Source organism: Pagrus major, chromosome 10 (assembly GCF_040436345.1).
Source record: "Pagrus major chromosome 10, Pma_NU_1.0".
Taxonomy (NCBI): Eukaryota; Metazoa; Chordata; class Actinopteri; order Spariformes; family Sparidae; genus Pagrus; species Pagrus major.
The window spans coordinates 7,553,229-7,696,579 of NC_133224.1; the positions used below are offsets into that span (position 1 = coordinate 7,553,229).

The following is a 143,351-nucleotide window of genomic DNA, read 5'->3' on the forward strand; positions in this document are numbered from 1 at the left end:
TGAAATGCTTGATTTTATTTTTTATTTTTATCGAACTAACTAAGGAGGGTCGGTGATCTCTTGTCTGCTGTTAGAGACGACCTCGACTAACTCAAAATGCTCTCTGCCTTGTAGTGTTGTTAGCCTAATCATTGCAACGATGTGAATCTAAACTACTTTTTCCTAAATTGTATGAAGTCGTAGCGTAACAACGCCTCTTTTCTTCTCGCAGGTTAAAAAGGTCAGCTGACTCGAACTCGGAAAATACTCGGAAAAGAGGCATTAAAAACCAAAATCACTGCCAAAACTACAATGTGAAGAACTTGTGATTATATTCAGATAGATTTGTGGTGTTTTTTGGGTTTGCTGATAACACATTACCAACAAAGTGATCCTTGTTATGTAGTCATCATTTCAGTGTTTGGAGGAACTGAATGCTTTTTTTTATTTAACGGCCATGTTCTGCAGCTTTTTCTCGTCTTAACGACACCTTTCCGCTCATTCTTACCGTTTACATGTTTTTCTAGAGTCTCTTTGAAAACGCTGGTTGGTCTCTCTGTAAGTCTTGAACTTCTTCCTGTGTGTTTTTACCTGTACCTCTGTACCTGTGTGTGTTTCGTGCCGGTGTAACAATGGTTCCTCTGTCCTTGACTAGTCGTGGTTAGAGATTAGGAGCTGTTTTGGTCCGTCAATAAATCTCCGTCAGTGATCAGCAGTGTCTTTTCTCTCCACTGTCCAGATATACTGTGTGTCCCTCTGATGATGAGAGTCTTCACCAGGCTTCCACAAGCTTAGCTTCAATGATATTGTCCCCATTGCCTCACAGCTTGTAAATTTTGCTGTCTGTCCTCATGGGAACAGGATTTGCCTACGAAAGCAGTAGATTTCTGCCTGACGAGGTTCTGCTCAGAGCAGAGCGTCCTAAGCTTGTGGACTCGTGGAGAGTATTTTGCACATGCCATCGTTTCTTCAGCAGCAGTCTTCAGCTTTTTTGCCTTTTGCCTATAACAATAATTATAATAAACTTTAATGCTTGTACATATCAGATAGTACTTGTTATATTGTATTCTAGTTTGTTTTTTGGTTTTTCTTGATTTGACATGTTTTGTAGTACTGCTTTTTCATGATTACGTTTGTCAAATCAAGCAGATGTGGGATGAAAAGTGGAAGTGTTTATTGTTTCATTTGTTTTTTAAAATAAAAATATTCCTGATTTGTAGCTCAGTCTCTTGTTTTTTTTAATATATATATGTATGTTTTGTGTGTGTGTGTGTGCATAGCTTCTTTATATTTACCAAAACTGGTGGTTGCAATGTATAAAAGCGATTTTATAGATCGCTTCTTTCAAATAAAGATAAACAAAAGATCCCATCTCACAAAATCATGAAACAAATGGGGTTGCAAGAAGAAATTAATAATTAATCACAGAGCTTTGACTCATGCACGACAAAAAAACATAGATTTTACTTTCAACAGAATCAGACACACAAAAGTGCTTTTTATTTGGGATAAACTGTTAAAATAGTGAATCACTGTGACTGTAAATAAATAGGGCACATGATGCATGTGAAGCAGGTCAGTGGTACACACTGGGTCCACTCAGTCTTTGAATGGGGCCTCTGCTGACTTGAGATCGGAGCACAAAGAGTATAAGCAAAGCAAGAGGCCTCACCTCCATGTACATCCTGATCTGTGGAAAAACATGTTTAATTTTTTAGCCGTCAGTAACATCCATTTCAAGTGCCAAATTTACATGCTTACATATTTTTTTTTTAACCAGGTTTAAATAATGTGTAATAATTTATTATGTCACCTATCTTTTAAAGGTGCAGTATGTAAGAATTTTAGTATAAAACATTAAAAAATGAAGCTAAATTAGCAACAGAAAGTGAAGAAATAACAGAGCTGACACTACTTCAAAGACATCTTTAAACTGCTTTGCAGAGATATTCATTGAAGTTAGCATGCTAACCAGCTAGCCCCCATCCATTTTGTATCTCAAGAGGTGAAAGTTTGATAGTAAACAAAACCAACACTCCCCCAGTCAGCTAATATGACCGCTACCTGCTCTGTTAACTGAACTTACTTGTTAACGGCTGCTATAGTTAGCATCAGTTAGCAGTTACTCTGGTAATGTGCTGCCCCCCTGTTTGTTAGCCATATTACTGACTTACATATTGCACCTTTAAGTGTCATATATTAAAAAAAATTACCTACACACTGCTTAAAAACAACGTAACAACAAAGGTTATATCCACTAGCATGCTGTTAAAGCCTCAATGGAGGGCTTCAGGTGTTTAATGAAAGCAAAATTATCATTTTATCCTTGTTAAACTAACTTAAAAGAGCCTGCAGACAATAATCTTCAAGATGAAATGTTTAAACTATTCAAAAAGTAGCTAGAAAATGCTAGGATGGGCACTTCGGCTACACGCATGCGCAAGACAACTTCCTGTCAAACGTGAATCATCTTGATATTTTTACTTCATCTTTGGTCGGGGATCCTGGGAGAACAGCCATCTTTTCGTCTCCCGGCTGTCACATTTGGAGCACATCGACAACACCGCTTTATTTTTACCTGAGCTGAAGTCTTTGTGAGCATGACCGCTCAGTGACGACCAACTCTGGACACGTTTAAGAGCCTCCCTGCCGTCCTCCATCGTCAACCGACAGTCTGGGTACGTTGGGACGAAGGTAGTCGCCGCTGGGAGCTCCCCTAACGTGGCTTTTAGCTCGCTTACAGACCTGAGCTGTGATTGTAATCGTGTTAAACTAAACGGAGAAGTGTGAGAGCTATTTGTGTGCGTTGTTTCGGCCGAATAACGTGAGAAGAAGCGTGTAACTAAACACAGGTAAGCTAGGTTAGCTAACGTGAGTTCATAGCGCGCAGCGTCCTTCAAAGTAAGGTTAGCGCGAACGCTAACTTCACGATTAGTGGTCATTTCTAGACGTGTTTAGCGCCAATTGCTTTGCTAAATCGCCTTTTTGGAAGTGTTAGGATCTTATGTCATTGAATAGTTTATTTTTGTCCCGCTTTGTTGTGTTTTTAAGTCTGTGTCGCCCCGCTATGCGTTTTATTTTGAAAAACGTATCCGGAAGCAGCTAGTTTTGCCTGCGTGTGTTTGACACTGGTCCGTCCGGAGCATCACAACATTGTGCTGCCGCTTTGTTCGGGGGACGGAAAGCATCGCACTTGTCTTCGATGAAGGTAAAAAAAAATACGGATATATAATATTAAAATAAGCATGAAGTCGCAGTTGTATGGTTAAAATAGATGTTGCTGTCATATTAAAACGCTGCATCCTCGGCGAGGTCCGTAAATGTGTCATCTGCAGGCACCACTCGCCGTCGTTTTTACTCATTAAACAGTTTTAAAATGCTCCTTATTATATGATTATCCGTGCATTTGGTAAATAACATACAGTCGCTTCATAATAATAATAATAATAATAACAATAAGGTGCATCAGTGTGTATTGTGTAACATCATGGTGCTCGGGCCTGCTCTGTTTACAAACACTTTCCGTGTCAGATCGGGACATTTGAACGCATTTGCGGTAAACGACGGCCATTAAATGAATCATCTGTTATAGGTCCGTCCTTTCTGCACCCTGCTCTCCATTCTCCGGTCACCTTGATTGATCTGCTGCCAAGCCAGAAACGCTGCCGCCCCTCCCGGCAACGCAGGCCTCGACCATCCGCCGGCACATTAATGTGTGCCTTTGGGGGAAAAACAGCCCGATTTAAGATGCACGAAGAAGAAGCGACGGCGTGAATTTTTTTTGTTTTTGTTTTGACGTTTCACGGCTTGCACGATTGCGTTTGCGGACCGTGGACGCGACGGGAAATGTGAATATTGGTGCATTGCAGTCAGCGTATGAGGCGGATGGGAGAGGGGAGGAGGGGAGGAGGAGGGGAGACCGACACAGAGAGGGGAGAGAGGGGGGAGGAGGAGGAGGAGGAGGAGAACAGGTGCGCCTCCAGCATCAAAGCAGGGACAGAGAGAAAGTCACGATGTTGCACAATCGGCTCCTCTGTCCTGCTGCTGCTGCTGCAATGGTTTCATTTACAGCTGGTCAGTATGTAGACTAGATGTCCTGGACCTGGATCTGTCCACAACTGGGACACACACACGTTTCTATACTAACATGCAACTTTCTAGATGTTGTTTACTAAACGTCAAGATATCTTTTTATTATCTGTTTTCCTAAAGGATCACAAGGAATAAATGCTAAATTCATCTGCGTGTGTCCAGCTGAAGGAATGACCAGTGAACGTATCATTGCTCATGATGACTGAACACATGAGTAATGACTTCTGCTCAGAATAAACATCCTCTGCAGGCATCAGTTGTTCAAACAGGGCTGCAATTAATGATTTTTATTGTCGGTTATCTGCTAAATTAGATATTTGGGCTATAAAATGTCAAAGTGGTGAATTATATACCAAATATATTCAGTTTGCTGTCAAAGAGAGTAAAGAAACCGGAAAATATTCATGTTTAAGAAGCTGGAATCAGAGAATTTTGACTTTTTTCATGTAAAGAATTGCTCAAATGGATTAAGGGGAATAAAATAGTTGTTGATTAATTTAATAGTTGGCACAGCTCCAGTCCAAACTAAACTGTACTTTAAAAAGTTGTTGATTTTCTGAAAAGGTGGCAGACATTGCTCATTAGGATGCTTGTAAATTAAAAATGTCTCAGCTCTTTGACTGACGGTCACAGACGTCACTTTTGGGACTTTAAAAAAGGCTAAATGATTAATCGAAAAAGTGAAAGATGAATTGATAAATAAAAAAATCATCAGTTTCAGCTCTGATCAAACAATCAGTACGAAGGTAGTGTAATCTTCCCGTTGCAATCAGTTACATAATGTGTTCAGAAATTAAATAGATATGCACTGAGCAGGACATTTTACAGTTGAGAAGTATTTTTTGTAAATGAGTGTAAACACCTCTGGACTCTGGTTTAGATCATCCTGTGATATTTGATGCTGTCACCTCTGAATCAGTCTCTCCTCTTTGAAAACAACAGCTCTGTCGTTGACAATGTCTCACTTTAATTGGCTTTACCGCTCACTGGCAGCTGCTGCGTCACCTTCAAGCAGAGGAGTAATCCTCTTGGAGTAATCTGAATGGGTTTTAACTATACATATACCACTCTCTCTCACACATACGCACCCCCCTTATCATTTTACATCTCGTCTAACAGCCCAAGGAGTGCGTTATGCAATAAGGAAATGAGAAACTATTGTTTAGCTGTGGAGAGAGAGAGACAGCAAAGGGAGCTCGGAGGGAAAGCTTTGTGCAGCAGCGACTTACTTAGGAAGTCTCCAGCTACACTCCACTAAATATTTCATATCCTCGGTTCATCTTTTTAAACTCTGTTATTGAATTTAAATGTGCCTTCATGCAGTTAACTCCATCCCCCTGCTGATGTTTCCAATTTTGTGCCCTTCCTTTAGGTTTACGGCACATACTTTACTTTACTTTATCCTGTGTGCACAGGTGAATAATGAAACTGTGTTTCTGTAATATTAGATATGAATGTTTCCCTGGAGGGTTTATATTTCGTCTTTATGTTCATTCTGTTCTTTTCTACTCTTGTAGCTCAGTTTGTTGACCTTCTTCTCATCGAGTATCTTTATTTCCCTCCTCCTCAACTTCATTGTATCGTATTTCCATTCTCTCCTCTTTCTGTCCTCCTCCACCTCCCTGTCCTCTTTCCTTTCTTATCTCATCTGTTCTGTCTCTTTGTCCTCTCCACCTCCGCTCGACCTCAGTGAGCAGCTGATAAAGGATGTGATCGCACCGAGCAGAATGTCGAGGACAAAGTCGACACGCACTCGGCAAAAACAGCTCCCATCCCACACCAAAAATGTCATCTTTGTGTTTCTTTCTCCTGTTCTGCAGTGTGTATGAAACCAGGCAATGTCCACCATGGTGTACCCACGCGAAGAAGCCCTGGAGCGACTGAGCCAGGATGAGATCGTCCTCAACACCAAGGCCGTCATGCAGGGCCTGGAGACGCTGCGCGGCGAACACGCCCAGCTCCTCAACTCGCTGCTGGACTGCGCTCAGCCGCCCGCCGCCCAGGAGAAATCGGGGCTGCTCCGCAAGAGTCTGGAGGCCATCGAGCTCGGCCTGGGAGAGGCACAGGTGAGACGACGAAACATTTTCATTGGTTGCTCTGGTGTGCCTAATATTCAGGTCAGATTAAAAAAAGTTTTCCTCCCCCAGGTGATCATCGCCCTGTCGAGCCACCTGAGTGCTGTAGAGTCGGAGAAGCAGAAGCTGCGCGCCCAGGTGCGCCGCCTCTGCCAGGAGAACCAGTGGCTGCGGGACGAGCTGGCGGGGACGCAGCACAAGCTGCAGCGCAGCGAGCAGAGCGTGGCCCAGCTGGAGGAGGAGAAGAAGCACCTGGAGTTCATGAACCAGATCAAGAAGTTCGACGATGACGTGTCGCCCTCGGAGGAGAAGAGCCAGAGCGCCGGTGGCGGCGGCAGCGGGGGAAGTGGAGGAGACACTTCAAAGGACAGTCTGGATGACTTGTTCCCCAATGATGATGACCAGGGACCAGGTATGACATCAGCAGCAGCTCTTAGACATCAGACAGGAGATGATAGCATGATGCTGAACACACACACACACACACACACACACACACACACACACACCTGTACGTACAGCGAGAGAATGAATGCCGTATTTATTACATGAACGACCTGTCAAAATAAAATCACTCAAAGCTCAATGCAGTCTTTCAGTAGCAGCAACGTTCAGGCCTCAACTGCCCAGAAGCCTGAATCCTTCAGAGTAATTTAAACACTGAGACACGAGTTGTTCTCAGCATTCATACAAACAGCTCTTTGTATAAGTAGCCCCCCCCACAGCTCTGATATAGTTTATATAGGACGCTGGACGTATTTGAAGCAGGAGCTGTGGTCGGGCCGATGCTAATTCACCATATAAACAGAAGATTTGTGGATCTGTGTCAACAAAGTGAAAGATAGAAAAGGTCACTCGTGTTAGCTTTCCTCCCCGTTAGCCAGACAGTAAGTGCTCTTCTTTGCCTCTTGGTCTTTTTAAATATTAATAACTGAATACTCTTAAATGCTTTGCTGGGACTCTCAGCTGCACATTGAACCATAATACGTAAAAATAACACTTGTTCTGTTTTGATTAACATTTTAGCTAGTTCATTAGTCTCTTGACATCTGGTTTGACCCTTGTGTATGCGCTCTTCCATGAAAAAAACATTTGAATCATGATTTTTTTCCCCATTTGAAAGTTTTTGTCGTTACCTGGCTTCCGTACGTCTGAATCTGCCATCTAGCTATCTTTGTTTGACAGTCTAGGAAAGTCTTTCGCTTTCTATAGCTGTCCAGGCATGTCACACATACTGTATCTACTACACTGGCTGCTTCACAAATACCGCCATCTTGGATTTTGACGAGCCAATAACGTAGGTTGTGTTGTGGGATAGTTTGGGAACATGGCAGCGAATGCTATCTGTCCAATGCTTACGGAGACATGGAGTTGGAGAAGAAAACACCATCTGTTAAATGATCAATATTCCCATCACAGACTGACAGCTAGACGTTTTAATTTCCTCCCGTCTGTCTCGCAGCCCAGCCGAGCGGAGAGGCGGCAGCCCAGCAGGGCGGCTACGAGATCCCGGCCCGCCTCAGGACGCTGCACAACCTGGTGATCCAGTACGCCTCGCAGGGGAGGTACGAGGTGGCCGTGCCGCTGTGCAAACAAGCCCTGGAGGACCTGGAGAAGACGTCTGGACACGACCACCCCGACGTAGCCACCATGCTGAACATCCTGGCCCTGGTGTACAGGTGGGGAACGGAGAGGAGGTTGTTTTAAATATTTATAGCTGATATCAACTAAACACCTCTTAAACAAAGTGCTGTCTTTGTGTTCGGGCCTCCAGGGACCAGAACAAGTACAAAGAAGCAGCTCACCTCCTGAATGACGCGCTGGCCATCAGAGAGAAGACACTGGGGAAGGATCATCCAGCGGTGGCCGCCACCCTCAACAACCTGGCCGTTCTGTACGGGAAGAGGGGCAAATACAAGGAGGCTGAACCGCTCTGCAAGAGAGCGCTGGAGATCAGAGAGAAGGTAAAAACCAGCGACTGGAAATGTAAAATGTAGAAAATGTAGTTTTTTTTGTTGCCTCCACATGATTAAGATCGAACGTGCGTGCATTACTTTGTCTCCAGGTGTTGGGGAAGTACCACCCAGATGTGGCCAAGCAGCTGAACAACTTGGCCCTGCTGTGTCAGAACCAGGGCAAGTACGACGAGGTGGAGTACTACTACAGACGAGCTCTGGAGATCTACGAGTCCAAGCTGGGCGCTGACGACCCCAACGTGGCCAAGACCAAAAATAACCTGGTGGGGACGTTTTTCAAGGCTCAAACTTGTGACGTACAGTAACGAAACTGCATCTGACTTGTTTCCTGCTCTTCTGTTTTCTAATCTCGTCTCATGACACATTTAATAAAAGCTTCTCCTCGCTGCTTCTCCACAGGCGACGTGCTACCTGAAGCAGGGGAAGTTCAAAGACGCCGAGGCTCTGTACAAAGAGATCCTGACCAGGGCGCACGAGAAGGAGTTTGGATCCGTCAACAGTAAGCGGAGCTAACATTTCGACAGCGCGTACCGAAAAACATGCACATGACTGACCTTTAAACGTCGCCGAGGATCCTTAATCTCGGCGGCAAGAACGAAAACATCCAGGAGCCGACCCATTTCTCCCCGACATGTAGCAGCGTTTTGGGATTTTTTTTTGATCCCTTGCCGTCGCCCTCGGTACTCTCAGCAGGTCGGAGGATTATTTCCTGCTTTTGAAGCGTGCGAAGCGGCTTAATGTCGATGTTTCCCTCCTGCCGCCGCTAAGCCCATCAAACCCTTATGTGCTCACATGCCCAGCGCCAGAGAGAGAGGGCCTTGGCAGGAATTTGGCACTGCGGAAGTGTAATTAAAGGCAGCCATGTGTTTTTTGATAAAATCATGTGTTTACGAGAGAGAGGGAATATTTTCTGGCCAGTTTTGGCTTCTGCTGCAGATTCTTTTGAGTGTTCTCGTCCAGTTCTTGTAAATATCAAAAAGCATTCATGTGTTTGTTTTTGTCCTCCCTTCGCAGATGACAACAAGCCGATCTGGATGCACGCAGAGGAGAGAGAGGAGAGCAAGGTCAGTTATTCAGTTTGACCTTTTTTCTTCCATGTATGGCAGGCAGCTTATTATGGAAATGGGCCGGACGGCGGATTAAGAGTGATGGAGGGCAGCAGACGATACAAATGAGAGCAGGGACTTTGTTAATAGGCTGTTTGTAATAGGGTAATATTTCATACTTGGCCCCGGCTGCCCCTCTGCCTCGTTTCATCTTAATCTCCCCCTCTTTCTGTTCTCTGTGTCTCTCTCGGCTGTCTCTTTCTTAGGGTAAGCGCAAGGACTCTGGCCCGTATGTCGAGTATGGGAGCTGGTACAAGGCCTGCAAGGTGGACAGGTGAGGATATTTTTAAGAATCTTGATAAATAAGGACAGAAAAATATTCAAACCATGTGTCAGTAAAAGCCAAGTGGGTCATCAGGTCCTTAAAGCAGCGAGAGTGTGTTCATCGTTTGTTCTCACCTCAGGTTGACTTTGTGGAAAACACACACTGGCAAATGTGCAATTCTAATAAAAGCGACAGGCTCTGCAAACTGATGTATTTGTTTAACCCTGGCTGTGACTCGGCTAAACTGTGTGGAATAAATAGAAATGACACTCTTGTCTCGCTGGGTTTTGTTTGCAGCCCCACGGTGAACAATACCCTCAAAAGTCTGGGAGCTTTGTACCGTCGCCAGGGCAAACTGGAGGCAGCGGAAACACTGGAGGAGTGCGCCAGCAAGTCCCGTAAACAGGTACTTAACAGACAGGAGCGGTTGAAATACGGCTGTTAGATTAGTCGACTGGGTTCTTTTCAGCAGCTCGGTCAGTTAAGATGCCTGATTAGTTCAACAGGCGTTCCCGCTGTGATTTATGAGCCCATAAACGAAACTGAGATCACGAAGCTAAATGTGTGTACGTTGTAATAAACGAACCTTTAAATCACTCGTCTTCACACTTGTTTTTCTTCTTCTCTTTGTGTCCTCGCTCTCGTTCCCTCTCAGGGAATTGATGCCATTAACCAGAGTAAGGTGGTGGAGCTGCTGAAGGACGGAGGAGCCGGCGGGGGCGACAGACGACACAGCAGGGAAGGAGTCAACGGGCCGGGAGGACAGCGGGGAGAGAGCGAGGGCGACGACTCCGCCGAGTGGAACGGGGTCAGTTCACGGACACATTTCACTTGTACCTCGACGCCAGTTATGTGATAATAAGTTCATCACTTAAAGGTCAACGCGACCTCGCACACAAGGCAGATAAATTGATATGAATAATGTAATTATTTGACATTAAGAATTAATTCAAAGTAAATGCCCTTCGGTGAGGCACCAGCATGAGAGCAGTCTTTGTAGTCTCAACGGGGAATCTCCTCAATAGTTAATGTCTTCACTAAACGCTGACTCGGTTTTTCTGTTTTCTCTCCTCAGGACGGTAACGGGTCTCTGCGCCGCAGCGGCTCCTTCGGGAAGATTCGTGACGCCCTGAGAAGGAGCAGCGAGATGCTGGTGAAGAAGCTGCAGGGGAGCGGACCCCAGGAGCCCCGCAACCCAGGGTGAGATGACTCAGTCATTCATCATCAGTTAGAGTAGAGAGTAGAGTCCTGAACCCAAAGTCAATGATTGGTAATAACAGGAATAAAGCGGCAGATCTCATTGTTTGATTGTTCTGCTCAGAATGAAGAGAGCGAGCTCCCTCAACTTCCTCAACAAGAGCATTGAGGAGACCACACAGGTACGACGTTTTATATACGCGTTCATCGCACAGAAGATTAAGTTGACAATCGAACTGTCAGTAGAAGTAGTTTCAACATCATCTTTCTTTGTTTTCAGGACGCCAACTCCGGATTCTCTGACTGCAGGGGACTAAGCGCCAGTAACGTTGACCTATCCAGACGCAGCTCCCTGATTGGCTAGACAGAGACAGGAGGCGGGACTCGGCGGAGACAGAGCGGCCCGACGAGGAGAGGCTGTTTGCAGCTCGGTTTGATCCAACAAACACACCTAAAGCTCAACGCCAGATCAAACACTTGCACCTGCAGCATATTTTTTGAAGAACAGTGGAGTAAAAAAAAAGTCGCATTAAAAGCCAGTCATCCTGTGCGACACAGTCGCTGCTGCTTCGCTGTACAAACCGCCGCCCTCGATCAGAAAAAGAGAATATTTAGATACTCATTAATCAGCATGCTGCTTACTAGAAAGTGGAATGTCTGCACCTGAACGCCTCGTGTTTTTTGACTCGTAGCACCGTAGCAAAGCGTCGTATCCACATCGTGGTGAGTCCGTCTCTTCGATCCACACCCTCACGTGCAGACACTCAACCTTAGGTAGGCTAAATACTCCGGTTTCAGCTCCAAGAGAAGCATTGCACTCTGTATATATCACCAGTAGCATGACGGTAAAAATGGTACGATCCGCTTCGATTTTATCAGAGGTACGAAAAGATGACACAAGCAATCTTTGGGGATTCTCAAAAAACCATTAGCACTAACCATTTAAACCTCACTTTTTGCCTTCTTGTTTTTTTTTTATGTATATACAGTTTTAAATTATTTGATATTTCATTCTTTGTATATAGTGCACATTGGTTTGTTTGTTTGTTTTTCTCTTTGTTTACACTTTATTGGGTTGAAGAGGGTTTCAGTCGGAGAAAACACTACTCATGTGACGGGGTGAAGACTGGAAAAGAAGGAAAAGATGAAAGGAAACGTTGAAATGTTGCTAAAATGCTGATAAATTCAGTACCTCAGTCACTCAAATCTGCTGTAATAATGCACTTTGAGAGCGGATGTGGAGGTTTCCAGTGAGTCCTCGACAGGTCAAGTTACAGGAGACGTCTAGTTTTCAAATGAACTTCGTTGGTGCCTCACGGGGAAATAAAAAAGAGCCAGGAAGTTCATTTGAAAGTGGATCAACACATAAACCTCCTGCGTGGTACAACAGGAGAGTTGGTCACTTTCATCATCACTTTCAGGTCACTTTTCCCACTTCTATCTCCAAAAACTTTGGATTTCCAGACTTTTACCAAACAAGTCTGAGTAATATTGAAAAGAAAATGCTGTGAAAAGTATTAAAATCTTATAAAATTTGTTTACAATCATTAAACCAGGATGTTAAAGGCATAATCAACCCTCGTTTAAAAATATCTGGGTAACTACCTTTTTATTGTTGGTTCGAAGCGGGCGCAGTGCGTCAGCTACGATATGTTTACTTTTATTAATTCCTGCTGTGAGTTGTTTTTCCCTCGTTTGCTGAATATGTATCATTTTGTACAAAACAATCCTCAGTGATATCAATGCTGACCCGGATGGACACCATCAGCCGTTGATCGTCCGTCCTCGATGAAGTTTGTTGTGCTGATGTTTGTTTTTTTTTCCTGTTCTGGCTCAGAGCTTTTTACGTTGAAGGTACCGAAAACTGATTCTTTGAATGTTACATTTCATGTCGATTGTGCGGTCCGGTGGCTTTCACGCTGGATTTTTTGTTTAGCAGGCCGGGAGCTAAACTCCACCAAAATAAGACCGATACCAAGAGAACAGTCCACAGAATGTACATGTGAAGTGGAAACTGGGCTCGAATGTGATCAGATTGTCAAGAAGTTGCTTTTTTTTTGGGCCTTCCTCCATCTTACTCCTGAATCTTCTAACACAAGAAAGCCAAAAAACGGTGAATTCCTGACGATCTGAGTTTGATTTCAAGAAGACGACGCAGGTTTTTTTTTTGTCGTGAAGGCATTTTGTCAACGATGGTGCGTGCACACCATCGCCATGTGCCCTAAATAACCTGAGGTCCCACCTTCTTGAAATCACACTGCCGAGTCTAAAAAAAAGTGCTAATTATTATTATCAGCTTCTGATTGTGCTGAATGTGCAAGGCGGCGCAGGTTAGTGACGGATGGCGACGAAGAAACACGTGCATGAAGGAAACGAAGGAGTAAAGTAAGTGTTCGGAGAGACGTTTAAAGTGCTTTAAGTGTCGTTCGCAGCAAATAATGTACAGAATTATCCGTATACGACCTTTATATGTATTTACTGTATGTCACATGTTCACACACACAACGATGGGAAGTTCCTTTAATCACACACTCTCAATCGACACCACGTAGTGTACAAACGTTAGTGAAAACACTAATTTGTAGTTGAAGGCGGCTTCCTCTACGCACCGTACTGTATTACCAATACTAATCAATCATTTACTGTATTAATCAGGCACTCGCACACCCCTGGGAAGCATCTCAGACTATGTGTATGAGCATTTACGCACCGTGTCGCTCAATAAATCGGCTGAGAGAAAACCTGCAAACCGCTCTGGGTGTAAATGTTCGTCCTGAAGTCGTCGATTCCAAAGTTTGAGACATGAATCTGATCTTTTGTTTCTCTGACGTCCAAATATTTGTGGAGATCAGCGCATTGATTAAGTGTTGTGGGTACGAGGGGGTCTTGTTTGTGTACAATTTCAGCTCCTGTACTGCTGATGGATCTTATTGTGAAGGGGCCAACCTGATGTGTATTTTATCAAACGTTCAATAAACACAAATTCCACTTTTCAAAACTCGATTCTGCGTCTTGTACGTCTTCCTCGTCTTTTGACCATTTCAAAGTGCGTGTGTGTGTTTTACGTGTGTGTGTGGGGGTTTTCACAGCTAGGGCCGAGGGTGTTAACCGTGCGCTGCAGTGTCACCGTTCTCACAGAAGGTGAGTGTTGCGCTCTTGTCACTTCCTGTCTACAACGACGCCCCGCAAAAAGGAAACCAGACCCACCAGAGTTCATGTTTGAGACTTTAGAAACACAGTCAGCTGTCACATCGATGAGATACGATCCTGCAACTGGAGTGGAAGATCGGCGCTTGAATGATTCGGGATTAGAAAGTAAGATTGCTTCCACTGAGCATCTTTTAGGTGATGTTTTTATTTTGGTAGCAGGAAGGAAGCCGTCTGTGTCTGAAGATTTTACTGTGTTATGAAAAAAGGATACAACATTTGTTCTGAGGGGTCCAAAATCTTGAAATTATGATATAATATATGATGAAAAAAGCTGAAAATGTGTTTATTTTTCACACTTGTGCTCCTTGTAGTTTCTGAGATACCGCCATTTTCTCACCATACTGTATGTAGTCCATGTCAGGGTTTATTTTGTTTTCAGCACACGCATGCGAGGGAATCCTATCTGTAAATATCATATAAATAAAGTTGCACAGATCTGTTAATGGTCATACAGCAGGTGAAAACACAAACACAAAGTATGACGAGAAAAATGTTTTCATTTGTTTTTTAGATTTGTGTTTAGATAGAACCAAAAAAACAGAATCTGTGATCATACTTGTGTTTTTTTACTGTAATTATCCACAACCTGATCCCATCCCGCTCCAGGACCTTCCTCCATGTCCGCAGTGGCTCCCTCCAGTCCCACCAGTCTCTCGGCGCCGGCGCTGGTCCAGTTCCAGCTCGGCCTGTTCAGGGAGGAGGTCCGAGTCCCCGCTGGCAACCTGAGCTATCGCCATGCCAAGAGGCTGGCGGTGGAGATCATAGAGCGCAAGGTAATATATATAGTTAATATTGCACACTGGGTTTGTTAAAAGTGGATATTTTGGAGGCAGTGAAGGTGTGATAAAAGATGTTGCATTGTGGGAATTGTAGGATATAGTGTTTTTGGTGTCTGAGACAAATAATAATATAATATTCTGCCCCTCATGTATCGATTTTTTAGTCAAATCTGTCTCCTGTGAGTCCCCATCTTCCTTCTTCTTCTTCTTCTTCTTCTTCTTCTTCATCCTCTTCTTCTAGTTTCTCTGTTGTAAACCCTTTATATCTGGCAGGTAGGTAGGTTAAAACAAACTAGAAGTAACATTCAGTGCTGTTAAAAACTTCTCAAAGCCCGTTGAAATCCCACACCTGCGTGTAAAACCTGTTTGTAAAAAAAATGCAATGGCGAGATCAGGATGTACGTGGTCATTGCCCACAACCCAACACTGCTGCAGCAGCTACAAAGAGCATTATTAGTAATAAGAGATGATGTGTGAGGTAGAAAAACACAGTCCCACTTGGAAAATATTCAGTTGACGTTCCAGAGACGACGTTTCTCAGGAAGTGGACTCTGAAAGGTCACCCTGCTCGTGAAGGAGGATTGTGTAGGTTACTGTGTAGCATGTGGCTTTTTCAGAAACCACCAAGTGTTTGTGCATTGTCGGCCTGGGCGGGGTCTGAAGGAAGCTGCAGCGGTTTCTGGCTTCAGTGGATCAGTTTTAGTGCATTGACCCCGTAGAAACAGACTCAAAACCCGTCTTTTTCAACACCTCCACCACTGAACTTCACGGTGTATTTATGAGGGTGGAGGGAAGAGAGGCGGCTAATAAAAGCTGAATCTTTTTATCAGAGGAGAATTTAAATGAGCAGTCGGTAGTTTAATGGTGCAGTGAAACTGTAGTTGAGGTTAAATAAAGATGAATCGCAGGTGTTGGTCTCAGCTGGGCTGCTCTTCACACCGCCTCACTCAGAGGCTGTGTGGTCGAAGAGCACAGCAAACTTTCCAACCGCAGCCTCTCAGACACACACGAACACACACACACACACAGTTCCTTTATACTTTGATCGAGTTTCCAGGCAGCAGGTCAGCGGGGTCTGAAGAGCGTGTCTTTGTGCGTGTGTGCGTGTGTTTGTGTTTCACTTGCGCAATCACTTGTACACAAACCTGACGGCGTGAGCGCGCCACTGCAGATATGTCACGTACTGTGCTGTGTAGCTGCGTGTGTCGCAGATGCTAACGTCCAACTTTTATTAAGGGCCTTAAAAGCAACTTGAAATGCAGATTATCCACATATATCTATCATTTTATATATAATATGTGTAAAAATAACCTTATTGTTGCTGGTTGAGGAGACCCGGAGGCACGTTGCAGCCATGCCAGAAAAAGAAAAGGTTTCTAACAATACACTTGTTTATGTTTATGTATGACATGATACAGATCTGTTGTGCTGCTGTAACATCACTCACAGTATCTTCAGCATCATCTCTCAGCCGCGCTGCATATCGTGGTGCAGTTTTGTGTTTCAGCGCCTCACACGTGTGAATACAGCAAAGAAGATGGGTAGAAAACATCTGACTGACTGTAGCTGCGGTTATCTTCGCCATCTGCAGTGTTTCAGATCGTATCGTCTTTGGTCTCTTATCTACTGAGCACAATAGACAGGTTTCCATTTTTACTGCGTATCTAGGTCATGGTCTCTGATGGTTAGGAGGTGGTGTGACTTCTGTCCCTGTAGATGTTGAACTTTACCTCAGGTGGCACCGAATGCATCTGTTTCTGACAGTAACAACCACCTTGGTTTGGTTTGGAACCTTTATGTTTGTCATGTTTGTTTTTGCAGCCTGGATTTAAAGCGACAGCCGCATCATTTTTCTTTTGAACACCTCTTTGTTTAATAATACTGTTTACGGGCTTGAGATCATATAAATGAAGTTATAACGAAGCATCAAATATTTCCAGTAAAGCCTGCGTGGAAACGAGTTACTCAGTGTTAAATAAAGAAACTACGAGGTGGAAAAAGTGATGAAAGATCTAAATAAGTAACTAAGTTCTGTGTTCACGTGTAGCTCTTTGTATTAGCTCTGAACGTAGCTCGTCTGTCGGATGAAAGGCTGTGAGCGTCTCTCTGTGTGTTCAGGCTCCAGACTGCTGCGTGGTCGGCATCGGTGAGAAGATTCTGCTGTTCAGACACCAGCCCGCCTCAGAGCAGCTGCTGCTGCGCCTGACAGACCACGACGAGCTGCAGCACGGAGACCTCATCGAGGTCATCATCGCAGGTCGGAGACGCGTAGAGCGGGGGGGAAGAAAGAAAGCTTTATGGGGCTGATTTTCTGTTATCGTCTATTATTATCTGCGTTATTGGAAAGAATACTTGTTCTGATACTGTCTTTACCCACTTATCATTCATATCTAATCTTTATCTGACTCAGGATCAGCGTCAGTGACTGAGATGAGGATCCGCCCACACTCCCTGGTGGTCCAGTCGTACCGGACCCCCACCTTCTGCCACCACTGTGGGGAGATGCTGTGGGGCCTCGTCCGACAGGGGTTAAAATGTGAAGGTAAAGTGTCCTATCGCTGCGTCAAAAGTGTTTTATAAACCAGCATCTGATGTAAAGTTTGCAGTGTTGTAAATGTGCAGCCACTGACAGCCATCGTCTCCTCCTCCTCCTCCTCCTCCTCCTCCTCCTCCTCCTCGTCCTCTCTCAGGTTGTGGATTAGACTTTCATAAACGTTGTGCTTTCCAGTTGCCCAACAACTGCAGTCGAGCGCGGCGTCAGGTTAGCACCAGTTTCTCGCTGTTCCCTCCCCGACGACCCCGCACGCACTCCCTGTCCAATCAGGCCGGAGGAGGAAGTCTGGAAGAGGTGAGCCGCATTAACAGTCGTCTGCTCGACAAAAAGGACGCCGGGTTACATTTCCTTCCACTAATAAACATATTTACACATCCCATCACGCCTCTAGATCAGCATGTCCAAGCCCTCCTCCAGGCCTCCGTCCTGGGCAGAGCCCCCGGTCTGGCTGGGGATCGGGTACAAGAGCAGGGTTCAGGTGCCTCACACCTTCCACATCCACAGCTACACCAAACCCACCGTCTGCCAGCACTGCCACCGGCTGCTCAAAGGGCTCTTCAGACAGGGGCTGCAGTGCTCAGGTGAGACGGCCGCTCACATGCCATTTGCTTTAGTGCCCGTTGTTAGACGAGCAGATTGACACCTCTCACGCCTCTGTGCTAAATATGTAGCTAGCACCAGCAGACAGTTAGCCACTTAGCTTAGCATAAAGACTGGAAAAGAGAGGTACGAGGGACAGCGTGCGATTTCTTCCGCTAGCGGTCGCTCAATCAAAACAACCAAAACAAAACACCTACAGTCGTCTGATGCATACAGTAGCAAAGGATCATGGGAGTTGTTGTCCTCATTGTTAAACAACCACCGTTGCCGATGAAATCTAGCTTTTCTTCTTTAAATCTTTAAAGCAAATAAGTGTATTATTAATTATTTAAGTATAAACTTCTTTTAAACTCTCAAACATTGTGCTGTGCTGCCTTTAAGTTAAGTTAATAAATCATTTCAATAAGTTAAAGATTATAAAAGCTTAAAGTGGAGTTGAGGGTTATTTTGGTCGGCCCATCAGTTTATTTGTTTGTTTAGGGGGGTTTCCCTTTGTTTGTTTGTTGTTTAATCAATAAATGTACCTTCCTTTAAACTACAACTTGTTTTGGGGGGGTCTTAACAGTCACAGTCCTCTAACTGGCTTCTTCCAGAGCTTTTAACCACATCTCACATTCTTCCTCAGTAGATAGTTTGTCATAAAGATGGTATGTAATCTGTTTTATTTAAGCAACCTCTGAGGTTGAAAGCTTTCAATAATTTCAGCTTTTTTGAAGCGTAAGCGTTTTGTAGCCGCCTTCTTCTCAAAACTATTTTGCAGCGATGAGTCATGTAATATATTAAAACACAATCTTCCACTGAGGCCCATTTTTAGATGCTTTGTTCCAGCAGCACCTTGACTCTGACGAGCCGTTTGTAGATTAGAGCTTCAGAAACATATTCTGAGCCCAGAGAGAACAAAATCACATTTAAAAGTCAATTCAAGTGTTTCAATCCTCTCGTCTCTGCTCGTTCTGTCAGACTGCAGGTTTAACTGCCACCGGCGCTGCGAGCAGCTGGTCCCCAGAGACTGTCCAGGAGAGAAGAGAGGCGTCAACGGGGAAGGTGAGCAGCGATCTCTGGAGGTCTTGTGTTCTGTATTCTGGGCTTGTAACTCTGTTAGATCATCATCAGCTTCTTTGAAAAGGCCCCCGCTCTGATGTTCCTGTAACCCTGTGATGAGTCAAAGATGATTCACCCTCCGAGTTAACAGTATTTGATAGATTCAGGACTACTTTTAGATTCAACATCATGTTTGTACGAGTGAGGTGATGACTCAGGGAAATGTGATCAAAGCCTGAGGATATTTCAAATGATTTTGCCAGATAGCATCTTTAGCTGCAGGATCCTGATTTAATGTAGGTCCCATATTACCAGACTGATTATTGATATATTTTTATTTCAAATATGTAAAAATAAAATAAAACAAGCAGTAAAATAAAAGCTTTACAAATAAGTCAAGAACAACAAGTCATAAACACAAAAGAGATTAAAAGATCAGAAAAGCAAAGCTAATGACATCTGCTGAGCCTCTGCTTTACTTTGTGTTGAGTGCTAATTAGCGTATGTTAGCTTGCTAACTTACTAAACTAAGAAGGTGAACATGGTAAACATATCTGCTAAACATCAGCATGATGGCATTTTCATTGTGAGCGTGTTAGCATCCTGACGTTAGCATTTTAATCGAAGCACCTCTGCACATGAGTACAGCCTCAGAGCTGCTAGCATGTCTGTAAACAGACAAAATATTAAAATAATAATAATAAGAAAATCCCAAAGAATAAACAACATATTCTTAAGTCATGTTGTTATCATGTTATTCATCTTTGGTATCGAGTGAGTGAGAATGATGTAAAAATGTGCCTCAGTGATTAAAACAACAACTTTTTAACAGCTAGCTACATTTTTAACTTTAAAAATTTCAGTCATTTATCAAGTTAATGCTCGTTTCAGCTTCTCATATGTGAATATTTGCTACTTCTCTGTTCTGATATTATTACAAAGTGATTATATTCAGGTTAAAGATTGTTACTTGAACAAATTGAGAAATTTTAAGACCTCAATTTAGTATTTTTCCTACTTTACTTTTTTTTTTTTTTTTATTGACGAGGGTACCCAAACTGAAATTCTCTTGGAGGATCAAAATGGACATTTAATGTTTTTATCATTTTTTTTATTTTTACCTCACATAAAAAATAAAATGGAAAACAGAATAAAACATTATTATAATTCTCTAAAAAAAAATAAAATAAAAATAAATTTTAATTTTTTCAATTTAAAAAAAAATATATATATTTAAAAAATAAATAAATGCATAAAAAAATAAATTAAATTAAAAAATAAATTTAAAATAAAAATAATAGAATAATAATTGTTATAATTAATAATTGTTCCTTTTATAGCTTTAACAGCTAATCAGTCAACTGAAAGTAAATATAAGTTGCAGTCCTGATAGCGTTTGCGCATGATGTCATTTTCCCAGAATCCCCAGTGGTGGCTCCCAGCTGCCGACCGGACCCCGGGGACAATGATTCAGTGCTCACCATTATGACAACACTAGACCTCTCTGACGACGAGATGTCCACTGACGGAGACTCGATGACCGAGACCAAAGACGAGGAGCAGCAGCGAGAGCCGATGAGGTCAGAAGCCCGGTAATTTATGCGGGTGATGTCATCGCGGGTGATGTCATCCCTCTTGAGAGGTGGTAACCACAATATCCTGATGTGTCAGAAGTTTGACTCCACACACACACACTCGTCTACACACACTCGTCTACACACACTCATCTACACACACTCGTCTTTCCTGTCACCCGTCACTGAATTCATCTGCATGACGCGCTGGTTTGTGGTCAGTGAGCTTTGTGCCGCACTGCCACCTAGAGGCACATAGAGGATACTTTAATTCAGTTTTCATCCCTGCATCAGACTGATTTTATTTCTTCCTCGTGTCCTTTGTCCTCCGTCCCTCCACCAGTCCGTGTTTCAGCAGCTACATCCCTCTGATGAGGCTCGTCCAGACGGTGCATCACACTAAGAGGAGGGCCGGTGGAGTCCTGAGAGAGGGGTGGCTGCTGCATCACACCAACACTGACACACTGGTGAGACACACACACACACACACACACACACAGATTAAAACGTGGCTAAAAGCGGCTCAGCTCTGTAATCACTTTGCAGAGTCCCTAAAAATCCAGTAAAAAGCACTTTTACAAATCTGTGTAACATTAGCCGAATTAACAGGAAGGCCCAAATAGTTAAGAATTTGTTGAAGAAAGCGTTTCACAAAGGTCATACAGTGTCTTCTGAGGCAGCAAGTCTCAAAATTGAGTGATTTTTCTAGGGAGTCTGGTGACTTTCTCCATCGACGACAAAGAAGTAGCCTATATTGGTTACTGTTTACTGTATTTGTAAAATTTGACTTGTTAACTGTGAACTTAAGAAATTAAAAGATGGATACATTAAAGTCAATACAATGTTTGTGGCAACTAAGACCACACAATTCAAAATCTAACACTATTAAATGACTTATCAGGTCTAATATTTATAAAATTGTACAAGACAAGACATTTTAAGACATGATAAAGGTGCAATATGTAAGAATTACCAGCTGTGGAAGTCATATAAAAAAAAGCAAAATAGTGGGCAGCGTATCATCAGAGTATCGGCTAACTGTAGCTGCTGTTAGCTCGGTTAGCCGTGCATCTAGTGGTCTGGACTGGGAGCTTGAAGCACCAGAGAAGTGTTGGAGCTTTGGGCCATGGCTAGCTAGTCAGCATGCTAACTTCAGGAGACATCTCTGCAACACGATACACAGACGGCATGATACAAAAAGTCTTACATATTGCACCTTTAAGCACCTGCAGACACCCTGATTATTACTGATGTTTGTCTTCTCAGAGGAAGCGTCATTACTGGATCTTGGACTGGAAGAGCATCACTCTGTACCAGAACGAGAGCAGCACCAAGTACTACAAGGTAGAGCTCCTCACCGACAAACACCCATGTGTCAAGTTTTCTATCATTTTCCATGAACGTGCTAAAACGTTCCCTCTCTCTCTCTCCTCACCTTCTCCCCAGGAGATCGCTCTGTCCGAGGTGCTGCAGGTCCGAGGCCCCGCCCAGCTCTCCGTGCCTTTGTCGCCAGGCAACAGCGGCCACTCCTTCGAGGTGGTGACGGCCTCGCTGGTGTACTGCGTGGTGGCGGGAGAGGACGGGCCGGCCTGGGAGAGCGCCGTCCGTCAGGCCCTGATGCCCGTCCAGGGCAGCGGAGGAAGCGGCGAGGAGAAGCAGAGTGAGCTGCAAACGATTTTTTATGTTATCTGATATTAATTATGTAACCAAGAAATTAATTAGTTGCTTTTCTATTAATAAGTTATTACACAAAAATGGATGTGGGCGGTGGAGCATGAATCCAAACTGAAGCAAATTAATTTGGATTTATTTTTATAAATGCAATGAGTGAAAAATATTGTAATCAGGGTTATATAACAATTTTTAAATGTATTTTTAATGAGACAGACCGGATGAGTCACAGAAAACTTGTTGAATGTAAGTGCTTGTTCTTCTGATTACAGGAAAAGACTCGCACAGAGACAGCGTGGTAAGGATCAGATCAGTTCTTCTGAATCTATAATAAACAGTGAACTTGTTTGACTCTATAGTGCGTTGTACACTGTTGATGTGTGTTTATGTGTGTTTCAGGACATCAGCTCAGTGTATCAGATCTTCACAGATGAGGTTTTGGGCTCAGGACAGTTTGGAGTCGTGTACAAAGGTGAGTTTATCCACGTTGTTGGTACAATTTAAAGGAAAAACCAAGAAAAGTATCAGTAACCTGCAGACATCTGACTGACTGTAACTGTTTTAAAGCAGAATAAGACTGAAACATGTGAGAAATGTGGCTCTTTTTAAGATTTTCACTGCGAGCATGTAGTTACACAAGTTATTTGTCATTCTTCAGGTACTCACAGGAAGTCAGCTCGACCAGTCGCCATCAAAGTCATCGACAAGACGCGTTTCCCCACCAGACAGGAGAGACAGCTGAGGAACGAGGTGGCCATCCTGCAGGTACCGACTCTTTTTGTTTTTTCAGCTCTGTGTTCATTATACTTTTATCTTCCTTAACATCTAATCTACGTTTGTGTGTGTGTGTGTGTGTGTGTGTGTGTGTGTGTGTGTGTGTGTGTGTGTGTGTGTGTTGTCCAGAGTCTGTCCCACCTCGGTGTGGTCCTGCTGGAGGGGATGTTCGAGACGGTGGAGCACGTCTTCGTCGTCATGGAGAAGCTCCACGGAGACATGCTGGAGATGATTCTGTCCAGCGAGACCGGACGACTCCCTGAACGCACCACCCGCTTCCTGGTCACGCAGGTACGATCGCCCTTGCGTCATTAACTACGCTAATTTTGAAAATGTAAAATGTTGTGTGTGTGTGAGAAATACTGAATTCTAACTAGTTGTTCTCATGTTGTGTGTTGCAGATCCTCGAGGCTCTGCGGTACCTGCACTTCAAACACATCGCTCACTGCGACCTGAAACCTGAGAACGTGCTGCTGGCCTCAGCGGACCCCTTCCCTCAGGTGGGATTTGTGAAAGTGTTGTGTGATGCGTTTAATGTCCAGCGTCAGTCACGTTACATCCGCTCCGTGTCCGTATCGCAGGTGAAGCTGTGCGACTTCGGCTTCGCCCGCATCATCGGCGAGAAGTCTTTCCGGCGCTCCGTCGTGGGCACGCCGGCCTACCTGGCGCCAGAGGTGATCAGCAGCAGCGGCTACAACCGCTCCCTGGACATGTGGTCCGTCGGCGTCATCACGTACGTGAGCCTGAGCGGCACGTTCCCCTTCAACGAGGACGAGGACATCAAGCAGCAGATCACCAACGCTGCCTTCATGTACCCACGACAACCCTGGGCCTCCATCTCACTGGAGGGTGAGGAGGAGGTTTTATTTTTTTTCTGTTTGACACATTTACAACTGAGGATGTGGAACATGAGTTGTTGTTATTGTTGTTTATTTATATTTGTGTTGTTGTTGAGAGACATGAAGTGTTGCATGGTTGGGAAAGATGCACTAAAACCCCAAATCATCTAGCAGTACCAACTGACTGACTTTTCTCATGCTCATGGCCATAATCAGAGTTCAGATGTCAGAGTGTCCTTGAACGCATCATCATCATCTATTTTTCTCTGCTTGTTCCACCTCTTCCCTTGAAGCTGTATGATCTCTTACACCAAGTGAAACTTTGCTGTACAGAGTGTGTTGTGGTGTCTCCTGTCGGCCACTGGGTGGCACCAGCGGACCACTGTTAAATCTGCCTCGTCTGTCTTTTCCTCTCCAGCCGTGAGTCTCATCAACAACCTGCTGCAGGTGTCGGTCAGACGGAGGTTCAGCGTGGGAAAAGCATTAGGACACCCCTGGCTGCAGGTCAGATACATTAGTCGTTTACAGTCTGAGATGAGCAGGGTTATACTGGAAAATGGTTGTCGAGGATCTGATCCCACAGATTATAGCTAAAATACTGGATTGTATGTCATTTTTGCCAACCTATTACATGTTTTCTATCAAATTGTGTTGCATATTTAAATTTTAGTAATTAAAACCCAAATTTATTGATTGTTTAATGTAATTTTCTGAATGTATAAGTTCATATATGACATCATAAGGTGGCGTGAAGTCAAAAATAAGGCTCTTTTCTGAGCCTTTGAAAAGGTAAAATTTGAAAGTGTTACAAAAAAAAGAGGAAAGATTGGAGAAAAATCCAAAAGCAAACAACATTTTGTGCATCAGAATCTTTTTTTTTTTTTTTTTTTTTACCATTTCTCACCCCTTAGATTGGTTTTGCCACCCCGGGGTTGGAAAACAACTGAACTAGTTTTTCGCCTGTGTTGCTCCTCTTCATCTTCCCTCCTGCAGGACTTCCAGCTGTGGTGTGACCTCAGGGAGTTCGAGCAGAAGATGGGCTGCAGGTATCTGACTCACCGGGGCGACGAGGAGCGCTGGACGCGCTACGCCCAGGAGAGAGAGCTGAGCTTCCCGTCCCACCTCTGCTGGGACCCCGACAGCGAGCCCGACATGTGACCTCAGCTCGGAGGTTAAAGGTCGGACAGTTTGTAGCCTGTACAGCCGAGCAGCATCTTTGCATTTTTTTAATTATATTTTTTACCCATTAATCCATCGCACAATAATTCCTACTTGTGTACTGAAGCAGATCATATTTGTCTTGTAAGATAATAAAAAAAACACAAACAACTTCTGTTTAGTAATATAATTTTCCTTTTTTATTCCAAGTTGTGGTTTTTAAAATTTAACTGTGTGAGATGAGTTATTGTGGCATGATTACTGATGACGGACAGAATGAATGATGGAGGAGAACGGAGCACAGATGAAACTGTAAAACATCGAGTCCACTCGCACTGATAATCATGGCCGACCTGTCAACGGGACCAACACCCTATTTGCTTCCTCACTGACGTAGGCCTGCTACGGTCCCACGTTCAGTATCGCTTCTTCATTTTTGACTTTCCTGAAGCCCTGTTGTCTCTCGCTGCTCGACACCTCTCTCTAAAATCACCTCGTTAAGTTTAGGTGAGGTGTGTGGGATCGTTCTCTCTGGCCGGAGCAGTTTGTCTTTCTGTCTTCGCTCTTTAAGTCCAGCCATGGCCCTCACTTCGTCTATATTTACCCACAGTGCTTTTTGCTTTGAGTCGCCCTCTCTGCCTGCTGTCTTCATCTTATTATTCAAGGTTTCGGTGCTCCCGTCGTTCACCCTCCGTTTCTTTCCTGAGCTTAAAGGCTTTAAGATCTTCAGGTTACATCTTATCAGGTTTCACAGTGTTGTGGTTTTTATTTCTTTTGCGTTTCGTAGCACCTGATTGGCTTTTTGTGTTTTTGTATGATTAAGTGAGAGTCGGGGGACTCGCAAAGACAGCGTTTCTAAACTTCAACATAGCATGCATCTGCACAAATACTCAACCAACCAAGCCAACTGACCAACCAGCATTTTTATCACGTTCTCTTCTTTAATTACCCTTCTACAAAAAAATATGTCATCTGAGAGAGAGAGAGAGGCGGAGAGCAGGAGGCTTTGCTCAAAATAACTCCAGATTTTCTTTTTTTCCTCTCGCCCTCATTACCTCCTTCTGTTTACCGTCTCCTTAAGGCAGGTATGTTAATATGTATGCTGCTTACATAACTTCAGTGCAAATACCCGGCACATTCCTGTTTTTTTTTTTAAAAGGCACTCTGGCAGAAATGAGGGACAAGCCGACCCGTCCAAACAGCTCTAAGATTTGAGCAAAGCCTTCCACTCTCAGCCTCTCCGGGGCAGTGTTTTTGTTTTTTGGGATGGGAGGGGGAGAAGGGGAATAAAGTTAAGATTTGAAAGAGGAAAAAATGATAAGAACAAAGAATATAGAAGGACAGTGGAAGGGGTTTCGATCGCTCTCTCCACACAGGAGAGACGGCGGGAGCTGGGAAGAAGGGACGGGAGGAGGAGAAGCGGTTTATAAGTCGCTCTCTCCGTACAGGGCGCTGGAGAAGGAGATGTAGTCCAGGGCGCCGCTGGGGCATTCGGATCCGATGTACCTGGTCATGCGGCTGATGCAGTACTCGGCCTGCTCAGGTGGCAGCTCCCTGCGCAGCTCGTCCACTGTGATGTAACTCTGGAGGAGAGAGAGAGAGAGACGGAGGCAGGGTGTGATTATAGAGGAGATTTGTAATTTTCGCTGGAAAACAATCCTACGAGAACCCGACATGGACTACAGAGCTTACAATGACGCGACAGTAAAGACAAATATATATTTTTATATTTCCGTTTCTGCTGTTTTTAAAAACAGATCCAGGTTTCTCTAATCGCCCTTACTCTGGTTTTGTTGCAACTGCTCTGGGATCTGTCATACCGTGACATCAGATAATAAGCAAACACGATGCTGCACTCGTCTGCTCACCTTGTCTGAGGCCAGAATCTTGAAGGAGGCCATGACCTGTTCTGCGGTGTCGGTCTCGGCGGTCTCGCGGGTCATGAAGTCGATGAAGGCCTGGAAGGTCACCACGCCTGTGTTGTTGGGGTCGACCAGGGTCATGATGCGAGCAAACTCCACCTCACCCTGTCAGACAGAAGAGGATTAAATTAGTCCAGCATCAGTGTGGACTTAGAGAATGGAGGTAAAGCTCTGATCTTTTCTGTTCAGTTTCAACAAGTTAACTCGTCATGGGAGTCATTTTCTCCTGTTTCACGCACCAGATCGTAACCCATGGAGATGAGGCAGGCACGGAAGTCGTCTGGGTCCATCATGCCGTTTCTCTTCTGCAAAGGGAAACACAAGTTTGTTTTAATTATTGGAACAAACAGACAAGATCCTTGGTGCAGCTCCTTGAATGATCATTAAAAACAGCATGTTTTAATTTCTTACTCGTCCTAGAATAAGTCATGTGAAAACATGTCGTTGATTCTGATAAAAATAGCGATCTTTCCTGTAGTTTCTGTATCTTTTTAGACATTTACTATATTTAAAAGTTAACAAATAATCCCAGTTTGCGTTCAGATCTGAGCCACACACAGTTAGAGATTTCTTTTCAGGGTCAGTGAACGCCTCACCCTGTCGAAGTGGTTGAAGGAGGCTCTGAACTCGTTGAGCTGCTCCTGGCTGATGCCCTTGGCGTCGCGGGTCAGGATCTGGTTCTCCACCTCGTTGATGGTTCTGGCGATGGTGGTGAGCAGCTGCTCCCAGCCCACGCGGACGTGCTGTCGGCGAAGGAGAAAATAAACTTTCAGCAAAGACAACAAGAGGTGGCGGGCGGAGTCCGCTGAAGTGTAGACCACCGTACCTCCATGGTGTAGTTGGTGTGCTTGTTGTCGAAGATGAGGGACTCCTGGCTGAGCTGGTGGTCTCCCTCCAGCTTGTCGATGTTGGATTTGTAGTTGATGATGTTCTGCTCGTACTGCTTCAGGCTGTTCATCTGTTCCTCCAGGGAGCCGGCGATGTCCACGGACACGTGGCTGATCTCCTGCGGGAGCACACAGGCAGGAGACGGGACTCGTCATTCAGATCTTCTCTGAGATGGACTCGGGTTTTATTTGCTCTTGTATAATAGATGAACGTGTATATAGATCAATGTATTTTTAATGTGCTGCTCATTAGTTTCTCATCTGTTCATTCATTTTTAAATGAGCGATCAGGACTGACATGTATGAGCAGGAGCTATTTAATTGCCTTCACATAATCCTAAACTGTTTTTACTGAACTGTTGTTGCATTGTGTCATATTTTGTAGTTTCATAAGTGTCATTTTATTATGACATGTCAAAAGTTGTCAGTGTTCTTCATGCTCCCAAACTCTTAAATAAACACCTTAATTGTATTTTGGCAGCTGCAGGGAGAGAGAGACGAGTAAAACTGCAGGTCTTAGTGTTACAGTGACTTTACCTCCATCTTGGTTTGAATCCAGGGTCCGATGATGTTGGCCTGTGCAGCGAACTGGCGCCTCAGTCTCTCGTTGGCCTGCTGTCTGGCCACCTCCTCCTGGAGCATTTGGTCTCTGAGGGGAACAAGGTGCTTCACCTGCAGGTGGAGAAATCAAACGCACAGTCAACAGGAGTGTAGGAATTAGACCTTTTCTGTCAATTAATGTGAATGACTGTTACATTTTGATCAACAAAGTGCTGCTAGTTTACTTGAAGCATCTTTACTTTCAAATCTTTTTACAAATTCAATATTTTAGCCACAATTTACAGCCGAATATCAGCATCAGACCGTTTCTTTCTGTTGTTCTGGTCCAGCTTTATAATTATTTAATGATTTCCACAGAAACAAATCTATTTTCTCAGCACAGTCCTGACACACATCAGTGTTCTGCAGTTATTCTGATTTGACCTGAGAGCTCACAGCTGGCAGTATTCAGTGTCGCTCTAACCTAAATGTACTGAACTATTTCTGACCTGTCACTGTGTACGTACTGTACGTATTATTAGCCGGATGACCAAAAGCAGCACAGACTCTGAGTTAGGTTGACATTTCCTGTTTACACAAACCAGAAATAGACACCAACTGAGGCTGAGTTTCTGATAAATTATCTATAATGATGATGAAACATTTATCTTCCGGGTCTCTTCTTGGGTGCGTTTGATTTGACTCACAGTGTCCCACTTAGTGCTGATGTCCTGGGGGGAGAGGGTGGTGTAAGGGTTGATTCCGGACAGCTTGATGCCGTAGGTCTGGGCGATCTTCAGGATCTCGTTGTGGATGCCCATGGTGGCCATGCGCTCCTTGTCGGCCTCGGGCAGAGTGGCCTTGAACTGGTCGTGAGCGGTGATCAGACTCTGGAGGAGAACGGGGATAAAGAACAGTGAGATGCAGTGTTGACGCTGAGTTTTTACCAAATGTGACTAAAGCCTGTTTTGCTGCTCGACTGATTTTAACATGGATGCAGGGCAACATTTGAGACCTTTTACCAGCGTTTCCCATTTATAGAAATGTTTGTGTGTGTTTTGCACAATATCTTTCATTTGAAAGGACCGAGAAGTCTGCCAAAACGTTGCTTTTATGTGCAGCTGATTCACTCCCAAGTCAGAAACAAATTCGCTGGCACGGTTAATAAAGTACAGTATCTTCCCGAGGAAACGCTGATATCTCTCCTCTTTATTACCGACACTCAGAGATTTCTGTGAGTGCAGACATTAAGGTTTAGGTGAAGAACCTTCTGTCTTTAGTCTATATTTTGTGCTTTTCAAGACACAATTTGTAGGAATATGGATTTTATGAAGCATTCAAGTTTTCTTCACCAACAGAAGGACTACATGTGACGAGCTCCAGGGGGATTTCTTGAAAGACGCGACTCCTCCATCTCATACCCAGGAGATCAGGAATGTCTTATTTTAGATGAGGTTAGAAAATATCAAGCACACACTTCAAGATTCATCCGGCAAAAGCTACAAGATTTGGTGACCTTTTCAGAGATATGTAGGAGAGGAGGAGAAGAGCGCTGCATGAAAACATGAGCTGGTGTAAATGTGATTAGTATTGAACAGTATTGGTTAATTATCTTGCTCTGACAGACACTGTTGTGAATTGAATCCTTTTTTTTCTCTTTTCTATCTTTATTTTACTTTGTGAACTCCAGAGCTCTTATAAAACTTAAAAAACTACTTGACACAGGCCTGATTACAAATACAAAACAAAACACTGAGACAACATTAGAAATATATTGAGGCTGACGCTTGTCTTTACCTGGATCTCCTCGATGCTGTGGACAATGAACATGTCCTGCAGATCCTCCATGGCTCCGTCCATCCAGTTGTTGAAGGGTGCCGCCCTCTTGGCAAACTCCAGGTACAGCTGGTCAATAGTCTCCCACAGCTTCTCCACACGCTGTAACACACAGAGAGGGTTAGGACTCATGTTACCTAAAACAATAACTTACCACTGCAACCTGTCACTAAAGATCTTCACCTCCAGGGAGTCCCTCCTCTTCTGGGTCAGGGTGCCCAGGTTGTCCCACTGGTCACAGATGCCCTGGCAGCGGGCGTTGACTGTGGCAGCATCGTGGTAGTCCAGCTCACTGGAGGAGACAACGGCACAATCAAACATCTATAAAAACTAAATGTATAGCTGTAATAGTTCTCATCTCCTCTCTCTCTGACCAACTTTTCCCAAAGTTAAACTCGCATTTCCCCAAAATATCCAGAATCTACATCAGAATATTTGTTGGCATTACACGCTCTCGATTTTTATTCTGTTCTGCTTTTTGAGGGTCAACTGAGAACACTTTGCGTATTTAATATCTGCTTTTGAAGTAATGAATGATTGAAATTATGGGCGGCACGCATACATTTTCAGCTCACATTATACTGTATATAGCATCAAAGGGATCATCTTTAAACTATCTGTGGAAAGAAACAGCCGGAGGAGTGGTGAGGAATGAGGAAGTGGTGAGATCAGAGGTCCTTTCATCTTCTTATTCCTCTCATTAATATGCTTTCCACTCATCTGTTGCGTCTTTTGTTCTTCACTGTATTCAGCGCGCTCTCACGACCATCTCTCGGTCGCTCACTTTCTCCTCTCCTGTCCCTCCTAAAACCCTAAAAACACTGAACTCAGAAATGATGTTGTACTGTCACGGCGTCTTACTTCAGCTCCTGGGCGATGGCAGCGATCTGCTCAACTCTGTCCTGGTGGGCGGCGAGGTCGCTCTCGAACGCCTCGTGCTTCCTCATCAGGGCTCTGATCTCCATCAGGGAGGCCGACTCGTAGTCCTTCTGAGACAGCAGGTCCTCCTTACCTGAAACACACGGATGCTTTCACTACCTGATCTTCACAGACTGCAACCTTTTTAATTCATACAGCTCTCACTTCAGTTTGTCCTCTGATCTCTTGTCTTCCCTCCACTGGACCTTTTCTCTCGCTCACTGCAGCATTTTATTATCCTCACCGATAGTTTATGGCTCTGTATCATTATATTATACAGCTTTAACCTTGAACTGCAAAAAACATACATGGACCTTAACCAACTGAGCCACAAGCACATCCTTACAGATCTATTTCCTTATTCTTGTCATCTTAATATCGTATATTTTTCCCTCTTCTGATTTATTCCTTAGCAACCCTTTGTCAAGGGAAAGCAAAAGTAATTCTGTGTTTGTCCGTCACTCTCCAATCTATCTGGCTTGTGTTTTTCTGGCTGTCTGAGGGGAAACCACACTCAACTTCACACCTTTCTGTAGTCCCTACCTCCAGTCCAGGACTCGTGCATGGAGCACTTCTGCTTGAACTTCTCAGCCAGGTGGTCGAGTCTCTCCAGGCGGCGGATCTCGGTCAGCAGCCACTCCTCGTAGCCCTTCTCCACCTGCTCCAGACCCTTCCAGGCGTTGGCAATATCCTGGAGGAGACAGAGAACAAGACCTCTCACATTTTTATCGACGCTTGTTTGAGAGAACGGAGTGTTCAGAATGTGAATAATGAATGTATGCCTTGAGAACATTTTAATATCCATGTAAATTTCAGAGAAATTTGAAATTAGTTCTCATTGTTTGCAAATGAAGTTCAGCTTCTATTTGCATTTCAAACCCAGCATTTAAGTCTGTAAAATGTCCTGTGCTCAAGTTTTTCTTCCTCTCAGCTGATACTTTTCAATCCTTTCCACCTTTGTTCATTATAACCTGCTGCTGTTTTGTGCAGACTGTGTCTGTAGTTATGCGAACTGTCTTATTTTCCGTTGGATCACAAAGCAGGTGGGTTGAAAGGATTTGATAAGCTTTAAGGGATGAAAAAACAACATAGTGGGGGAAGTTATCCTCCAGCTGATGTCAAAGCCTGAAAATCTACAACTATGCTGTGCAGCAAGAATAATAAGCCAAGGTAAAAATCCGTCCTGCTCACCGACACCATCTTGCCCTCGGAGGGCATGAAGGCGGGCCTGTTGCTGAGCCTCAGCTTGGTCTGCAGGGTGTTGAAGTTGATCTCCAGCTGGCACTTCTCCTGCACGCGGGGTGGCTTGTGGATGCGACGGTAGTCACGGAAATCCTCCAGCTTCTGCTGCATGGCGCGCATGGTCTGCTCGGCCGCGCGGTTCTCCAGCCAGGGGATGGTGCGACGGATCCACTCCAGCAGCTACAGAAGGACGAGAAACGTAAAGATTTAATGTCGTCTGTGCTACTTTTATATCCTGGATATAATTTGTTTTGCTTAAACCCGACTTTGCCGAAGCTCTGTCATGTTTAAGTCTTTATTTCCCCCGTTTTTTATTTAGAAATGTATTCATTTCACAAGTATCACTTCACACAGTATCAGTACTGGTCTGGCACAAAAGGTCTGGCAACAAAACAATGTTGATTTTAAAGGTTTAATGTACTTATGTATACTTACTGGTGTTTTATGCAGGATTTTAGGATACAGTACTTTGGATTGCCTTGTAATGGCATTATTCTACAATACATTTGCACTAGTTCTCTGTATAATCATCACTTCTGTGTGCCGTAAATGTTCATTGTTCTCAGCTATCTTTCCTGCAACACTTTCACTGGCCTTATCATCATACTATTGATTTCCCTGCATTGATTTTGGAGCCGTGTCATGTGAAGTCAGCCGGAGGATCGGAAAGTTTAGAGCGAAACAGCGAGTTTAAACATTAAAGTGTTGTTGCAGGGGAGGATGATCAATGCAGGACAGACTGAGTGTGGGCGTATTTGGTTGCAGCGGTTTCTCACCTCACTGGCCAGCTTCTCGTACTCCTCCATCAGTTTCTCATTCTCCTGGTTGACGGCCAGCACCTTGCAGATACGGTTGGCAGCTGTCTCAGCCTGAGAGGAAGGGGGGGAGATAACAACTTATAAACATTTATAATCTATTGTATATCTCACATTTATTCATTAGGGGTTGCTGTTACATCATGTTGGTGTTGTTTCATGTATTAGCTGCTCTAAACAATTAAAAGGTGACAACATGTTGACTGTTACACACAAACCCTCGTTCAAAATATTCAAATATATTAATACAACATAAAAACAAGACGTCATCTGACCTGTTCAGCACCAGCAAAGGCGTGGTAGAAGCAGGAGACGTAGGTCATGATGGCTTTCTCATCAGGTTTGGGTGTGTTCACAATATCTGAGGGTGGAAAAAATGAAATATAAAATATTTTAAAACAACCATCCCTTGTGATTTGTTGTTTAATGTTCCATATCTTGTATATCAGCGTTGTTAGGTTTGTTTTTTAATATATACATACATGTTCCTCACTGGAAAAGAAAAATGACTAATGAGCACAAAGTAAAAAACATGACGAGTTACTTTTGTATTTACGAGTCATTTTAGCCATTCTGCCAACAAAGAAACACATTTCTGGAGGTCAGAACCATCAGTGCTTCAACAGACGCTTTTAAAGCGATTTAAAATGCATTCATTTTTTAATGCAGATGGTTGAATTTGAAGAAAGAAGGACCTCTCGTCCTTGCACCATCTGCCATCATGCATTGTTCTTTGCTGCAGTGGAAATAATTGGTACTACAGAGCTTTGTCACTCTGTTGTTTCAGGGTTTTGTTTCACCTTCAGCATCAAGCATCTTGGGGATGTCCAGGAACTTTTCAGCCACTTCGAAGGCAGTGTTCAGGTTACCAATGGGGTCGTCCTGTGGGGAGACACAATTACCGTCAGATGCGTAACATGTATGACCGGAAAACCACAAAGAGAAGAGGACGAGTAATAACAGCCGGTGTCATGAAGAGAGGAAGGGAACAGAGATGGGATTCATACAGTGTATTAAATCAGTTTTATAATGCAGTGTCGGCTTTGGCAGGCAAACAAGTGCGTGGATTTGGTTTTTGTTTCCTTCCTACGTTGTTCTTCATCAAACACCTGTCAAAAAGTTTTTGGATGGAGGATGTGTAAGCTCTCCTTTTTGGACTACTGTGAAAGGGAACACTTACTTTATTTCTATTTTTGTAAATTAAATATTCACAGCGAAATATCAGCTATCATCCAAAAGAACTGGTACCGACATCTACTTTTAAAATCCCACACGGTTATATCACTTAATACTACTGCAAATATGAGCTTTTGTATTTAAGAAAGATTTGACAGTGCAACACTATATATTCACTGCATTATAAGACGACAGGCACACTGTTCAAAGCAGAACATAGTCAAATATTTTCACAGATTATCACTTGAAAACTAAGAACTGAAATAAAAAGGACATAAGATCCTTGGACAGATTCAAGAAGGCTTGATTATCCATCATCATAATTCAGTACGAAAAGAGAAAGTGAAGCACATCAGAGGTGGAAGAAAGGAAATAATAGGAAGGAAGGACGGGGCACCTTTCTCAGTTTGGAGTAGTCAATGAGGTCAGGTCTGTGTCTGTGGATGAGGGCACACAGAGCCAGGCCGTCCTTCCAACTGAGCCGCGAGAAGAGGAGGAAGCCAGAGTGGAAGGTGTGAAGAAGGAGGAAGAAGAAGAAGAAGAAGAGGGGAAATGAGGGCAAGGAAAAGCAACAAGATAGGTAACAAAACAGGATGAGGAGGATTTGGAAAGGAGTGGAAAAAAAAACATGGTGAAACACTAAATGTTTTTTTTTTTTATTTTACACCCACCTGATGTGGAAGTTCTGCACGTTCACATTCCTGTAGGGGGCAGTCTTCCTCTGGCACCACAGCAGCAGACCTTCCTTAGCAGAGGTCTCTGAAAAAACAAGTAAGGGAGGGAGACGGTAAGCATTGTAGCACAGATGAAAGAAAGCACATTATTTTATTCAAGCGTTATTAGAAGAAAAGGAGGGTCATTTCAGAAAAATTGATTCTGACAGGTGGACTGAAGTGGATAAATCATGTCAAGAAACCCCAAAAGAGATTCTACGGTTGGAAAATGAGCGGATAATTGTGTGTGTAGCTGATTCATCGCTCTGTTTATAGTCAACAAACTTTACTTTTGAAGTCAAGCTAGTGCATCCGGTGGTTACAAGCTTTCCTGCACCGGTGAAACTTTATGGAGAGGTTAGAAGGAGGTTGACGGGCAAAAAGGAAGTTAAGCTATGACAGCAGATGATATTGAAGAGCCGGAGCAATAAAAGGAGAGTTTAAAGAAGATGACTTGAAGGTGAGGGTCAGAGGTGTGAGGAAGGACCGGGTGAACAAGGTCCGAGTCTTTATAAACAGCAATTTATTGTGAGTTGCCCTGCCTGACAACACGGAGGTTTAATGAAACGACGTGAGGTGCAGATAAAGTTCAGGGAGATTTGATCGACTGAATGAGTCGTAGAGGACGATTCACTGCACGCAAGGATGCAACTGATCACACAGTGCAGTAAATGTACATCACCTAGTTTTAGTTTTATCGAACCATAATAAACGTGCCTGACGCCGTGTTCACACATGTGACTGATGCGTGCAGCGCGTGTATAACTGAATGTGTTTTTGTGTGAAGACGACTCTGTGATGTTTGTGCTTTTCACCCCCGACGTGGGAAATTTCTTGACTTTTATGCCACTTGCAGACAGACGAAGTATTCAGTAGAGTCCTGTACAAATATCAAGTGCAAAACTGACTCTGTTCCACTTTATGAGTGTGTGAGATTGTGATTGACACAACAAAGACGGATTTGAAACAGTTTGTTGTGCTCATATGACAGAAGTGATGACTGGAGTCAGACAGCTTCAATACTGTTTGTCAAATATTGTCTCATGTGATAAATACGAGTGTTTTAATTGTCATTCTAACATTTAAAAGGGATATTTCGACTTTTTTGACACTTTCCTGCCAGGTGTTAAATGAGAAGATCGATACCACTCTCATCCCTGGCTATGAAACCTGAAGCTACAATCAGCTGCCTGTTAGCTTAGCTTACCATAGCATAAAGACTGGAAACAGGGGGAAACAGCTAGCCTGGCTAGTATACCTTTGACCATTTAACACCTTAGCACAAAAACATGTTACTTTAAGTTGTTTTAAAGCTGCTACAGGGAACTTTACTTATCCGACCCAAATAAGTCAGAATTCGACCTGGTGACAGGCATCATCATTCAACATAATAACTATGTAGAAACAGCCAATCTTCTTGCTGATGGTCTCATTTGCTGATGTACGTCATACATTGGGATCAGTATTAAAATCAGACCGTTTCATAACCAGTAAAAGTTTCTTCCAGTACATTAAAATGATAAATTAATATACTTATTTCATGTAAACACACACACACCTTCCACAGAGATGTCCTGGATGGCGAAACGCAGGATGATGGTCCAGATCATACCAAGAGTCATCTTCACATTACCGTCAACAATTTCTGTAAACACAAACACACATATATATCAACACATGATAACAACAGACATGAAGTAAACACCTCAAAGCAGGCCTCTCAATCATGACGCACGCTGGAACAAGTTTGATTTCGTGCCTTTTGAAGCTGTCAAGACAAACTGAATTTCACGCGGCCTGAACACTGAAGAGGAACCTTGACAGCGATTAAAGTGAGGAAAATTAAAGTCACACGCAAACATGGCAACTGCTTTTGAAGTGATGTGAACGTTGCACAAGCGACCGCTCAGTCTTTATATCCCACCGAGTCGGTTTAACCTCACAGTCGAGCATCATTTGAATTATGTATCCAACGTAACAAAAATGCATAAAAAGTATCTTCAAATATGTATATAAATTAAAATATTTTAGCATACATTAAAACACATATATTGCAGCTAATTCCTCATATTTGTTGCCAGTTGGGTGATCTGAAGTGTACTTTCCTGTCACTGCCAACTCATCTGAATTCTCCCGACGCTGTGAACTTCACCAGCCATCTGGTGCCCAGAAATAGTTCCAAGAAAATGCAAATACTATGTGACCTTGGTATATTAATTAAAAAAAAAGACGAGTATAGGTAGCAGGGGGAGGATAATAACAGAGCAGGAAGTTGTTAATCAAAGCAGGACTCTCACCCTCAGCACCAATAGACACCAGTTTCACGCCCTTGCTGCAGATGAAGTCCAGAGCTTTGTTCACGTTGGCAATCTTGTGGAAACGCATCTTGCCTTTGTCGGGTTTGGGCAGCCTCTCACCTGAAAGACAAGGACAAAGTTTACCACAGCTGGTACGAAAATTCAATTAGTCAACTGCAACAAAATAAGAAGAGTTTTCCAACAGCATCATATCATGAATGAATAAAGTTTATCATCCACAGCCACTCAGTAAGACAACATCAAACGTGTGTGTGTGTGTGTGTCCTCCAGTGTAAATCCACCTGATATGACCTCCAGCAGCAGCATGAGTTTGAGGCCATTTCTGAAATCCTCTTCAATGTTCTCGATCTGTGTCCCGGCCTTCCTCAAGTGGGAGTTACACCAAGCTGTGAAGGTCTGAGAGAGAGGAGACAGAGGAGAGGTTACACTATATGTCACCCATCTGACTGTGTGACAAATACGTTCACACACACGGACAGCGAGCACCACAACTTTACCTGCCACACACGCACACAAGCACGGAAATTTATAACGCAGCTTGATGTTTCCCTTTGGAGCGCGGGGTCAAAACTGCTTAGCAAAGCTTGAACTGTCCACTTCAATCTATGACCTTGCTATTACTGCAGCTGCTGGTGGTGAGACACAGCGAGACATTTATGTCAATTTGATGGCCACGGTTGACTCAACAATCCTGAAACAAGTTGAAACTGACATCTGGTTTATTTTTATATTTTATATATATCATATACGTTTCTTTTTCTATTTATTTACATCATTATTTAGCTAGAAAATGTTCTTTTCCCTGTTTATATCACTTTAAATGTAATATATTTGCGCTACAACACTAATTCAAAATTTCCCCCTGTGCTATCAGAACATTTGACCATTTCCCGTCATTTTGAAGACTTGACAACTAATTAATCAAAAAACAAACAGATTTATCAGTAATAAACTAAATGAAGGAGTGCACCTCTAATGTGTTTACTTGAAAATCATTAGTGTTAATGGCAGCAATATTAATTATGTGGAAGCGTTTTGAAAGTCACTTGGCCTGCTGGTTGCTATTTGTCTGGATTATTTTGGTGAGAGAGAAGCATTTCAAACATTTCTCATGGGGGGAATGTAGTTTTCTCATTTAATTACTCAATAGGCTATTAGTAATGGCCAACAATAGCCCTGTCGTCATCTCTCTCCCTTTCTCCTCACACCGACTCTGACTCTAACACACTCAACATCACAGGTGCATCACCTCAGGTCATCAGCTTACAGGTTGAAATAAAAAACACCAGCCCCACTCATGACCTTGAAATTCACTTTACCCGTCTGTTTGGGTGGAAGGAAACATCACAAGTAAATGAAGACATTTAATCAAACCGTCTTCACCTTGCAGAAAGATTTATAAAAATACATTTTAATGTGGTTTAAAGCATTAATGCCAGTGAAGCTGTCTGGATTGATCTCATAAAAAATGAGTGCTTCTTGCAGTATCTGTTGTCCTCAGCTGCTTCGTACTGTAGAAAAAGCTTCAGCGTCAGTTCATTAAATCCCTGCAGCTCTACGCAGGCAGCAGGACAGATTTGAGAGCTGCGGTGCCGCTTCACTCGACCATCCGCCGTGTTTACCTTCATTAAATCACAAGCAAATACACCAAACATGCTTCTACACTTGGTATTCTGCCTGGGAGACATCAGATTACTCGGACTCATTAGTGCTGTGCATCATGACCTCTTTCCAAATTATTTTTTCATTTTCTCTATTAATTAATACGTTTTGTTCTGTGTGTTTACATCTGCACCATCCAAACAACAGAGAAGGCCATTATGTTAAAAGTACAATATGTAATTTCTGCCACTTGGGGGCTCTCTCTCAAAATAAAACAAAAGGCATTTGAGCCTTCGCTTTAAGTTTGGTATCGTTCGCCAATTTCCCTATCCAGGAAGCAGCGAGGGAAATGAAACGCACCGTTACCTTGAGTAAACTCGTGGACTTCTCTGGGTTTGAACATCGTTGGAAACATTTGGGATCATGCTAGTACACAACTCAACACGATATTTAACAAAAGGTCCAGTTGATGTTAGACACTTGAATTCCTACACATTATTTAAACCGCTGAATTGTATATCCTCCCCAGGCTTTAAGCTGGAGTTGGTCATTCAAGTACAGCATGATCAGTCTATTAGTGTAACAGCTCTAAGCCAGGACGTTACCTGCTATAAAGTGCTATTTTTGGTCCTAATTCTGTGTTGTGTCGAGCATTTTTGCAAGACTCGCTGCTGCGTCTTTCAAAAGCCAGATCTCTTGTTTTAGAAACCAAACAGCTCATTTGGTGACGCTGCTGTGCGTAATGGGCTGAGAGCAGACAGTGATGTAAATGGCTCTCAGCGGCTGAGTGCTTGCTTTCGGTCTGTCTGGAAAATTGCCTAATGGCACCGGCCGTGCACGTCGGGGACAACTCAATTGGCTCCATCAGGCCATTCAATCAATCGCTGAATGGTATTTTGAGAGGCTTTCATGGTGTTTAGCTTCAAATGTGTGCGTTCAGACTCACGAGTGTGAGTGTGTGTTCAGGCTGCTACTGTAGAGCCAAAACTTTGCCAGGGTTTGGAGGATGTGTGGGTGTAGAAGCAGAATAAGTACATGAGCTGAATAACTAACTACAGATGATGGTGTAGGCGGAGTGAGGAGAGAGAGACAGAGACGCAGAGAGAGAGATGTATAAATTAGCAATGAAACAGAGGGCGAGAGCATAAATTTTCCATTTCAGCAGAGCGCATTAAACAATCTAGAAATCAAAATGTACATGTCCTTGTACAGTATGTGGGTGTAAGCTTGTATTCGTGTCTATCGCCTCGCACTCGAGCATGACTGTAGCTCTACATGGGTGGACGGAGAGGCAAAGCAGCAGAGACAGAGAGGAGATGGGGACAGAGAGAGGGAAGAGAAACCACACAAATGCCCGAGTGAGAGAAGACAGAAAACACAGACACAGAGGCCACACTGTCAAGAAACACTACATCTTCACATGCACTGAAACCTGAAATGATTGTTTAGATGATTGATAGAAAATATAACCATGTTCCAGCTTCTCAATTCTGCTGATTTTCTGTTTTATGTGGGGAAAAACCGGATATTTCTGCGGTTTTGGGTTGTTGGTTGGACAAAACAAACAAGTTAAAGATGCCTCTTCCATTTTTTTCAACAACTTTGACATGTTGTAGTCCAGAGCTATTCAAATGGCAGCTGTGTGCGCCCTTCAACAACCTCATTCTGGCCCTTTGATGCTTTTATTATCACTTTCTAAAGGCTAAGTGGTCCATTCATTCTTTATTTCAGCTGCCAAGCACAGAAATAATCTTATTTCATTAAAAAAGTTTCAACCCAGGCTGTTTAAGCAAGGGGAATCATCCTATAGAGACACCCACCGCAATGTTAAAATGACAACTTTTTAAGTTAATTTTGCTACGGACACTTATAAATGCCGGACTTTTACTTGTGATAATATTTTTATATTGTAATATTGGTACTTTTACTTTAGTAGAATCTGAATACTTTACAACATTTGCACAAAATTTGGACATAAAAATACATTGTCAAGCCTGTGGTACATAATTCGATTTAAACTAATTTTCTGAATGTAAAGGCCAAAGAGAGACACTTGTAGGAAGAGAAAAAGAGAGGCGGCCAAGTGGAGAAGCGAGAGGAGTGACAGGAATGCCCAGGCTGTGGTGTAATTTGATGTAAGGGTCTGGAGAGCAGAAGAGGCCGCCTGTCCAACCAGCCGGGGTCCCAGCAGGTGCTCCTCTCCTTTGCCATGCATGACCAAATTTAGACAGGCTCCTAATCCAGCGCACACAGGCCACTGGGCCAAGCCAGAGAGGAGACGAGGAGAAGGTATAGGAAGGAGGACGGAGGAGCCGAATAGAGCTGGGAGGAGGGGGCTAAATTAGGTAGAAGGAGGAGGTGGGGGGACTGAAGAGTTGAGGGAGGGTGGAGGAGGGCTAAATCGGGTTGCTATGGGACACCAAAGAACAGCTGAGAAGGCAGGATTCCTGAGGTGAACTGTAAGAGTCCAAGACGGAGAGAAGAGGAGGAGGAGGAGGAAGGAATGGATTGAAGAATATGACGGCGTATAAAATAATAACTCGAGAAAGTGTGGGAAAGACGAGAGGGGTGAAACCCTCGCCAACATCAAAGGAGAGCTGTTAGAAACTAAACTGGAGGTAATTGAAATCAAGGAGTCGCTTAACCTAATAAAGCCGACGTAATGCAGAATTCATTAAATCCAAAAAGCTTAAATGAGCACCGCAGGATAAAAAAACAATTATCCGTCATACCTGCGATGGCTTAAGCTATTATTTCTATTTCCCTGCATGTAATGCTCTATTATCTCATCCCCCGGGTTTGTTTTAATGGCTGTCTACAGAGTCCTACTGCATGAAGTCACCCTCCCACCTGGCATCGTCCCCCTCCCTCCTCTCCCCTCTCCTCTGTCTGTCCACACCTGTCGGTCTGGCCTGGCTCAGCTCGGTCTTTTTTACAGGTCCTTCTTGTAAAATGAGGTCATGGTAGCCCAGCTGAATGCCTGTCATAACTACACCCTCCCCCTCGAGAGGAATCAGGGCTGCTGACCCTCAATACAGCTGACACGCACATACACACACATCCTTCTTCCCAGTCGAACAGGCTCAGAGCTCTTAATAATGTCAGCTAGCTCGGCTGTTCATCAGAGAGCTGACGCAACCACAGTTCGGCCTGGAGTTACCACTGTTGGCCTCAGAGGGGAGGTCATGAGCAAGAAACAAATTTCTGAACAGACCTGTTCAATATCTGCACCTCATATTTCATCTCAGCAAAGCCCTCGTGTAGTTTGGTTAGAGCAGAAACTAATATCTCAAAGTGGAAGATAATGTGAGAGTAATCTGACGCAGAGCAAATGATTGTTATTCACTGTTAGAACGAATATAGTAACGAGCCCTTTCAACTGTCGATTCATCTGTCAATAATTAACTAATCGATTACTTTTTTTGTCTATGAAATGTCAGAAAGTGGTGAAAAATGTTGATCCGTGTTTCCAAAGGCCTAAGATGACATCCTCAAATGTCTCGCATCGTCCACAACCCAAAGAAACTCAGTTTAATGCTACTGAGGAGGAAAGAAACCAGAAAATGTCAACTTCTAAGAAGCTGGAATCAGATAAGTTTGACCTTTTTTCTTAAAGTTGTTGGCGATTAATTCAATAGCTGAAAACGAATCAGTTATAGTAACCGTTGCAGTACAGCTGAAAGATCGAGACGTGTCAAATATAATTCACTGTGGTCTTCAAAATGAATTAAACATTTTGTTCTGCATATTAACAGTTACTGTACTTCTGGGAAGAACAGAAATAACACAAACTAAGGGCTCAACTCTGAAGTATCCTGATTAAATTATTGTTAAATCAAAGCATAATTATTTTACAAAACGGTTTATTTTATTCTGTTTTACGTATACTCTCACTGAAGTATACTCAGTCTGAGCTGGGAATACACTGTGCTCACCTGAGAGGTAAGTCTCATCACAGTGTGTGGATACAAAATGGCCTCCTGCTGTTGACCATCCTGTCATGCTGCTATGTTAAAGTCATGTACCGTCCGCCCTCTGTGGTGCCAGTCCAACACATTACACGCACACTGTTCACACACATGCTTCATCTGTGTCTGACCTGATTATTAGCCCGGAGTGAGTGCTATGTCAAGGTGCTCTTTACACTTACAGAGCTCAGTTTCTCAGACCGTCCTTTGACCCAGAAATTAAACGTCAGGCCTTACACTTCTGGATAATTACATAAACCTGCAGGACGGTTTTAATTTAACACCTAACCTCTTTCTTGCTATTTCCTCTCACTGGTGACCAGTCTTAAAGGAGTTGTGCTGATTTAATTGCAGAAGTCTTCAGTAGCTGATTTGCCTAATTAGCACCTTCAATCAGGAATGGATGATCTAATTAGGGAAATATGCTGGTGAAGTGTTTGTCTGGAGTGAAAACTTGCATACTGATCTGGCTTACAGGGAACACTGCCTGCACTTATCCATCTACAGTTCCCTGTTATCTCTGGAGAAGCTTTAGGCACTAGATTTGGTGCATTTTATTACCTATTGACACAAAGCTATTGTATGAGGTCCACGATACAGAAAACAATATGCAGAGCTTTTAAAAAAGGGCCAACTCTGAAGCACAGGGGGCACAAATTCACTTTAAAAAAATCTATAGTCATTTGTTTTATGAAGCCTGTATCATCTGAATTAAGTATCTCAGAGGGTCATCTTGTGAGCCCATGACTGACTAAGACGGGACATTTTTATTGCCGCTTTAAACATTAAGACCATAACCCCATTCTTTGCAGTGCAGTTCGTTTAAATAAAAGTCCTGCCGTAGTACTTAAGTTACACAGAGAGGCAGTCCAGTGCAGCCTCGTCTTCTTGTTATTCTGTTTTTAGTGTTGGAGCCTGTAAACTTATTCTTTTAGCTAGAGCCCGAACCGGTCTGGTATGGGCATATATGATAACTTTTCTGGGGGTATTTATTATTAAATTCCCAGTGGAGTTTACTGTTTCAGTGCACTGATGTAGTTTAAGACAGTAAAGTTCATTGTTAAACAAAAATATCATTTTTGGTAACGACATTTAAGCGATTATTGCAAAAAAAAGTGTTTATCAGCCAATATATCGATATGGGAATTATTTTAGCCCCTCCCTAATATTGGCCTGAAAATTGAGTATTGGTCTAAGACTATTTAGTTTAACAATGTACATATTATAATATATTATCGGAGCATCTTTTGATTATCAGTATCTGTGTTTTCTGTGTCCAATTGCCGTTAAATTAAATAATTTAAAAATGTAATACTTTGGCTGTGATGAAGCATTCTGTGGTCTCAAACAATGTCCCGCCCACAAATCTATCTCATTGATTACACGTCACAAATTACAGCTTATCAACACCGAATAATCTGAATCTGTCGTGGAGAGGAAGCACAAGGTAGCAGAAAATGGAAATACTCAGGTAGAGTACCTGAGAGTTTTATTGTTACTCTAAATTTATACTGGTATCAAATATCGGCTATCCGTCTCCTTGATTAGGAGCAATCGGTATTAAATATTGATCACTCACTTCTAAATACGTTATTTAATATACAGTGTCAATAACACATTATATATATATAGAAGTACTGCGAGTGCTTGATAATAAAGAAAAATCAATGCAGTTTTCTTTTTCTCTGTTATTTAAATAACGTGCAACACAGTGCTGTATGTCTGAAAGGGGTTAAATGAACAAACATCCAGTATATATACAGTATGTGTGCCTTATCTCAATATAACGCAGGTATTTATGTGTCACTGCCACTGTAAAAATAGTCTAGTGCCTGCAAGGTTGACGTGACTGACTCCATTCACACCTGTCTGCTACAGCTACCTTTGTCACACACCTGTTCACAAGTCACGTCCTGGACTGTCTCGCACACACACATGCCACATAAACAAATCACAGCCAGCTCACATGCACTCATAATAGCAGCACATAAAGACACTGTGCTCTTTTGTTTATAAGGTCACTGTCTGTGATGCATGAGGACACACGCAATTAAACATAGACCAAATCCAATTACAAAGATAAATGCTTCCAAAGGTAGATTGAGTGATAGGGATAAAACAAGGCTGTATAATTGGACAATTTATGCATAAATACTAACGCATTTGAGACTATAAACCTACTCTCAACACAGTATACACACACAAATTCAAAATAATCTTATAATTATGCTAAAAAAAGCCAAAACCTGAGGTCACTTATATTTACAGCGGCATGATTTTGGACCACAGCCACTTCAGTCCACCTGTCAGTAAGTAATAAGTGCTTGCACGGAGATGGAAATGTGCACCCTTCCCCCACATTGAAAAAGACTGCAGCTCCCATTGTCAACAAACCACAGGTCAGTAGTTATTAAAAACACAGGCACAAAACACAAAGGGCTCCAGCTCCCCTTTACTGTTATGCCTGCTCATCTCCGTTATTGGATTTTTAAGCAAGTTCACTCCAAAATGAAGATATCCAAATCCTAAATGAAAATAGAAGTTTTTATGGCTCTCTTATGCACCATTATCTATCTTTTTCATGTTTCTAAAAGCTAGCAGGACATAGTTATACTGTAAATAATATAACCATCCTCCACAGACACTTTCCTTTCAGAATTTATATATAATTCTGCAAATTATCTCGTTCTTTTAGGGTCGTTTTCATTGTCAGCTGACAGGAAACTCCTCTGAAAGTCACAGCAGGACACTGAGAGCTAACAGGCAGTGTAAGAAATGTAGCAGGCTTTGTTCATCTGTCAGCAGATAACAGAGCGGAGGGAAAGAGCATAATTTGCTCGTCTGTCAGGGCTGATGGAGTGAAACTGCTCCACTGCGATGCTCCTCACATCATTAAAAACGTCGACATATCAAACATATTAAAGAAAAACTAACATTGATACATGTGAGGCTTCTTCAAAAAGGATGCATCGACGATACTCAATCACAGATGCCAAGAATGTATCATATTAGAAAAAAATATATGCTGACATGTGAACATTTTTCTAGATTTGCACACATCAGAACTGTTTGGAAAACCAACACTTTGACAGCAGCACTTACGCAAGTCCTCAACCATAACACTTGTGACAGATTCGAACAGCCGCCCTATCAGCTCTGAGTGGACAAACAACACTCCCATCAACACTTGTCACGTCAGAGCGAGTGGCAACAAACAGAAAAACAGCAGGAAACTGGAAAGTTAGCTGTGTGTGTGACTTTTCAGATGGCCAAAGCAGTCGGTAGGTAGGTGTAGACTTTTGTAGTGCTGAATTTTATATTGTTGGACGTAACCTGGTCACTTTTTCTATACACATACAAAGGTGATATATAAGAGAGTTCAAGAGTAACACATACAAAATAAATATATACATATTTAGAAAACACAACTCGGGATGGGTACATTTTAGTCGACTAGTCAATTAAACATTGCTACCCTCGCCGTAATTGTACACATTTAAAATACCAATAATTTGCACTTTTAGCTGTTGTCATGTTTGGTAGGATAATGTGCAATGTTCATAATGTGCATAATTCAGGAGCATTCAAAATACAGTTTGCTTATTAAAGAATGTGATTAACAGCTTCAAACTGCTCTTATAATATACATAATAGTCTGGGGGGGGAAGTTTAACCATACAGATTAAATTTTGCTGAATTATGACTATTTACCAGCCCAACCAATACTGGATTTTTTTGGTCGATGGCGATATTAATAAATTAAAAATTCTGAAATATCCATACATCGGCAGATATACTCCCATTTTGTGCAGTGATCCCTCAAATGGGGTTATGTGACAAAGATAAGTTTCCATACAGGCTAATACTGGACCAACATATACACCAATACTGATATATCTATGATAGGCCGAATATCAGCCAATCATATCGGTCGGGCTCTACCGTTTACCGAGTGTTTTCTTACTTTTAGACTCATCGACTAGTCCAAAATGATTTAAATGTCTGGGAAATTAGTTGTTGGGAACATGTCTAGTACATTAGTACACTTTGTCTGTACTGATGCATTTTAAATCGCCACCAAAAAAAGCTTTGAGGTTTGACACCCTACACACATACATAAATCATGTTTGTTTTTCTCACTGACTTCACTTTCTCTTGTAAACAACAATCACCCTGAGTTCCTCCACTGAGTTTTAACAGCCGATAAAGTGACAGGACCATCATGGAGGGAGAGCGGAGAGGAGTTACAACACACAACAGGTGGAGCCGACATTTAGGATCCCCTCCCCTCTCCTCCCGACTCCTTCTCTTCTTCCCCTTGTGGGCTTTAAATACCCCCCTCAATCAGACCTGGAGCCCTGAACTTGGGTGCCACATGGACGATTTGGGAAAATGACATAAGAGCCAAGAGTTTACCCCCACCCACCCCATCACACACCTCTACCAGGCCAACCTGAACTCTGCTGCCCCACAGACTCACCTCTAATCCCCTCATAGCGTCTAAACAACTATTACACACATGGCAAAGAACTGCATGGGTAACTTCCGACCAACTTCCTGTTTTACTCTGGAAATAGATTCAGTGACGTCACATCTAATTTTATTAGTCTTCATTATTAACAGACTAAATCTGTGGTCTTACAAACTCAAATCACTATTTTTCTACACATTTTAAGGCCCATATCTGTCAAAATTAAACTATTGTCTAACAAGGAGATTGCTGACATGAATACACTGCGGTTTTCTAAAGTTATTCAATAAAAGTCAGTGGTTTGCTGGAGAAGAAATCGTTTGCCAGACGATAACAAAGACGGGAAGATTGGGAAAAAACCTCTCTGTGTTGGACATCATTTTTCTTTGCTGACCTTTCAGGGTTTTCTTTGTGCCTCTAAAAATTCAAATTAAACAACATAGTAGAGGAAAATTAGTTTCTGGTTGTACCCGCAACGAAAGCTGCATCAATCAATTCGTTTTCAACTGTTAAATTAATCACCAACTATTTTGATAATGGATTAATCAGCAGGTTTGAGCAATTTTTAAGAATATGTTTCCGGCTTCCTAAATGTCAATCTTAAGGCTTTGGGAAACACTGATCAACATTTTTTCACCATTTTCTGACATGTTATAGACCAAACAACTAATCCAATTAATCCACAAAACAATCAACAGGTTAACAGAAAATGAACATAAGCTTTAGCTGCAGGAGTACAGTCCCTGTAAACAGGTGCAAATTCAAAATGGAGCAAAAACTTGAGACGTTTAATAAGTTAGTGACAAAATTAGCCTTAAAAATTGCTATACAGAAAAAGATCCAGTTCGCTATTAACAGGAAGAAGCTCATCCAAAAGGTCACGAGCTAAATTAAAAACACAGTACTGCACAAGCATCGCATCAAACTAAACTGACTGAGCTTCACGGATGATTCAATTTGCACCAATTTGAGGCTTTATAAAAGGAATTGTGTTGCAGGAAATCCAGCTTTCTTGTATCAAATCAAAAGCTTACTGAATATTAAGTGAGCAGCAGTTTTATGTTACATTTTCAGCAGATAACTGTAACTGAATCACTCCCCAACATCAATTTATCAGCCTTGCCTTCCACCTCGTCTCTATGAAGGATTAACAGGCTAATATCCCAGAGACCCTGCTGACAACAGGGCCAACGCTGGCCTCCAACACAAGGCCCGAGTCCAAACCCATGGATTTATATCTGTGTTTAGAGGATAAAAGGCCTAGGACGCCTCTTCTAGTCAAAGTATGTGTGTGAGTGTGTATCAACCCTGTGCCAGATGCCACTGAGATATACTGTAGGCACAGGGGATTTTAGCTGGTGGGAGAACAGGTGGAGCAGGTGATGAAAGACATCAGCCCTCCACCCACAACCACAGCGAGAACACAGCTAATGTTTTAAAGATTTAGGGATGAGTTTTGTACAAACAGAACAGAATATAAAAGATCCTGTCTGTAATGCATGCCTCGCTGTGTTTACACATCAGATATCCCCCCCGCGCTAAAACAAAAACGCCCGCAGCATTTTAATGTGAACAGCTCTATGAAGACATCTGATTTTGATTCACATCACACAAGCAGGCACACGAAGAAGTCAACGTGCACACAAGGTTATACAGAAACAAAACGACCTGTGCCGGCACATCATCTACAACCCAGATACTCCGCTTATTTTCTGTCCACAGCTGAACAACACCGGGGAGCGGACGGCTAACCTGGTTCAGTCAATCACTGGTTTTGACACAACCATCTGTCTGCGTCGTCATATTAATTGCTTCGGCTCAGCGCGGGGAAACATTGTGTCCTGCTCCGCTCCATTATGCTGCCTTACATTGTGTTCCGCTGCCACGCGACTCCAGGTTGATGTGCTACCAGAATGATGATGCCTGCCAGAAATACCAGCCAAAACTTCATAATAAGCTCCTCCAGCAGTGTCTGTTTGTGTGTGTCTGTGTGTGTGTGTGTGCGCGCAGGTGTTCACTGTTCAGAAGCATCAGAAATGCTGACAGGAATCACAGAGCAGGAACGCGGTGTCAGATTTTTGGATTTATCGACGCCGAGAAGAAAAATGAACAAGAAGGGCAGGGCAGTGAAGGCAATTATTTAGAGAAAACAACTATCTACTTGTCGATGTCACAGTGTATTAAGTGGCATTTTGCTTTCTTTTATTTGATGTCGTTTCAGTTCACAAAGGATGCTGTGGGGCCAGATGATTTGTCTAGAGAGATTATAGTTAGCACATGAAAGGAGGGATAATTCTTCAAATGGTGGTTGAACTTACTCGTTCACCGTGAACAGCTAACAGGACAGCTCTGTGAGACAACACTGGGCATTATTTGTTTTCCCCAAGACAGTTTTGATTACTCCTGCCCTACTTTGCAGCTATGACTGGCTAGTACTCCTCTATGTAAGCATGTTGTGTCTGTGTTCGCTCATTTATGCAACTCGACCAACTCCCCACATCGGCTTTGTCCTTCTTTATACTAATCACCTGGCTTTCTAAGGGCTTTGTACCAGAAGGCTTTCTATAGAAAAGGTACATCACAGTCCAGAAGACACTGGCTGTTGTATCTTACACCTTTCTTTAAAGTCATGAACGAAAGCCTTCTGGCATAACAATGAGTAACAGCCAATCACAGCACAACACGGCGAGACTAGATGAAACTGTATGAGGAAAGAAAAAAATCATACATAGGCACGGTGGTGCTTAAAAAGGCTAATGTCAGGATGCTAATATGCTGATGTTTAGCAGGTATTATATTTACCTTGTCTACCATCTTAGCTTAGCGTGCTAGCAATGAAAACATTTGCCAATCAGCATTAAACTCTTATTACAGCTGATAAGAAAGCCGTTACTTTAGCAGATACTGCGTGTGTTCATAAACCAAAGAAACTTGATAAATTAAAATTATGACGTGATGGACAGAAATGTCAGACGATAACAGAATTTATCACAATTCATTCTGAGAATTTGCCACCAATGTCTGTACTTAATTTCACGAGAAGCCATCCAATAGTGGCTCAGACATTTCACTCAAAACTGCAAATGTCAAACTCGTGACGGTGCAACGGAAAAGGTCAGTGGACCTATCATCAATCCTTTTCCAAATTTTTTGATTTTTCAGAATAACTGAACCCGTGCTACAGAAAAGGTCAGGGGATCACCACAGTCATCCGGATTCATCAATATCTGACAATAACCGACACTGCCATCTCTGGAGCCATGATGCACGCATGGCTAAAATATGCCAACTTCATGAAGGAAAAAAGAAAGACATTTCTGGTATAACATAATGTATAAAGACATGGAGTTATTTTTCATGCCACTGTGACTTTAAATTTTCAGCGAGGTTGAATGCAATAACCTGATTTTCTGCTTGCACTGCACTCACACAATCACACACACAGCAGCATCCTTATCTTTCATTGTTCAGTCTACTGCTGCTATCACCTTCTCTCTCGTTAGACGAGTCAACAGATGAATTGACTGACTGCGTGATCGATGGTGGCGAATAAAGGTGAATGTACAGGTTCACGGTTGGCGGCGGCAGCATGCAGAGTCTTTTGTCGTTTAATGAGTCTCTGGGCTGCCGAGACTGACACGACAGACATAAATTGGTGTAAGTGGTTGTGGAGGATTTATGGCAGTGCGGCTGGCCTGAGAAGGAGGACGAGTTGGGGGGGGCAGGAGGAGGAGGAGGGTTGTGTCTAATTTCAGAAGGCAAGATCTTTCTCTGAAATAAGAGGCAAAACTGTCCAGGCAGATCTAGAGTCAGCTAATTCCATCCCAACAGGAGCCTTGACCATGAGGGCCAATGTGTGAACCTGCTGTCTATAGTAACACACAACCCAGCTACATTTCCAGGTATTCATTTCACCAAAAGAGCAAGTCACTGTTGACCTTGTGAATCTACTTCTGCCGCCATTAGAGAACCACAAAAAGGTTATTTGCTGCTCTATACGGATGATCATACACCTCTGATTTTTATTTGTATACTTGCAGTGAAACTGAAGTGACACCAGACTGACCACATGTGACTGCTGCTGTGTGCCTCGACATTCAGGAAGTCCTCATTTACCGTCCGCTAGCAGAAAGCTATCCTCACCTGTAGCATGCCTGAGGCAACAGCTAACAATCATCTTTCACTCTGTGTGAAACGGCTTGAACTTTAACATTTTAACAGCAAAAAATCCACACAGAATAGCAGAACATTTAAATGCTCCTATTAACTGTGAAGTAAAATGCATTAAGTTACATCTCAAGGTTAGATAAAGTCAAAGACTGTGCCACTCTGCTAACATTTTGTACTTGTGCTAGCGATGCTCTGAGAGAATACTTTTTAAGCCATTATAAAGAACATAATGATATCTCCATGACCTCAGTCCTATTATAAGAGACCCATCATCTCAGCAGACTTCCAACTGACGACTGTAACTTTCTGCTACCTCCTACCTATAAATATCCCCTGCAGGCAGCGAGCATTCAGACCCAACATTATGAGTTTAGTTTCCCAAAGACAGTTTGTGTCATTACTACAGGAACGGTCGGCACAAATGCATTCGAGTCAGACACCATTAGGACCTGAGGGGACTTTCTGTAGGTGTTCGGCCGTGTGTCATTTGCTACTGAGGTCACAGCGTGTGGCTTTCTGCCTCCTCATAAACACAAGTCTCTATTTTCAACACTGGCACCAAGCCTTGCACATTTATTTGTTGGCAACATTTTTTTTTTTTTGTTTAGATTGTCTGCAAAAACACAAAACTGTAATGGAAATAACACCACTGTCAACCATGCAATTTTCTCTAGCTAATCCAACCTTTTTATTCTATTTACAGACTCACAGGACTGCTCTGATCAGATCAAGATGGCTGCTCTCACAGCCCATCAATCATCATTTCTACTCCCCCCCCCGGATTCTGACACCGCGGTTGTATCATGTGTCTTCATTCGCCATTACTACACTCTGCAAGAACTTTTCTGTCTTCAAACTGCGTCCCAATCCTCATAACAACTCGCCCACGGAAGTCAACTCAACCCGCTTTGATGCTAACAAAATACAGTGTGTGGAGAATATGTCACACATATGCAGGCACATATATACTCCTCAGCCCTTCCTGCAGCCTCCCAGGGCTCCTGCGCCTGCACTAAAGCAGTTTATAGAAGCCTCCCTACATGGACACGGCTTCTGGAATAGCAACTGCTATTTGATCTGACTGCAAGTTCTCTCACCTCTCCACTTACGTTTAACCCTCGTACACCTACTCTCCACATGCAACGCACAACACAGATACAGCGCACTGCACGTCTTAATGCCATTATTTTGACACAATTGAGATAGTTCAATCATTTGTCATAAATTAAGTATAAGATGAGTCGCCTACACACACACGGGAACAAAGGAGGACTCCATTCCTGCCCTTTTTGTCTTGGGTTCAAGTGTTCTTGTCAAACCAATTTTTTTTTCCCCCACTTTCTTCTCACTTTTTGCAACTGTACATTTAAAAAGAACAAATCTCTCTTCTTTGAATTACCTGTTTATTATTCTCTTGATTAATCGAGTAGTTGTTTTATCTACAAAAAGGTCAGAAACTGGTGTCCTCAGATCTCTTGTTTTGTCCCCAACCCAAAGATGTTAGGGTCATAGAGGAGGAAAGAAACCAGAAAATACTCACATTTAAGAAGCTGAAATCAGAGAATTTTGACTTTAACCACTCAATTGATCGGGAAATAATTGTTGATTAATTTAACGGTTGACACTAATCGATTAACCGCTGCGGTTCTACTTGCAAGTACTCCATTCAAAGACTAATTTTCCTCTCTTGGATTGTTTAGTTTGAATTTCTTTAGGAGGCACGAAGCGGTAAAACTCAAGTATTGGCAATTTAAAAAATGTGTGTAACAGAGAAAGGTTTTATCTCTATCTTTTCCATCCTGTTAAAGTTTACTGACATAAAGACACCAGAAAATATTTACATTTAAAAAGCTGGAATCAGAGAATCTTTATCTTGATTCATCAGTTATCTAAACAGTTGCCAAACAATTTAATACTGACAACTAATCAATTCATTATTGCAGCTCTGCTATACCCTTACATATTAAATATTAATATTATCTGAATATTATTTTTCACACATTTCTTTGCTTGGCGGTCTCATTTTAGCCCCTCAGAGAAGTCTCCGTGTGCTCCACTGGTCTGGTGGGTTAAAATATGCTGAGAGGTCCAGAGATCAGCTCGACTGGGTGACTGTTCCTGCACTGGGATCACATGACCCTGACAGAGTGAATCATGGGAGGGAATCTAAGATGCACCCCTCCCTCTCCAAGGTGCATCTTGGGATTTTGCACTGATGGCCTTGGTTTAATACGCTGAAATGCAAATCAGTTCTGCTATTTCTTTACTAGTGGTGCAAATTAAAACTCAGGGGAGGGAACGGTGTCTCTGAGTGGTCCCTTGCACTTCATTATGTTACAGTAAAATCACGTTATTTCAACCTCTAAAAAAGAAACCTGAGACCTGGATGGATACATCACATCTCAGATAAGAGTGCAACTTATATGCTACATTATTATGCAACAGTGAAAGGAACAAATGGCAAATTCAGTATTACTGGTCAGGTGATTTCAGTATTTACAGTTTAACTGTTAGCTCGTTGTCTCGCTCAAGAACATGTTTAGGTGAGGACATCAGGAAATACGTACGACAGTATTTGGCTTAATGTTTGGACATTTATAAAAATGTTTTACAGGCTACTTGTGCTTATAACCTTCAATGCAAACCACTTGCCATGTTTTGTTTTAAGCATTGTCTCACAAAACATCAGGTAGTAGGTGAGATCAATGACCCTGTCTGGCTGCTGCACAACGGGTCTGATTTGTTAAACTTCAAAATGAGATTAGACAAGAATAGATTTGATTACGTGGCACCCGATCTCTCATCGCCCACACATAGGGACATTACATTAGGGTGAGTGGATAAATATCACATTACTGCGTATAACTTTATAGCACTTGAATCGGACGATAATCAGTCTTTTTGACACTTCATTCATTTTGCACCCTGTGGAAAAGGGGGGAAAAAATGGTGGAAATATCTAAGATTTGACTCAAATCTAATTTAGAAAGTGTAAAAAAAAAAAGTAAGAAGCAAAGCCTTTCAAGTACAGTTACTGTTAATCCTGGAAATACATGTTTATTATCAGGCCTTGTGTAAAAATTACCTCTTAATCCGCCCTAAGACTGATGCATTAGTCACATCTGTTGTCATGATTATTTAATTTGTGTGATACTTACACATGAGACTGGGCGATAATTTACTATTTTATCTCTGCTTTTTATTGTATCACGACAACATTCTCATTTAAACTTAAGAATTTACAGGTTTTCTTTTTATTATTTCTTTCATTTCACACTAAAAAACTTGAACTGATGCGATAAACTTGACACCGAGTCACAACCTTTACAATTCTTTCGACAAACATCAGTTTGAACATGACAGAAGCCCTGTGTTAGTGGATATGAAGTAGATACTAAGCATTTAGCTTGTGGCTAACAAGTCAGCTTAGCCAAAAAGGCTGTTGATAACCCTATGTAATGGGTATTTATAGGTTAGTGCTCGGATAAGCTTCGTCAGTCAGCCAGTCATTCACTTAGTCAGTTGGCAGCTGAACTCTTAAACTATGTGAAACAGAAGATGTGGTGTGATTTTTTCTTATTTATAATATTTCAGCGCATCATACAAACAGATAAAGTAGCCAAACAGCAAAAACTACAAACATAGCTCTCCTTTTTTCTTTTTACAGATGGTGTTTTTCAGCCCTCTGCAGTGAGAGTTAATCTTTAAACAGCTATTGATCGCCCTCATGAAGCTCACTACTTTTTGAAGTTGTGCTCTAAGCTGTCAGAACTGCATCTGGGTGAAGCAGATATCAATAATTTTTGAGAGTTTATGGAAAGATCTGCTTCTGCCCCTAACCAGCCTGTTCGCCTCATCTCTATTGAATCAGCCTGACGGCCAATGCCTTTGTATTTCTAGGTTTACAGCTGCTTTGAGGGAAGAATATCGCCGAAGACAAGATGAAGCCGAATCTCATCCCTCTGTCCTTTCGTATCTCCTTCCATCTGACACCCTTTGCTAGATGCAATATCTAACACTGTTTTTGCCAACTCCTATCAAATAAAATCCCTGCACCAAATCAAGCCGTGAATCATTAAGCTAGCAATCTACAAGAGCTGCTTCGTGATAAATATAAACCAGTGCTGTACAATTCAGACACACACCAACACATGCCCAAGCACACACTATTTCTAATGTCCAGTATCAGATTCGGCATCACTGTGTGTTGACAAACACTTTACTACTGCGTCAAGTGGTGAGCAGCTTTTTCCACTGAAATTTCAAGGACAGAGGACAGAACAGGTGGCGCGAGGATTTCCTTTCATATTCATTACATTGCAAAATGATGCACTGGCTATATTTATGGGCTGATATCAGCTCCTTAAGCTAGATTTTACATGCCGAGGAGAGCATCGGGGTACCATGACCTACTCCCCAGGGGGGTTGATAAATGAAGACCAAAGAGAGGGGCTTGCTTTGCTGGGAGAGGTTTTTCAAGGCCCCTTATATCATCTTACATTCAAAAGATTGACAGGGGCATCAGACGAAAAAAAAGAAAGTTACTCCTCTAATAGACAAACGTGCAAGATTAAGTATGCGACAGAAAAAGTGAGAGAAGTGATATTTTCAAGAATGGTAGCAAGAGGAAGTGCTCCACATGACTGGAGAAAAGACAGACAGGAAAGCGAGGCGAGGGGGCAGGGAGGGAGGGAAGTCGAAGACGAGCAAGTTGAAAAGTATTTTTAGGAAGATGTTTATTTGTAGGTCCGTGAAACTAACCCGGGGTGTATATCTACCAGCCTTGCCATCTCTCTCTCTCTCTCTCTGTTACCATCTGTTGAGGTCTCTCAGCCTGTCACGGTGCTCTGGCTCTATAGGCGGGGGACATTTTGCACTGACAGAACAATTCTGCAGATTCACAGCAAAAGTACCATCTGAATCTGAACATGCCCGTCAAAAATGCTGCTGTTGTGCTTCTCTATGCTGTAATGCACCACAACAGTGCGGATTAGGCGTTACTAGGTTAGATTAGATTAGGTTAAAGTAGATTAGAGCGGATTAGACAAGATTATCCCTGTGGTGGAATTGTCTTGTGACGGCACAAGCACAAAAATCGAAATACAAAGAAGTAAAATGGATATCAATTGGTCTGGATGCATTCATTTATCTTTACACATTTAGAATGGACAGATATCAACTTAATATTCAATAATATCAATCTGATTATGTTTACTGCTGACATTTCACAAGTTGAGAGACTGCGGTATTTGCTAGAGAGGTTGTAAATTACGATAAATTAACATGAGGAATAACATCTTACTAATGTGACTAAACTTGCTCCAATACAGTACTGTCTGGATCATCTGACCAGTACCTAAAGACTTTTTAAAAAGCAGGAGGAAATGGCACACAGCAAGCAACTGTTAAATTGCACTAAGTGGAAACAGATGAAAAGGTGAATTTGACTTTTCCTGTTTGAGACACAGCTGCTCTAAGACATTTTCATACTTCTGAAAGACTCTTCTGGATCAAAAAATATTACACGTTTCATAAATAACAATGATTTTCCCTAGTTGTGACTCTTCAGCCAACAATAGATGGTAACAGGAAGTGACTGTGATTGCTTCTATGGGTAGATGTAATCAATATAAATCTGAATTCATATTGTCGTGCATATAGGTAAAGAGATCTTGTTTTTAAGTAACCATGCTACTCACATTTTCATATTTTTGCACAATGAGTTGCTATCTTGCTATTTGGTTAATAGTACTTTTATTGTGCAGCAAATTGAATACTTTTTTGTTCAAAATATACATAAAAGTTTTCAAAAAGATATAGAAACATCTATAAAATTATGTTAAGTGTTGTCAAACTGCCTTTTGTGCTTGAATTTGTCTTTGCTAGCTAGTTTGCTAGTCCTATGACTCGGACATCATGTTAGCTAACCTAGCCACACCCAAGCCTAAAATCAAACTTCACCAACCTTAATATCAGAAAGTTTGATACTCAGAAAAAGTTATAACTTAATGTTACTTCTAAGAAATACTTAATTATCTACCTGAGAGCTATTTTCAGCTTGAACTCCAGGATGTTCGCGGTGGAGGAGGAGGCTACTGTGGTCTTTGAACACGGTCATCCAACATGGCGGCCATGGCGGAGCAAATTGTTTATCTTTAAGCGAACTTAGCAAAGATAAAGATAAGATAAACACTGACACATTTAAAGGGCAGTGTGTGTGTCGGGTGAACATTTAGCTTAATGATAAAACTGTAAAAACCATCGGAAAAGTTGTTTCTGTCCCAGTTTTGCGGCGGCTGACGTCACCTGCGTCAGTTGACAGCTCATTAACTGCACCTGTCGAGCTCGTCCCTCCCCGCCGCTTGTCACCCAGGCAACGGGTGGCGCCCCTCCCCCTGGCTAGCTTAGCGAGGCTGATAACATTAGCTAAAATAGTCTTTTCTTTTAGGAGTAGTTTTTTTGTTTTTCTTGTGTGTTCAGACTATTAAATTCAGTATTATTAAGTAATTAGTAGTAATGCTTCATAAAAAAAAAAATGTAAATTACACATAAACATACATTTATCGGCCGAAAACAGCTGATAAACTGATGTAAAAATCAAAAATGACTGTAGCTTGGGTGAGTTCCTCTATCCTTCTCCTTCAAAATAAAATAGATAATACATAACTAATGTTGTTAAAACATATCTGTTAAACTAATGCAGTAATTATTCAAATGCAGGCTAAAGACTGGGGAGGGTGGTTTTATATTTAGACAGCCTTCGCAAGGCAATCGGGGGTAACTGAAAGACAACACTGAGAAAGTTCCGCGGCCTAAAATATCTGCCCACACAGCGTCCAGCAGGACTGAAGTGCCAGGTGCGAGGACAGCTAAGGCGCAGATGCCCAGTTTTAATGTTGGGCTGTTTTAAACTTTACACCAAGGGGAGGTCAGCGATTTGGAAAAGCACACACAATGTGTCATGCTAAAAAAAAGCGTGAAAAGTCCCTCGTTGAGAGTGTGAGGGCGTTGGGTAGATTCTGTGCGTAATTACGCACGGCGGCACAAGCGTCCCTAATTCCAAAAAAACTTACCTTCCTCTGCTGCTTCTCCCAGGCGGGGTCCAGCAGCAGGTCCCTGTCCCAGTCGTCCTCCTGGGTCATATACGCTTCTTCATGGCTGATCGTGTAGGAGTTGCTGTATGTCATTTGGGTTTCGACAGCTGTCATCGTGCCGCCTTTTGTCAGGACTTCTCAGGTCCCCCTCAGCTTATGGTAAGAAAAAATTAATCAGCAACAGAAACGACGAAGACGCCGTGAGGGCAATAGCCTCCTCGCTTTCGGGGGGGGAGAGAGAGTTAGGGGCTGCAGAGACCAGACTCCACTGGTGCGAGGTGCCTGTGCGGAGGTGGTGCTCCCACTACCAGAAGACCCTGCCGGCCGGTGCTCCTTTCCTGGTCAAAAGTGGCACACGTGACCGCACCCCAATAAGTATGGGAACTGACAGCTTGGGTATCGGGTTCTGACCCTAAAAAGGTGTAAAAGGCGGGGTAGTGCCCCGCTAGCAGGGTCAACGGGGCTTGTGAGTGGCGAGGAGGGCTGTCAATTACGCCCCCTCGCACCAGAGAGGTTTTTATGGCCTGTGCAGTGCACCTGTTGCTGTTAGTGACTCTCAATGGCAGACCCAGGCCTACCTCAGAATCAAAGAACTGAATCTCAATTTGTCAACAAATAACACTAAAAAGCGGTTGTTTAAGTCATTTTGGAGAGCTGCCAATCTGAACGGCTCTCCATGCAGAGTTCCTCTGGGCTGCAACTCACACCATCTTATTCCACACTGCACGTAAATGCAAAACCTATACTTGTTTATTTTCTATCATAAACAAAAAGTCTATCATTAAATATTCATAGCATTCAGTATCGGTCGCCTCAGTACATCATTTCAATTAGAATAAAGGAGATCGAGGCACTTTTATGAGAAAAAAAATGAATTTATTCATGATTTGCATGCAGACTGAAAAAATGCCTCAGAACGTCTAGAAATACAGGTCAGAAGGCATATATATGCATACACAACCTTACAGTATAATTCATGATTATATCAGGATTTGTCATTCACAGTAAACATGTCGATGCAAAGATTTCATCTAACATTCATCAACTAAAACCCCCCCCTCCCCCTCAATCCCATTCGGCTTTGTGCTGGAACAAATTTCCTTGAAATCAGCAGATCGGGATTACTATCCTCTCGAGGTGACACTCCTTTCAGTCACCCTTGATGTGTCTTTGGAAACTAGAATGATTTATATTATAATTAATCAGGCATTTAAATGTAACTACACTCTGCTTGGTCCATTAACCTACTTGAAGAAGCTTAGCTACTGTGTGACTATTTGTGGTTACCATTAGGTACGTGACTGTGCTACTTCTGAGCTGAGGGAATTGGATGCGGTTGATCACTGTAAACATAATTGCGACATTGTGATACTTGATAATAAAATGGACCAATGAAAAAGGGGGGCGGACAAAATAATATGAACACCTGACAATGTAATGCAAGCCGATACACCACCATCATACGTTGAAGCATCAACAAATGCCAATTCTTGAATAATTCTCAAACATATTAAACTGTGTATTGAACTGCATTAAATCCCGCAGGTGTCCACGCTGTCTTCACCCCCTGTGGATGAGGTAATGGTTGAGGTACGACTCTACCGCTAATCTGATGAAAGGATGAGCAGCAGCAGAGTCTGATACATGTAATTCACATCTGTGCTAGAAGAGCTAGAATAGTCTTAGTTGGTTACTGAATCTCATTACTGCAAACTCAAAAAGGCAATATGGTCTATGGGTTGTGCTCAAACCAAACCGGGGTGTGCTCCAGGTGCACACAAACTTCTCAGCTGACACCTGCTACGGGAGAACAGATGCAACCTGTGGGGATCCCATCAAGACAACACAATACAGGGATGCGCGCACAAAAAAAAGCATCTGGATTACAGTTCTTCAGCTGTCCAAAAAACCACAGAAGGCAGGGGAGGGTGGGGGGGAGAGTGGGTGAGGAAGTGGAAGTAATAGGGGAGGAGGCTGCAGCGAGCTTTTGGCTTGTCAGTACGGTGCGACTGTGAATTCAGAGCAGGGGAGTTTTTGTTTTTGTTTTTAAAAAAAAAAGATGCGTGGCTGCATTCACCCAAGCACGGGAAGCCCAGAGACTCGCAAGCACCCCGAAGAAGCCTTTAGTGAGGAGTTGGGAGAGTGTGGGGAGGGGGGAGGTATGAGGTGGCTGGAGGAAAGTATAATTGGAGCACCAGGCGCCCTGATCATGGAGGCCGGAAGGATTCTGTACCATCTACTCATTCAGAAGCTGCTTTGTTTTTATGACTTGACACTGCGTTGTTTTTCCTGCCTACATGTTCAGTAATTTGATGCTGTTAAAGGGAGCATACACTGTTTTGGGTGAGTTCTACATTTTAGCAAACAAAGATTTAAGTGTAAGTGACACTTCAGAGGCTGGATATACGATAAACAATAAAATGTCCAGTGTAAAAAGGGCCCTTTTTTTAAATAAGATTCTGGCTATCTATTATGGCATTTAACAAAAAGGGTCCTCCAAGATCAGGAAGGTGAGGTTAGGGAGCAGCTTTGAACAGAGGATCCTGCCACTACCAACTCACCTTATAATCAACTCATCTATTCACTCCTCTCCTTCTTCTTCCCTTTCCTTCCTTCCTTTCCTTTGTTAGGCAACGCCCTCTTTGTCTCGACTCCGTCTGGCAGCTGTCAGAGCAAACACGTTTTTTGACATACTGAACGTGTGGGATCGTGTGTGTGTGTGTGTGTGTGTGTGTGTGTGAGAGAGGCTCTCTATCTCAGCACAATCTCGACAGGTAAGAACACATACAAGTCACTCAGAGCACATATCCAGCCAGTCCAGCTGATCCCAGTATTAGAGGAAAAAAAAGAGCTGCCGTACCAGAAAAGTCCTATAGGAACCCTGAGATTGATGAGAATCTACAGGTCAGACTGGCCTCATACCTAGGCCTATCTTATAGGATGTTTCTGATTGGCACACAGGCTGTGAGGGACCCAAAGGTAAGAAAATTGTTGGATTGATCACCTAAGATGTAATGGAGCTAAGTTCTTTTGGGAAACAGGAATAAAAGATCCTTCCCACAGCCTTGTGGAGCAAACCCAGCATTCAACAGGTTTAGCAAAGCGACTTGTCCAACATTGAAGTCTCTCTGTGTCATGTTACTGAGTCCGGCGGCGGGCCACCACACATACACTGTCCATTGGCACGCCCAGGCCTCTACGGTAACAAAGGAGGGTGGGGAGGTTGGGTCAGGTGGGTGGTTCTGGGAAGTTGAGTCCGAGCCAGAGCCACGAACCCAGATCCAAAGTGGCGACGGCGGTGGCGGCGGAAAAAGCGCTGTGTGTGTGTGGACGGCGGAGAGGAGAGGCGCACAGGGACAGTCAGGTGGGGTTGAGGAGGAGGAGGAGGAGGAGGAGGGAAGAGGGAGGGGTGGAAGGAAGGGAGGTGGGGGAGGAGGGTTGGTTAGGGCGGCGAATACGGCGGTGGAGAGGAGTTGACTAGCGGGCAGGGGAAGGGGGAGGGCGTGTCCGCATGTGCCAAGCCTCACCAAACACCACCCAAAAAGTTCTTTAGACATCCATGCTCGCTTTCTGTTTGACATACACAAACACGCACACACTCCATCACACTTTTTTTTATACACTAGACAACAGCGGACAGAGAGGGCACAGTCAGTCGCCTTGTGTGCTGATGCGAGACAGGACTCAGTCTTGTGAAAGGGGGTCCTAGCCCACCCCACCCCTTCTGGAAGGGGGTACTAGCCACACCCCACCCCGTACGCCACCCCCCCACCGATGGCACTGCCATTGCAGCAAGAGGAGGGGGAGTTACGGAGCGGGGAGAGGGGGGGAGGTGGTGATGGCGGAGGAGAGGAGGAGGGGGAGGGGGGGAGAGTGTTTGGTCAAGGCACAGTCAAAGGAGGGGCGGCAGGTGGGGGGGAGAAGGGAGGTCAGTGCTTTTGTTTTTTTTTGTTTCGTTTTTTGATTTACCTTGGTGGTGAGGAGAGAGAGAACAAGTTCCCACTGCGGTGGCGTCGCGCTAAAAGTCCTCCCCATGGCTCACGTTGCCACGCTCACGCACGGCTGCACGCTGGCCGTTCCAGGTTGGCACGGTGACCTAATTCAGTTGAGATAGTTAGTTCAGAGCTGGACTGTCGCGGGGCTTTTTTTTTCTTTTTTTAAATGCGGCAGAGTTACAGATTATCACACATGCAGGTCTGAGAGTAGAGTGGACACAGAGACACACGGAGGGGTGGAGAATTTGGTGCAGCAGGGAGAGACCAGACCAGACCAGACGCACACCCATCAACCCCAGGAACAGGACTGCTCCACAGATCAAAATGCACCCAGGCCATTCTATCTGTGTGCCTCTCCCCAGCTCTCAACATGATTTCACAGCGAGAGTTATTTTCTGCATGAGAATCAATTTAAAAAAAAAAAAAAAAAGGACTGAGCCTTTTCTTGCCAGAATTAAATACTGAGGTGCTTTTTGGTCAAGTGCAAACCCCTTCAAAAGACTTTTTTTGGTTTGCACCCAGTTTGAGAGACTGGAGAGAGAAAGGAGCACCAACCCACACTTACCCTGACCAAAGAGAGCAAAGCTGGGCCAGCATCTACACCTGTCTCCCCCTGGGTCCCCAGTCAAATGGGTCTGGTGGTCATTTTACACAAGAGAAACAGATAGTGGAGAAGAACAACATAAACAAGAAGGGGAAATGTCCAAACCCTTTGCTTTCTTTTACCACAGTAGTCAGCCAAACATTCTTTATTATAATAATGATTATAGTATACATATTCTCAATAAAAAGCATGCTGATGTTTTTTTTTTAATTTTTTTTTTTTTTACTTCTTTTGTCTTTTTCTAAAAAAAAAAAAAGGGCAAAATTAAAATACCTCTCTAAAAAATACGGTCTCAAACATGGCAAACAAGACATTTCGCAAACCACATAATTCTACAAAGGATGCAACTGGTATGTGTTTGTATATACACAACACAGAAAGATTACACCGTGAGATGCAAAAGTCACTTAACCACTAAAAACCACACAGGGAGGGGGAGGAGGGGGGACAGCGAGGCAGTAAGGTGATTTCAGAGGGTATGTCCGTGTGTGTGCATCAGACCGCTGTCAAATAGTAGTTGCAAAAAACTTGTTTTAAGCGACTATAGAGCTGAACGGGTGGAATTTGCCACACAGGATAAGCTCATGAATGTCAAAAAGTTCAAGCCTTTGTTATCTTGATGCAGCAAACTCCACCTACCAGATCCAAACAACAAGATTGAAACAAACACTAAAACCTTCTTTGCAATCACAATCTGAAGCAGGTCTGGAATTCGGAAAAGTAAGATAGTCGGGTTGCAACTGAAAGACACTGCCCCATCTCTCGTTTCATTGGTGCTATCACCGTCGTTCCTGCTTAAAAACCTGCGGATAGTCGTGAACCCTCGAGGCTCAGTTTGTGGCTTTTTGAAAACCTTTACGATATGAAACAAATCTAACACAAGAGTTTAAGTCCGCGAGAAAGCTTCACTGCTCATTCTGGATACCAAGTTCCCCTTGAAATGATTAAAAAGTCAAAAGCACTTAAAAAATGGGAGATCCCTCCACGTAATGCACTTCACTCAAAGCTTATAGGCACATAATTGAGCTTTATCACATATCACGATTCCTAATAGGATGCAGTGTAAAGATCCTTTGTAAACAGCTCATTCAGTAGTCACACATGGGTTGTTGTTTTTTTTAACCATTTACAATTCATCACACCCCAGGTTGACTTTTACTACATGTAAACTACAGTAAAACAAACAAAACACAAACAATTTTTTAAAAAAGGCCTCTGAACACGTAGCAGGACTTAATTCAGAATATCTACAAAAGTCATTGTCACTGAAATCCAGCCTCTCCCTCCCTAAACTGCTGTACTTTCACGAGAAGCAGGAAAATAACTGAGTGAAAGGTGTGGAATAGAATAGACTCTACACTGAAATTTACTGTTAGAGGTAGGCAGCTGTGTTTAGAAAGAGAAAGAGAGGTGAAGGCAGTGTCTTCCAGTGTTGTAATTAAGAGTACAGAGGAAAAGGGTCGAAGAGAGATCCAAACATACAATACAGTACGTATTATGTGTGCTTTACTTTTTTTTTTTTCTGCAAGGCGCAGTCTTAGCGGCTGCGTTTGTGTGCTGCAAGGTCAGGAGCCCGCACATATCTCTCTCTTGCACTCGGTCACACATACTACATCCACATCGCATTCAAAACAAACACCCACCCCCCTCCAAAAACACGTCAACCTTGGTTCTGTTGGGCATGATGCAATGCAGCCAGTACACAATATGTGTTTATCTGACTTTCCATCTGGTTATAAATCATCAACATAAGGCAAAAAAGGTTTCAAATTAGCTGCCCTAACTGATCATCTAGGCCTAAGGAGGATGGTTGTTGTAAAAAACCAATGTCTTTTATCGTCAATTTGGCCTTAGAAAATCATAACTGGGTTGCGGAAATAAAGGCATATGAAACGACTGACTGGATCAGTCTAATACTGGCACAAGTGTGAGACTGGCACAATAAAAAAGTAAAACTGAGAAGCACAAAGAATGCCCATACAACAGATGGGAGACTCCCTTTCATGGCTGCACTGTGTGTATGCAAACAGGACCAAGGTTCGCTGATCAAGTCCCTCGTAAAGAAAGGTTAATAAACCGAGGAGACCCCAGTTTCAAACTCCGCCACATACACATGAGCCCCCAGACACACGCAAACTCACATACACACACGTACAGCTGCTGTAAGGTGTTCAAGTTTGGGGTGAAAGAGGAGATGGTGGGGTGGAGGTTGAGGGGCAAAGAGGGAAGGGTGGGGGGGGCAGAGAATTGTGTGCGACTATCGGAAGGGGGGCTCAGGCGTGTGAAGGGAGAGTTCGGGGCGGCGGAGGATGGCCTCCTTGCGCGTGGGCGGCGGCAACGGCGGCTCATACACCCTGGGCGCAGCTATGGCGGCTGCCACTGCCGCAGCTGTGGGGACCACTGGCCTGAGGGCATCCAGCGTGGCGACTGGCTGTGCGGACATCGTGGGTACAGCAGAGACTGCCGACACTCCCGGCATGCCAGGGATGGCTGTCATTGCGTTCGGTGGTGGGTAGGCATACTGGAACTGGGGGTACTGCTGCAGCTGCTGGTAGTACTCCGCATAGTACCTGAGGGAAGTGAGGAAGAGGAATAGAGAGGAATGGGTTTAGGTGGGGAGAGGAAGGTTTAGGTAGGAAGAGGGACAGCATAGGCGTTTATTGTGGCACTTGTGGGAGTAGCAAGAAAGGAATAAAGCCAACAAGAAGTGTGAAAAATGCAAAATAGCATTAATCAGCCGTGAGAAATGTGCCTCTAAGGTTGTAAAAGCATGACTTGCTGCATGACTCATGGGAATGTTTCAGTGGTCCTACCTGGCCATGGGGTCCTCTGCAGCCTCCACTGCCTCTTCTGCCGCTCGACCAGCTGGTGTGGGGAGCAGGGGTCGGCGCGGTTTGGCTCTCTGGTACATGAAAGGCTTCATCACCGGGTCTGGTAGTAGAGGCACCGACCTCCGTAGTGGACTACGGTCCCGCTCACCAGACTTGGCCGCAGCAGCTGCTGCTGCTGCAGCAGCAGCCACTGACTGCTGCTCGGCCACAACCTGCTGGCCTTGGGCAAAGTAATGAGCCTGTCTGGCTGCCTCAAAAATGGCTGTAGTAGGGTCCGCTGCTCCCATGGCGCTTATATGTGCGTAGGCTGGTGTGGCGGCACCATAAATTGCTGGAGATACAGTGTAGGCGGGGTTGACAGCAGCCGCTGCTGTTGGCATCTCTAATCCCGGAGCAGCAGCCAGATAGACTTGGGGGTTGCCCACAGTTGGGGTGTAAACTGGAGTACTGTAGGCAGCAGCAGCAGCGGCCGCAGCAGCAGCCGCTGGGGTTGCAGCCATCTGGCCGTAGATGTTGGGGGTCATCGAGCTGTACATTTGGGTGGCGCCTGATGTAAGAGCTGCCTGATTGGCCATCGTTCCATAAAGCTGATTGGCAACATTGGCACCATAAACCTGGCTGGCAAGGGCACCGTATACAGCTGGATTCACTGGGTTTCCATCAGTGCGTGTGCCTGTGGTGATCCCAGTGAGAGCTGCATATGTGGGATCAAAGGTGGAGGTGTTGTAGACTGAATTGTGCACACTTTGTTGGACTTGTAGTGGCAGGCCGGCGGCTGCAGCAGCAGCTGCTGCCAGGACTGCTGCCTGACTCTGGTACTGCTCCAGAGAAGGTTTCCCCACAGGGCATTCTCCAGCATAGTGGCCCTGCTTTCCACAGTTAACACAGGGGATTTTTCCTGTAGGTGCCTGCTTGCTGGGCTGGACCTTGGACAGCTCTACTGACAGGGGGCGGCCCTTAAATGAGGTGCCATGCAGGGCCTCAATGGCCTGGAGAGCATCTTCCTTGTTTTCCATGTGGACGAAGGCATAGCCTGCGGAAGAGGAATGCCTGGCTGTCATTGAGCGCAGGAACAACAGTTAGGATCACAGTGGCTTTGCCACAGGCACTTACTTATTGCTTCTACGAAAATGTGAATGTTGCGACAAAGAAAACAACCTCGTCCATCTTTACAACAAAGATGAATCTCTAACCAGCACTACGACATGACTTCCCTCATACGCTAGTGCCACAATTTTACTGACATCAAGCACAACTTGAGACAGATGTGACTGGGAGCATTTTAAAACTATTCAAATGTTAAAAGGGTCTTCACTCACCTTTGACTTTGTCACACTCAAGAACTTTTCCAAACGTCTGGAACAGCTGCTGTAGATCTTCAGTGGTGCACATCCCACTCAGATTACCCACAAACACTTTTGTGGAGTGCAGCGGCCTTCCCCTCGACTCCTCCACCACCAAATTGCGTCCACGAAATTCCCGTCCATTGAGCTCCCGGATGGCGCGCTCGGCGGCACCTTCGCCCTGCAGGTGGACAAAGGCAAACTGTCGCAGCACGCTGCAGCTGACCACCTGTCCGTAGGGTTCGAAGATGGCTGACAGCTCTTCCTGGGTGGTGTCCAAAGCCAGGTTGCCCACGAAGAGCTTCACTGTGTGGCTCTTGTCCATGGCGCTGCAGAGAAACAGAGACGTGACTGTAGTTAGAGAGAAGCAAGGGGATTAACTACACACTATAACTACTGGCTGCCACGGATGTAACAACTACTGAGTGAGCACAAAACCACATGTTTGTCTCTATCGTAGTTCTGATGAAGAGAAGGAAGGACTGGAGTGTAATTGTCTGAATACAGGGGTGGACTGCAGCAGACAGGGACATAGCTGACCCAGCTATTTAGTGTCTGTTCAGGGCTGCGAGGGAGGGGGAGCTGCTGACATGAAAAAACAACACTTGAAAGACATTTCTTCAGTGTGAAACGTCCGTTAATTATCCAGAGACGAGGCAGATAAAAGATTAAAGGAGCAGTTCACCCAAAAATGAAAATTCAGTCTCGAACAGATGTCGATGGAAAGTCAGGTGGTGGTAATCTTAGCCTAATCCAAGACTCGTTCAATAAAAAAACCTCAGTCGGTGCATGAATGAGGAGCCAGATTAATATTCAAATACCACACAGACCTCACATTTGCCTGTGAGTTCACCACTCAGGTCTGATAAACAGATTAGGTGAAACAGAGCAGCCTGGACACATTATGTCCACGAAGGACAGCTACTATACATATTTCCTATCTATTTCATGGAGCGAAGGCAGTTTAAAGGATCTCATTTGCAGTGTGTGTGATTACACATGCACCTATGAGTCACACTCGTACATAACTGTATGCAGAGCTGTGTCGATTTATCGATCAGTAGATGGAAAGAACATTCATTTGGCTTTGCACTGGGCTGCACAACATGGTGAAAAAGACAAATCGTATTGCGGGAATTACAGTTTTAGCATCACAATTTCCATTTTCACTTAAAAAAAATGTTTTAAATCACGACGGTGTGACCTTTTTTGGGTGGCTGTACCAAACAAACATGTTTTCTTACATCTGGGGAACAAAATTTGTAGAGCAGGACGTCTCTGCAGCATTACAGAGCTGCAATCTGGATAACACACTTGGCCACATTGTGATCTCGATGATATTTCGGTTAATTTGCAGCCCTAATTGTCAACAATTTGGTAATAGATTCATCATTTTAGTCATGTTTACTTGCATTTTACCACTGTACACCTTCTGCAGTCATTTAGAGGTTTTTCTTATTGTAAAACGGCCTTCAGAGTGGAAGGCAAAGGTAAACTGTCACTGTACAGGGAAACTTGTTTCTTTAACTGTGCATACGACGATAAAAGCTTTGAATTTGAACTGAATTTTGAAAGGATTCGCTGCTTTTCTTCATCAATTAATTGTAAATTAAGCGTCTTTGCATTTCTGTTGGAGAAAAAGAAGCAACTTGAAAACGTTACTTTGAATTCTGGGACATTTTAACAAGCAATTTCCACATTTTCTTAGACCAAACTATTAATTGTGCATCAGCGGATTCATAGATAACGCAAATAAAGAAGCATTTCACACCAAAATCCCAAAGTGAAAGCGCTGTGGCATTTATACTGACGATAATACAAACTTTCACACTTTGTGTAACGCAGAATGGAGCCAATTCCCCTTCGTCACAAGCTCCTAAAGCTAGAGATCAAACTGCGGTGTGTCTGTACAGGTCGGCCAACACCTTTTTCCTCCTCCTGAACAACCTTTTACAGCTGGCTGTAAATCAAAGGGCAAAGAGGGAACATGACACCAGAGAAGGACATTTCTATTTTCTGGTTTTAGGCTCCGGCCCGGCTGCTGTGCTGACTGACTTGACTTGACTTGAACACCACCTCCTACAACTCACAGAAAAACACACGTTGATAGAGATGCAAGGTCCAGCGGTGACCTGTACGTGTGAGGAGGAGTGTATACCCCCTCCTCTGTTACATATGGCTGCTGCTGCTGCATGAACACTGGGGTTCACGTGAGGCTTATAACCAGGAGAGGAGGGGGGAAGCTGGCTTTTTTTTCTGATGACGCAGCACGACGCTGAGTCAACACGTTTTTTTTTTTTGTTTTTTTCAACAGCTCGGGTTATTTCAAGGCGAAACAGATAAAAGACGAAAAAGACACAAGTTAAGTTGTTTAGACGAAGGTATGGACGGCGAGGCGGGATGCTTGCTGGTTTCGCTTTGGTGTCCAAAGCAACCCAAAAAAAATAAGAAACACAAAGAAAAAAGGCGAAACAACACACATGGAAACACTTCTCCTCCTCTGTCACACGGATTATAAACACAATATCTGACACAACAACTGGCTCTCAATAGCAGATTGATACAATGCAACAAGCATTTTTTTCTCCCCTTCCTCGCTCAGGACTGGATACAGTGTAACACCGACTGATTCCTGTTGCAACAACACGGTGCGTTAAAGTGTGTCGCCGCCGCACACCCGTCACAAACACCACAGCTTAAACACGATGTAATTACCTCCCGTGCGGCTCACGTGCGAATAATACTGCAGGAAAGAAGGCGATTAAATACAAAAAAAAAAGGATCTACCATCTTACCTAGGCGGTGCTGTGTTTCAAAATGGTAGCGCCTGCTTCCGTTTGCATGTCGGGCATACTGCTGGAGAGGCTGCAGAGAGGGAGGGAGGGGGAGGGCTGCTGCTGCTGCTGCTGCTGCTGCTGCACCCAGAGGATGCTGCTGCTGCTGCTGCTGCTGCTGCTCAATCCTCACTAAAACACTCAAATGACTCAAGCACACAAAGGCAGGGTTCAAGGAAAATAATCATTTATTAAAGCCACGACTGTGACGCGTTTTTGCTGGACCACAGAGGACAGATCAAGTGCAAAGTGGCTGCTGATGCAGGCTTTGTGATGAATATTCACACAGTGCATACGTTAAAAAAAAAATAATAATAATCAACTTTTCATGTGAGGATTTGCTGCTTTTCGCTGATTTGTGTCACCGCAAACTAAATATATTTTGGATTAGAGATCACATTAAACAAAGGGAGGGATTTAAAGGTGCAGCATGTAAGATGTTTTATTTAAAATGTTCTTACATGGGCCTGATAACGTTCGCCCCTCATTGGTCCAAAGCTTCTGTGCCAGTATCTGTGATAGGACCACTAACTGCACGGCTAACTGAGCTAACTACCTTACGGCAGCTACAGTTAGCAGTTACCCTGTTAACATGCTGCCCCCTCTGTGTTTGGATGATAGGACCACTAACTGCACAGCTAAGTGAGCTAACTAGCTTACGGCAGCTACAGTTAGCAGTGTCTCTGGTAATATACTGCCCCCTATTTGTTTGCCGTATGGCATTTTCTGACATTTTTAGATTTGTATCTCTATAAACTAAAAAACTATAAACTCAAACTATAGTTTGATTAAAAGCTCCAAAGAAGAAAAAAAAATCAAAATCAATTATAACAGAATGTGAATAACGTTATGTCAAAGACGTCCGGGCCTGAAAGTGGTCCAAATCTTCTGTGCTAGTATCAACGATAGGACCACTAACTGCATGACTAACTGAGCTAACTAGCTAACAGAAGGTACAGTTAGCAGTTACTCTGGTAATACGCTGCCCTCTATTTGTTGGAGTATGAATTCAACAAGTGGCCAATTATCACATACTGCACCTTTAAAGCTGTGACTAAAGACTATGGAAAATAAAGACATTTTCTCTATTTTCTGACATTTTCAAGACAACATCTTTTATCCAAAGACTCCCGCGTATCAATCGATAACAATCATTGGTTGCAGCCCAAAGACACAAAGGGAAAAAGGACAGCGACTGAACACTAGGAGGCAATTTCAATCATCTTATTCAGGCATCACAGGAACAAGACAGAGGCTCAATTTTGATAATCAAAGCAAAACTTGTTACACACTCACATATTGTGCACTAATATCCCAATACTGATCATTTTCCCATCAAGAATTAAATGATACATTAATATAAATAAACAAGTGTCAGCAGGTAGAAGTGTTGTGCATCATTATATAAGACGTCAGTCATCATGTTCTATATCTACACGAGACAACAGAGGATGTGAAGCAGAAAAAAACAGGCACAAAATACAGTTTCCTGTATTGTATGGCTCTTAAGTTGGTCGCAGCAACCGTAAAAGAACTGTACACTTCAACTCCATGTTGGAAAAACAGCTGAGCACACAATCCTTGAAGACACTCCCCACCCTCAAACATTTACCCCCTGTTGCCCTTTCATTCTGGAAGGAATTTGACTCTCCCTCCCAAGCTCCTTCGAATCTCTCTTACCCAAGTCACTCACACCACCTTATGGATTTCAAATGAACAAGCTGATGCAGGTTTTGTTCAGCCTGACTGCAGATAACAGTTGTATGTTTCCACCTGTGTCCGTTGGTTGGTTTGTCGGCAGGATTACACTGAACGGATTTCAACAAAGTTTGGATGGAGGATGGGTCTCTGCTGGCAATTTCTTTTTATAGTGTTTTTAGTCTTTCAACACTACCGACTGCAGATGCTAGACATTTTCAACACATGGTTTGGAAAAAAGTATCTGAATATACATTCTTTTGACAACCTTAGTCCAGTGATCACAGACTATTTAGTCAAGAAAAAGTACATTGTGCCCCTTTAATAAATAGAATTTTTCCTGGAAGCCATGTATCCATTACTTTTAGCTTTCCATTTTGACTTTTCTGCTGCTTTTTAACTGTTTTTGATGTCTAAACACTTGGTGTTAAAACTGACTTAAGTTGAGACTAAGGCTGGGCGATGTTGCCTTGAAATAATATTGCAATATTTTTAGGCTTTATCGTGAGATATACGATATATGTCTTGATATTTTGACATTTTCTCAAAAGCACTTCATAAATGCTAGGACTGGGCAACAGAATCAAACATCATGATATTTTATATCAAATGCCTCGATAGCGATATCGCGACTATACTGTAGTGATGACTACTGGTGCTTTCACAAAATTAATTGTTGTTAATAGGCAGTAATGGTGATATAATGTCTAAGTGGGTAAAGGAAAGCATCACAACACCTAGAACAGTCTGGTAAGTTCAGAAAATGACTTTACTGTAGTGCAGCCTTTAAAACCAGGATAAGACAACACTAATGCCTTCTCACAATATATCCATATCCAAAATCTGAGATGAATTATAGTCTCATATCACAATCTTATATCGATATATTGCCCAGCCCTAAAAGAAACACATCCCGTGGAGCCGGCCTCGGCATCACAGCATGTTTAAATCCTATTTGTTCATTGATTTTCCTCCAAAACTGAAAAATAGATGTATTTTAATGTTTTTTATCAAATCATAATCTCGAGCTACCTCATGTATAAACTGGACTGTACAAGTACCCCTGCCTGGGAATCACAGAGTTATCCGATGTGATGAGAGTAGCACGATGTTTTTACTACCGCTGTTTAACGAGGCTCGCATAATTAATTTAGACGCTTTAATAGCAATTTGAAGCTTATCTATGTCAGCCAGTATACAGCCAAAATGGAAACTTCAAATCTTAAAGCACATCCATTGGGACAGTGATGAGACGCTCTTGTCAGAGGCGGTTATATGTTATACAAACATATAACAGTATTAACGGACATCTAGCTCATCAGCGGTGACCTTTACAAACTCCCAGGCCATTTTAATCTGCTTTAGTGCTTTAAAGATCCTCAGAGGACGCTAACTGTGGCTGTAAGAGAATTTGATTTTAACCACACAGGAATATTTCAAGAAAATAAGGCCACTCTTCTTTGGTCGTCTCTCCAGCTGTCTGGAAACATCTTCCTCAGTGCTTCGTCTTCCTCGCTTCACCCTCTGTCAACAAATGCCAGTGCATTTCTCTTCAAGGCGTTCTTTCTGTTCCAACCGTCCAACACAGATGTGACAGATGTGGTCGCTGTTTGTGACCAAAGGTTTCAGAGGTTCGCTGTCGGTGTCTCTGTGTTGGCCTTGCTCCGACCTTTCCCTGCTATCGGCCGGTCTCTCTCCTCCCAGAGCGTGACCCCGTCGCAGGCACAAATCTGTTTGGGGTTTTGGAAAAGACCTGCAGATCGGGCGATGATCCCACACGCCAGTCTGTAGAGGAAGGAAAAAATGATGGAGTGAAATCAAAATCGGCAGCTGCTCGTTAACAGTGGTCTTTCCTTACTCTTACTCTTTTACCTTTCCCCAGAGTTTCCAGTCTGTTTGGAGAGAGGGTGACCGCCTCGACCCAGGTCGTCCTCCCCCGCATCCACCACCAGCGATCGGCCAATCACATCCCATACCTGCAGCGTGGGCGTCAAGGTATCAATAAACAGGTAATCAAACGCTTAAATGTCGACCTATGACATCTTTGCTTCCCAAAACATTGTAAAGCTTAATATGCTGTATTTACCGGCTTTACTATCAGTGCAAACTATGGCTGTGTGTGTGTTACCTTTAGCTGACTGTCCTCTAGTCGAAATGAAGTTCTGCCGTCTGGTCCAGCAACAACGTTCCCCAGATCACCTACATGCTGTAACGACGACATTACCGCACGTGAGAAGAATAACACATAATCTCCACATGACACACAGTGAGTAAATAACACTGACACCTGAGACGTAAATACACAAGGAGGATGCAGCATGGAAGCTTAACTTGTAGCTCTTTCACACACTTGACTGGAAATTTAGCACCTGGAACAGCTCAGAACGGCTCCTGTGGGACAGATTTGGCCGTCTGAGAGGGGCATCACATCTTATATTTGGCTTGTGTTGAAGTTTTATTAAATCTCAGGAGGGACTTATGGGATTTATGATCAGAGGATCCATTATTTACTTTATGTTTCGCTCCTTGAGCCCCTTACATCTAAATGTCCAGACAAGCAGTCTCTAAAACTAATATAGTTTTATAGAGTATTAAAGATCAGATATGACTGTACCCTTTCAGAGTCCCCCGGACCACCGTGATGTCTTCCAAAGGGGTTATAGTGCTCGCCACAACTGTGAGAAAGAAGAAATGTAATTTCATTTAAAGCTCAGCAATACAAAAGATGATGGGATGATAGATGTTAGGTTGCTACTAAACTTCCTATTTCTTTATATTTCTCAGTATCATTAGACTCTGAGGACCGGTCTCTGTCATGACAAATAGTTGTTGGACTGAAGAAAATGTTGTTATGAGAGCCGCTAATGGAAAGCAGAAGCTCATCAGGTTAAAAAAGTTTTAGATTCTGGGTCCATTCTGGATGAATTCTTCAACTAAAGAGTTTTTGTTTCCAGTTGAAACAATAATTACAGCTCTGACTGAACCCCTCTGACTGACTTTGTCTCCAAAACAATAGAAACTGAGGCTCATGGGTATCATATTATACATGATTCCTCTGGAAAACAATGTTGAGTGTCATCTACAGCCTCTGCACTGCAACTCATTCTCCTCGAATAAAAAGCCTACATCACCATCTCATAACACACTGGCTGGAGGATGTAACAGCACACTTTCAACTCAAACTACTGAAAGCATACTACTCTCAACTCAACCAGAAAGTTTTGTAAGATCTGACAATCTTTCCTGCTTTATTTTACGTGATTAAACCTGGGACTCAAAGCTCTGGACACTTGGTATTGAAATATGGCTTTGGAGCGTCATATTGGGGATCGATGAGAACTGGACAGTGAGGAAAAATACTTTCTGAACCAGAGGCTTCTCCCACGTTATATAATATATCATTTTGGATCTTGTATCAGTGCCCAGGTAGTTCAATTTGAAATGCTGTAAACAGCACCGCACCTGGAGCTCAAACAAAATAAATCTCTGTCATAAATTGTACAAAAAACTTTAACAAGGCCAAGACACTGATACAAAATCCCTACCTGAGGCAGTCCAGAGTCAGGTCCCCCAGTGTGTGGACATGGAGGCCGTGCTTTCCAGGCTCCAACCCATCAATGGTCCCATCAATCAAGCAGCGGCCTTCAGACAGCTGCAGGAAACGCACCACCCCCTGGATCTTTCCCACACCGGCCATCATGGCCACTGCTGAACCCAGATCTGTCACAAAAACACACAAGTGAGCTCCTTCACACTTCTTCACATCATACATGGAATAAGAATGCATTACGAATGTGTCACGAGTGATCAGATTATGTTTCTCAGCTCACATGTGATTTTTATCTGAGGGAAACTGAACAGAAACATCACACATGCAGCTATTTTTATATCAGCAAGAACACAGACTTAAAATCCTTGTCTGATACGTTGTGAAGGGGTATAATCAACCATAACAACAGAGGTCGGCTGTGGTTAACATGCATCCACAATGTGTTCGGGGTGCAAAAAAGGTGCAGTCACACTTCTATTTAGAGCGTTCGACCTGTGATGTGTTTGTCCAGGATGTGTTTTAAAGATACGTGTGAACAGCAGCAGAGTCTCAACAACTGAAGCTGCATTTAAGTCTATTAATCTTTGCTCTGCAGGGAGATCAATGACAGCGCCATTAACAGGTTCAGTCTGACAAAGTATCCAACCATTGAAGGCTAAATTATCATAATGTATTGTGCTTAAATGTTCCCTGTGGAGTTTTTGACCTCTGGTAACACTATGGATCTGTTTTTGTATGAGTGATGGACATGGACACACTCCTGTAAATGGTTTCACACTATTCTCCTGATCTGCAGGTGGCAGTAATATGCCAAGTTAGAAGCTGATCACACAAGGACGCATCACTAGAAATGCCAAAACATTGCTTTCTCCATGGGCATTTTTTGAAGTCTTCTGAATCTTGTTTGATCGGTACTGTATGCTAAGTGCCAGCAAAGGCAGTAAAGATGAAGACTAGCAAGCAAACATGGATGTAAACAATGCTAAACACTAACACTAGTGGTGCAGGATAAATATCAGCCTGGTAAATTATCAGCCTGATATTGGGAAATGTAATTAGTGGTTGTATATCAGTATCGGTTAGAATTATAGCCGATAACTTGAGCAGATAATATGAAGCCAAATTGCTTTCAACAACTTAACAAGTGCACCACTTAGGCACAGTGGGTGGCAGCATGCTCCTCCAAAACTGGCTTGCATTTTGTCAGTAAACACAGAAAGGAAGAGGAAGTGCTGCACGCTGTTGTTGTGTAGACTTAAGAGCCAAATGAGATTAAATCATCCCATTTTGCTAACTACATCTGAGCCTTCCTCACCCTCAGGTGGGAATGAATTTGGGATTAGGATACTCTGTACGCTACAAAAAGAAGCGAGGTTTGTTATTGTCTTATCTTGCGGTTTCTCACCTTGCTCTGATCCTCCGATGCCTTTCAGCACGGCCCTCCGTCCAGTGCTCTCTATCAGAGCCTGCACCTCTGCGCTGGTCAGAGCAGCCTCCACCAACACCTCCTCCTTACCGACATCAATACTGACAGACTTCACTCCTGCAGACGCATTAACAGCGATGGAAATGATCATCAAGATAGATACACAAACACACAGAGACACATGACGGAAAAGAGACAGGAGTGCATGCCGCATCATAATATTTTTGTGCTCAGCAACAGACATAACTAATGAATGAGTTAATATGCCTGCTGACAAAATGATGAAAGGGCCTTAATGAGGTCGTTAAAGGGCCACATTAGGCCCATGGGCTGCCAGGTCTGGTCTGAGAGTTTCCTGGAAAGAAATATGGTACTACAGAGAGAAACAATATTCTGAGAAAGTCATTTTATTTAACTGTGTTTACGTAAATGTACCCTGTAAATGAGTTTGTGACCACCAGTAGAGCGGGTCCCTGTCTTGTTTGTTGTGAGAATGTGCATGGGGATGCACATGCGAGCACATGAGCAACATTATACACACTCCTGCTGCCAGCTGCTCATTTTTCCTTTGAAGGCAGGGAAGAAAACTAACAGCTAGTAAAGATGTGGATATCTTTATTTATTCTGAGGCCTGTCGACACATTTGACAGGCCTTACGGACCCTCACAATGTGTTGTGGTGAGTAAAACTGAATGTAAACGTAACATACATTTCCATTACAAGCAACTTTAAAGGTGCACTATGTAGTTTTGGGGAAGACATTTTAAATCAGAAGAGAAAGATCTTCATTGACTGATTTTTAAGACTTAACAAGCCTCTCTTTGTTTTAATGATTGAACAAACTGACCTTAAAAGGACAACACAGTTTCACACTGTTTTACTTTGTTTAAATGTGGCGGACCCTGCCACCTCTCTAGCTCCAAACAGTGTTCTGGGGAGCTTATTTTCCTTTAAGAACAACTTGTTTATTCAGTCATAGGAAAAAAATACTTCTGAGTTTGTTTCTTTAGAGAAATCAGTACATGTCACTTGTACTGTAATGTGTTATATAAATAGCCTAAACATGCCTCTATACTGACATATTATATACTAACATGCATACTGCGCACATGAATGCATGAAGAGAGGTCAGAAGATGGCTTCATCTGCTGAGTCATGGTCCTCAGCTGTGTCATGCACAGCCACACACCGTTACACAGAGCTGTCAGTGACAGATGACAGCCATCACAACACTGTTGCTGTACAAGGAACCGTGTCAGAGGCTACAAGCTAAAAGCTTTATTACCTGGTTCATCCTCCAGAGCAGCTCGGACTTTATCTGCGCAGCTCTCACATGTCATCTGCACCGCAAACTCCAGCTGCGGAGGAAAGAAACAGGACGTGAGACACCTGTTAGCTACTAGCTAAAAACACGTATGGATGTGAAGAATGAGGCATTGTTTTTGTTTTGACACGGCTCAAATGAAGCCGTGACGCAGCGAAAAGACGTGACGAAGTCGCCGTCAAACCTTCGTTGGTCTCTCAGAGTCCATTTTGTGTCCGCACGTCGCCGCCTGAGCGACCAAAACTGAGTTAAACACACAACTTCCCACTTTTCGAGAAACGGAAGCGACGCGGCTGTACATGCTAACGTGCGCCGGTGCGACGGTTTAACTGGTGTCCGGTTTAGCTGGTGAGGGTCCTAGAAAGCCGTCTCGTCGCCGTCTCAAAGCGAAAAATAAAAAATAACTCAAACATGAAATCAAAAAGTAGTGGTAGTACAGACAATCGTGACAAGGATATAAGGCCGACAACATGCACTTTTGGACGATTTATTGACAGTTGCGGGGGGTTTTTTTTAGACAGGCATCGACACAGTCACCTACACCGTCACTGTGTGCTCGTTGTGAAGCGGTTTGCGGGTCGCAGATTCCGGCATCTCCGTGTGAAACAGTGTTGTACACGCCACGTCAACATTAACATACGCATACATGATGAGCGGGGCGCTCGGGACGTGTTTCCTGGGTAGCGGACAGTTGCCGAGGACCCCTCTCGAGACGGGACCCCTCACCAGTTAAACCGTCACACCCGCCATGTTTGTGAGGTCACAGTGACGCAAGCCGCACGCTACCGCCGCCACGTGCCGACGCGCCGCCACTGCAAGCTCTCTGTGCAGACTGGTGGAGAAGACAAATGACTTTCTGTGGTGTTTTTTCTCGCCTTTATTAGTTTTAATTAGTTTAAAATGACAAAAATTAAGATTTAATACTGAAACACACATTTTAAAAATATATAAGTATTATTATGAAAGCGTAAAACATTTTAAAAAATAGCTTAAAAGTAGCACCAATTATAAGGTAAGTTAATTTATAATAATGCACCACATTTCATAAGATACACATCCAAAGATAAGACAGTAACAGGGGGAATGTCGAGTGGCAACTGTAAAACACCACATCGTAGATCTAAACGTGGATAATCAGGCTTTCTCCGGGAAATGCTGTCAACTCTGGAACGCATTATCAGCTGAAACCAAACAAACTCCAGATATAAAATCACTTAATGAGGTTAAGTGCTGGCTAAAAGCAAACCAAAGCTGTACCAAGTTTTAGCTTATTGTACTCCGGTGAAGGTTATACGTGTGTGGTGACGCGGTGTGGTGTGTTTGTTGTGATATTGTGATTTTATGATACTGACCGTTGAAAGCCGGATGTTTTAATTGTGGTACTCAGTCTGGACCGCTAGCTGCATGGCTAACTGAGCTAACTAGCTAAGGGCAGCTGTTAGAGGTTTCTTTTTTTATATTGAATTGCTTTTGATACTCAGATACATTAAATATGAGATACTTTAAGACTTTTTCACAAGTACTAATCATGTGGGTGACTTTCACTTTTACCAAAGTTTAACACAAAGTCTTTAAGTATGACTTTTGGGTACTTTTTTCAACACTGCCTATTATTAAATGTTGTGATATAGTGCGAAATAATCATTTGAGTTAAAAAAAAACAGATGGGAATGTTTTATTGCGGCTAATCCAGAAAATAAAATACCTGAAAAATCATGAACATCATGAATTTGATGTAAAAAAAATGCCTTTTAGATCACTTCAAGCTGCTTTTCTATGCAATGGCTGGGAAAACAAGTCATAAAATGGTGATTGATGATGTAAAATAGGTTTATAAATACGCCAAAACATGATGGGAATGCAGAAACAGTTATGGCTATGTGCTGTTTTTTTTTCATCAGGGTCAGCCTGTGGGAGGAGGGGGGTTATCTGGACACGATAAGATTGCAGCGTATGGATAAACCACCATGAAGGTTGTAGGCTGTAATGATGATTGCTTCCTGCAATTTCATAATGTTTATAGATTATCGTTACAAAGTCGATCTGGAGATTAAAGCTACGGGAGAGACCACCACTAAGCCGATGACTGCATCTCAGGTTTTTAGAGGCTCAGAGGATACTCGTATGTGTGTGTGTGTGTTTTCCATACATCCCCGTCATACCTCATCTTGGCATCCTTTCCGATAGCGGAGATAAGCCACGGGAGATGGCAGATGACCGTGATGTGGCGTAAAATCTGGGTCGCAAAGTCTAAAATAAAAGCTTCTAAATCAAACCACCTGCGACTAAATTTGGGATGATAAGTGCGGAGACTGACACATATTCGCCGTCGTCTTCGGCGCGCGCTGATCCAGAAAACACGGCCGCCGTTTTGTCAAAACAACACAGAGAGGCCGATGTTTTACACAGAAGAAAGCCGAGCGGCAGCTCCGCTAGAACACAGCTCCTTCTGTATCTGGTGGCTCATTGGCTTTGACCTCTGACCCCGCGCTCGGTAATATGACCACGGGCTTTACGAGGGGCTGAGCCACTGCGAGCCAGGCTCAAACACACATCAGCGGAGCCTTTTGTGCGAGTCCTTTTCCTCCTCACGCACACATATCGCCCACACAACGGCGGTTAATTTATTCGGTACATGGGAAACTGTCGAAAACCTTTGCCCTTATGTTGATCCTCGGCGCTGAGCTCTCCGTTCAAAGGAGTGAAGGGGAGGGCTGCGGTGACACCTGAGCCCGGGGGAGGGGGGGGGATTTCATTAACACACATATACGTACAGGAACACACACACACACACACACACACGGGAGAGGGAGCAGAGTGAAACCTAATCAGTAGTACATGAACACTGTCCACAGCAGATTCAAGAGGAGGAAGAAGGAGGGAGGGAGAAAATGGGAAAGAGGAAGGTGGAGGAAAATGAGAGAAGACAGCAAACGAAAAAAATTTGACAAAGAGAAAGTGTGTGTGTCTGTGTGTGTGCGTGTGTGTGGAGGGCAGTGTGCGGCGGTGCTGACAGGAAGTGTTGACAGCCCCGCGTGGAACAGTGGAGGTTTTATCTTGTACTAAATGAGCCCCTATCCTCCACCCCATTAGTACCGACCTGGAGTCTGTTATACTTTCTTATTAAAAACTTCGAGAAGGTGAAGCAGCTGTCGTTTCAGGGAGGAAGCACAGCGAGCACCGTGTTTAGAGCTGGGAAATAAAACACCTAAAAACAATCGAGTGCAAACAGAAAACACAACCAGAGCAAGGCGACGCTCGTGAAAAGCTTCAACAACACTCGATTTAACACGGATGTAGATCTAATTTTGATTTCCGATTCCCAGCAGCTCCAGAAAACGCAACAAAGTCGACTTAGTGATGTGAATTACTGCGTCCAAGGTCACGAATGACGATGATGATGATGCAATGTGTAAGAATTGGCCACCTGTCAAATTCATACTCCAAACAACTAGGCGGCAGCATATCACCAGAGTAACCGCTAACTGCTGCTAGCTGTGGCTGCTATTAGCTAGTACGCTCAGTGAAATGTGCAGCTAGCAGTCGTATTAGCTGACTCAGCCCGGAATGGGAGCTCAGAGCGCCAGGCGAGTGTTGTTGTTGTTGTTGTTGTTGTTTACTATCGAACTATTATCTCTTGAGGTACAAACTGGCTAGGGGCTAGCTGGTTATCATGCTAACGTATAAAACTAAAATTCTGACACATTGCACAGTTAAAGCCAACACAGAGGAGAGCATTGACTGTATAAAATATTAACATTGGCAACATGCATTCGTTCTGATTACCAGCAGGGGGCGACTCCACTGGTTGCAAAAAGAAGTCTGATTGTATGTAAGCTTATGAGAAAATGACCCTACTTGTCACTTTGTTTATAACCTCATTAAACAGGTTCCTAATGAGTTTATGGTCTCAGTTGCTAGTTTTAGGTCTGCTTCTCTACAGAATGATGTTAAAAGTACAATATGTAAGAGCTGGGCCAGCTGTATCGCTGTCGTTAGCTAGTTAGCTCAGTTAGCCTTGCATCTAGTGGTCCAGACTGGGAGCTGGGGAGTGTTGGTGTTAACACTACCTCGGACAGGAACTTTTGACCACGACGGGCCAAGGCTAGCTGGTTAGCATGCTAACTTCAGTAGACATCTCTGCAAAAAACTGTTATTTCTTCACATGTTTCGATGGTTTTTAGTTGATTTGTGGATGTTTTCAACTAGAATTCTGACATATTGCACCGAAAACACAACAACTATGAAAGCTAATGTTTCTTTTTCAAGTCCACGTCGTATATAACAAATCTTTCTTTGCTGGAAGCTGACAGGTTGCAGAGGGCAATACAAATTCAATGATAGAAAGAGCTGAAAGCACATTCAGCGTGCCACACAAACCCTGCAGGGAATCACACCGCTGACCCCGGCTGTTCTTTACCGACAACACCGTCCACAACCTCATGACGCTGACTTCATCCAGCTCCCGAGAGGAGGAGCGGCGGGGCCCTGTTAGCGGTGTGAGGGACCCCGCAGAGGTCAGAGTAATGTCACAGCCCTGCCAGAGTGCTCTCCATGTCTGCTGATTGCGCCCTGACAGCTCAAATGGAAGATGAAGCCAAGCGTGTCCGGGGGACGGCGTCTAGCAGCGGTGCCCCCACCGCCTCTGCAGGCTGTACAGGGGAGCAGGGGCCATGTTTGTGAAAATTCACGGTGTGTGACTTTGTCCTGGTTTCACTTCTTTTCAGTCTTTAGATAAAATACAGAAGACAGGTCAGGAGCATTCAGACACGGGAGAAAATGATGAAGATTTGCTTTGGCTTTTATTATATTAACCAGCCTCAGAGCACAAGAAGCTTTTTTTAAATCAAATTCCTGTGTAGAGTGAAGCAAAAATGATCCCCTCATTTCATTTTGGCCTGATTCCTGTGTGGATGAAGTCAATAAAAGTAATTATAGGGATGGGTAGAGAAGGATTGTGGATCTTAACATATTACTATTCCTATTTTTCAGGAGCAGGGAGTGACCGATTAAGAACTGTCTTCAAAACCGAGATTGCTTTTGAGATAAATACCAGCGTAGTAATGTATTTTTTAAGTGAAAAAGAAAAGATCGCTTGCACTTTACAGGAAGATAAAATCATATGCTTCATTTTTAGAAACATCTCCCTCGTTTCCCTATTAAATCAATCACAGGCCACAAAGAAAGGCAGCGGCAGCAGCGGAGGAAACAAAAGAAAGCGTCCGATCGATCAGAAAAACAGCCGCCTAAACAAATATCGCCCATTCAGCACGGCAGTGTCGTGCATTATTGCTGAAAAACTATTAATTATAATGCCAGCTGTGTGTTTAACAAGCTATGGACAAACTCTACAGCTCATCACGGCAAGGATCAATAGGAAGAAGAGACAGAGTTGCCTAATCAAACACCACCGTTCCTCCCTGGAATAATGACCCGTATGGAGGAGGCGATATGCTGCAGTGTGACGAGCGAAACGCACAATACCTCGTTTAATCATTACACCCCGGAGTCAGGATCATTACTCAAATAATCTGTCTGTCGTGATCCAGCAAGCATCCTCAGCCCCGATGGAAAAACATCTAGCAATTACAGAGGGGGACGTCAAAACACAGTGGGGTTTAATGGGAGATCACATTAGGTCACCAGCAACAGCCGGGAAGTTCAATAAAGTTGCTGTTGAGTGGCAGCAACTCACTGTGAATAACATACAGAAAGGTCAAATTAATCTACTATATACATACATGTAAGTGTGAGCTTATGCAAACAAAAATATTCCATTTTAAAAGTATTTTTTGGACTGGAAATGAGGGGAAAGAGATATAAAGGATGACATGCAACACAGATCTTCAGCTGGGCTTGTGTCTTAAAACCTTTAAGCCACCAGGATGCTCCTGCAGGAGGCCGTTAAAGAGGCAGAGGAGCAAAATCTGAGACGCACTCGTATGAAGAAGAAGAAGAAGAATATCCAAAACAGACTCTTGTCTGTCGGGAGCGAAGCAGGAAGTCGGCTGACGTCGCCGAAGAGTCCACGGGGGGACGGTCGCAGTGGTTGGCTGGGTCAATAAAAATGGTTTTCAGGTGCACTGTATCCCCCCTCAGACTGTTTTAGCCCCCGTCTCCTTTATTGTCTATTTAGGGAGGACTTATTGGTTTTCACGGGCTGACAAGTACCTCCATTGATAAGCAAATAAACACACACAAGTACTGGGAACAGCAGGAAATGCATGCATCCATTTACAATCAACAGGGGGTGAGTATACAGGGCCGTCATGTGAGGAGGGCCAACAAAGGTACCAGAATGAATGAAGCCCAGAGAGTTTTTCACTGCTTGACAACAGGAGCTCCTCTCTCCCACAATAAACACTGCTCCTGAAACGCCTCGTCAGCAGCCCCGCCTTTGATTCCGTGACTTTGTGACATCACGCCACGTCACCATGTCACACATTTACATGTTCGCAGCAGAAGTGACGCTAACTGGAAGCTGAGATCAGAACAATGTCGACCTGAGACCCGGTGAGCAGTGCTGGCTCAGGCGTGTGTGAGCTGGCCAATCAGAGCAGAGCTGGGGGTCTTAAAGAGACAGGAGCTAAAATCGGCTTGGTGTGGCCCAGTTTTTCGTTGCTACGCCCCTGTCCTCATTAATACCTGTAACATCCTCTGTTAGGAAACAGGTGAGGGTAATGCATTGAGGGGGGCCCGACTGCTCCTGCCTGTAGGGCCCACTAATCACTAACATGCGCCCCTGACTGGGGACTGTATTTACATACTTACAGCTGTCACACTCTAGTTCAAATTCAAATGAACTTTATTTGCATGACAGATGCTTTTATATATGTCAAGGAAATAAGGGTAACATTTCACAATAAAGTTCACAAAAATGTTTTCTGGGCTTGTTTGCTTTCATTTCTATTTATTTATTCCTCCTCATTTGTTGTTGGTCTGTTGGTTTTGTTCATTTTTTTTTAGACTCGTAAAGAAAAATATGATGATGACTCATTTTTTACAAAATGCAAAATATATACAGCACATATTGATGAATTGGACTCTCTCTCACATTAGGTAAAGTTTTTGTAGCTGTCGTTTTTTTAAGCTTGGTCACTTCTCTTGGGCTTGTTTTCATAGGCCTGGTTGCGTATTTCTCTCGCCAGATCTGGCAACACTGTCGTCAACCTCTGGACCTCAAAACCAGGCAGAATCTGGAAACTAAAGCAGGAATCTGACGGTTATACCCCCACTTTTTTTTTTCATTTGGTGAAAGAAAGAATGAAATAAACGACACGGACGACTTCCGGGTCCGGCGGCCCGGCACGGGGACTTTTAACGTAACTTTAAAGCACTTTGAGTTGAACCGTGCCCTGCAAATAAACGGCACACTAGACTTTTAAAGGAGGCATATCTCAATTTCAGGTTCATAACGTTGCTACACTGTAAAAAGTCATCACAGGATTAAGTGGACTCAACTCACTGAGTCGTTCCTGATTCGTTCCTCAGTAACTACTCACATGTTTTGCGCGCACCTCGTCGTGAAGTGTTACAGGAATCAGCCAGATGATAATGAGCACGGGACAGACGGGGTACTGCAGCCGAGCGAGCACGCATGACAGGCACAGACGCGCGCGCATTGGCTGGAGAGAGAGAGAGAGAGAGAGAGAGAGAGAGAGAGAGAGAGGACCATCCCGTTTTGTTGCACATGAGTCGCGGGGAGCCTGTGATGACAGACAGACAGCCGCTCCGCCGCCTCACTGACTGCGACACCTGAACAACCACCGAACCCGGTGAAGGAGAGCCAACTGTGGGCGAGGAGGAGGAGGAGGAGGAGGTGGAGGTGGCGGCGGCGGTGGAGTGGAGGCTGTCCTGAAAAATAAAAGAAAAAGAAGAAAGAAGAAGAGGAGCAGAGCTGAGCTGAGCAGAGCTGAGCTGAGCAGAGCAGAGCAGAGCGGGGGCACGCAGCCGGCCGGCCGGGGACACGGAGCCGCGACCACGGGGGGAAGAAATCACCGCCGCGACCGTCACATCACATCCCAGCTCCGCGATGACAAAGGTGGGTGACGGTGTGTTCCCATTGTGTAATTCTCAGCATCCCTGTCCTACATGGCGCCTTTAATCCCCATAGTAGAGTAGTGTAGTAGACGTGTCTGGCAGCGCTGTGGTAAAACAGAAGGTTTGTTGTGCCTCCGCTCAATTACGCACCAGAAAAAGAAAAGAAAAAAAAGCGGCGGATTTCTGGATGAATGGGTGACACTTGGCGGAGTGATTTCATCCACATATCTAATCTGATCTGGCACACATATCCAGACCGACCCCCCCTTGAGGAGGTTTTTGTGGTTGTTTATGTCCTGGGAGGAGGATGGTGAGGGCAGAGGCACGGGGAGAGAGAGAGGGGAGGTGGGGGGTGTTTATCGTGATGGTCTCCTTGAGCGCCCCAGGCTCGTCGGGGATGATTGATTTCAACCCTGCTCGCTTCAGATTATGAGTGTGAACACCTACATGCCGGCAAATTAATTAAAACTGCACGCACAGATTAACCGCGTTAGGATCATTTTGTGCACACACACTATTTATATCTGCAGCTTTTATTAGATTGGACCTGCAGCCCCTCCAATTGTTGCACGCCCCCTTATTTTTTTTACCATAACGCAGATTTGATTGCTCGCCATTAGTTGGATTGGATGTGAGTTGGCTGAAGTTTTGTTTTTTTGTTGCAAGATCAATTTACATGTGATCCAGGTTTGTGTTTGTGAGTCTGACAGCACTGATTGATGATGATGAAGAAGAGTTGCAAAAACCAGCACAAGGAGATGAGGAAGGATATAAGATGGGACAATAAGTTAATTAAATGTTTGAAAACTGAGAGAAAATGATGTGAAACTCCCCCAAAAATCATTGAACAGGTGAAAAATCCACAAGAGGAGGGGTCCTTCTTCCAGCACAAGCAGACAACAAGACACACATCGCAGCTGATCAATGAATTAAGTCATTTGTCGAACAGAAAATGCACAAAAGTTGCTTTCCCCGGCTTGCCAAATGTGAAAATTCGTTCCCTTTGAGGATCAGCTAAACTTCACCTTTTCACCTTTCAGCAGACAATCAGGAGGCACAAAAAAGATGGGAAAAATACCTACAGGTAGATGTATCTCTGCCGGACGAAGGCGAACAGTTGCTTTATTAGGTGTGATAAAAGGGGCCGAAGTTTATGGTATGACAGCAATAAAAGTTGTCAAATATCAATCGTATGCCTCAAAGATATAACACCTTATTGCCGAAAATAAGCAACTCAGGACTTTGGTACAATCTAAATGGCATCTGAACTACGCTAGTTAGCCTTTAGCCGGACTAGTTCCCTTTTTTGTGGCTCGATTTCTACTTCGTGGTATAAAAAAGTCAGTTACTAAGACGTTGGAGCATAAAAACTGTTTTTGATTTATACAGAAATCAAACAGGTTGGGGAAAAAAATGATACATAAGCTAAAGCTAAAGCTATCTAGACACTTTTGATTTTACTCCCTTTTTTCTTAAGTTGAAGTCAAAGTTGTGATAAAAGTTGTAAAATAAAACCAGACAGATGACAGAAGGTTTCTCCAGACTTTGGACAATTTTAATGGCATCTGAGCTACGCTAGTTAACTATTAGCGAGGCTAGTTTAACCGGTGGTACTTTTTATGGCACAATTTAGCTGCTTGTGGTACAATTATGACGACGTTGGAGCATAAAAGTTTATTGCATTTACAGGAAACAAACAGTCTATTGTGTGAACTTGTGTGTAAAATCTGAACATTTTTTTTATTAACCGGCCACCAGTGATATGGAAATGAAACCAGATACAATACTGAGTTGTGCAAGGACATCTACTAATGCACAATACTCAACTACTGATCACAAGATGTTGAAGCATAAACTTTGATTGTCAGTTACAGGAAACAGGTCAGGAAAAAGTTGGTAAATTAGCTTAAGCTAAAGCTAGCATTCTGTCTAACCTCAGCTAGCCAGAGGTCAGTCGTTTACCTTTGTTTTGCAGCTACACAGAACAAAAACTTTTGTTTTGTCTCCCAAGTTAAATCAAGAGTACGAAGAACTTTTCCGTGCACACAAAAGACTCATTTTTCTCACATTTTTCCTCGCAATTTATTTAAAGAAATCTGTGTTTGGCAGCACCAAATCCTTTGCCAAGATATTCCATCCACCTGCCAGGTGTTGCATAACGAGTATCTGATTAAACGGCGTGATTACGGCACGGATGCACCCGGGAGCCAGTCGCAGTAACAGCCTACTGAAACGTGCAGTTTCACCAAGCAGCAAAATGCCTCATGTGCAGTAGGTTTGGAGGGCGTGCACTTGGCATGCTCGCTGCAGGAATGTCCACCTGAGCTGTCGCCCGTTTCACCACCGTAAGCCGCCTTCAGTGTCGTTTTTCGAGAACTTGGCGTCCGACGTCGTGCGATGTTTTCCCCTCCATATATGTGTGCATTCCTGTCCTGTCTCCTCTCTCTGTGTCCATCCCTCTCCTCCTCTCGTGTCTTCAGGAAGTAGGTTAGGAGTAGGGAGGGGAGGTGACTTAATAAACCCTTTTTTGCGGCAGGTCATTTACAAGCACAGACCTGAAAAGGTTCCTTTTTTTTCTCCTCGGCACGTCCACAAGAAAAGGCACAAGACCGAATGATGAATGTGCGCTCTGTTTGGAGAATAGCAAAGCGGGGGAAATAACAATGGAGGCGAGGAGGGTAGAGCAGCGACACGCACACATACCAACACAAGCCCCTTAAAAATAGTCAATATGATAAAGTGTGCTGACTAGGATTCACTGCATCGTTGTGTTAAACCTCATCGCAAGTCTTTTCAGACTGAGGGCGCCCTTTAAAGGCCGCCGCTCTGCGAAAAAGGAGTTTATTTATACAATATTAGACTTTGATTTACAGCTCCGTGGCTGCCTGCTCTACACTGTCCCTGAAGATGCTGTAGTTATCAGGCCCCGAGCCAAAAAAGCAGAGCCGTTAACTGCTCTACCCCCGGAAGCTAAAATGACTCAGAAATGTTGGTATGTGACATAAATACCTCCGTTTGTCCGAGCTGTCAGGCTGTTTTGCAGATGTTTCCATGACGCTTGAGTGTTTTGGAAGTTCAGAAGACAGTATGGGTAATTGGTAAGTGCCTCCAAAAGTAGATCACTCCACATACATAAAATTAAAGTATAGAAACATATCTAAGAACAAAGAAATAAAAACATATGGTCTCTTATTTTGGCGGGCGGCAGGATTTAGTGGCTTCTAGCAGTGAGGTTACAGATTGTAACCGACTGGCAGTGTTGGAGTCGAGACCACTTAAACCGAGGCCAAGTCAAGACCAAGACTAGAGTGTGTCAAGACCGAGTCGAGACCGTGACCGGTCTGAGTCCCATGCTGCCTGACACACTTACAGAAATATGCGGAACCTGCAAACGTTTCTCTCCTTGAAAGATCCACATTCACACGAAAACACCCCCAGATTACAAATTTATATCCTTATTTATATTTAATCCTCTTCATTGACCTCTTGTCTGTTGCCATGTGTTATGTATGAGAAAATGTCTCGATGAAATGATCAGAAAGCGTTGCAGGGATGAATGTTATGAGAGGGAAATGTTTTTCTGTGAGCAATCAAACGCAAAACAGGAAGGAGCTGAAATCAACTTAACGATCTTCATTCAACACGTCGTAGTTTTACGAGCATCGGCTGGGTGTTTTTCACTATTGTGAAGCACAGATGCGGTTGAGGTCTTGATTGGTCTTGAAATAAAATCCAGAGTCCTCTTTGTGTGAGAAAACAAAAGATGAGACCGAGATCTTCAAAAAACGGTCTAGATACCAATGTCGAGTACCAACTGAACACCCCTCGTCTTACCGCCTCCTACGAGGTTTAGTTTCAGATGATTATACATTAACGAAAGCATAATTATGATTATTAAATCCCATTTATGCTCCTAAACCTCTCTAAATCCTGCACACTGGACCGTATTATAGGACCTCTATTATACATTCTCTGTGCTCGTGGAGGAAGCATTGTTTGAAATGTCTGGATGACAGAAGCACAGTCACCTTGAGCCGTTATTTAACCTGCCGAGCAAACTAAGATGAATTTCTTAAAGAAGGACGCGGCGCTTGTAACTGAGGATCAGCAGGTCTGCACGATGTGTGTTAGCGGAGGTCGTGACCGGTGTTTAAGACGGCCTGAGTGATTAGAAGCGCTTGTGATTAAAAATTTACTTGTGGGCATCTCGGCTCGCCGCAGACAACTCAGGGAATATGTGTGTGTGTGTGTGTGTGTGTGTGTGTGTGTGTGCACTTACACTGCAACATGTGGATGCGAGCCCAGGCGAGATTAATGCTCCATGTTAACATACCGCTCTGTTTGACCCTGGCGAGCCTGCAGAGCACACACACACACACAAATACATTCACACACACCATCCACTTGATCTCCTGTTGGGTTAATGCTGCCCTTGAGTGGCCCTCCTTGCTGAGGCATGTAAGCACACACACACACACACACACACACACGTACAAACAAACAATGAACAGTTGCCAACTTTCAACCACTTTGATGCATTAGCACAAAGGTGCATTTTCTCATCGTCGTGCCGCGGGGCCTAATTGATTCTGATGTGCAGGCGTGCTCGTGCATGCGCAGGCTAAGATGTCGGCCGTGTTTGGGATTAGAGGCGAGATCGGAGGTGATGCAGGGAGAGTGTGAAGTTCAGACCGACCTCTCATCCCCTTCGCTGCCGAATCAGAGGCGTCTGCACATCAGTAGGACTTCAGAAATGATTTCAAATTACTTCTGAAGCGCTCTCTATCAGTCGTGCCTCTGTTGCATGTTAGCTGTGGTTCTGACCGCGGCCGGCGGTGCCAGATGAAGACAGATGGATGAGGGTTTTGTCGGGGTCTGGGCCCGGCTCCAGAGGAGGCTGCCCTCGGTGCGAACGTTTTCATCTACTTGTAGATGTCCGACAGACCCTGGATTAAAATGGTCTGGGCAGGAAAGATTATGGGGAGCAAAGTCCTGTATCTGGATGGCCCTGCTGTTCGGCATAACACGAAATGCATTATTTATTATTAATACTGAGAGCATCTCGGTTTGGTTGTTGTTGTTGTTGGTCGGACAAACTTCTCTGGGGCCTCGCCGGTTCTCCAGTCAGACACAGTCAGAAAGCTCGACTCTGATTCATCAGTAAGGCCGTGATTATAAGTGTTTCAGTAAAGCAGAGCTCTGAGGTGTTTCTTTCATAATGATAGCAGTAGAAGAATAAATGTAAATGTACATTAGTTTATTCTATAGAGACCTGATATGTTATGACAGGTTAAAGCTGCATGTTTGATACACTGTTCTTTAAATATCACAAACATTTAAATCAATCAAGCAACTAAAAACATTATACTACGGTGGCCACCGTAATAGTGGTCGGACAAAGTTCAACCTCTCGTATGACCATTTAGACACGAGTGGATCTAAAAATGAAAGAAAACATTTTTTAATATGTTGTGTAACTGGAGGGCTTAGACTTAATTCTCCATCTTGGAAAACACCAGCTGAGAACAACCTCTTCACAAGCGTCCATTTAGTAGCTTTCAATCACATCATGTAGCTGAAATTGAAACATTTACAACATCACATCAACTACATCTGCTGAAGAAGATCATGTGAAACAATCGAGAGCTCTGGCAAAGTGTTGAAATGGACCTCGTAGTTTCCGTTTTTGCCAATCAATTTATTATTTCTCCTCTTTTTCTGATGAAAATAATGAGATCAGAGTTTTATATAACTGTTCCCGTAATCAGATTATTGCTTCAAATAGGATTAGCGACATGACATACCCAGTGTTGTGTTTACCGTTTAAAATGTGGTTTCTAATCTTTCACAGATTGGGTTTTTTTTTTCCTCGCCTGAAACCTGAAGCGAAGCAAAGGCCTTCCTGGTGTTGATTGAGAAAGACTGGGGCAGTGCGTTTACATCCAGACGTTGCCCTCTTTCGCGCCGCTGTTCCCATGAACCCTGAGGAAACACAAAACCCCCTCCCGAAAAGACGAAGCTTATACAGCAACGAAACCCACATCAAACAAAAGCGTTATCATCCAGGAGGGCGACTGAGAGCAGTCGGTAAGGACACACTGTGTCGGCTATCGACTCCAGGGTCTGGAACAACGAGCCATTCGATACGTTATCTATAGAATCCGTCGCACAAGATATTGTGGAAACCAGATACTCTGAAGCGAATATCACTTTTCAGCACCTGCTTCAATGAGGGGCTCGATAAGATAGTTCTGCATGACACCACTGACTTTTAAAAGGAGTCCAGTCCATGATAAGGAACTGGAAGTTATTGTCTGGTTCTCTTTGCCTCCTCCTGAGTAAACCTTGTAAACCTCTGCAGAAAGTCCTCAAGCTGAGCGTCTTTTTTATTACACTGCATCATATTACCTCTGATTCAATAGCCTACAAGGTGAAGGCTGAAGCACTTGGACAGGGATTAATACAGGACATCTTCAAGGACTGAGCAGTGCTGACGAATGTGTTGCTATTCTTTGCCGAACATTGTAATCTTTAGATGAATTCGGCATTAATACAGACATTTTCTACGCTTTCTTTCTCATGATTTCAGAAGAAACACGACAGTTGATACTTTGGATTTGTAAATACAATCGAAGGATTTGATTTCAAATCCGTTGTGGCGTCTAATTCTCCTAAAAACAAGATTGTTATGTGCAGCCTGAGCACCAGAGCAGCTTATTTTAAGGCACCTGCGTCGTTTGTTTTCGAGGGCTATAACTATGATTAAGGGCTGCACGAACCATTGATTCATGCGTCTGAATTAGATTGTTGCTCTGTTTTCCTTTTCATTTCCTCTCAGTTTCCATGGTTTAATAAACAGGCAGAACTTAATGCAAGTGTTGACCTGCGCAGACAAACGATTAAAATACTCTTTAAAGTGCTAAAGATGTTCCCTCCAGAGTCCTACACACCCTGCCAATGTTGATTAGAGGAGGACTTTAAACCCTATGATTGTTTTACACTGGTCTCATGTGGCGTATGACTGAGCCACGTCTTGTCCAATGACGCTTTGGGATTGTGGGTCGGTTCGGCCGCCATCCCGAAGCTCCAGTTCTTGACAAGCTGGGAATGAGACTGAAAAATGAGCTTTTCTTACAAATAGGACCTTTAACTGAAGTAGATGTATAGTGTAATGTAAGGCCGGTTTGACCAACGACCCACAAGTGGCCCTAACGACTCTGTAAGGTCACACCGACACATAGTTTAAAAGCCTGCAACTTGGATGAGAGGTGAAGACCAGTTGCCTACGATACAGCACCTAGAAGTATTATTATAACCCAAAACACAAACTTTTCCTAAACCTAACCAAGTAGCTTTGTTGCCTTAAACCCCGTGTTAACCACCTGATGATGAAGACCACACAACTTCGCCCGTTTGATGTTGTGTTACTGCTTTGTTGTTTACTGTACCGGTATGTTTTCATACTCTTCTTGTCTCACTAATGATTTAGTGGTGTTGTTCAGTCTGTGACTTTATTGCTGATCTTCCGTGATACAAGTCGAGTGCCGTACAACGCCTGCAACATGCAAAGCAGTAGTGGTTTTTAATCAAAGAGGGCGCCCTCGCCTGAGGGCTCTAGTCTGGCCCCTTAATTAATCAGTTCTCTGGCCGGAGGGTCTCTATTATCGGTCCATTACAGAGAAGCTGGGGACACTCGTTACAAATGCAAATGCATACGCAAATACAAATGCAAACCCGAGCCCTGAAAGTATGGTTAGAGAGTAACTAATGCTGTCTTCCTGGTCATGTTTTTGTTTACTTACAGGGTTTGTAACTGTGTAACAGTGACTTTTTGTGTAATCCTGGTGATGAACCAACCAACAACCAAACACAGCAGGTGAAAACATGTCTAACCCCCAATCTTAACCTCAGACTTTCTAAACGTCAGCACGCCACACATTAGTCTGTGATCTGGTCACATAGTGTTTCATATGAATAATCGAGGAGAAAAGTCGAGGTGTTGTTTTGTCTTTTAAAGATATTTCTGGAAGCTCACGGATGTTTGCCTTCTTCCCAGGATGATAAATGTTGACGCAGGACAAACCACCATTTAAATCCAATGTTTGCACAGATTGTGCTCTAGTCTTCTTCTTCACTGAGTGTTATCTCACAACCAAGTTCAAGATTAACCCTCAAACTGGCCCTTTTAACGAGGGCCGACCAAAAATGTCCTCACAGTCCAAAAATAATCCTCGTTGTCAAGCTTGTAAATACCTCGGTCCTCACAGAGATAGAGGACACACGCGGGAGGAAGCGTGGCACGGAGACAGTAAATACAGGTGTGCAAGCAGTCGGAGATACACATTGGCATACCCACACACCATGTACTTGGACGCGCACACACACAAATATGCACATAAAAGCAGGCCGCATCACGCTCAGACACCACAAACACACTTTTCCTGTAACACACATCGCTATCAGTTCAGCCGGCAAACCGCAGAGGAGTCCGGGTGTTTGGTCGAGATGCTCGAGCGGCGCGTGAAATCTGATTACAGTCTTAAACAGCTTCCCTCGGCGGCGGGAGGCCGAGCACTGTTACTGCCGCCTCACTCGCCCGGTCTGGCTGCCCTCCACTCGATATTTCCGTTCGTGGGTGCCTCTGTCTGCTTCACTACTCTTTATAATGGCGCTACAAGCCGGGTTAGTGGTTGGATAGACTCTCTTGTCTTGCGAAAAGGTCACATGTTTGATCCCTGCGACAGCCGGCATGTGCGTTCTGCCGCGGTGGTCTCGAGGAAGATTAACATTTTAAAGGGGAAAACACACTTATGGCATGTTTTTCCACCACAGCTTCGATTTCAGGAGAATAAAAGACATTTGAGCGTCAGTAGCTGAGAGTGTGGCTTCCTCAAACACAAGACTATTCATTGATGCCAAACAGAGAGACAAATCTTTCACATGAGAGGCAGAGACAAGAGACTAGGATTGCCAGACAGCCACAAGACGTGTGGTTGAGAGTGATGCGCAACCTTTTTCTTGAGTTGTGTCCACCTTTGCTACGATGTGCGATTCTTCTTACGCTATGAAGTTGCAGTTTTTGTGCCTAAACCCGACCAAAATTGGTAACATTAACTAGATATTTACCGTCACTTACATGAGCTCCTTTTTTATCGTGTTGGCAGCAGATTACGTCGATTTTAACGTTGGCAGATTAAGATAACGTGTGTTTTCTAATCAAGCTAACGTAGGAGTTGGTTGCCACGTCCTGTTAATTTGTTTGCAAGTAGCCCAACTAGCCGGTCATGCCAACATTTGCAGCTTACGTTAGAAAAGTCTAAAACCAAAGCCCGCGATGCTAAATTACGACTGAATGGTCAATTAATTGAAGTAGAAGACGACAGGAAAGCACCACGTTTGATTATTTGCCAGTAATTGTTTCCCATGTTCACGGTCTGAGCCACATTTGTGAAATTGTGGTCCTTTTTCTCTCTGTCTGGTGCTCTTTGAACGACCTGTCCACATATTTTCTCTCAGTTCAACACATTTCCTCTCATCTGTGTGATCATCTGCCGACTGAAATCACTTCTTCCACCTTCTCTGTGCCCTTTTTCCTGTGTTCAGCGATACAGTAAAAATAATCGCTTCAGCATAATCTGAAAATACAAGCGAAGACAGTCATATCTTCAGTGCGGTTTTATATTTTTATTTCTGTGCACCTCTTCCCGCTCCTGCCCAAAAAAATACTCCCTGACTTATTTTTTTATCTGGCGTCGCCTCTTTTTTTTCTCCCTCCCTTTTTTTAACTCCATTCTCACCTCTTTCTTCGCTCGACACCAAAGTTTCGCCGCCGGCAGCGTGCCATCTGCTTTTGACATTTTTAGACTGAGGAGAACTTGTGAGAACAGCGTGTTTATTGTTCCATTGTGGTTAATTATTCAGACTCCGGCTCTCCGTTTCGGAGCTGGCGGGCCGGCTATCTGGAGGCATCGTCCGGCACACAAAAGCAGGACTGACACTCTGTGAAGAATCTGGTATTTGGGAATCCGTCGCTCCGATTCTGTTCTGCTCCAGGTCCGGAAGCGACAGTCGGAGCTGGAACCAGAATGAGTACCCTCCTATTGTGGGCTCAGCAGTTATCCATTGACCTCTCTGCTGCGCTGAGTGCCAGGGCTGAGCCTCGAAGCCATTTCAGCCACATGGATCCGAGTGACATGTTCACAATAAGCCTTGTCGCCTGTCATATTCATAGCGGGGGGGGGTGGGACTCTTTACCAGTGGCAGCCGGCCAATACAGGACACACGTGTGGTCTCACACTGACCACAAAGCTTAATTCAAAGTCAACAAGCCAGTCACACCTCCGAATACACCTCATTACTAGCAGAAACAGCTCAAACTAACACAACAGAAGCTTAATGTTTTGCCTTCAGGTCTCTTATTCCCTCCTTAAACGTTCTCTCCTCGTCTAAGATAAATATTCACTTCCACTCCTTGAGTGAAACACCTTTATTTGCCAGGTCTAATCAGAACTGGACATCCCCTCTGCCTGCTCCTCTCACTAATTACTCCTCAGGTTTTTTCCAGAAACACCACAATATTATGGCTTGTTTGCTTTTTTAATTTCCCAATTATCACCGCGGACGCACCCAGAATTAACCGGGGACCTCAACTTCTATCAGTATGATAAACAGGGGTGATTTGCCTGCTACAGTGATAATCAACAAACTAGACACCCAATTAAGGCCGTTTGACCCGGTCATAATTGGGTCTGAACGAGGACGCCGCCTTCTCAATCGGTATTTAATTGCTTGCAGGGATTTCCACTATCAGAGCGATGTTATATTGATCCAGTAGGTATCGATCCTGCTTATTGCCGCTTGCATAGGGGCTTATTGGTTCATTAGCCTATATTGTGTTGCAGCGATGTTTATGCAAGGCCTGCAAGAGTTAGGGTCCTGCGTCGGGGGTGATGGCATCTGTTTCCAAGATCAGATCTATTGAATGTTGTGTCCGTGCCACTGCCCCGATTTTATAACTGTTTTTGCAATGTGATCGATATGTTTTCCCCCACACAAAGCAACTTAACATACCATGAATGCAGTCATTTCTACATAATCACTCTGGCGCTGTTGGTTTCTGCTGCAGATTTAGTGGTTTTAATGCACCTTACGGCTGCTAAGTAAAAAACCTGCACACGATTCTCCCAATCAGGGCAGTTAAAAAGTCTAAATGAACCGTCAGAAAGCCTGGGATTGAAATAAATCTGGTAAAAGTAAAACCAGGTGGCCTAAACAAGAAAGAGAAAGACAGAAGAGAGGAAGAAAATCAGAGGGAAATCATCTGTTGACAGATTTCTTGAAGACGGAAACAGGAGCGAGGACTCGAGTTGTGTTTCAGAATGATTTATATAGCCAGAGGCAGGACGGAGATTTGCTTTGTGCCACTAAACCACTAAATAATACATTCAGTATTATTGTTCAAGAACACAGAAATTGCCAAAAGTGTGCCTACTGAACCCACTTGTTCACAGCTGATCATTTTTAGCTGTGCATAATATTACTGTTATGTAATAATAATCCTTTAACATCTCTGAACGCATGTGTTCCAGTTAAGTGACCTACAATGAGCTGAAAAAATACTGTACGGCTAACTATAGATGTCACATTCGAGCATGTAATTGCTAATAGCACTTTAATGTATATATAGTAACTCTTTTTAATGCAAAATAATCCTTTAAAACAGAAATTTCACCTGCTTCGTCAGACAAAGTTGAGCCAGTGGTGCAGTTTAGCTCCCAGGTCATTTTTCTTGCAGTACAGTTCAGCTTCAAGATCCAAAATGGCTGTTCAGCTGTAGAGTTTACTGTTTATTGGCACCTCCGTCGTATTTGTGTCTCATGAAACCAGTTTTACACACAGCACTGTCCAACTTCTATCTGCGGACGTGTTGCTTCCGTGTTTGTATGCGCATGATGCCACGTAATGTGCTGGCACAGGTAACAATGGCAAACCTGGCTAGAGCTGGTTTTCAGACTTGTTGTACTGCTCTGATTTCTGACTCCTGACATAAATGGCATGCATCATAAATGTCGGTGAGAACACTCGACTAAAAGCTGACGTGCCTGCTCTGTTTACTTGCAGCATTTAGCTTCATGTATAGTTGATTTTTTAAGGGATATCCCCACGAACTCGGGGCTAGCTCTAGGGTAATGTCGGGTGCCAGGATGGAGCCAGTGCCAACTTTCCTAACCTGGAGCTAAGAAATGCTTCGAAGTTCAGTGTAATGTATGAAAAACACACAGGCAGGAGTGAAGTTTAAGTAGAAATTCAGGTTGAAATGCATATTAATATCAGTGATAGGGGGATTAGTGCATCTGTAACTTCCCTGTGATTAAGTACTGGCCTCATCCAAAGCCTTACATGTCTCTGTATCCGGTATTTTTCTGTTTAAACTAATCACCACAGACCACCCTGTCGGCCCGTCCACCTCAGTAGCGTTCACAACTGGCTGATGAAAGCCGACAAGCCTTTTATACGAGCTTGTACATATTCCTCCGATGTGCCGAGCAGCCTTTAATGTTGCTGCTGTCTCCAGTCGTGACAGCGTCTTTTGCTTAATTGCAGGCAGCTCTTTTTGGTTTCTGCTCCGGTGCTGGCAGAATCAAAGCTCTCCGCGTTAAGATGCTCCCGGTGGGGTGTTTTGGTGGAGGGGGGGGGTTACAGCTGAAAATATACAGTAACTCTGAGAGAAGCTGGCGTGTTTGGATTCATAAATCTTGCTCATTTGTCATGCTGATAAACTGGAGCCTTCTTCTTTTATCTTTAGTGAGAAGGGGGGGGGGGGGATAAGCAGCACACTGCAGCAGAATAAACTGTCATCCAATAAAAGCAGGAACACAAAGTAGGCTGTGGTCCAAATGAACCTGCTGGATGGCTCAGCTCCCTCATGCTCTGTGCTAGTAATTGGCGCAGAGCTTCAGTACAGAGCGGTGGCACGAGGAGGCTTTGTGGAAAAAAAACCTGCAATTGAAGTTCTGTAAAAAGGAGACAACAAAAGCTTTGACACCGCAGTTAGCTCAGTCGACGTGAACTGTGCGAGTCGGGCCGGTCGGAGCAGCGGGAAGCTGCTACTTCGTCTGGTGGAGGTGCTTCGGGGGCTTCGCCTCAGAACATCAAATTAATTTGGCAAGGAGGAAGCCTACGCCTTATGTAAATGAACAGCTGAGTTGCAAAAGCACATTGAGTTCCCTGAGCAGAATATGAATGCAGATAAATAAAGAGGAGGGGGTGATATTTTGAAAGAGTATGTACATAAACACGAGCTCACCGCTCGCTCCGAACTAAAGAAGCGTAACAGCAACCTTTTGAGCGTTATGGAGCGCTTATGATTGGAGTTGCTCTTTTGTTTTTCAGCGGCAATTGAAGCGCGAGTGACAAAAGTCTAAAGGCCTGCTGGAATAATTAGAAACCTCTCGAGTGTTTACTTCTAACCGAGGCCTCGAGAAAATTGAAGTGGTCGCGTCGGTTGTTTAAAAAATTACGTGCCAACTTTTTCAAAAGGTGCTTCTTCTGTACGGAATGGATTTTCTCTTGCAGAAAATGAAGCCTTCATCTTTTTAATATGAGACATTAAGTTCAGCTCATTTAAAGCCGTGCTAGCAGCCTCTCCGCAACTGTTGGATGGACTGCAGTCCCCAGAGGATGGACCAACCTTGAGACCTCAAAAATAGGGAGGTGTCACGGCTTAGGTTGTTGATTTCCTGTTTGATTTCGTAGCTATATCCTCTTGTGTGCTCACCCGTGCTCCCAGTGTTTTGTTTCCCTCCTGTGTTCCTGCGTTAGCCCTGCCCGTTTCCCAGTGTCTCTCCACCTGCACCTCGTTTCCTCGTTAGTTTAGTTTGTATTTAAGCCCGTGTTGTTCCCTCACTCCATCTGTTTTGGTCCTCGTCTGTTTCTGATTTGTTCCCTGTGGTTTTCTGCTTTGTCCTTAATTTTTGTGTTACCTTTGTATTTCCTTTGCCTGCCTTTCATTGCCAGTCTTTGTCACCTGCCATTTTATTGGATTTTGGATTTTTGGATTTCCAACTTCAGCTCGTTAAAACTCACCTTTTGTTTTAGACCTGCCTGCCTCTGTGGGTCTGGGAGGATTTTTTTTGCATTTCCTGCATTCTGGTGACATTTAAAGAATGAAAACAACAAAATAAGTAAAAAGCATCAGCATTTTAATGTCAAAGAAAGTGTAAACTTGCTTTAAACTGTCGCATAACGTAATATTTATCACTTTTCAGTCATTCATTCATTCGTTTTCTGCCCCTGCCCCTGATCTAGGGATTGACAGACAACTCCTTTGCTTTTCAAACTTTCTGTACAAAACAGAAATTCTTCTCTCGAGGACGTCTGAAATTTGTCCTCCTCTCCATTTCTCTGTACGCCTCTTGAGGACTCACTGAGGAGGACGAGGCGTAACAGAACGGCAGCCTGCATGCTGTGCAGCGCCGGAGACAGGTTACGATGACTAAAAGGGGAAAATTGGAGTCTAACAGTAAAATTACCTGGTGGGTGGAAGGATTTGTTGGAGTTTTGGGGGTTATCTCGTTCGCTTTTGTTGTTATTTTTCCTTTTTTTTTTCTTCCACTGCGGCTTGTAAGATATGAAAAAATGGAAATAGCGGACCCTGCTAATATGGTTTAACCCCAGACGGTAGACATGGAAAGCGATGGCAATAGCAGAATTGAAAAGAGAGCCGGAGAGAGAAGTTCAATCCCCGGCTACCTCTGATAAAGCATCAGCTTTAGTCTTGTTATTAAAAACTGAGCACCTTCCACCCCTCAGCCACTGTTAGTATTCAGACATTATCACCGACACGTCCCGGTGAGGTTGATTTAGCTGTTGTGGAGTGTGTTTGTATGCAAAGAAAAAGACGATGGACTCCTCATTTGACTTCGCCGAGGGGAACATGGTCTCGCTGATGTTTTCCGTCTCTCCCTCTTGTTCCTCTCTCTCTCTGGATTTGGCTTAAGGCGCTTGCCGGTAAGAAATTATCTAAAAAGGGCTTTCATCAATAAGTACAAGGCCTCGATGTTGATTGTGCCAGCTCAGTCAGTCTCAAGCCTCTTTCATTTTCTCCTCCCATGTTCTCTTGCTTGTCTTTTCGTCAAATCTCATCTTTCTCTCTATGCTTCCTCCCCCCCACCCCCCCCCCCCCCCTCCACGGCTCTCTCATCACTCTCTCTGGGGGGTCATTTAGGGTGAGATAAAGCCTGTATCTGTGGGTCCACGGGGAGTCTACCCTGCAGACAAGTAATGATCCAGACACACTCTCAGGCGCACTCATGCACAAACGCACACATGCGAGCGAGCACAGCTGCGCACACCTACATTAACATACATGTTCGACTGCAGACGCGCACTCGGCTCGGTACGTCTCTGGCAGGTCCAGGAACAGGGTGGGGCTGGTGCTTGAAAAGCACCGTAGGGACACTTGCCAGAGAGCCCTATAGCTGCCTTTACTGCTAAGATAAAGGGTTAGAGGGTAGAGTGATGGAGAGAGGAAAAGCCCAGTGGAGAGGAGGAGGAGGAGGAGGAGGAGGAGGAGGAGGAGGAGGAGGGGAAGCCAGTGAGGTGCAGTCCAGATTAAAGTAATGAGGATTGGAGGGAGACTGTGGGGAGAGGGCGATAAGAGAAAGAGTCTTCACACGAGTACAGACGGAGGCTGTGATGTTCTCCGGCTCGAGGCTCCTACAAAATAAGAAAGCGCTTGATTCACATCGACGCAGAAACCGTGTTCGTATTGAGCCGCAACCTCCGACTTCGCTCGCCCAATTAGGGATGCTAATGATTAATCATTAATCGATTAATCTCCTTTGAGAGTTTGACTGATTAAAATTGTGTCAGAGACGAGCACAAATACATCAGAAAGTGTCTTGTTACAAACTTACAAATGCTTGCTGATCAGATTTATCACAATAAAATACAAAATGCTGGTATGAGACTGTGTATGTAACTAAAATACAGTTATTACATTTAAAAGATACAAAAAGACGTTCTGTACACACTGATATCATTATATTTTAGCCATTTAGTAGCCTTGATTCATGGAAAGCCCATTTTCAGCAGTTAAAGAAAGAAAAAGACAAAGGTTGATGAAAATTCCCACGGTAAATCATAATTATGAAGTAAAAATGGACAATTACGTGATAAAAAGTCATAAATATGAGATAAAAAGTAACAATTATTAAATAAAAGGTGATAAATGTGAAATAAAAAGTAAAAATGATTAAATAAAAAGTCAGAATTATGAGCTAGAAGTAAATTATTTAATAGAAAGTAAAATATTAAATATAAAGTAGATTTTATGAGATTAAAAGCATAATAATGAGATGAAAAATCAACATATATTGCATAATCTCTACTTTCCTTTCATAATAATAACCTGTCAGAGCGCAGACAGAAAGGTAATATAAAAGTGTGTTCATGTAGAGCTCAGCTGGATTGAGTCAGAAAAATGTTCGGGGCTTTGAACTCATCACTGGAGGTTACGTAGACTGTTTTTCATGCTGCTGCGGCGAGGAGAAGCCTCGATCGTGTTGACTGTGGATGACATGTCTTCCTGATATTGCCTTCATGTACCCATCTGGCCCCCGATTTTGAAATGGGTTTAAAAATATCTTGAGGATCTCTGGCTTTACCAAATGGCATAAAGTGGAGGAGGTTCGACTGTGGAAGAATAATTTCAAGCCTTATATCGCGGATTGATTTTGAGGATTTTAGAGATAAAGCCTCAGACGTAAGCAAACAGCCTTCCTGGAGAATGAACAGATTTCTTAGATCGCTCAGTACATCCTTTGAGGATTTCTCAGAACTTAACCGCATTTTTTTTTTTATTCACCCTCCCCCCGACGCACTCCTCATGGTTAATAACAGTAGCTCTCCACAGTGTGCTTCATAGTTTTTTTTAAAAAAAGGTCTTAGCATTTCACTTTCCCACTCTTGAGTAAATCCTCAAGTCATCAGGAAAATAAAGGCTTTGTCCTTGAGCTGTGACTCATGGCAGCTGCAGATGTTAATATGTACAGCTGTTACCAGCGCAGCCTCGACTCAGCCGCCCGTCCAGTTGTTGTTTTCTCTTTTCCTCTCCGACAAGGTCACCTCGTGAAATCCTACCCCTTTAACACAAAGTCACGCCCGAGTCGCTGCACCTTGGAAATAGTAATAATCAGATGTGATACCTATTGATCCCTGCAGGGCGGGGAAAATTGCTGGGCTGCACCGGGGAGGTCAGACCTCGGGGTCAACAGCCCTCAAACTAGGAGGGATCCGGTGTGTGTTGCTCAAGGACTTTTCAGCAGGATGGGTGCTGGATCGCTGCCAACGTGTCTTGAAAACGTACTGCTAGTTTTTCAAGCTGGTCCTCATCGGACAAAGAGCATATAGGTTGAAAATGAAAGCAGCTTATTACGAATTATTTACGCTTGTTTAAGTAGTTCAGTCACTAGTTCTGCACAACTCATACCCACCTTAAGGGGATGTCTTCAAATGTGGCAGAACTTGGACTCGAGGATGAACTGGTTGGCTTTTGGTGGTCAAAGGTCATTGTGACCATTACTCAGCAATTCTTGCTTGATGTTGGCATGATGTCACGTGACGCGACAACAACGCAAAACACGGTGAAAGCACACGGTGGCGCCAGTGAGTGAGGCAGAGTGGAAGGTTAATAGCTGTCAGAAAGAGATTTAGAGAAATAGTTTTGTGCATGGTGTGTTTTACAGTTTGTAGTTGTGAGCATTTGACCATATCACTTGCTAGCTTAACATAAAACTAGCATTCTCCACATTGCTGTTGAAGGGCAGCACTGACGCTAACGTACCCCTCGGGTCTGAGGGCTGACTGTGTGTGCTGGTGTGTGCATGTTCACAGTGTGAGATGGTGCGTCGGGGCTTTGCCCTTGGTCTCCCGCAGCAACAGTCATCCTGTTACTGATGGTCGGACTGTGGGTCATCTCCCTGGTGGCTGGTGCCCTGAACAGCTGTGTGTTATGAGTGTGTGTGTGTCATTTGTCATGGCTCGGTACGCTGGCTGGTTTGGACGCACATGTTATAATAACAAAGACGGACGCGCTAATCACATTTTTGATTTGAGGCTTAAAGTCTTAAATGTATGTGACATTTTTCTACAGATCATCTGGGGTCAAAGGTCATCATATGAGATCAGTACAGATGACAAGATCATAGAGAGAAGCAGCTGCTGAGCATGAAGCTACCTTCACACGCTCATTAGGTTGTGTGTGTGTGTGCCTGGGGGGGAAGCTTGTGTGTGGCGAACATCTGTGTAAGAACTGTAGTTGTGTTTTGATGATCCTGTGTCATGTCGTGCACATTCGGTTTGTGAGTCTTAATCCTCCGTTCGTCCGTCTCGCTGCTGCGAAGACAAAACTCCTTCACAAACTTTCTCGGTCCTTTTTCATTGATTCATAACAGCTGACATTTTGAAAATACCACATTTTCGCACGGCGGCGGCAGCGATGTGAGAAAAAAAAAAAAAAAAGTCCTCGGGGAAGCGACGGAGGCAAACTGACAGAAAGACGAGAGTCAGAAGGGAAATAAGTGCAGGGAGAGGAGAGGAAGTAAAGTTTGAATCGCCTGCGGGGACGAATTTAAGGCAGGTGTGAGAAGAATTCCTTCACACGTCTTAAAAAAAACTGAAGGCGCATCGTGTTGGTGAGCAGCCACACACCGACCGGCGAGAAAGGGCTTATCAGCAAGCTCGGATCCAAAATGTCAAATGAGGAGCGATTGAATAAAATGTGATAACGAATGACTAGACAGGAAATAATCAAACTGGAGAGACGTATGTATAAATTGTATAATGTCGTGATGATGTCGGCTGATATCTGCTCGTCATCACAGATACAACAGTACGTGAATGTCTCTCTGTATTTGCAGCCCTGTCTTAAATGAATCTCTTGAATGTCTCGCTAAAAATACCCATTTTTATCATCTCTGACTCGTCTAGGACCATCATCCTCTTTGTCTCCTCGTGAGGAAGTCAGCTCATGAACATGTAATGTGAACATAATATGACTTGTATTGCAGAAATGTTGATATGATACGTGTAAAAGGTACAAATTAAGGGATCAAACTTGCTATTCTTGCGACTGGGCTTGCTTAAATTCACAAAATGAACATGAAACAAACCAAATATAGGCTGACACTTCATTATTAGGTCTTTAGTATTCTCAGATATCAGCATCAGCCTCAAAAATGCAACATCACTCAGCTCTAAGGTGCATGTACCAGATGGGATCCACTAACTTTCACCTCCGAGTCCAAAACATACAAGAACGAACCAGCGGATGCTTTTTTTCATCTTTGGCGAGTGACCAAGATGTAAAATCCACTTTAAGGTCCGCATTAAAGGATTAGAAGAAATCCTCCGCTGAGGACGCTTCGCATCAGGTGGTTCTTCACCTTCACGCCGCATGATGAAATCCTTTAAAACACACACCTCCAGGTGGATTATCCCTCATTTAATCATTAAATCAATACACGAGTTAAGATAAGGTATCTTTTCTCCTGTCGGGGCTCCTTTTCTCGAAATCATTATCTACCGACGGAGGCGTCGGCTGTCCTCTCATTATGCTTTCATATCTGAGGCGATGGTAAGCGAAACCTAATCAGACCATTATAATTAAAGAGGCCGGAGTGTAGGTGCAGGAGGAGGAGAGATGATGAGGAGGAGGAGGTAAGGAGGAGATGGCATCAGATGAGGGTGGATGAAGGGGACAGGTCGAGCCTGTCTGCTGAAAGCCACTTAAATCCCTTTCTTATTAACTCTCTGTGACACATGATCTACCTCCATCCCCTCTCACACACACACACACACACTCACTCAGGGCTACGAACCAGCTCCTCTTACCACAAGAAGCAGCCGCTGCATCTCCGCAGCGTGGCTTCACTGAGCGGCCGCGCTGCATTTTCACCACGTGCCACTGAATTCAGTCCGTGCTTTGTTTCATTAACGCCTCATTGAAAACAGGTGACATTTTCCAATGCAAATGGGACCTAATCTTGAGTCAGAGAGGCCAGTCTGACTACATGTAATCGACCAAGCTGGGAAAAGGTGACAGAAAAGGAAAGTTCAGAGTGTTTTAAAGGATATAAGGATGTTGGGGGAACGTGTGAGGCTGTGCCGGTTAAAGAAAAACTTTAAATGACATTTTTTTTCTTCATATTTTTCTCACTACAATAATTGTTGGACATCAGGCCTTTCAGCAACGAAGTTCATGGTGACCACAATAGCCGCTGAACCTCACCCCGCGCATTGTAGCTGCTATTAGCTAGCGAGCTCAGTTGGTGGTCCGGAGAAGTGTTGGTGTTTACACCGCTAGCACGGTATCATTAACCCAGGACAGGCCAGGGCTAGCTGGTTAGCATGCTAACTCCAGGAGATATCTCTGCAACACAAAACAAAGTCATCATAACCTCAAAACTGTGGTATCTCCACACTGTGTTGATGATTGTAGTTAGTTTTTGAATGTTTTTTCGACTAAAATCTTACGTACTGCGCCTTTAACCATAAACCATGTTGAAGTCATGTCGTCGACGGTCATCACGTTAGCATTATTCGTACGTAGCAGCATTATGTCATCACCTTGAGCAGTCTAGCGTGCTGACGTTAGCATTTAGCTCCGAGCCTCAGAGGAGCCTCACACGGCTGTAGACTCTCGTTTTCATCTCGCTTTGTTCATGAGAATTTGACTTGATTGTTGTTGCAGGCCATGTTTATTAGCTTCAAACAGCCAATACACAGACAGACGAGTTATTTTCCTCCCTCTCTTCGTTCCTCCCGTCTCTCTACATTCTTGAATATGAGCCCTGGAGCTCCTGAAGCGCAAACTAGACTGAATTTCCCCTTTTGTTTGTACACAATCACACCAACTCTAATATACACTTCTGTCTGAAAACACCTCCCGGGCTTCTCTTCTCTTCTCTCTTGCTCCATTTCTTTGCTAAATATGAAGAGATCTGACAAAAGTTGCTGAGGTGAAATGTTTTTCAAGCGAGCAACGTCCTGGGAGAGACTTCAATCTCCTCCCCGTCCTCTCTGTCAGGTGATTAACCGTAAGGGGAGGATGATGTGATGAGGGCACAGATATGAAGAAACACTCGACTCGGGCCCGGCGGAAGGAGAAATAAAACACACACCGTGGCAGAACCACATTAAGGTGTCATGCTTAATGCGATGGATTATCCGGCGGAGGCAATTTTCAAGTCACTGAAGGTTGTTTTTCACGCTGTACAAGATATACTGGCAGCACGAGGAGGGGGAGCACATGAGCACGGATATCTCAGGCTGCTTAGACAAATCAGGACGAATGTAAAGGAGAGAGGAAACGCTTTAAAAAGATCATTTTATTTATTATTAAAGAGTGAGAAAAGTTCTCCGAGTCGTGCTAAATCTTGCCAGAATCTTCTCTAAAAGCTGAGGCTGGAGATTGATAAGAACATTTACTCAAGTACATTTACTAGGTACTTGAGTATTTACATTTTCTGCTACTACTTCCACCCCCACCAGCTTTTAGAAGCAAATACTCCGCTTCATTTATTCAATAACTTCAGTTCACGTAGATGCAGTTGCGGTCAGATTATTGGGCCATCAGCAGGGACACAAAGATTAACTCGCCAAAAAAAAAACAACCCAAAAAAAACAACCGAACTGTGTCCACAACAATCTGCTCAACAATTAGTGTGAGAGCATTACAGCCTGCTCGGTATCAGAGTCGGCTTAGTGTTTTTGTGTTGCGTTTGTGTGTGTGTGTGTCTGCACATGTGTGTGTTTTATACGCCTGCATTCCTACTGAGCCACTGAAGCAGCACAAGCCCAGCTGTTCGAGTGAGCTGGAATTGAAGGAAGAAAAAAAAAAATGAACGTCAGCGTTTCTCTCTTAATCTTCTACAATGAGGTCAGCCGTCAGTTTTTCACTCAATGCTTAATTACTAATTGGGAAAAAATATGTTCCCATCTCTACGTGAGCGTAATTCTTTGTTGTGAACTCTTTCAGTTGGTCTTTTTATTCAGTAGCCATTCATTCAAGCCATGTTTACGTTCTTTGACGGCCAATTTATAATTAAAATCCAGTGAATTGATTGAGAAATGATGCGAAATCTTCAAAAGCAACAAACTGTGATCACTTTTATCCGTCCAAAAGTCATTTCATTACACTGGATAACACCATTATTCAGATATACGACCTCTGACCCTTTGATTGACACCTCATTTGACCAAATGTGAGTATATATGCCCGCCCTGGAGCCAATGAGCGATCGTATAGAAAAGAGACCCTAATGATACATTTGGAAATGATTCAAGCTTATGTAGTTTCATGTATTTTGCTCTCAGTATAGTCTGTTTTTCCACCAAAGTTAGTGTAAATAAGGAAATAAAGAGCTATAATGAGTTTATGCTTCTGTTACTATCAAGCAGGGGTATTTTAAGGTCACAAAATGGCTTTTTTTTTGCCAGGCGCCTGATTATTTCCTCAGAAAAACATGTGTTAAGTGTTCATTGTCAGAGATATTGTTGGACAGGTCATAGTGGTAGTTTCAGGTCACCTGCAGGCTTATTTTTGCATTAATAAATTACAGCCAGAACATAAATAATGCCATAAGGACTTACAGAGCTTCTGACTGTTTGGGGGAACAATTCTGCAACCTTTCAAAAGAGCCCAAAACCATGTCTAGACTTCAAATGGTGCAACAACAGCTTTGAATTTACCCTGGGTGAGACTTACGATAGGCGTTTTAGTATAACTTTACTTACATTTCAAGGAAAGGTAACAGGCTGAGCAAAAAATGGCAAACGTTTGCCGCTTCAAGCTTCTGAAATGTGAGAATATGCTGCTTCTCTCTGTTTTATATTCATGTGAGTTGAATATTGAGGTTTGGGGCTCGTGTTCAAAGAAAAACAAGTGGTTTGAAAGGCTTTAGTAAACTGTGAAAGGGGTTTTTTCACCATCTTTGTAAGAAAAGTGAAAAATGAAAAGTCAATTAAATGACAGATTAATAGATGATGAAAATGAAGGAAAATCAATGAAGTGGTTCTTTGATTTGAAAGCACATTACATGAATCTTAATCAAAACACCAGCGTGTTTGGACGGATTTAACGCTTATTTCACTCCCGTGCAAAAAATCCCTGTCTGTGCATCAAACCCTTAATAATCCCGTTTTGTTGAGTGGGTGGCAGTGACACTGCCGTGGTCAGCAGTTTCCCGCTGTGGCCATCCACGCTCAAAATCGATGCACTCACGCTCCTCCACCATGATTTGGATAAGAGCATCCACCGAATGGCGTACGCAGTGTAAAAATACAGCCGCTTTGAGTAACCCGAGCTGGCTTTTCGTGACTTTTGGCATGCGTTTAGACGGTGACGGGACAGTGTAATCAAAGAGAGAGACGTCGGGGCATTGTTATGCAAGTGAGACGCCGACGAGAGAGTTTTGGACTCCTTCCCAGGTTCCGTTGCTGTCGTAGCGTTTTGGCGGCGCGGGTCAAGTGACACGGGGAGTTTGTGCCTCTCACGGCGAAGTGCTCTTGGTTTTCTTTCACATATGCGACGCGTTACCCCTCGTTACTGATTGGAGCGAATGTGCAGAGCCACCTGTGCAGGGTTTTTGAGCCAAGAGGGTGTAACAGTGAATGTGACTATTACAGCTGTGGAAGGTAATGAAGGTATCATTCACTGTATTATTATAGAGTGACAAAAGCCAGGCCTCACTGCACCTCTCCCGCTAATGGATCCTGGCCATTATTTGCTGGATGATTCCTCCTCACCGCGCCCGCCTCTTCTTCCCTTGTCTTCCCGTCCTTTCTGCTTCCTTTCATCTCTTCTTCTCCCTCTTGTTTCCCTCCCCTCTTCCTGCCTTAATCGTCATCCTCCTTCCACCTCATTCTCATTTTCCTCGCTACACCTCCACCTCCACCTCGCTCTCTTACGTTTCTCGACTCACCTCGCTCTTCTTCTCTTCCTCACGCAGTCCCAGTGAAGCAGAGAGCGATGTCGCAGAAGAAGATATTCCTGGTGGTCGTTGCCATCAGTACTGTCAGTCTTCTGCTGCACCACGGGGGCCACTTGAGCTGGTGAGTGATTGAAACACACCCACACACATGAAAAACATGCACTCGATCGCATTATATACCCTCTATATAGATCCATATGGTGCTAATAAGTATGAAATGTCTGACACGAAGCTCTTGTCGTTTCCATTTCAAGACAGATTAATAGAGGGACTGACTCATTATAATATGGAGACTTGCTGCCAAGTTGGTCGAGGGACCAATTATAAAAGTAGAGGGATCGTAGATCTTTGACAGCTCTGTACCCTTTTCAACTTAACGTTTTGCCTCCATTCGTTGAACGTCATCGCTTCCTCGTCTCTCTGCTTTTCACACATTGTTTCCACACCTTTCTTAATATCTGACCCTTGAGTTCAGTCTGCAGCGAGTACTACTACTGTAACTCTGCAGAGTATTCAGCATGTATGCACCTAATACTAAGCTGAGGTTATCGCAATTTCTCGTTGTTATTACCACACTGCGAGTCCACTGAAAGTCAATACATGATGATATTGATTCATCACACTCGATTGTAAACAGAACAAACATATTCAGTCACACCTTGTATCATCTTACACTCTCTGTTTCTGACATCTTCCTACTTCACTGTCCTCTCTCTCCCTCTCTTCTCGTTTCAGTTCCCCACTCGCACACTGATTTTTACTTTATTGTTGTACTATCTCTGTCCTGTCCTCACTTTCTTCCATTATCCATCCAGTGTCTGTGCAATTATGTCTCTAATGCACCGTATTATTTGGAGTAGGCACTATTTTGCCGAGCTAATGGAGCTTCAAATACACTTTCTTTTTCTTTCTCCAGGACCATGGAGGCCTTCTACCTCGGTTGTCCTGCCCTCCGTGCCCACCCTGCGCCGGGCCTGAAACCTAGGCACACCAATGTGGCCTTCCTCAAGACCCACAAAACGGCCAGCAGCACCATGCAGAACCTGCTTTTCCGCTTCGCAGAGCGCAACAACCTCACGGTGGCGTTGCCAGTGCAGGCCTGTGGCCACCAGTTCTGCTACCCGCACGCCTTCACCTCCCACTTCGTCCATCCGCACACACTACCGCCCAACATCATCACTAACCACATGAGGTTCAACAGGGCAGAGCTGCAGCGCCTGATGCCCAACAACACAATATACATCACGATCCTGAGAGAGCCCGGCTCCATGTTTGAATCCTTGTTCAGTTACTACAACCAGAACTGTCAGAGCTTCAAGAGGGTCCCCAACGGCTCCCTGGAGGCCTTCTTAGATGAGCCCATGCACTACTACCGACCAAACGAGAAGGACTCCATGTATGCACGCAACACCTTGGCCTTCGACTTGGGTGGAGACAAGGATCGCCCAGCAACAGATGTGCAGTACGCGCGGGCCTTTCTTGCAGAGGTGGAGCAAGCTTTCAACCTGGTGATGATTGCTGAGTACTTTGATGAGTCTCTGGTTCTCCTTCGCCATCTCCTCTCCTGGGATCTGGATGACATTCTGTATGTGAAGCTCAACATGCGGAGCCAAAGCTCAAAGCGGAGCCTGACGCCGGGCCTTCCTGCAAAGATCCGTGCCTGGAATTCTTTAGATGCACGTCTCTACGACCACTTCAACGCGTCATTGTGGCGCCAGCTTGCAGCTCTAGGTCCAGCCTGTGTGGCAAGGGAGGTGCGCCTCCTCCGGCGAGCCCAGGAGAGGCTAATGAGAAGCTGCTTTGAAGGGCGGATGCCGCTTCTCCGGTCAGCCGCTCAGATCAAAAACAAGGATCTCCGCCCGTGGCAGCCTAGCGCTAAAGTCGACATTGTGGGCTACGACCTCCCGGTAAATCTCAGCCGTGGGTTCTTGAGCCACGCCCAGGAGCTCTGCCTCAAGCTCATCATGCCAGAGGTCCAGTACACGCGGGTGCTGCTACGCTCCCAATCCGTGCGCTATCGTCGAGGCTACCAACTTCGGGCTCCGCAGCAGGCACACAGCCTGCAGCAGCCCATACGCACAGTCCTGCCTCGGCATCCTCAAGTGCAACGCAGCCAGCCGCCCCCTGCAGCCCCTGGCTCGGCATCGAAAACAGCCACCACCTCAAAGCCTGCTGCAGAAACTCAAGGTCGGACCACAAAGTTAGAGCCTAAATCCTCACAGACCCAGGCCTCATAGACTGAAAATAGAGACTTGAATATCATCCGAGTGCCCAACAGACTGCATTGTTGTACCCATCCTGACCCTTGAGAGAATGTTTGGTTCGGGGTGTTGGAAACAAGGGCGTCCTTGGGGGGGGGGGGAAGTCTGGTTAAAGGAAGAAAAGAGGGTACGACATATCTGGACTTGAACTTGAATCTCTCCCCTCTCTGGTCTGTGAAACCGAAACAGGGTTGGCAGACACAAGGGCGGGAGAAATCCACACTAGGACTCGGCTAAATTGCACGCCTCTGCACGCCCGACCACAGCGGATGGGAGAGGGTTTTTGGTGAAAGTGATTCTTTGAAGGCAAATCTGTTATGTGCGACCAGGACTCAATAGGGAAGTGGCGATATCAGGCCTATTGTGAAGCACAGAGTGGGCTTTGTGTGTATCACACTGGTAGTAGTATCACATTACTTGCTTTCATTCTCCGTTTCTCGAGCTCTCTCTCCCTAATATATGCCATTTAAAGTCCTTGAGAGAGACATAATGACATAAAGGGATCAGCTGTCAGGCTTCCAAAGAGCCTCCTAAGAGGCCAGACAGACATCGAGATAACCTCCAAACCATTAATACAACAGCACAATCAACAACTCTTCTCTTCTTCTTTTACAAATTCAAGCAATGGAGGGAGGGGAGGGGTTGGGAGTAGGGGGGTTAAGAAGCCAGACAGACAGAAAAAATCCAGAGGGTAAGCCTGAAGACTGCTGGATTCTCACTTTGGCCACCCATTATCGCTCTGACTCAGTCCCCTCAGCCTTCGACCTCATCCACCTCTCCATCATCCATCCTTTCATCCCTGCTGCTACCCTCCTGGTCAGGCTCTCGATCCAGAGAAACAGCGCCGACGACTCTCTTCCTTCAACCTGTGTCACCTCTCCCTTGGACCACCATTTGCGATCTAGAGACTTTTTACGCTGAAGGTTCCTGATGTGGGGGGGTTTGTTTTATTCTGATTGCAATAAGATCTCCACGCCTATATGAAAGGCGTGGATTTAATAACCTACCAGCAACCCCACACCACACTCACAAGGGGGGCACAAACCAGAAAACAACTCGACGAGAGAAAGACTTGAAGCCTGGGGGTCGCGGTGTTTGAATATTTAATCATCTCCTCTTACGGCCCTCCTATGGCCCAAGTTCTTGGGTTACACTCGTACATTTTCATTAAGGATACGAGGACCAGGCGAGAGCTTCCAGGCGCAGGAGGACAAAACGCTCTACGCCTCGGCGGCTCGAGGCCGGCGGGGCCCACTGGGTCGGCGTGGGTCTTAAAATGTTGTCACTTATCTCAGCTGTGATCCATTTTTAATGCATTCTGCTCATATTTAATGTGTCATTTATGTTCTTTTATTCCTCCAGTGATCAGCAGGGGTACTGCTAAGTAACTGAGGGGCGGAGGAAGGATGTGTGTCTGTGTGTGTGTGTGTGTGTGTGTGTGTGTGTGTGTGTGTGTGTGTGTGTGTGTCTGTGTGTGTGTGTGTGTGTGTGTGTGTGTGTGTGTGTGTGTGTGTGTGTGTGTGAGAGAGAGAGAGAGGCTGGAAGTGGCTCTTTCTGCTTCATGTTGTATTCTTTTCCATGGCCAGCCAAGTTGGCATGGCAACAAAAGGAAGTAATGCGTGTAAGATTTATCAAAAACTATGTATTATTTATTATCGGGACTTGAAAAGGTCCCATTACTGTATTTTTAACTGTTATTTTTCATGAATCACTGGATGAAAACCTGTTTCTTAGTGGACCTTTATGTTCAGTATACCACTTCAGGCGACAGGGGTGGAGCGAGGCGTGTGGCAGCGATGTAAAAAAATTCACTCTATACATGTTTTTTTTTACATAATGCAAAGCTACAAAGACCACTTCTAGAAAAACCGCACGTCGGAAACAAGTGCAGTCACTTTAAAATTAATCTTTCATTCAGCAGTGCTTAAGTGCTCGACCACACAATGGTTTTGTGGTTGGAGTCTGTCGCGCTGAAGCTGGCGATAATGAAAAACACACAAACCGCCGCTCCTGCTCTGACAGGAAGAAAGAAGGAGAAGTGGAGCGGGGTGGAAAAACATACCGGAGGAGAGGATAAACAGTTTTATGAAGTGAGTGACTGTGAATATTTAAATTCAAAGTGTGCTTATCTGAACTTACCGGGGAACCTCAGCTTTGAAAGCACGGGATGCACAGCGGTTTTCATTTATTTACAGGTATTTGAAATGTGTTCAGACGTGTAATATTTATTCAAGGTACATACACTGTAAAAAAACAAATCTTTGGCTCAATTCACTTTAAAGGATGAGGCTGGTGTTTTTTGGATATTTTTCTTACAGTCAACTTATCCCAAAATCCCAAACCCTGGAGCAGAGCACACAGCTTCAGGTGCACTGGTTTCATTTTATTACCAACAGTACTGATGTTGTGACAAAGATGTCTAGGTACTATGATGCAGAAATATCTATTGAAGTTAGCATGCTAACCAGCTAGCCCCTGTCTCATAAGAGGACTTTGCATTTCATGGGGTGATAGTCCAATGGCATCTGTAGTTTCAGCTGTATGCCAGTGGAGCCGCTGTAAATCGCCTCCATACCGTAACCCCTGTCTTCGAAGTGGCATCCGTCAGTCTTGGCGGCTGCGTTCAGGCTGCGGAGCCCCGTCCACCGCGATGACCAACCTGTGATCCAAAGTCTGCAATCCAGGCAGTTTCCCGTCAGCTAATCTGGCCATCAGCTTCACAGTTACCTGAGCTAATCAGCTAACGGCGGCTAGCTACAGCCAGAGATAGCTAGCAAAGAGTTAAGTGAGCAGCAGTTGTTGGTTACTCTCAGAGTCAGTGATGTGCTGAACCTTATATTTTAGGAGCCACATATGAATTCTAGCATTTTCTGACAAGAACTTTATTGGAAACGCATTTTTAGGCACTATTTTCAGCTGTGGATGAATACACAATTAATGCACTTGTGACTATTGATATACGAGTCCAGTCTTGGCAATCATATCTCCGGTATCCGGTCTTGATAAAGAGAAAAGACAAGGTTTAAGTACATGTCTTGGAAAATGTATATTACCTGTTCAAAAGATTAAATGAATTGAATTTGTATTATAATCACTACAAGCCAGAGTCCACATCTCTGGGTTTTGGTCTATTATCGGGAGTTGTTGACGATATAGGAAATACAGATTATCACCACCCTTGTCCTTTAAATGTGTTTACTGATTATGCTCAGCTATATTTTAATTAGTTTGAATTCAGCTGCTACATATAAAAGAAGGAGCCTCATTCATAGTGAAAACGCTGGCTTTGAATGAGACTCCTGAGTTGCTTCAACCTGCTGTAAATGAACAAGAAAACACTGAATCTGTGTGTTTGTTTGTCGCTCATCGAACATTTACGGAGACCCAAAGTGTTCATAATCAAAATTAATCAATCACACTGTGAACTATACAATCATGTGAATGAATAAAAGTTCGGCAAATGAAGTTTTAAACTCAGAAATGCACTTTTTATTAATTTCTTTTATATCAAAATGTCCTTTTTTTTATTTGGCTCCATTTTACCTCACCGATCAAAGACATGTATTATTAACCAAGACAAACGGGACAAAGGCAGCTGTGTAATTGGCTGTCGCCTCAGTCTGAACCATTAAACAAACACTCGTCTGACATTTTGGAATAAAAACGATTGAAATTAAGAGAAAATGAACCAAAAAACACTGTTACTGTGAAGAAAATTAACATTTTATGACAAAGAGCCGAGTTGTAACCTTTTTTGTTGGATTATTTCATGATTATATTACAGATTTTTTTGTATTTTCTTGTACCATAATGTATTTCATAACCGCTTTATTTTAATTTTGAACACTTTGGGTTTCCATTGGCACAAAACTTGATTTTAAACCAGTTACGGTACTGTCAATATGAAGGGTATAATAACCTGATGCTCAAACGCATAATTCAAACTGTGGTAAATCAAAGTTTCTGCCAATCATTTTAAGGCTAATAAAGGTAAAACAAGCTAAATATACTTCAATCAAAACAGGTATTTCAAAATGTTTTTTTTTCCTCCCACGTCTGCGTCTGACTGGGATCCAGCTGAAGAACATGCTTTTATTTCCCCTCGACGGTTCATTTATGATCCATTTCTCGCTGGCTGTGAGTCTCTAAGTGCTCTTTTGATTGTACGAGTCGTCGCCCCGGCTGTTCTGCTTCTTGTGAGAGAGTTTCAGTTAATGGTCATGCTGTCGTGTCTGAAGTGTCGGCGGCTCTTCTCTGGAAAATGCTGGAGGGGGCTGTGTAAACAGTATGCTAAATGCATTAGCTGCCCTTTTGTTTTTGTGTTTTTTTTTAAAGAGTGGCATCAAAGCTGTTCAAACTGGGCTTCTTTCTTTTTTCTGTCGCAGTCGACATCGGGTGAAAGTGGCATTCTTGATAATTCTCTGACTGTATTTTTCCTTCATTGCCTCTTTGATCTGCTCATCGTTTATCTCCATCCTCTGTTTACGGACTGATCTGTGAACTGGGACGACTTTTCTTTCATTGTGGTGAATGAGTAGAAGAGTTTAGGTTGGGGCTCTGAACAAATGGCTAATGACAATCAGAGCTAGGGGCCCCAAAGCTTTGTAATGACGGGCGGTGAACGTGACGAATAAAGTCTGAATGATTTCAATTCATCCTGCGAGTGAGCGCCTTTTTTGTCTCTTTTCAAAGCAGATTTATTCAGATGCACCGATGTGAATTATCTGAATATAATGCACACACACACACACACACACACTCTCCATCAGCGGCGATACATAACACGCAGCGACAGTTGCTCAATTAACACTCTGATTCTGAATAGTTTCTATTTCCCTGAAGACCCAAACTCGACATTTCAGCCTGCAATCAGTCGTCTGAAATTACCTCCATCCGGACCGCCGGCCTAAAACGAGCGAACAAATCGCTTCTCGCAGGGACAAAAACAAGATGCAAAAGCAAAGTGTGTTTGATGTGACTGTGATTGAAGCAATCATGACGCCTCGTCTCCCTCTGCCTGCCTGTCATCATGACCTGATGTGGCTGCTTTGCTCTCATGTATTTGCTTCCTTCTCCTTATCTTTAATATAATCACGGCTCTAATCATAAGCGTCATTACAATAATTACACTTATAATAACATGCTGCTTTTTCTCCTGCTGTTATCTAAATGCGTCGGATCTATTACTCGATCGCTTAAGAATATATATATATATGTCTGTACTTGTTGACAATTGACAAGAACTTAATATTTAATGAATCATCTAATTAGTTATTGACTTTATAGCCATCGTGGCTCTTGGGGAGAAAATGTAATGGAGGTCTGTCGGCCTTTAAACCACAGAAATATTGAACAACTATTGGATGGATCGTCGTGACATTCATGGTCTCCAGAGGATGAATCCTACTGACTTTTACATTTTTTAACCTTTCGTCTATTGACACCTGCAGGCTGCATGACCACACAAACACTTACTGCCACCTGATTGGACAAACACCACTTGCGGCTCGAGTGCTGCTCTTGCTAAGCTTTCTCTTATATAACTAAAAAAGCATTATTTATTTACAAACTATTAGTTTTTATAGTTTTTTAAGGAGTTTCCAGAGCTGGAAGCCCCTGATTTGCATTGATTTGGTCTTACTGAGCAACAACATGTCCAAAAGACATACATTTTAACGTCTTTGACGATGTTAAGGCATGCACTTTACCAGGAGAGCTATTCTTCAGCTTTATTAAATACCATGTTTTGGTCATCCAAGGTAGGCTTATATTGCAAGGTTGGATGACTGAACTTGGTAATTTATAAAGCTCATGAATAGCTCTCCTGGTACAGTACATACCTCATGCAGGCTACTGTGGTTGAGGCTCAGGGTTCAGATACTATGTGATACTAGATGTCTAAAATTACATTGTAAAAACAAGGACGTCCCTGGGACATCATTAGTGAATGTTGAAAAGACGCGTTTGATTCTGGCTCTCCATTAGACGTCTTTTCAACATCATCAAAGATGTTGGATTGACGTCATTTGGATATATTTTTGCTCAGTTGGGCCGGATTTCAACTTAATGCAACACCCCGTCTCTCGCAGCAGGACGCTACTAGAAGGCATTGCACAGCTTCTTGCATAGATAATAAACGGGAAACGATTGATCCTGTCGACCATGGTACCATCAGTGTTTGTATCACTCCTTCTGTAGTTTCCAATCTGCTAATATTCATTATTCAGGAAATACAGATTCCTAATAAAAGATAAGATGGGGGTTCTGCTAATAGCCATTACAGGCATTGCCACAAAGTGAATTAAATTACATTAATTCAATTACATTTTGTGTGAAAACTGTAGTAATTATGACTGGAACGTCCCAAAACAATCTAACAAGGTACCTTAAAATAACTAAACCCAGTCAAACGCACACTTTTTCTACCCTGACACAACAAATACTTGTATTGTACAAATGTACACGATGACACTTGCAGATAGAGTGAAGCGTGAGAGAGAAACTTAAGCCTCCCTACACAGAAAAACAGCTACCAAGAAAGTCATGGAGTGCGGGTGGGTAACAAAATGTCCACGCATTGGAGATATCAGGCTACACGCTCTCACAAGATCACATTTAACACCCTAATATAACACACACACACAGCTTTGTACCGTGGATCATGCACTCAAATGCATTAAACCCCCTTGGTAATGTATAAACAGGCTTTTACACATGCACATGAGAGCCTCTCAGACACAAACAAACACATGCCCTTGCAACACAAAACCAAAATGGGACCTCAAACACCAACAAGGCAACAAAGACTACAAACCCCACTGGAATGGCTTTCATTAATTCCATAACCGTGCGTTCGTGTGTCGCGCACACGCTTTTCTGTGCAGCAATTTATAGGATTATTTGTTTTGAAAATGCACAAGTGGAACTGTGGGTAAATTGAAGGCGGTGAATTGTTATGGGTTCGCTGAAGTGCCTTCGCCTTGATTGCAATATGATTGGGTCTAAAATGTCAGGCACCTATTTATCATCGAGGAGAAAAGTGCATTTCCAGCCTTTATGTTTTCCAGCTCTGTGACTCACTTTGCTGTAATTACAGAGGGGGGAACAAATCATGACACGGGGGTTAAATATGTTTACACTTGAAGACCAATTCGAATAATGGCCACAGGGTGAGTGTGGCAACTGTAGGAAGAAGTGAATGGACTGAATTTAAAGAAAGTTTAGGGAAAATTCACAAAGAAACGGCTTGTTTAAGACGACTTTATGTCAGGGACATCACACACCGGCTGACAGTGTTTCTATCTTGACGTCGGCCAGAGTGACACGTTTCCTTTTTCATCTGCTCACTCTGATGATAAATATATCAAACAATAAGAACTGTGAGCTCTGGACTTCAGACTACCAACGGATTAGATTTATGTTTGGAGGAAAAACCCTCAGATTTTCATCCAGAGACTTTAAAGCCTTGCATCTTACCTTGAGGTGAACTCGTCATGTAGGACTCACATCAAACAAGCAGAGCTGCAGACATGGACATGAGTTAGATTCAGATCAGAAAAAATCATCCTTGGGAACTGCTTGCAGTAAATCTGCTCTGATTTGAGCATTATGATGAACTTGTCTCAAAGGACTTGAGAACTATATCAAGAGAGCTGTAGACTTGACTGCTCCATTACTTGACTTTCTGAAGACTTTCTGAACTCCCTAAAGACTTTGACTTGGAGACCTGAGAGACCTTCCAGCACGACTTTGCTTTTGAAGACTAGCGACATTGATCTGTCCTTAATGACATGAGACTTGCTCTGATGGCGATGAACTCGTCTCGAGGGACTTGAGACTTGACCCTCTACGGACTTAATTTGAACTTGAGGTTTGAACATCAACTGAGTCTTATTCAAACACTTGAAAGCCTCACATCTTGACTCGAGATGAACTTGCATCTTGACTTGAAATTTGCTCATAAACACTAGAACCTTCTCTCAGACTTGCCTTCAATAACTCAACTTGGGACTTCCTCGAATAGACTTGAGACTTGAGATGGGCCTGACTCAAAGAAAACGGACTTAAAGACTTGACAACACTTGATTGACTTGTGACAAGAAACCAAGTAGTGTCATTCTGAGACCTGAAACAACCCGAGACATCTTGACTTTGCTTGTGAAGACTATGGACTTGACTTTGACTTGCTCTCAATGACCCGACTCAAAATGGACTTGAGTTTATGGGTTAGGGAGATGTAGATTCGAGACTTGAGTCTAAATAAAATAGCAAGATCAAGGACTTGAAGACTTCCAAAGACTTGATTTGACTTGATAACAAGACTCATTCAAAGACCTGAAATACTTGAACTTTGACTTATTGACTAGACTTGAGACTCTGATAGGCCTGAGATGGACCTCTGTCTCAAATGACTTGTATCAAACAGACAGAGCTGGAGACTTGAGACTCGAGACTTGAGTCTGATTACATCTCAAAAAGGAGAACTTTAAGACTTGAATGCCCTCAACAGACTTGATTTGTTTTAAGAACTTGTCTCCTTCTGACACCAGAATAACTTGAATCTTCACTTATAAAGGACTTATCGTTTGACTTGTACCTGTCCAGAATTGACTTGTTAAGACGAAGTTTTGAGACCCTTTGAGACTTGATTTCAAGAACATTCAAGAGAACTTAAAGATATACTCAATTTACCATTTCCAGACTTAAGACTTGAACTGAAGGCATCAAACAAGCTGAGCTTTAGACTCGATGCATGGACTTGAGTGTGATTTGACTGGAAAGCAGAAACATTCGAGACTTGATAGACTCCGTCAAACTACTGGGAAGTTTGGTATCTTTGATCACATAATTATGACGCCCGTTCTTTCAGGTACCGCGTCAGACAGTTTGCAGAAATAATAGTCCAGCAATTTTGAGAAATATGAAGTCTAAAATTGAAATCCCCTCACATTCATCCCCATAATTACAGAAAATCAATCTCTTAAACTGTAATCATGCCAAACCTGCCACTGATCCTCTTTTAGAAATGTCAAATTCCTAAAGTGTCTTTTCATAATAATGAATTTCTACTAGTACAAGACTCGCTTTAACGTTTCAGCTGTAACACCAGCAGCGAGATGCACTCAGCTCTTTTGTCAGGCTGTGTTGGCGACGGATGTTGCGGGCTAAATGTAGTCCAGCTTTGTGAGTCACAGAGAGCAAGGAGGCACTGCAGCACAGAGGTTTCGATGTGTCTTTTTCTTTTTTTTTCCCTTTTGTGAGTCAGAGCGTGTTGGAACAATGCAGGAGCGCAGGAGGCTGGCTGGGTGGGCTGTTAGAGCAGCTTATCCCTGATAATGTGCGCTCATCCCGTCTCTGAATAACCGATCTGCTGCACGGGCTCAGAGGTACCGCTGACATCGAATCTACCTTTTGTTCTTGCCTTCGCTCTCTCCTGTACAGAAGAGGGAATTTATAGTTTTACATGTGTTTCTCTCAGGGCAGAATTTATATAATTGAGTGAGTTCAACCTGAACTGGTGAAGCTGAAGTACCACAGCTTTTTCAAGTTCAGAGGGAAAGCCAGGGAAGAGGGCTAGCTAAACTTTCTGTTAGCTAATAAATGCTGAATATTTAGGTTAGCTTTCTCTTTAAGCTGAATGTTTATCACAGAAGAACAAGAGAAAGGAATCCTTACCATGTTGTTTTTACTTCATCTTCGTCCATCTTCTTTCTTTTTCAGCCATGAAAGCTGCTGCAAGCGTTGTCGTCGTTTTAGCTAACTTCCTGTCCGTTTTTCAGTTAGCAATCCCCTCGCCTCCTCTCTGCGTTAACACGCTTGCACGAAAACTTTCTTTTTTTCAAGGCAGCTGTCTTCGTCTCTTTCTTTTCTTCAAGCGTTTTTCTTCGCTTGGCACTACAGACTTCCAACGACTGAGCAAGCTAACTTCTGCTTCAGCGGCGGCTAACTTGAGTAGAAATAAATTGATTTAATCTTGCGCTTCCTGTAGACTTTCCAAATTATATTGGACCAAATGGCTCAAATTAAAACAGGCTTGGTCTCCCTCGCTCTCTCTTAATGACTTGAGTAAATGCTGAGGAGCTGATGAGGGAATTGGGGGCAGGTGTGCATGTGGCTGCGATGCTCAGGTGATGATTGGAGGCATTAACACACCTGTTTCTAAGTACATGAAGACAGGAAGGCAATGAGATGACAGGCAGGCTGTTATCAGAGCAAAGACTCGTGCAATCTGCATTTGGCATAACCTTAACCAAGCCTCACCTTGAGATCAAAGTTGTTCTGCTACTTTGCCTGAAAATAATCAGCCCAGTTTTCCAGGAAGTAGTGTGTCCTTTATGTAATAAGGTCGGGGATGATCATGTAACGTGTCTGACTTTCATACAGGAGTTTGGTGTCCTGACACCGACTGCAAACATTTGCTCTTAAATGAACTGTCACCAGACCTCCTACACTTACCCAGGGGTCTTATGTAACTACCTCTAACCATACACTTACAAAAGTTTTACCACTTGTTCTTTGCAGTAACATAGATAACACTGTGTTGTTATAACTGGCTGCTGCACAGACTGATGGAGACAGATTGTGGCTGTAAATATGACTATATATAGTCTATGGCCGAGGGATGATATAGCTTCGGTCCATGCTGTTGAGCAGCTATGGCTGTGTTTACTTTGGCTGTGACACACTGATGAGTGTTTCACTAACTAAACGCAGTGGATGTGAAATCCCAGTGTTGAACTGAAGCTACTGATTTCCTGAACTCCTGTGGTGTATTGGTGACAGATGTTACAGACAGATGTGTTGACAGATCTGTCTGTGCACCATCTCCTTTGCTATTAGATCCACGCTTGTCAGGCACAAATAAAAACAACATGTTGGACAACGCTGACACGGTTCACAGTGCACGCTCAGATCTAAAGTTTGGAAGACATCTGGATTTTGCGAGAAAGAAGGAAAATTGGACAAAAGTCTGGTCGTTCGTGAGGTTTGTAGAACCGTGATTAAGTTCACCTCTGGCGTGACGAATGTTCACACTCACCAGGTGAAACATTACGCAGGCAACGAGGACTATGTGGATGCTAGTCCAGCTTGCACAAGTAAGAAAATGCAAGACAAAGACACAAATATCAGACAATCCTGCCGGATATTTTACTTGGATGGTACTCAAACTCTTATAATTCGAGTACTCATTCCTGCTGCCAGTGTAATGCAAGAGGAGGACCGAAACACTTTGAAGAAGTAAGAAGAATAATTTCCACTGTAAATATTTTAGGAAAAAAAATTAAAAATGTTGGCGTCGGACATTAATTGGCTTTTATTAATGAACTGAATTTGGGGTTTTACAGAATTGTTCTTGTCTGGCTATAGAGTTGTCAGTTGGTTTATTTTTTTCGTGGCAATCGAAACAATTTTAACATCCAAGCACAAAAATTCAACAATTATTTCAGCTTTCCAAAGACGAGTAACAATTGTAAAAAGTTTAACATTTAAAAAGTATGTTTGTAGTTTGTAGTTTAAATTGGCTCTTCGTCAGGTATAAATAAGGAACCTGATGAAATCTGGGCTTGAAATATTTCATCCTTGAAACAGGATTGCGAGACATGAAACCCTTTTGCCTCGAAGAAAAAAGATGAATTCACATATTTCTCCTAAAGTTCGTGTTCTTGACACTCTGATGGGTTATTTCTGTCTCCACAGCTGCCCTGCCTCAGAAAAATGTTTATAAAACTAAAACTTCAGCTTAATTACTCAGCCACTTGTCACATTCGTAGTTTTTTTCTCTCGCCAAGATTATAATTTCACAGTCATGCCCTCATGTTCCTCGTCTCTCTCTGGACATAAATGCAGCCTTTCACACATGTTCAGAGAGGGGGTGGACAGATGAAGGAGTGAAGCGATGCAGTGATGAGAGGACAGCCTGACTCTGCGTGTTGCTCCGTCAGCTCTGATCACCCACGGCAGACGGCCGGGACTGTGATCAAGTTTTCGCCGGAGGAACAGACGGATGGACGGCCATCAGCCATTTTTTGTTGTTGTTTTCTGTTCACATGAGCCAGCGAGAGGATGGAGGTTAGGTCTCATTTCTGTGACCGACTTAATTAGTCCCCATCCCTCCCTTTATAGTGTGTGTGTGACTGTGTTTGGGATGTGGAGGCAAGCCCGAGGGAGAAAGAGAGGAGCTAAATCAGCTCTGCATAAACATGAAATAAACAAATACTCCAGCACAAAAGAAAACGCTCGTAAAAAAAACGGCGCAGGAAGACGCAGCTTCCTCGCGTACGCGTGCCTTGACTGACAAAAGTGACACGCACAGACATGCAGTTTCACAAAGGCCTTAATTAAACAACATCACAGGGGGGTCTGTGGGGAATGGCTACCTTCAAAGCTGTCTGTGGATGCAAATGAGAAGGCCAGAAGTGAGAAAAGGCTGAAAATGATATGGAGAATACCTGAAAGGCAGCAGCTGGATGAAAGGCTGAGGGCAGAGGGGGCTCCTCTTCCACTAAAGAAACATAACATGTCGCTGCTGCCAGGGTTGTGGCATTTATTTCAGTTCTCCAAGCTAAAGGACAAAGCTGCCTGAACAAAATTTTGCATTTTGCAAAAAACATCCATCCTGCAACTTTATGTTGTGGTGGTAGCAGGCGACTCTTCGACCTTCCTCCCACTGGTCCTTCTTGACATGTTTCCGGACCAGACGGGAAATATAATCTCACTGAACATTGTCTTGGTCTTCTCCTAAAGACCAGTTGGAGGTGTTTGTAATATCTTCAAGTGGAGGCAACCAGAGGGCATCCGGTGCCTGAACCACCTCAACTGGCAGTTTTTCACACTCGACAGACGACCAGACCGGCCCAGGCGCCCACAGCCCACTGTGCACTACATGCTCAGAAGCAGACAGTTGACAGAGGCAGTTAGCGACAAGCTGGTGAACATAGTGGAGCATTTGGCAGCTAAGGAGCTAAATATTTCCCTCAGGAGCTGGTGGAGACCAAAAACGGAGCTAACGATGACCATGCTAACATGGTACAATACAAAGTACCTTAATTCTGCCGTTAATGGTCTTTTGATCATCACAATAACAAGAGGCAGAGTTTGAAGTCTCTTTACGTTGTGAAGGAGCAAGGGATCATGGGAGTTTACATTGTTAATCAACCACCACTGCCAATGAAATCTGAAGATCTATCTAAAAGTTGGCAAAACAAACAATAATAAACAACAGAGTAGCTAGAGTAATGGATTTAGGCTTGAACATTGTTGGAAACATTTGGGATAATGTAGGCCTAGGTACACAACTCGACAAAATACAGTTGACAGAAGCAGTTAGCGACTAGTTGGTGAACATAGTGGAGCATTTGGCAGCTAAATATTTCCCTCAGGAGTCGGTGGAGACCAAAAACGGAGCTAAAAGAATGCTAATGCTAACTGAACATGCTCACAACAACAATGCTAACATGCTGATGTCAAACGCACAGAATGTAATTTCGGTCGTGAATTGGCGTCTCAGTCGAAACAATAACAAAAGACTGAGTTTGATGACATTGTGAAGTAGCGTGGGATCATGGGAGTTGTGGTCTTGGGGGTAGGGCTACAAAAGTAGACAAAAGAGTGGCTAGCTAGCTTGTTCACCGACTTCGCCGAGTGTCAACCCCCATTTTCACATTTCCCTGTAAGTTATAGCATCGGTTGTAGACATTTTAATGTGTGAAATATTATGCCTTTAAGCAGATATAAAGTTTGCCATGTTCACCGTCGTAGTTTGGTGTGTTAGCATGCTAACAATTAGCACTAATCACCATTTTTGTCATTAGTCTTCTAGGTATTGGACAAACTGAAATTTTGCCTTGATAAAAACATACATAACTGCTGGATGTGTAAACGTTTACATACAATATCAGCTTTAAAGATGGTGTTATTTACTTGTATTAACAAGTTATTGCAAGTTAAACAAGATCGGAAATGAAAAAATAACAATTTGTGGTTTTACAGGGAAAGATTTCACCATTTCACTTCAGGAGGCCACTGGTGAGTTTCCCCGCTACGTTTCCCAAAATGTTAATATTTCTGGAAAATGATCAAGAGCCACAAACACAAGCAGCAAAGCAAAACGGCAAAACAACACAGCAGTCTGGCACATCGGAGAGCTGTTGATGGATACGCAGGCAGCAGCGTTGAACCAAAGCTAAAAGGTTAAAGAAAAGATGATATTGAAGGAGACTGATGTGATGAGTTGAGGGGAAAAGAGCAAAAATGAGAGGAAACACATTAAATAATCATGTGCTTTCAAGTCAGATGCCTGCGCTGATTGCTGATCACACACCCCTGCTGTGAACACACAATCATGCAACAGCACACACATCCTCCCCTACCCTGCTGCTACTGTGAGCTTTCCCAGCCAAATCAAGCCTTTAAAAACGCTTTAAGGATGCACCCTTTGAAGCAGCCATTGCATCCCACATTCACACACTCATTTGCCGGAAAACTCATAGATTCATGTGTAAAAATGCGCATTTAAAAAAAAGAAAACATGCACATCCCCCGTCTTCATTAGCCTGCAGTGGCTCCAGCAGCTGTAGACCCAAAGCCTCCACCTACGGCCCCGCTGTTTACCGAGACTCGCATGACCACAGCTCAAAGCGCGCCTCATACTTCCCTCTGCAGTGCACCACTCTCTGACCCCATGCCCACACAGGAGCTGTGATCTAAAATAAAACAAACACTTTGTTCTCTGCAGAGCGAAGCCCGCTCGATATCGCACAGAGCGAAGGGAGGGAGTGGAAACCTCCCTGGGAAATGTTTCTTTTCAACTGGACGACGAGTCGGACAAACGTGGGGGTGTGTGTTACTTGAGGCCGTGCATCGCGCATCACAAAAATGCTTGAAATTAGCAAAACGTGTGTGTACGTGTGAAGACACAGACGTACTATACATGCCTGTGTGTGCTCGTTTGAGGTGAAATCTGTGCCTTTATGTTTGCATGCATGTGTGTCTCTGAATTTGTCTGCCAACCGTCAGGTTTGTGGCGTTGTTGTCAGCCGGCTGTAGGATCTCTTTCCTTAAACATTCATTAGCTCCAAACATCAAGCAAGAAAGCAAGATGTGTGTAGGTGTGCAGAGCTTCAAAGAGCATAAGGAACGCCTCAGACTGAAGTTTGGGAGAGAACTTTTCTTTTTCAATCATCTAAAGGGCACAAGCAGAAAAGATGCCGTGAATCCATAGCGTTAGCAGCTTGTGATTTAGATATAATTTCATGTAAATTTTAAACATTTATGTCCAATTAAGCAGCTGCTGGCTCCTCTGTGGTTTGAAAAAGAAAATCCTGTTTGGGGTAAAAAGAAAAACACGTTCAAATGAAGCGGCGACCTCCGGGGCTGAGAAAATGAAGCCAACGTGGAGGTACCAAAAATAACCGTTCCTCGAATGGCCATTTGAGGCTGGCTCCAAAAAGCGAGTTGATCCCCACAAGAGCCCATAACTTTACAACTTTACAGCACAAAATAAACATGTTTACAGCCTGGTACAAAAAACAGTGTTGGTCTCTATGGCTAAATTAAAGGGCTCTGACCACTTTGAGTGCCAGTTAAAAAAAAAAAGTGGATTTATCTTCCCTCTCGCCTGCCATAACAAGCCACTGGGGTGCCAAAATCCTCTGTAATGTACAGTAGCTTTTCGTATTTGACTGCTGAATGTAGGGTAAAAATGACGTACAGAGAAGAGATGGGAAAAAGTAAAAACACTGCAGGATAACAGGAAGAAACGGAGTCTCTGGTGAGTGCCAACTTTGCTCAGATCGAACACAAACAGACACCCTCGTTACCAGTTGTTGCTTGCTATCTTGCAGCTAATGTACAGTAAAGTATTCTGGCTGTTCGGGGCAAATGATCCGACGATCAAACTCGACAAATGAATGGTTACTTGGTAGCCTCCAGCTAACTTGGCTCTCTTCAGCTCCACAAACGCTCCATCTCTTTGCCCATTTTGCCCAGAAAAAGCCTTTGGTTGGTCCGAGAATGATGAACTTTCATTTGGCTTCGGCCTCACGAATAAACTTGTGTGTCTGTTCCACAAAGCTGGCTTGTTTTTTCATTTAAATTGGACCAAATCTCTCTGTATTCTTAGTTAATTAAGGGTCTTTTTGAAGTAACGCATGGCTGAGCTGATTCAAGCTGCTCAGCTACTTTTCAGCTGTGAAATACAGTAATGAGTCAAGCAGCATCAGCATAAAAATACATGTTTCCAAGAGTCTCCAGCTGCGTCCAAAACCTTTTCCCCCTCACCACCAACTTACTTGCTTAACAACATTAGTAGCACAGCAACAAAACCAGCGTTGTGTTCCCCTCATTAAGTCAGTTGTTCTGCAGGTGGCATTGATGTTAAACGTTTTCAGGTTTTAAGTGCCTACAAACCCACCGGCCACCCACACAGGTGTCTTCACTTCCCTTTGCTTGATGAGACCTGTTATGTGAGGGTGAACAGACTGTGGCTGATTGACTTCTGCTCTCATGTCAGCTTTGTTTCAACTGGTAGGTGTGAGACGAATGACACATCCATCTTTCTTAATTAGTGCTGTCAGTTTAATGAGCTCACATCATTCTGTTTCAGCAGGAATCCACCCGACCGAAAGTCTGACTGAAATTTTAATTATCCACTTTTGAGCAGTTTTTAGCCACGAGGACAATGTGGCTCGAGGGACGGTAATGTCAGTTATTTTCTTTATTGCATTTATACTTTTTTCAGGATGAAGCCTATTGATCCCTCGTCTTTTCCTCCAGCACCGTCAGGTTTTTACGTTTTGTTTTTTAATCACAAAATACCTGCAAAATTGATGACAATAACATTTTTTGTGCGAATAAGTCATTGTTAGAATACTAGCACACTAACTAAGATAAAAAACATGGTATACCTGCTTAACGTTAGCATGTTAGCAGGCTAACATTAGCATTTAGCTCTGTGAGGCTGTACTTTGCTAGCTAACATGGCTGTAGACTATTAGCCTTGTTCAAAAGCGGACAAAAACATTTGTTTGTGTAAACAGCTGTAAATCCTCAACACTAAGGGCTTTGTTTGAGTGATAGCTGTTAGCCGACAATGCTAGGAGTCGGCGCATCACCTTCTGTGGTATGCTACTAACAGACTAAACTAGCCTATATCTGTTTCCCTACAATATTCAACATTATAAAGGCTGTCACTACCCAATCAGGGTAGCTGCCGGAGATAAGAGTGCGTCCACCATCTTGAACAGCTAGCTAGGTAGCATACGGCAACACAACTGGGATAAACCACATGCAGAACTGCCGCCATTAGCAAATGTAATCACAATGAAAAACTAACCTAACAAATTAGCCGTGGCTAGCTGGTTAGCATGCTAACTTCAGTAGATATCTCTGCAACAAACTACACAGGCATCATAACGTCCTAACTGCTGTTTCTTCACTTTCTGTTGAGCGTTTTCAACAAACATTTTTACATATTGCCCCTTTAATTTTAGCTAGAATACCTGAAATCGCCTACACAGGGTTACACGGCCTTAAAAATGAGCACGTCTGTATAAGAATGAGACCCTAACACCCTCCTCTTGTCTGCCTAATTTCCATAAAATGTTCTTCCCATGAGCACACACTCGTGTCACCAAAATTCAATCTCATTCATGTTCGTGACACAAAGTCCACATTACCTTCCTTTTCCCTGAAATTGGATTATACAGTCTGACATTTCAACCTGTTACGTGTAGCCGACAATTCAGTTTGGGCAACAAATCCAGTTAGGATTTAAGTATTATTTTGATCCTGGACCTGAAGTAAAAAAAGCCAAAATAACCAAACAGAACTCACAGTTGCCTGACTGTCCTTCTGCCTTCATATCATTATGTTGCATTTGGAAAATATGCTTCCCTTTTCATGCACAGAGCATGCAGCCGCATCACGTCTGATGACTAAATATATCCTATTTATATGTTATGTACAGTCTGTGTGCGTATTATACTTTGATAGACTCAACAAACGCCTCCAGGCTCACAGAAGTCTTTGTTTTTGTTCCCTTTCTGCTATAATAGCAGTAATGAGAGAGAGACAGCGGGCGGTGTCAGAGAGATGACAGCGCCTGTCTCACTCTCATTAAACCTCACACAGACCTGTCTTCACCCGCTGATAAAAGAGCAGGAGAGGGAGACAGGCCGATAATTGGAGCGGCAGCGTATGCAAATATTTAGCCATTTAGAGGAAATCTGGGATGTCTGTGTGGAAGTGGTGGGTGGTTCAGGCTCCTGCATCTGTATGTGTGTCTTCTCCAGAGTGTGTTTTAATGTGCATGGGAGTTGTTATTTTATGTGTATGTGTGTGTGTGTGTGTGTGTGTGTCTTCTCCCCAAGCGGCTGATGTCACTCAGTAGCCGAGCGGAGGAGCATCTCCGGTTTCCCGGGCGCACAAAGAAAATAACGGGCGCTCTGTTGCAGCGCTCCATTCTTCAGCAGCCTGTGGAGACCTGGTGGGCCTTACAGGGGACCCCTCGCCCCGCTCATCATCCACCCCTGGTTTTGTCTCTCTTTTCAACCCCTCTCTCTCACCATTCATCATTTCTTCTCACAGCCATACCTGCTGTATTCCCAGCTCCTCTCGAATCCTCTGTTTTAATAAAACATAGCGAAAATCATCAAAGGACGACAGCAGTGAGGATCAAAGCGTAAATAAATCCCCTTTTTTTTTCTCAACATCTTCCTCTTCTTCCGAGGATTTCTCTGAGTTTGACAAAACACAGATGAATTATTACGTCGCAACTCTGCGCTTCTGCATTTTCTTTTGAAATTACTGTTGTTGTCGCTGGATGAATTGTAAAAAATCACTCCACCTCAACGTTGGTCTGATTCTCGTTGCAGGAAGATGCTAATCACTGTAGTTTACAGTACGGAGGCATGTGTTTGGAAATGGGTTCAGGAAATCCCGAAGAAAGATCATCTGCAATGAAAATAAGCATGCAAAGGTTTGTCTGATCTTCACTTTGGGGATGGGGCATCACATTTATTCCTCTTGCACTGTAACAAGAACAGCCCAGAAAACTTAACAAAGGGTCTGAATGGTTTAAGGAGACCGACTTCTGACCTTGTAGAGGAGATCTGCAGGGCGTCACACAGAAATGCAGCTGGTTGCTTGTTAGAAAGTAAGAAACTCTTCATCAGAAAGTTTGATAATGACGTCTTCACTTTGTATCTGCAGACTTGACGGTTGAATACAAACTGAGACTGCCTTAATTATTCATGACTTACCAGCAGCAGAGATTTTTCCCAACCTGGCAACCCAAAAGTTGCTGACTAATAACGATAGAGCTCATAATTGATCCGTTGTGTCAAAGTCCGTTCCCTTGCTGATGTGTTTCCTCTTATCAGCCGGTAGAAGTAGTTGAGTAGAAGTAAAAAAGTTAGATGAATTGGAAATACTTGGAAATATACTCGATTACTCTCCACCACTGTGCACTGAGCTTTAACATCTTCAACGAGACTTTATTTGGTGAGTCGTGCTAATGAAAGCCTTCATATAAAGGATGGTGACAAATCATGTGGTCACGGTTGTCTCTTTTTGAAAAAGTTTAGTTGGAGAAAGTTCACATTCAAGTGTTTTCGTCTAACTCGTCCTTAAGCTCCCCGACTGGAGATCCACTTTCAGCACACTGAGTTTCTCTTTTTGAGTCTTTTTTCTCTGTTAAGTTCAGGGTCCCGAAAAAGCGAAAGCTTGAAACTTGAGCCTGGGATAAAAGCACTCATTATTGGGTTATCGAACCGAAGGACAGAGAGCTGCTGCTGCTGCTGGTGGTGGTGGAGGGGGGTTGAGACGGTGGTCTTAACTGTCCTCGGCCGTGGCCCCCGAGAGAGCGGGAGTCATGGATTTAAAAAACAAATGAACGGTTACAAGAAGGGGAGAAACCCGACCCCTCCCCTGCTTTGCATTCACATTAAACAACTACTCTAAGCTACTTCTACTCGCCCCCCCCCCCCTCGGCCCCACCCACACACAACTGGTCTGAACACACACACACACACACACACACACACACACACACACACACACACACACACACACTCCTCCTCCTCTGAAAGACAGCTTTCAGAATTGGATTACCAGCTCTGAATGGGGTCGGTTCCCCTCCGTTGGGTTTCGTCTCCATCCCCTGCCGGGACTAGTGGTCCACACACACACACACACATATGCACACACACACACACACATCCACACACACACACACACACACCACTCCTCCTTAATTGGTGGGCTGTGCCCTCATTACATGTCCAAATATATGCATGTGCTGCTATTGTCTCTCCCCGAAGACCCCCCCCCCCTTTGAATGTGGACTGAAAGCGCGTGACATGCCGAGTGTGTGTGTGGCTATGTGTGTGTGTGTGTGTGTGTGTGTGTGGTGATCACAGCTGTGGATGTGTCCTTGATGGCAGTGAACTTGAATCTCAGTCCGACCCTTTTCTTCTCTGGGGTGCAATGGAGACAAAGATTCATATTGTCTATGGGGACACCCTGAGGACGCTTTCACACACCGACCTGCACACACACACACACACACACACACACACACACACACACACATGCAGGTGAGCTTGGTGGGAGCTCGGAGGAAGAGATCTGGTGTCTTGTTATCTGCTGCAGGCTGTTGCTCTCCGTCTCTCTCCCTGCTTCTCACTGATGAATACCTCAGAGTAATTAGCATAAAATATTCAAGCAGACGTGAGGAAACTGGAAGCTCTTCAGCAAAAACCACAATTATCTCCCATCCAAAACTCACATACCGGCAGCAAGGGACTCGAAACACTACCTGAGCTTATCTTTTGTCATCTAAAAATCCAGACCAGCTGCTGAAAAACCTTCAGAAAGAAGACCTCAACACATCATCTTTCTGAGCCAGCTTTTATGTATTTGGCTTTCTCTTGTTTTGGCGGGCGTTCAGTTAGTAAAGCTAAGAGGCATAAAGTCTTCAAACACTGTAAAGATGACAGAAGATGCCAAACTATAGTTTACAAGCTTTAAAATGTTTAGCAGCTTTATTTATGTCCTTATCTGCCTCAGTGCATCGATCAAAATGTTGGTTTTATTCCCACTGATTATCCAGCAAGTGGAGGTGTTCGAAACAGGTGGGAAGTAAAGTTCTGCTTCATCTCCAACATCCTCCAACTTTTGTATTTCTGCCTGAATTATGTGGAAAAGACACCAAAATCTCAAGAAGTTCTTGTAGATTCATTGCAACTTGTGAAATATTGATGCTGCTTTAAACTGGCAATGTAAAGGCTACAGATAATGGTACCATGGGTGTCCCAGGACAATGAAGACCGACTGGCAGTCCAGCACCATTTCTATCTGGCCTCATGTCTCCTTTAAAGACTAAATGAATGAATAATCTCAAGTTTCTTTCTGTGTTGAAAATGAAAAACGATCTGGATGTCTTTGGGACAGCGGAGCCAGCGACATACCGACTCGAAAAAGCTGCACTTCTTATCAGTTCTTCCTTGAATCCAAGTGGACGTTGTTGCCAAAATTCAAGAAATTCCCTCAAGGCGCTCCTGAGATATCGCGTTCATGAGGCAAGGACGTACTAATGGACAGATGGATGACCCGAAATATAATGCCGATGGCTGCGGCTGCCCCAGCGCAAAGACAGAATGAGAGTGAAAATTTGATAACGATAATGATAATGTTGGTCTGTGTTCGCTGGATGTGTTACAGCTGCTGTAAGTGATATATGTGTTAAATAGCTCTATGTTCCTACAGTAATCACTGTTGTAGAGTAACCCATGTCTCTCCCATGGATTTCTCATACAGTCCCTGTTTTATTTTGTAGCTATATCCTCTTGTGTCTTGTGATTTGTTTCCCCTTGGATTTTTTTCAGTTTTTGTCTTTCTCTTTAGTTTTTTGGACTTTCCTTTCCTGCCTTTCTGTTGCTTCGACTTTGGATTTTGACTTGTAGATTTTTGATTTTGCATTTGGTTCCTCACCTTTTTGTGTAACTGTGACACCGGCGTCTGAATAAAAGTGAATAAAGAGTGTTGATCTCTTTAAAGTCTTTAACACTTCTTTGTTTTTTATTTTCTATCTTGTCAGATGTCTTTCTCAGAGCAGAGACATGATCCAGTATTCAAAAATGAATGAATTACATTTTCTTGTATGCCTACTGTTTGTTATTTTTATCCCTCTGTTTCCTGCATGCATCCATCCGTCTGTCAATCACCCGAGCCTCTCATCGTTTAACAGATTAATTTGTGGAAGGCAGAGGTGGGATGAGTCAGCCACAGGTGTGATCGTCACGCCTGTCGTCCCTCGCTTCACCCTCCCTCCACTCAATATAAAAGATACTTAACCATCTTCTCCCTCACATTCTCACCTCCTCGTGTCTCTCTCCTCACTTTCACACCTTCACTCATTTCCTCCCTCGCTCGGTGCTTCTGTCTAGAAGGTTTCACAGTACGACGACCCGATGCTGCTGGCAGCGGCGCGCTTATGCAATAATGGTGACACGTAGACAGAGAGGAGAGGACTGGAGGTGGAGTGTTTATGTGCATGTATGTAGAGAAGAAAGGGAGACACAGGGCTTTTTTCACTGAGCGGTGGGTGTTCGAGTGAGAGAGAACAGCTGTGGATTACTGTCATATCAGTTACTGTTTCTCATGTCTGTGCTGAGGACTGAAATATGACCTAATGACAACAACATGAGTCTGGAAAAAGGCTAAAACAATTCATTTTACAAGTAATTAATAATGCAATGCATCACCGAGAAAACTTTTCAAACAAAGTGTCTCTGAAAGGGTCTTTCATGGGTTATGAAGATCAGCCTTTTTCATTCTCGACAATATATATTCACTGTGACTCTGCAGGGTGAGAGACAGCAGCTCACACACCTGATCAGATTTGCAGGTACAGGGACATTTGGATTGCGTGACTTCACCTCAGTCTCAGAGTTTCAGTTTCAGTTCCGCAGTGAAACTCCTGAGTCGTCGACGTAGCGAGTGAGCGAGGCGACAGCTGCAGGAGATCAGGATACGTCAGCTGACGTGCGGCGTCTCGAACAGATGTTGGTGTCAAAACATTTTTATGAAGTGTCTGTTTCAGTGGATGGGCTCTGATCTGGGACGTCTCTCTGTCGCTGTTCTACCTGTTCTCCTTCTGTTTTTATTTAACACACACACACCCAGAACAAACAGTCTTGTTACTCAGGTTGGTCAGATCTTGCTGTCTGTTCAAGTACAGCAATTTGCGCCTAGTGTCAGTAGGAGGATACAAATAAATACATTTACTCAAGTACTTTACTTAAGTATTTCTATTTTATGGCACCTTATACTTCTACTCCACTATATTTCGAGGCAAATAAGCTAGAAAGCTAGAAAACTACAAATACAGTTTTGCCTTGAGAGTCAGGCGCATACACCATATTCACACGGCAGTCATTTTTCTCTGACATCACGCTCAGGGTGTGAAGCTCAAAGGTCGGGATAATGTAACGCTGCTGTGTTTCAGGTTGCAAGTTGTATAAACTAAGGAAATATACCAAATTGTTATCATTTGATCGCTTAATGAGTGATTGACAACTAAAATGATAATCAAATATGTTGTTTTACTTGAAATACGGTCCTTTGTCCCTCCTAATTTTCACTATCTGTTGTAATTACAGTTGCTGATCAAATGTGTCAGATTACCTATGTTTATAGGACTTGCAATGGACTTGACATTTGAGCATGATATAAGAAGGAAATGGTCGCCGTCTGAATAAGGTCTATGACGTCCAATCATGAACTAAGGACGGACTGGATCTTGCAGACATTTTCAACCCCAATGGACAAAACATTTTTAGTCTTTCACAGTCTAACAATTAACCAGGTCAAATTCCTTCCTCACTTTTCCTTCTGAGCTGCAGTTGCATGCTGCTTTTGGACCAGACCGAGGATTAACCGAGCCTGCTGTTTAAGTCCAGTACAAACTACCGTATTCCTGCGTCCGCTTGATTTGGCTTCTGCAGTCATTATCCGACCACAGAGTCCTGACTCCGTGACTCAGCTGTCAGTTCCTGAGTCCAGGAGACGCAAACAAGGTGTCAACTCGACTGTGGAGGACTGATCGGTGATGGAGGGAGGCGAGTAGACAGATGAATAACAGAATGCAGCGGACATGAACGCCCAAGTCAGCTCTTCTGCCTGATGTCATATGCTGCTTGGCCCTCGGGCATCATTGGAAATGTGCATGTGAGGATCTCATCACATGCGTTTGTAGACGCAGTCTCATTATATCATTATATTTTCTTGTTTGAGGGTTCTTCAAAATGTCTGAAGTGTGTCGAAGATGGTTATGTGTCAAATCTTTGGTTTAAAGCAGACAGGTTCCTTCTTTTATTCTCCTGTAGATTGCTTCAAGTTTGGGAAACTCATCTCTTTCCACACTGTCGAAGTCATATAAAATATATATCCAACCCAATACTCTTTCTTCTCTTCCCTTAAATATGTCTGGAGCGTAATCATTTTTACACATTTCTCAAATACTCAGCCTGACAAACTAGTCTCTTTGGAGGCTTTAGGATCTCTGCTGGAATATAAAATACATGTCTGTGGGTTTGAACAATGTTTGGCCGAACAGCTTGAGCTCATATTGACTGACTCATCAGTGGGTCTGCAGGGTTTAAAAGTGCAATCATGCAGCAGACATACTGCAGCAGAATAAATTGTGATTATACAGCTTTGCATAGGAATGATCATAAAACACATGATCACACATTCTGTAAGAACTCTGTGGTTTATTTGTATGCACAAGAGCATAGTAACTGAGATGAACAGTAGTTGTGTCATGGTTTGTGGTTTTAGTTCAGTTGATTTTGTTGTTTTATGTTGAGAGGTTTATACTTATGTGTCCTGTTTTACTATCCACTTCCTGTCATTGTCTGTTTTCCCGCCCTTTTTCTGTGTACACTAGTGTTTCAATTGTTCTTTAGCTCTTGTGAATTTATATATTTGAATGTTTAACATCCTGTGCCTTCTATGTATCTTGTTCCTGTGCCTGTTCCCCAGTTCTCATGTGTCTCATGTGTCTCATGTGTTCTCCGTAGCTTTTGTTTTGTCTTCAGTTAAGTATTTATTTTTAATTTTTTCTTTGGACTCCTTTGCCTGCTTTTTGTTGTTTGGATTTAGTGGTTATAGTTCAGTTGATTTCCTATTTTATGTTGAAAAGTGTATCCTTGTGTGTCATGTTTTACTTTTTTCTATCTCCTGTCTATGTCTGTTTCCCCACCCTTTTCTGTGTACACCTGTGTTACATCTATTCACAAGCCCTTGTGTATTTAAATCTGTGTTTTTCTTTTACTCTTCGTTGGTTTGTCTATTTTCATCCTGTGCCTTCATTATCTCTTGTGTTCCTGTGTCTTTCATAAGAGACAATGAAAGCACAGGAACACAAGAGATAATGAAGACAGAGGAACACAAGAGATAACGAAAGACACAGTAACACAAGAGAAAATGACAGACACAGGAACACAAGAGATAATGACAGACACAGGAACACAAGAGATAATGAAGTACAGGAACACAAGAGATAATGAAGGCACAGGAACATAAGAGATAATGAAAGGCACAGGAACACAAGAGATAATGAAGTACAGGAACACAAGAGATAATGAAGTACAGGAACACAAGAGATAATGAAGTACAGGAACACAAGAGATAATGAAGACAGAGGAACACAAGAGATACTGAAGTGCAGGAACACAAGAGATAATGAAGGCACAGGAACACAAGAGATAATGAAGTACAGGAACATAAGAGATAATGAAGTACAGGAACACAAGAGATAATGAAGTACAGGAACACAAGAGATAATGAAGTACAGGAACACAAGAGATAATGAAAGGCACAGGAACACAACAGATAATGAAGTACAGGAACACAAGAGATAATGAAAGGCACATGAACAAAAGAGATAATGAAGTACAGGAACACAAGAGATAATGAAAGACACAGGAACACAAGAGATAATGAAGTACAGGAACACAAGAGATAATGAAAGGCACAGGAACACAACAGATAATGAAGTACAGGAACACAAGAGATAATGAAAGGCACATGAACAAAAGAGATAATGAAGTACAGGAACACAAGAGATAATGAAAGACACAGGAACACAAGAGATAATGAAAGACACAGAACCACAAGAGATAATGAAAGACACAGGAACACAAGAGATAATGAAGTACAGGAACACAAGAGATAATGAAGGCACAGGAACACAAGAGATAATGAAAGACACAGGTACACAAGAGATAATGAAAGACACAGGAACACAAGAGATAATGAAGTACAGGAACACAAGAGATAATGAAGTACAGGAACACAAGAGATAATGAAGTACAGGAACACAAGAGATAATGAAAGACACAGGAACACAAGAGATAATGAAGTACAGGAACACAAGAGATAATGAAAGGCACAGGAACACAAGAGATAATGAAGTACAGGAACACAAGAGATAATGAAAGGCACAGGAACACAAGAGATAATGAAGTACAGGAACACAAGAGATAATGAAAGACACAGGAACACAAGAGATTATGAAAGACACAGGAACACAAGAGATAATGAAAGACACAGGAACACAAGAGATAATGAAAGACACAGGAACACAAGAGATAATGAAAGGCACAGGAACACAAGAGATAATGAAGTACAGGAACACAAGAGATAATGAAGTACAGGAACACAAGAGATAATGAAGTACAGGAACACAACAGATAATGAAAGGCACAGGAACACAACAGATAATGAAGTACAGGAACACGAGATAATGAAAGGCACATGAACAAAAGAGATAATGAAGTACAGGAACACAAGAGATAATGAAAGACACAGGAACACAAGAGATAATGAAGTACAGGAACACAAGAGATAATGAAAGGCACAGGAACACAACAGATAATGAAGTACAGGAACACAAGAGATAATGAAAGGCACATGAACAAAAGAGATAATGAAGTACAGGAACACAAGAGATAATGAAAGACACAGGAACACAAGAGATAATGAAAGACACAGAACCACAAGAGATAATGAAAGACACAGGAACACAAGAGATAATGAAGTACAGGAACACAAGAGATAATGAAGGCACAGGAACACAAGAGATAATGAAGGCACAGGAACACAAGAGATAATGAAAGACACAGGTACACAAGAGATAATGAAAGACACAGGAACACAAGAGATAATGAAGTACAGGAACACAAGAGATAATGAAGTACAGGAACACAAGAGATAATGAAGTACAGGAACACAAGAGATAATGAAAGACACAGGAACACAAGAGATAATGAAGTACAGGAACACAAGAGATAATGAAAGGCACAGGAACACAAGAGATAATGAAGTACAGGAACACAAGAGATAATGAAAGGCACAGGAACACAAGAGATAATGAAGTACAGGAACACAAGAGATAATGAAAGACACAGGAACACAAGAGATTATGAAAGACACAGGAACACAAGAGATAATGAAAGACACAGGAACACAAGAGATAATGAAAGACACAGGAACACAAGAGATAATGAAAGGCACAGGAACACAAGAGATAATGAAGTACAGGAACACAAGAGATAATGAAAGGCACAGGAACACAAGAGATAATGAAGTACAGGAACACAAGAGATAATGAAAGACACAGGAAAACAAGAGATTATGAAAGACACAGGAACACAAGAGATAATGAAAGACACAGGAACACAAGAGATTATGAAAGACACAGGAACACAAGAGATAATGAAAGACACAGGAACACAAGAGATTATGAAAGACACAGGAACACAAGAGATAATGAAAGACACAGGTACACAAGAGATAATGAAAGACACAGGAACACAAGAGATAATGAAGTACAGGAACACAAGAGATAATGAAAGACACAGGAACACAATAGATAATGAAGGCACAGGAACACAAGAGATAATGAAGTACAGGAACACAAGAGATAATGAAGTACAGGAACACAAGAGATACTGAAGACAGAGGAACACAAGAGATACTGAAGTGCAGGAACACAAGAGATAATGAAGGCACAGGAACACAAGAGATAATGAAGTACAGGAACATAAGAGATAATGAAGTACAGGAACACAAGAGATAATGAAGGCACAGGAACACAAGAGATAATGAAATACAGGAACATAAGAGATAATGAAGTACAGGAACATAAGAGATAATGAAGTGCAGGAACACAAGAGATAATGAAAGGCACATGAACAAAAGAGATAATGAAGTACAGGAACACAAGAGATAATGAAAGGCACAGGAACACAAGAGATAATGAAGTACAGGAACACAAGAGATAATGAAAGACACAGGAACACAAGAGATTATGAAAGACACAGGAACACAAGAGATAATGAAAGACACAGGAACACAAGAGATTATGAAAGACACAGGAACACAAGAGATAATGAAAGACACAGGAACACAAGAGATAATGAAGTACAGGAACACAAGAGATAATGAAGTACAGGAACACAAGAGATAATGAAGTACAGGAACACAAGAGATAATGAAGGCACAGGAACACAAGAGATAATGAAGTACAGGAACACAAGAGATAATGAAGGCACAGGAACACAAGAGATAATGAAATACAGGAACATAAGAGATAATGAAGTACAGGAACATAAGAGATAATGAAGTGCAGGAACACAAGAGATAATGAAAGGCACATGAACAAAAGAGATAATGAAGTACAGGAACACAAGAGATAATGAAAGGCACAGGAACACAAGAGATAATGAAGTACAGGAACACAAGAGATAATGAAAGACACAGGAACACAAGAGATTATGAAAGACACAGGAACACAAGAGATAATGAAAGACACAGGAACACAAGAGATTATGAAAGACACAGGAACACAAGAGATAATGAAAGACACAGGAACACAAGAGATTATGAAAGACACAGGAACACAAGAGATAATGAAAGACACAGGTACACAAGAGATAATGAAAGACACAGGAACACAAGAGATAATGAAGTACAGGAACACAAGAGATAATGAAAGACACAGGAACACAATAGATAATGAAGGCACAGGAACACAAGAGATAATGAAGTACAGGAACACAAGAGATAATGAAGTACAGGAACACAAGAGATACTGAAGACAGAGGAACACAAGAGATACTGAAGTGCAGGAACACAAGAGATAATGAAGGCACAGGAACACAAGAGATAATGAAGTACAGGAACATAAGAGATAATGAAGTACAGGAACACAAGAGATAATGAAGGCACAGGAACACAAGAGATAATGAAATACAGGAACATAAGAGATAATGAAGTACAGGAACATAAGAGATAATGAAGTGCAGGAACACAAGAGATAATGAAGGCACAGGAACACAAGAGATAATGAAATACAGGAACATAAGAGATAATGAAGTACAGGAACATAAGAGATAATGAAGTACAGGAACACAAGAGATAATGAAAGGCACATGAACAAAAGAGATAATGAAGTACAGGAACACAAGAGATAATGAAAGACACAGGAACACAAGAGATAATGAAAGACACAGAACAACAAGAGATAATGAAAGACACAGGAACACAAGAGATAATGAAGGCACAGGAACACAAGAGATAATGAAAGACACAGGAACACAATAGATAATGAAGGCACAGGAACACAAGAGATAATGAAGTACAGGAACACAAGAGATAATGAAGTACAGGAACACAAGAGATACTGAAGACAGAGGAACACAAGAGATACTGAAGTGCAGGAACACAAGAGATAATGAAGGCACAGGAACACAAGAGATAATGAAGTACAGGAACATAAGAGATAATGAAGTACAGGAACACAAGAGATAATGAAGGCACAGGAACACAAGAGATAATGAAATACAGGAACATAAGAGATAATGAAGTACAGGAACATAAGAGATAATGAAGTGCAGGAACACAAGAGATAATGAAAGGCACATGAACAAAAGAGATAATGAAGTACAGGAACACAAGAGATAATGAAAGGCACAGGAACACAAGAGATAATGAAGTACAGGAACACAAGAGATAATGAAAGACACAGGAACACAAGAGATTATGAAAGACACAGGAACACAAGAGATAATGAAAGACACAGGAACACAAGAGATTATGAAAGACACAGGAACACAAGAGATAATGAAAGACACAGGAACACAAGAGATAATGAAGTACAGGAACACAAGAGATAATGAAGTACAGGAACACAAGAGATAATGAAGTACAGGAACACAAGAGATAATGAAGGCACAGGAACACAAGAGATAATGAAGTACAGGAACACAAGAGATAATGAAGGCACAGGAACACAAGAGATAATGAAATACAGGAACATAAGAGATAATGAAGTACAGGAACATAAGAGATAATGAAGTGCAGGAACACAAGAGATAATGAAAGGCACATGAACAAAAGAGATAATGAAGTACAGGAACACAAGAGATAATGAAAGGCACAGGAACACAAGAGATAATGAAGTACAGGAACACAAGAGATAATGAAAGACACAGGAACACAAGAGATTATGAAAGACACAGGAACACAAGAGATAATGAAAGACACAGGAACACAAGAGATTATGAAAGACACAGGAACACAAGAGATAATGAAAGACACAGGAACACAAGAGATTATGAAAGACACAGGAACACAAGAGATAATGAAAGACACAGGTACACAAGAGATAATGAAAGACACAGGAACACAAGAGATAATGAAGTACAGGAACACAAGAGATAATGAAAGACACAGGAACACAATAGATAATGAAGGCACAGGAACACAAGAGATAATGAAGTACAGGAACACAAGAGATAATGAAGTACAGGAACATAAGAGAT

General features: G+C 43.2%; 6 protein-coding genes across 11 annotated transcripts; 3 read left to right on the top strand and 3 right to left on the bottom strand.

Moving 5' to 3' along the window:
• The first annotated feature begins 2,506 nt into the window (after positions 1-2,506).
• klc2 (kinesin light chain 2) lies at positions 2,507-13,693 on the top strand. 3 transcript variants are annotated; one of them, XM_073475121.1, is made up of 14 exons: positions 2,507-2,657; positions 5,892-6,137; positions 6,219-6,558; positions 7,609-7,825; positions 7,921-8,110; positions 8,212-8,385; positions 8,522-8,621; positions 9,137-9,186; positions 9,435-9,502; positions 9,791-9,899; positions 10,149-10,301; positions 10,569-10,693; positions 10,815-10,872; positions 10,971-13,693. In XM_073475121.1, the coding sequence occupies exons 2-14, from the start codon at positions 5,910-5,912 to the stop codon at positions 11,052-11,054; spliced, it is 1,896 nt and encodes a 631-aa protein (XP_073331222.1). In that variant the 5' UTR covers positions 2,507-2,657; positions 5,892-5,909; the 3' UTR covers positions 11,055-13,693. The 3 variants fall into 3 exon arrangements, with proteins under 3 accessions (XP_073331222.1, XP_073331223.1, XP_073331225.1); XM_073475122.1 differs by lacking the exon at positions 2,507-2,657 and adding an exon at positions 3,100-3,187; XM_073475124.1 differs by lacking the exon at positions 2,507-2,657 and adding an exon at positions 4,013-4,053.
• prkd4 (protein kinase D4) lies at positions 13,693-24,961 on the top strand. Its single transcript, XM_073475120.1, has 19 exons — positions 13,693-14,005; positions 14,507-14,673; positions 16,798-16,936; positions 17,090-17,221; positions 17,370-17,527; positions 17,625-17,814; positions 18,794-18,877; positions 20,295-20,454; positions 20,792-20,915; positions 21,715-21,792; positions 21,895-22,108; positions 22,392-22,417; positions 22,519-22,591; positions 22,778-22,884; positions 23,023-23,184; positions 23,295-23,393; positions 23,475-23,742; positions 24,151-24,236; positions 24,726-24,961. Exons 1-19 carry the CDS (start codon positions 13,906-13,908, stop codon positions 24,888-24,890), a joined length of 2,532 nt encoding a protein of 843 aa, XP_073331221.1. The 5' UTR covers positions 13,693-13,905; the 3' UTR covers positions 24,891-24,961.
• A 106-nt stretch (positions 24,962-25,067) lies between these two features.
• On the bottom strand, positions 25,068-58,921 carry actn3b (actinin alpha 3b). 2 transcript variants are annotated; one of them, XM_073475118.1, is made up of 21 exons: positions 58,542-58,921; positions 37,539-37,653; positions 37,237-37,356; positions 36,498-36,584; positions 34,898-34,985; positions 34,624-34,702; positions 33,851-33,932; positions 33,326-33,411; positions 33,012-33,104; positions 32,185-32,415; positions 31,537-31,684; positions 30,937-31,087; positions 30,259-30,367; positions 30,037-30,177; positions 28,947-29,129; positions 28,237-28,371; positions 27,639-27,818; positions 27,409-27,555; positions 27,052-27,117; positions 26,759-26,917; positions 25,068-26,473 (listed from the first exon to the last, which is right to left on the bottom strand). In XM_073475118.1, exons 1-21 carry the CDS (start codon positions 58,674-58,676, stop codon positions 26,315-26,317), a joined length of 2,694 nt encoding a protein of 897 aa, XP_073331219.1. In that variant the 5' UTR covers positions 58,677-58,921; the 3' UTR covers positions 25,068-26,314. The 2 variants fall into 2 exon arrangements, with proteins under 2 accessions (XP_073331219.1, XP_073331220.1); XM_073475119.1 differs by lacking the exons at positions 34,624-34,702; positions 36,498-36,584; positions 37,237-37,356; positions 37,539-37,653; positions 58,542-58,921 and having other exon boundaries at positions 34,898-34,967.
• A 495-nt stretch (positions 58,922-59,416) lies between these two features.
• Positions 59,417-70,225, bottom strand: rbm14b (RNA binding motif protein 14b). 3 transcript variants are annotated; one of them, XM_073474872.1, is made up of 4 exons: positions 70,131-70,225; positions 67,312-67,664; positions 65,975-67,025; positions 59,417-65,731 (listed from the first exon to the last, which is right to left on the bottom strand). In XM_073474872.1, the coding sequence occupies exons 2-4, from the start codon at positions 67,658-67,660 to the stop codon at positions 65,419-65,421; spliced, it is 1,713 nt and encodes a 570-aa protein (XP_073330973.1). In that variant the 5' UTR covers positions 67,661-67,664; positions 70,131-70,225; the 3' UTR covers positions 59,417-65,418. The 3 variants fall into 3 exon arrangements, with proteins under 3 accessions (XP_073330973.1, XP_073330971.1, XP_073330972.1); XM_073474870.1 differs by having other exon boundaries at positions 65,975-67,046; XM_073474871.1 differs by lacking the exon at positions 70,131-70,225 and adding an exon at positions 69,426-69,494 and having other exon boundaries at positions 65,975-67,046.
• A 114-nt stretch (positions 70,226-70,339) lies between these two features.
• Positions 70,340-78,474, bottom strand: ccs (copper chaperone for superoxide dismutase). Its single transcript, XM_073474901.1, has 8 exons — positions 78,352-78,474; positions 78,129-78,201; positions 76,823-76,960; positions 75,413-75,587; positions 74,482-74,542; positions 73,996-74,073; positions 73,740-73,843; positions 70,340-73,652 (listed from the first exon to the last, which is right to left on the bottom strand). Exons 1-8 carry the CDS (start codon positions 78,466-78,468, stop codon positions 73,493-73,495), a joined length of 906 nt encoding a protein of 301 aa, XP_073331002.1. The 5' UTR covers positions 78,469-78,474; the 3' UTR covers positions 70,340-73,492.
• Positions 78,475-106,820: 28,346 nt separating this feature from the next.
• gal3st3 (galactose-3-O-sulfotransferase 3) lies at positions 106,821-112,437 on the top strand. The gene is made up of 3 exons (XM_073474629.1): positions 106,821-106,850; positions 110,233-110,321; positions 111,117-112,437. Exons 2-3 carry the CDS (start codon positions 110,239-110,241, stop codon positions 112,435-112,437), a joined length of 1,404 nt encoding a protein of 467 aa, XP_073330730.1. The 5' UTR covers positions 106,821-106,850; positions 110,233-110,238.
• Positions 112,438-143,351: the final 30,914 nt, after the last annotated feature.

What these genes read in the sequence shown, in the direction of transcription:
- klc2 (XM_073475121.1), top strand. Translation starts at nt 5,910, where the DNA reads ATGTCCACCATGGTGTACCCACGCGAAGAAGCCCTGGAGCGACTGAGC. An exon ending in TCGGCCTGGGAGAGGCACAG is followed by an intron (nt 6,138 to 6,218) that starts GTGAGACGACGA and finishes TTCCTCCCCCAG; the next exon opens with GTGATCATCGCCCTGTCGAG. An exon ending in CAGGAGCCCCGCAACCCAGG is followed by an intron (nt 10,694 to 10,814) that starts GTGAGATGACTC and finishes TGTTCTGCTCAG; the next exon opens with AATGAAGAGAGCGAGCTCCC.
- prkd4 (XM_073475120.1), top strand. Translation starts at nt 13,906, where the DNA reads ATGTTTGAGACTTTAGAAACACAGTCAGCTGTCACATCGATGAGATAC. An exon ending in TGGAGATCATAGAGCGCAAG is followed by an intron (nt 14,674 to 16,797) that starts GTAATATATATA and finishes CTGTGTGTTCAG; the next exon opens with GCTCCAGACTGCTGCGTGGT. An exon ending in GCAGCACCAAGTACTACAAG is followed by an intron (nt 21,793 to 21,894) that starts GTAGAGCTCCTC and finishes CCTTCTCCCCAG; the next exon opens with GAGATCGCTCTGTCCGAGGT.
- actn3b (XM_073475118.1), bottom strand. Translation starts at nt 58,676, where the DNA reads ATGACAGCTGTCGAAACCCAAATGACATACAGCAACTCCTACACGATC. An exon ending in CCAGGACATCTCTGTGGAAG is followed by an intron (nt 34,986 to 36,497) that starts GTGTGTGTGTGT and finishes TTGTTTTTTCAG; the next exon opens with AGACCTCTGCTAAGGAAGGT. An exon ending in AGAGGAGGGACTCCCTGGAG is followed by an intron (nt 30,178 to 30,258) that starts GTGAAGATCTTT and finishes TGTGTGTTACAG; the next exon opens with CGTGTGGAGAAGCTGTGGGA.
- rbm14b (XM_073474870.1), bottom strand. Translation starts at nt 67,660, where the DNA reads ATGGACAAGAGCCACACAGTGAAGCTCTTCGTGGGCAACCTGGCTTTG. An exon ending in TGAGTGTGACAAAGTCAAAG is followed by an intron (nt 67,047 to 67,311) that starts GTGAGTGAAGAC and finishes GCTCAATGACAG; the next exon opens with CCAGGCATTCCTCTTCCGCA. An exon ending in GCAGAGGACCCCATGGCCAG is followed by an intron (nt 65,732 to 65,974) that starts GTAGGACCACTG and finishes CACTTCCCTCAG; the next exon opens with GTACTATGCGGAGTACTACC.
- ccs (XM_073474901.1), bottom strand. Translation starts at nt 78,468, where the DNA reads ATGTACAGCCGCGTCGCTTCCGTTTCTCGAAAAGTGGGAAGTTGTGTG. An exon ending in ACTCTGAGAGACCAACGAAG is followed by an intron (nt 78,202 to 78,351) that starts GTTTGACGGCGA and finishes TTTCCTCCGCAG; the next exon opens with CTGGAGTTTGCGGTGCAGAT. An exon ending in CATCGGAGGATCAGAGCAAG is followed by an intron (nt 75,588 to 76,822) that starts GTGAGAAACCGC and finishes TTTTTGTGACAG; the next exon opens with ATCTGGGTTCAGCAGTGGCC.
- gal3st3 (XM_073474629.1), top strand. Translation starts at nt 110,239, where the DNA reads ATGTCGCAGAAGAAGATATTCCTGGTGGTCGTTGCCATCAGTACTGTC. An exon ending in CACGGGGGCCACTTGAGCTG is followed by an intron (nt 110,322 to 111,116) that starts GTGAGTGATTGA and finishes TTCTTTCTCCAG; the next exon opens with GACCATGGAGGCCTTCTACC.